Below are 135,335 nucleotides of genomic sequence, written 5' to 3' on the forward strand. Positions count from 1 at the left end.
CACCTGCTCTATGAGGCCTTGCAGGGATCGTTTGCCCCAATTTTTGTCGTCTTTCACTACTCAAATCCATTATATCCCACTCCTCACCAACAGCGGGGGGCTGGCGGGCCTGATTGCTGAGATGATTTGTTTTCACTGGCAGCCCCGATTGGGGGCTGCGGTAAGTTTTCCACAGAGCCTGAGATAAAGAATTTAGATGAATATCAGGACATTGTATTGCATGTATCTGTCAGTGATGTGAAGGAATAGTACACATATGGCAGTCTCTTGCTGTTTTCTGTCAGTTTGAAGCTTTAATCTTTAATAAATAAGTCTTCATTTTCCATAATATGAATATTGAATATGTTCATCTTTGCAGATAACTACATCTTTCCAGACACTGTGCTAAAGCATTATTATGATTAATTTTTTAAAAAAAGAAAGAAAAAGTCTAGACTTTGAACACATTATTACTGACTACCTAAGAATAAACCTTTTAAAAACAGATTATGTCACTTACTGACTTAATATTGCTGTTCTTTATGCTGGAGAAAAGAAGGGTTGCTGTTCATTGCACATTAGCCTGCTTCAGGCCATTGAATTCCCTATAGAGTCATCCCACTGATTGTGCCCTCATAGTTTTCCCCAAGCCAGGAAGTGTAAATGAATAACTTGCCATGGTATCCGGGTCTATGGGAGGGAAGATGTGAGGAGATTTTAATTCTGTCCCCACAGCTTCAGTCGCTCTGGCAGGTTTCTACAAGCTAAGAGTTCAAGGGGGCTTCCCACTGTTGGAAAGAGAGATGAGCTTCTGTGCGTATATATGTGTGTTATACTGGGGTGGTGCTCTGCTTGGGTAGGTATATCATTAAAGTCTTCCTAAAGAGGTTCTCAAATCCCTCTAATCCATGTTAAAGCACTCTTCCAGCAAAATTTAGTGCAGTCCTTAACTTGCAATGTCTGATTCCTTTATTATTTGTGTGGGCACTTGCAAACAGTGTAGTTATGGAGTGTTGAGTAAGGATTGTGGGTGGTGAGTCATTAACAGTGTCTGCAAACTAGTGGAGAGAGTGAGAAAAGTGTGTGTGTCTGTAGGAGTGTGCAGGCTAAAGAGAGAAAGACACAGGGAGATAGAAGTGATGAAAATGAAGAGATTGGCAATGGGCTAGGTGGGGAGTCTGTGGCTCAGAGACTTGAGGATTCCATAGACAAATACAATGCAAATAGGATTTTACACCATGTTGTCAGGAGGAGCTTGGCACTCCAATCTGGCAGGCCCTCAGTGGGAACTGGAGTCTAACAATAGCAGAGAGCGTTTTTGCATAAAGAGCCACATATATTAGCCAAAACGGCAGGGTTGTGGGTTCATTGGAACTCAACTGAACTACTCTGATGAGTTTCACCTAAAGTACCCACTTGTCAGAGCTTTATACAAATATTTGTACAAAATGTTAAAGGTTTGGGAATGTGAAGTGCAGCAGACAATAGTGTGATAATAGCTTTATAAGTGTGTGTGAGCCCCTGAAATGAGGGAAATACTCATCAAATGGAATGTCTGAATTTTCTTATTTACAACAGAACCCCCAAAAGCAATTTAGATTTTTTATTATTTTTTTCAAATGCATTGAAAACTCTGAAAGCACAAGAACCTTAATGTTTATGTGACTTCTCAGGAAATTAATTGAGGTCTGAAACTGTCAATCAAGTTTCTATAGTGGGCCGTGTCACTGAACAAATATTATGCTTGGATTACGTGGTTGGAGAAGAGAAAACACTGTAGGATGGCTTCATTTTAAGATGGTCTTTTTGTAAGATAAGTACATAAATGACCTCAAACCACTGGGAATCACCACTTCAGCATCCAGGAATTTAATCATTTGCTCTTAACTGATATTGGAAAACAGCCATTGTATTTGAAAACAGCTCAATTTTTATTTTATGTACTTCCTTAATTTATGCCATAGTACAGGTATTGCTCAATACATAAGGTTACCAGGTTGTAGATGGCTTAACTGGAATTAGTTGTAAAATGTCTGTGGTGGAACTGTTTGCCTGTTGTTGAGGCAAAAGGCAACCATAAACTCTCCCGAGACCCACGAGTTATAAAGGGAAATGAACAGCGACTCTGGTGCTCCAGGTCTGTGGGAAACCCTACGAGGGCAATCAGCAGGATTAATTCCCTGAGTTGATCACTACAGCACCATGATAAACAAACTTACCAAAAATGAGCATGACATCACAAACCTACTGAATTCTCACAATAAAACAAACATACAAACAAACAAACAACAACAACAACAAAAAAACATTAGTGGTATAAACTCTAATTTTTGAATAGCTTCTAAATTAACCCTAATAGAACCCATTAGGAATTATACAGAGCTGTTTATAATGAGAATTTTTGGTCAAAATACCAAGCTGAGCTCCAGTGTAAAGCAATCACTAGAGGGGTTATGGTTCACACTGGACATTCTGTGGAAAATCAGCTTCATCTCTGCTCTCTGTTGCACCTGAGTAATACCCAGGGGTGAAAAGGTGGGTGTTTAGACTCAGTGCTCTGTCTTCACTATGGGATTACAGTATCATATAATGTACTGTATTGTAGGATTAAGTAGAAATCTGTTACTTAGCGCTATCATAAACCATGTGAACTACTGAAATAAAGTGCAATAAGATCAGAACCCAGCATATAGCAAAAGTAATAAGTTTCAAACTAGTCATTTTAGTGAACCATTTTATTATAATTCATAAAAACTAAGGCACTTGTGCATAAAGCTCAGAGAGCAATGAAATCCATATATATTGCTTTGTTAATCACAGGTTTAATTGTCTATTTCATTGTTTCAGTTAAATTTAAACAGATTGAGATGATGTTTACAAGCTTATTAAGATGATGAAAAAAGCAGCATCTAGAAGGCCATAGTTTGTGTTATACCTTCAGGAACACAATCAATGAGACTTTTCAGCAAATATATTGTGGATATTATAAAATAACATCCAATATATTTGCTTAAAATCTCCACTTTTACATGGCCCACAGTCTGTGTAAGTCCTTTTGCACACAACAGCTGATTTGTTCACAAAACATCTAGGAGAGAGACACTGAGCACATCTCTATGTGACTAAGCACAATGGCTAGTCCAGCCCAACCCAGCCACTCTCTTGGGATACATCCTGTTTTGAATTTAATGAAAGAGAGGAAAACACCAAGCTGCACAGAGCACAAATGGGACCCCAGAGAATCTCAAACCAATCTCTCGGCTTTCAGTGATGGAGAGGAAAGCAGAGGTGGAATAGACAAAGATGGGATAGTGATATAAAGGAGTGTGCTAAAAGTGTGAGGTACTAATTCATTAAGTGGCTTAGGACAGAAGACTCAGAGTGACAGTTCACCAGCCTCAATGTGTGTTCAAGCACAGTCATTAAGGAGTCACAGCTACCATAGCTAGTCTATATGCAAACAGAAGGAAAACTGTCTTTTTGTTCTATAAGAAATGTTAGAAGAGAAAACAGCAATATGCATTTAGTTACATAAATCTAAATTAGCTGTAATGCCATTTTGATGTGAACTTGACTAGGCTCATGTTTGTGTCATGAAGTATTTAGCTAAAAGTCCTTAATTTAATATAATCTTTTAAATTTAATTTTAATTATAATATAATTTAATCTTTTAAAAATGATTCCCTCCCTTTTTTGAAATGAACTCATTGGAAAGCCTCGCTTTGATGTTTTCAGATGCAGCAGTGATTGAGTTAACAGGCTTTGAGGGCTCTCTTATAGAGGTGCATTGCTGGTGACCTGTTTAGACTGCAGATCTGCAGGCCTCTGGCCAGTTCATAGTCTCTGAGGTGAACCATGCAGCTGAATAGAGACATGTCCAACCACAACTACCTTGGCCTATGTCTACTGAGCCTATTGAACTACTCACCCCTTTAGAAGACCTCCTCTCCTTTCATTATGGAAATAATAGCCCGTCTTGACACCATTTTGTAGGTCAGCCAGCAGTCTTTGTGTGCATGCTAAATAACCACGTGAACCACCTCCAATTGAGTGCATTAGTGAATGACAAAATGCCTGCCTTCTGGAAGATGGAATGGCAGCAGCTAGTATACTAAGGTGTCCCTGTTTTCATGGATTCCTATACAAGCAAAATATATTGCTAATTCCATAGTTTGGCTGATGCAGCGTGGGTTTAAATTTTCCTGTCATAGCTGAAGTGTCACAACTCTGATATACAGTACAATGGCAGTAACAAAGTTGTTCATATGATTCTATTGTCTGATGCTAGCAGGGAAGGCAATCAATGAAAGAGTCAGAACAATAGCAGCAGTTTAAGCAGACTGCTGAAATGTGCTAAGACACACATAAAGGAACCTATGTGCTCCCCTGAAACAATCTTTACTTAGAGCTTGGATTTGCATCTGTAATAGAGTTCAGCCTCCTGTTTGTGAAAGGCTTTATTTGGGTCTGACCCTGTGGCACAGCCCCACATTGACACTCTGCATCCTGCTTTGGCCCCATCTTGCCACAGCCCAAAGCACTATCATGGGAAACTTCACCAGGTTAAAAGGGCTTTTGGGAGCAGGGTACTGGATATGAAAAGCTCAAGGTGGCAGCACTTGTGTTTAGTAGGGGAAATTACTTGGACCTACAATGGAACACACTGCTGTTAATTATGGTAACAAGGCTCTTAACAAAAAAAAAAAAAGAAAGAAAAAAAAGATATGGCACGCAGGCTGGTGAGAGAAAATATGAGCTAGCTTCTAGATTGCGCTAAAGCCCCTGTCTTCCCAGCATAACTTGCTGTGTTACCTTCTAAAAACACTCAGTAGGATTGGGTGGTATTATGGGTGAAATACTATCCAATTAGTTAGCTCAGCAATTTTGTTATGATTCATTGTGAGCTAAGAATAAGTTATGCATTTCCCATATCATGGGTTTCATAGTATGGAAATTGGTTACATATGTACATGTCGAATGGTCCCAACCTTCTTTATGGCTCTCACAATTATGTTCCAATTCTCTCTCATGAGGGCATGCTTCAACCCTGTGTTCAAATTCTGTTGGAAATTTAAAAAAAAAAAACACTCTTAATATGGTGATTAATATTTATTACTTTGTATGGATAATACAGAATGGAAGGATCATTTATGTTACCAAAATCATTGGAAATAATTCTTCTTTATGACGTTATCTCCTTTATAACTATTGCTTTCATTAAAAAAAACTTATGTATACATATATAACAGCAAGAGAACAATCAGTTATCGAGGTCAATGTGTTGGAAGCAGGAAAATGGGCAAGCGTAAGGACCTGAGTGACTTTGAAGGTCCAAATTGTGATGAGTCAGAGCATCTCCAAAACGGCAGGTCTTGTGGGGTGTTCCCGGTATGCAGTGGTTAGTACCTACCAAAAGGGGCCCAAGGAAGGACAACCAGTGAAACGACAACAGGGTTATGGGCTCATTGATGCGCGTGGGGAGTGAAGGCTAGCCCATCTGGTCTGATCCCCCAGAAGAGCTACTGTAGCACAAATTGCTGAAAAAGTTAATGCTGACTATGATAGAAAAGTGTCAGAACACACAGTGCACCACAACTTGCTGCATATGGGGCTGCGTAGCTGCAGACCAGTCATAGTGCCCATGCTGACCCCTGTCCACTGCCAAAAGCACCTACAATGGGCATGTGAGCATCAGAACTGGACCATAGAGCAATGGAAGAAGGTGGCCTTGTCTGATGAATCATGTTTTCTTTTACATCATGTGGACAGCCAGGTGCATGTGTGTCGCTTACGTGGAGAAGAGATGACACTTGGATGCACTATGGGAAGAAAGCAAGCCGGCAGAAGCAGTGTGATGCTCTGGGCAATGTTCTGGTGGGAAACCTTGGGTCCTGGCATTCATGTGTTACTTCAACATGTACCACCTACCTAAACATTGTTGCAGACCAAGTACACCCCTTCATGGCAACGGTATTCCCTAATGGCGGTGACCTCTTTCAGCAGGATAATGCGCCCTGCTACACTGCAAAAATTGTTTAGGAATGGTTTGAGGAACATGTCAAAGAGTTCAACATGTTGACTGGCCTCCAAATTTCCCAGATCTCAATCTGATCAAGCATCTGTGGGATGTGCTGGACAAAAAAGCCCTGGAGGCCCCACCTCACAACTTACAGGACTTAAAGGATCTGCTGCCAATGTCTTGGTGCCAGATACCACAGCACACCTTCAGAGGTCCAACAGACAGGTCAGAGCTGTTTTGGCAGCACAAGGCACAAGGGGGACCTACACAATATTAGACAGCTGGTTTAAATATTATGTCTGATTGGTATATATATATATATTGTTTTAAACTATCTGTTCAAAGCTGCAGTAATTACAAGTGCACCATAGAACAGCTGACTGCACCAAACATAGGCACAAGTCTGGACATTTGCCAGGGAACATTCAATTACTGAGAGTGAACTGAACTGTGCTGTGTGTGCAAGATAAATAACAGAGAGCTCAGGCAGTAAATGAAACAATTAAACTAATCTATAGATTTAATTAAAGAAACACATCTGGGAATGTTGGCTATGTAGACAATGATTGTTAGTAATAGACAAGTGCCTTAAAAATCGAAGTATCTAACACAATAACTTTTAAAAGCTTCCACATAAAACATTCCCTTAGACAAGTGGGACACTCCCTAAGTCTGACTGAGCCTATTTCCTAGGGAAAGAGCACTCCTATTTAGGGTTGCTAACTTCTGTCATTAAGCATCAGGGTCTAGCTCATGATTGTGATTTATGAATATGAATGCAAGTATGCAGCAGTCATCCTTCAGTAAAAGTTTTCTGGGAAGTGAATCAAAATTTGAGTAATCCGTGAGAAAACTACTCAAGTAGAAATATCAAAGTACATAAAAATCAAACAAGGTATTTTATAATATAATGCTTTTTTTGTACACATCATAGAGCTTATATAATCCTAGGAGTGCAAGAGTCTAGCATGGTTTGATGATTTCTACGCTCTAACACACCTACTGATCTGCTGTTGTATGCTTTGTCAAAATTGCTTCTGCTGTCCACCCCAAACAAACTTCTGAAAGGCTTTTTCAGGATTTTTCAAAACAGTAGTAGTACTAGTAGTAGTAGTATCTATTTGTAAATATCAAATGCACATTTGCACATTTTGTTGGTAGCTACTAGCTACATGGCAAAAGTAACACCTTATGCAAAATATAAATAACAATCAAAAGATGTTTGCTGTGCACACATTTACCACATATTTTGCAAACATAACTGGACATTTGCTCATAGGCACCATAATAGTCCCTAAGAAACAGCTCTATTGCATTGCTGTGAGAGCAAAATGTGCCTAATGATACTTGGTCTATAAACATATTAAGGCCTTACAAGCTACTTGATATTTAAAGGAACGATGCTATAATTCAATGTAAACATGCTCCTGTTGAATATAAATTAATAATGCTACAGCTCATCAGTTCATCTCAAATAATCTGTCCTCAAATTCCAATTTTCACCCTTTCATGCATCACTACTGGCAAGGTGGGTGTAATAGTTCTTGGTTGATGTTTCTGTTTCAGACATGTCTGAACAATCACCCTGATTTCAACAGACACATTTCAAATGTGTGTGTTGCAAACTGTTTTATTGTTTTATTACACTTCTGTCATTCCACTGCAATCTTCAGTGATAGTCACTTTTATTGAGCTAGCTAACATTTCTAAGCTACAAAATGTGTGCAGAATTATAATTAGAGTACAGTAGATATAACTTATGGATTGATTTAAAAACAGCATCCAGTGATAATGATGTGCTGCTTCCAACAGTGCATCCCACACAATTTTCTCATCTACATCTGAATGACAGTTATCTCAGAAATGGGGAGAGAGATTGACAGACTAAACCATTTCAGTCAACATCTCACCAAGCTGTTAGCTTTGAAAAACATCATTTCATAATAGTCTTCTGAATTAAAATATGGATGAATCATTGTAATAACCAATTTAACAACTTCATTTAGGTTGTCCACATGGTGTAAAAATAAATCTCATCCTGTCTGTACCCTTCAGCTGCAACTAGAAGAGTGAGAAATGCCTTTTAATCCTTTTTTGTTATCAGAAATTCTCCAATTTATTATATCAAATTGTAGCTTATTTTGCTGTCATTGAAATTCCATTTTCAGAAATTAAATCTGGAATTACAAGGTTATGAAGTAATGGTTGAAAGTCACCATCTTTTTTTATTTAAATTAGATTTGGACCAGCAGGAAAGGGTTAATACTGCCTTAAGCAGGGGTGGAAAGTAACTACATGTACTCTTGTTACAGTACTTCAGTACATGGTTCACTGTAATGGTACTTTTTTAAGAATAATTAAATCATAGTACTTTTACTTGAGTTTTTTTTTTTAAAATATAATATTAAATTTCATTACATTTATTTCTGATTATAGAGTAAAAAGTAATAGTAATAATGTATTTAACCCTAGAAAACTGTAAGCCAATTAAGACAGTATGTGCAAATGTTTAATATCTCAATTTTAAGATCCAAATACATCAAAGCAGTTTCCTGCTGAAAATCTACACTTCAGGCTCCAAATGCTTACTCAGCAGCAGCAATGTCTGAGACAGTGGAACAGATAAGCACCTCTGGCCCAGTTTATCAGGTATCTTCAGTTTTTAACACTTCAAAAGATATTATGCAAATTGTGTTTAACCAAAACCCATCGAGATATCAGCATTTCACAGCACAACACCCAGCCTGTGGAAACATGTACAAGTATGCCATTTGCTAGCTGAGGGAGCTAGACTAGCTAGCCAGATCTTTTGATGTTTTATAAAAGCTCTGTATTAAACTTAAGATGTACTTTATATATATATATATATATATATATATATAGAATTATATATAGAATTATTGCTACAGTGGCAGTACTTTTACTCCAAGTCAATGTATTTTGTACTCTGGAAAACATATATTAGAGTAAAAGTAGCCATTTTATAACCTAGTCTAAAAAAAAGATAGAAACATTATACTTACAAAGTAAAAAAAAATGAGACCATACTCCCTCTAAAGTATTTCTATATTGTTACTATACATCACTGTCCTCAGAGTTACATTTCTACTTAACCGCCACACTAATGGCTCCAGCAGGCACACAAGGACTGCATTTGTGTGGGATATAGGGGACTACTTTGACACCTGTACTATGTAGCTCTGAGCCCCTCCGGGTCAGGTGAGCCACTTACTGTATAGTGTGTAAATGATTCCACAGCCCCTCTGGTGTGTCTGAGTGAGCACCGGGGCTCGAGGTAAGCAGGGTTCCTTACCATTAAATGTCTGAGGGCAACTGAGGCCCTCCAACTATTATTCTAAGGCATGACTCTGGCTGCATTTTCTCATGGACCCAATGTCCAACGAATGAAAGAACAATTTGTGCTGTCTATACTGTGCTGGACATGTGTTTCCTATTCACCAGGCCTGTTTAGCTAGTCTAGATTAACATAAAAGTGTAGGTTGAACTCTTCTCACATTTAGCTTTGGGCCTGAGGGAAAGGAGTGTGAAGGAAAAGGCTGCTTCTGGATGACCTAATTTATTATTATTTAAATAGTGTTTACTTTCTTAAGTGTGCATCAGAATGTAGCAGTAGCTCATGTGTGTCTGCTAATCACACTCTGTTCCTTCCCAGACTGGAGGCTGTGCTACAGCAGTAGGCCTCTGTAGGAGATCTGCCAGCCTTCAGGCAAGCACACAGACACACACACACACCCACATGTGCCAGACTGCAGCGTGTCGACCATAATGGTCCAGTTCCACACACAGGTGGCACTGGACTGCTGCCACAGGATGTAATTGAAATGGTTCTGGGTCTCAAATGCAGTAGCTGTGTGGCCTTTTCTCCCGTTGGAGCACCTAGTTAGACAAATGCTCTCTTATCCTTCTCCTCCATCAGGCCCAGCCTTAACTCTTTTCCACATGCTTTGGGCACTTCCCTGTTAAGTGGTGTCAGCTGCGAAAAACAACTTTGCTTTGGCCAATGCTTAGGTTTTGAATTGATAGTTATTGCAGAATTTATTAGTGATTATGATTATGATTTATAGCATTGTGTAGAAGTCTGTTATTGGAGAACTTAAAACAACAGTATAACATTTTAAAATGAAAACATGGCAGACACTGGAATCAAGTGGAAAATCTGCTTTTTGAAGTATTTAAACACATTCTCAGAGGCATATTATTTTCTCCATTCTTTGTTTCACAGTGAACGTTATGGGTCCAAATTATCACAAAGCTTTTCATTTTTCATTTTTACAGTTTTAGTCATCTCTTTAAATGTTAATCATCTGGCAATTTGAGCACATGGTGCAGGATAATTTCTGATCCAGTAGAAGTCTCACATATAGTTTTTGAGAAAATCTTTCTTTCAGTTTTGTCATGTTCATTAAGCATTAGCATCATGGTGAGGACTGGTTTGTGAGAGGAGAGTAAAAGTCTTGGACTGCCAGTGAGAGCGGCTTCACACTCAGTCAGTGCCCCCTCCTGGATGGCCCGTGGCTGATGGGCATTAAGCCACTGGGTCCAGACCTTTGCCAAGCCAAACAGAGACCCAGCTGCTTTAGTGTAAACATCACTAACTCGGACTGAAAGCAGCAAATGAAGTCATCCTGTCCTTTTATAAAAGAACCTTTTATTCTTTTGTTATAATCCCATGTCCCTGTACATTGGTACCTTTGTGCTGACATTAAATAAGCCTGAAATTAAATGACAAATTAAGACCTGAGAAGGTAAACAGAGAAAAAAATGCCAGTCCATGTTTCCACTGCAACTTACCAAGCATTATTAGGAGCCAATACAACTATGTGACATTATTCTCTGTCACCATTGCAGTGTGCCCTTCATTATCTTCATTAGCTTTTGGAAATGATCACAGATCCATATAGACAGATCCATCTATTGTTTGAAATCCAGTGGTTCATTGTTACCAAACTGCCACAAACTCTACTGGCTGCTCAAAGAAATGTTCATCCTTTTTTGTTGTTGTTGTTCTTTCAGCTACTCCTGTTAGGGGTCGCCACAGTGGATCATTTGTCCGCATATTTGATTTGGCACAGCTTTTACAGCGGATGCCTTCCTGAGGCAACCCTCCCCAATTTTATCCAGGCTTGGGACCAGCACTGGGAGTGCACTGTCTTATGCAACCCCAGTGACTGAGGTCAGTTCCCTGGCCAGGAACCGAACCCGGGCCGTGGTGGTGAGAGTACCAAAGCCTAACCACTAGTCCTCCAGGGACCCGTAAGTTCATCCTTTTTATTTTCAGTAATTTATTATTGCCCCAGATTGGTATTATTTAAATTCAGGGTCACCAGCTATTTCATATACTGCTTATACACTTTCTCTCCTCCTCATTAACCAAGTGATCACTTTTATGATCATTACTGAATCTTCTGGGGACAGGTAGGAGACTGGAATTAACTGGACCTAAAATGAACAGAAGTAGTAATAGAAGATGTAAAGTTTGGTTTTGTGTGGATTTTTTGGGGATGGTGGCGGTCATGTAATGGCTTTGGGCTTTGGGCTAAGGATCATGGGAGTTGTAGTATACAATTTCAGGGAGGTTGCAGAAACTGGTGTGACAGGAATTGGATTGGGCCAAGAGAAATAATGACATCCAACACTGCGGGCACAATCCTTCTCAGTGATGGCTGGGAAATACCTGCTTTATTGCCAGTTTCTCTCTAAAATGTGCCTGTAGCCAAAAACAATATGTTGAAAGCACTTGGGCTTGCACAGGTATTGCATTTGTGCACCTCATTTTCCTCTCTAACTTAGGTCTCAATTGTGACTCAGACCTGAAAGCAAAAATGTATTATCTGTGGTTTCAGGAGTAAGAGTAAGCAGAAATGTGTTTATATTAAATAGTAATTACATTTAATTGAAAATCTTTAATGGATTCTGTAAACAATTCCAACTATTATTAGCAGTTTCATCCATGATGAAACACACATGTGGTGTTGAGCCAGCACATTTCACTTGCAGCTCTATTTTCCATCTGGGTGCTTTGTGTACACCTGTGTGTAAATATACACACAAACGTAACCAAACATTTTGTATTGGAAAGTTCTAACACACAATTTTGGCACATATCTGTGCTTATGCATCACTGAGAAATGAGGGCTCTGGAGTTTCACCTTCCTAGGTGCTCTGTGGATGTTCAGGAGCTGTCACATCACTTCTCCAGCAGGAGCACTTACACCACATGCCTGCCAGCCAACGATGAATGAATGAGCCTTTTGTCAGAGAATAATGAATATAATTTTTGTTCAGTTTGATTAAATCATAATGCGTTTCCTAATGAATCTTACACTCACTTCCATTATTCAATATGTGTTATTAATGCTAAATATAGCTGTGTAATGGATTCTGTCTTTTCTCGCTTCATTCTGGTGAGCTCTTTTATGTGTGTGTCAGGTATATATTTAACTGCACTGAAATTCATCCATTAGCAACTAAAGCAGTTACATACATATTGATTCATTCTAGAACTATTTAATAAATGCCAACAAAGTTACAATAAAAGTATTTATAATAGTTTATATCTTAATATTAATAATAAAATTACGTATTGAGTTTTAAGACTGAAACCTTTGCTTCACTAATAGATTTCTTCTGATTGTAACATGGATTTCTGTTTGTGTGTTAAAATTGATAACAATGAATGCTAGAAGAAATGTAGATTTAAGACGTGCATTCCCTGCCCATTCAGACTTGTCATTTATTATGTATGTAACTAAATTTAAAACCCTGTCAACATCCAAGCTTTCATTCAAATATGATGATCACATGGGAGAGGGGATTAACCTTAGATAAGAAACTCATCAGTGAATGTGTCTTGAAAAACTAATTTGATCTTGCTCTGCCTGAGATGGTTGTGTGTGTTTATTTTGAATCTTATTAAGGGACCAGCTGAGCAATTGCAATTTCAGTGCCATTGCCATTATGTATTCAGGCCTTGCACTAAAACCTAAGCCCTGGCTATGCTGGTGAGATATATGTAGGATATTCCAATTTTCCTTAATTATATTGCTGAAAACAGAATACCTCATGCTTTGTTTAAAAAATGTATCAGTGATGGACTCAGTGAATCGGGAAATAAGTTTATTAAACTGGAGAATAAGCCAGACTCGGAGAGATGAGAACAACACAGGGGGAGATACAAGAGTCTTCTAGAACATTAAAAGAAGTTTTAGTATTATATTTCTCTCTGAAATTTGTCTTTACCATTTGTGTGTTTCTGCTGTAGCTAGTTTGTCAGTTTGTTTGGATTTTGGATTGTAGACTGTATAGCTTTTAAAATAAACTCTTCATACCTGTAACCAGAGCTTTTGGGAAAGTCACTTGCAAGACGTTATTGCAGCAACATATCGCTGTCAACAGTGATATATGCTGGCAGCAACAACTCAATCTAAATAATCTGAAATTTTTTCGTTTTATCTGTGTTCATATTTTGTACAACCATGTGAAGAAATTAAGATTGGGACATTATGCCATCATGAAATCTCACAGTAAGTATACATTACAGTAGATGCTTCTCTTCACCAAGAGTCATAGAAGCGTCACATCTGAAGGTTCAATGTAACTTAAGTCTTTATTTCTGCCCATGTTTTTCATTCATTCATTCATTCATTCATGTATCTTCAGTAAGCTCTTTATCCTGGTCAGGGTCGTGGTGGATTTGAAGCCTATCCTGGGAGCACTGGGCAAGAAATGGGAATACACCCTGGATGGCAGGCCAGTCCATCACAGGTCACCATTCACACACCCATTCACACACTCGTTCAGAATCAATTTAGAGTCACTAATTCACATACCAGCATGTTTTTGGGGAGGTGGGAGGCTCTTGTTTCCTGGCCAAATTTCAAATTACCCTAGCTAGCATTCGCCAGGGGCCATTTGACTGACCTTTCATGACCTTTTATGGCATGTTTTGTATCAGCAGCACTGCCACTGCCACATCATTAACATACCGCTTTCTGTTTTGTAATGCAGGCTGAGTAGTGGCTGTCCTCTGTGTTTGTCAGTCCTGGCCTTATGTCTCCACCACTGATACTGTCAGCATGTTTGTAGTTCACTCACGCTTCACACTTCCACGTTTTTCCATGCTCTCTGGGGACTCTGATCTCTGAACCCCCTTTCCTCCACCCCTTTACCTCCCTTCTCTCCCCATGGTCACACCTGCTGTTTCCTTGGCAACCAAGCAGGTGCTTCCCTGGTGTGGCTGGTTCGTCTCCCTTGACATTCTGCCCTGCTGTTCAACACCAGCCTAAAAAAATAAGAGCGGCTGTACAGTCACTAAAGAGCCAGCTCCTGCCCATTAGTACTACCATGCACCATTAACATACTGGGACAAAGTGAGAGCCAAAGTCACCTTTCTTAAATGTGCGCAGTAATGTAGTAGCAGATGTTTTCTGATATGAAATTCTAAATAATGGTTCGTTTTAATTAGCATCAGCCACAGTACATCACATTTTATTTTACTCATTGTATTTTCCAGATGAAAAACTCATACCAGTTTTTTGTCTGATGATGTGGACTGCCTGTTTTGCTGGGTTGCTATGACAGGTCTTAGTAACATGGTCAGTAAACAGGTGTTAATTCAGTAGGGCCTTTGGTGAGAGCCAGAGGGAGAAAAGAGCACAAAAACAACTTTGGTGCTATGTGCAAAATGTGGAAGAATTACGGATGGGATATTTGATCCAAAGACACTAAAGGAAATTCCTCGTTCAAATGTAGATGGCTGTTAATATCTTAAAATGCAGATCATTTAAGTAAGATACTAACAAGAATTACAAATTACTGCACACACACAAATTTACATTTTAATAATAAGTTATTCTGCATTTGAAATAAAATTAGAGACTGGGTTTCAGTTTTGGGATCTTAGGTAAATTTCTTCACTTTTGTTTCTTTCGAGATGTTTTAATCCTTATAATTTGCTTACCATGTTTTTTTGTACATTAATCTTTTTGTGGTCCTGGAGCACACATTTTACATTCTCTGGGTCAGTAGGATCAGCAGCTGCTGAGATTGTGTTGGGCGGACCTGTGCGGACCCTAAGGGGCAGTGCATTGCAAGGTCATCTAGAGGTGATCACCCTGGTATCAGGACAGAACTATGCTAGAATCATCCCAAACACACGGACATGCTAAATGAGATCGGGGGGCCTGAGGCCACCATCTGCCCCCAGTGTCGTGATAGGCAGTATGTTTGTTTCTTCAGGAGCGTGGAGGCCTTTCCCGGGGGAGCTCCTATCTGAACATGACTGGGGCCAGGGTCAGGCACTCTGATAAGGCTACAGCTTTTCCACTGAGGGTCAGAGGTAGCCTGTGAATTCAGATGATGCCATGAACAGGTGCTGATGAGATGACATGGTCACTCCAGTCCATCACGTTCTATTTGCCTTTGCCATCAGCAAGATTAATCTGGTTGAGATAAGTGTGCTGCTGCTGCAGATAAATAGATTTAGTATAATTAATCTCTTAGATTTACAAATAATCATGGTTGGTAAATTGAGGAAGCAGAAGAAAAATAAGTTGAAGATGTTTAATTTTTGGTCATCCTTATTCATTTTCACTCATTCAGTTTCATGTTTCTGACTTCATGATATGCACCAAATACAAATAAGTATCCTCACGTTTACATAACAGACCTGTGTATTCCTTTCTCGAAACTGAATAATTAAACGTTCCCATTTGGATTTTCATGATGTTTGTGCATCTGTGATTTTTTGACAATATTGTAAGGTGTGGTTGCTTTTTTTTTGTGGATGCAGACAAAAAAACCATTTAATTAGGCTTTGCATGATTAGATTTAACGTGAATATTTTAGAATCTAATATTGGATTGGCATAGTAAGGAAAAAAAGAAAGGGAATTAGGCTGGTTCAAGGTTTATTTGTTGTTGATGTTGTTGTTTTTGTCTGTGTGCAACACTTTCTCACATGGTTCTCATGAATTACCAGCAAATGACTCAATGTATATGAAAAGTGAAGAAGGTTAAGAGTAGGGTTGAGGCCATATTAGTGTTAATTTGTCTGTTCTTATGACTTGATTTGTATTAAGTTTGAATATGAATCCAGTTGATGTGTGTGTATGTGTGTACACAACCCTTATTTTAGATTTAGATTTTAGATCCTTGAGTAACAGGCACTCCATGATGTCTACAGAATATGTGCCATGTGAAAACACCTCTACAGTCACTACACCTGAATAATAAATTAATCCAATTAAGATTCTCATGCTATGTTCATACATCTGCAATCTCTTCACACATGGTGAAATGCAGTTGCTTGTCTTTTTTTCTTTTTCTGGAGGTTTGCTTTCACTCTACTAAGGCAATCGCTAACTAAACCACATCCCACTCCCTTCTTGGGATGTCACACATGTAAATTTAATTCCTCTATAACTACTTTGACAGAAAAGCAGAAAGAGGCTTGGTAGAACTAGCATAAGTAGGAAATGGCTGACAGGAAAATACCACCCTCCTCCCCTGCCCCACCCTAATCACCCCCCTCCCCCCAACACACACACACACACACACACACACACACACACACAAGCACACACACTAGGGCTTAATTAAGGCTGGGAGGAAGAATGCTGCCAGACAGGAGAGATGGTGAAAAATATTCAGTGTGATGGAGGCGGGAGAGTGTGAAAGTGAGGTGAGATGTGTGAGAGAGACGGACAGAAGGTGAGAGGAAGAGTGAAAGGTAGGCAATGATGCTGACACAGCTGAGTGTTGGATGGGGCTGAAGTGTAGACCTGTGTTTAGCTCCAGAGAACTCTTCTGCTTTCTAAACCACAACTGAGAGCCCTCTCCTTGTTTGGATTACACACATATCTCCCTATTTTATCTCCTCTATTTTGCTTGCTTTCCCCCTGTGTTTTCCTTTCTAAAAGCTTGTGTTGTTGTTTCATTTTCTATCAGTCATTAATAGATCACTTCTGGAAAGGTCACGGTAAAGAGTTAAATAATTCACTAAGAGGAATGAACTCTGAACTTTGAATAAAATGATCAATTTAAATTGGGAACAAGTGTGACGTTAAACAAAGCAGGGATTATAATTCTTTGTGACATGTGCTCTGACCCCAGCTAACATAAATTCAATGGCTGTCTTCTCTCATCCATCCATCCTCTGTTTTCCATGTTCATATCTTTTTCACTATCTTTTGCTCACCTTTTAAAACATTCTCTTCAATCTTCTTTATGCTTAGTCAGTCGAGATAACACATTGTTTTTTTCTAGATGAAAACTTTGCTACTTCAATGTGAACTCGATGTTTGAAGATGTAATTTAAAAAATTGAGACAATGACAAGAAAAAAAAGCTCACCAGTCTATTTTCATAAAAACACCAAGCCGACATGCAGGATTCACCACAGTATAAATACAGCACAATGCATTAAAATAGCATAGATGACCTCAGCAGGATCACCACAAAATCTTATGAGTTCATATACAGTACAGTTCACAAAATGCTGCAGCTCAAATCATGACCTCTAAAAACAATAGTCGAGTCTATTCAGTGCTATTATGTGGTTCAATGGATTATGCATTTTCAAACTGGAATCCTTTAAATGCATGAAAATGGATAGCATAATAGTTTTGTGTGTTTTAAATATAATGAGAAGCAAATGTTCATCTACTCTCTTTAGCAAACTCTGTTCTAGCACAGGACAACGTGTCCGGGCCACCAGCATGCTGTCTAGGGGTGTGAAGTATGTTCTCTTAGGAAATGTTAAAGTTAATAATCTTCAGTCATGCTCCATTTATAATAGAGGCCTGGAGCTAAAATAGAAGAACCTGATACCAGCTTTTTTTTTATTGCTATTTAAGGTTTTGAACATATTATGCTGTATATGAAATGAACTAAATCTAATTATAACAGCCTATCTATGCCCTATATATATTTTTACCCTTTAGTTTGTCACGCACCTATACACAGTACAGTATGGGTACCCTAAATTATTAATACACATTTTGTCATAAAAGTTTATTGTATATCTTCTGCATTTGTGAATTGGTAGAATTGAGCAGATTTTCATTCATTTTGCAAAAAATACCTACAGAAATAGAAGCAAGTGATACAGCCAAAATCTGGAGAAGACCTCACAATCGTGTACCAAAAAAGAATTAATGTAGTTTTAAAGGCAAATGTGGTTACACCAATTATTATATACTTTATAGATACATTTTGGTTATTTGACATTTTTCCATTGTTTTATTTCCATGTGCCTTTTGCTCTGTACTGTAGGTTGTACTGATCATGTCAAAAGTGCTGTTTCTATTTATCCCAAAGTGGACTTGATGGCAGAAGTAAAGTAATTCAGTAGTTTTAGAGAAAACCATGTGTAGCTGTTGCCACTTCATGGTAACAGAGTGGCCCACAGTTGCCTTAAAGACATTGCATTTGTTGCACATATTGGACTAATTGCAATATTGGTATCTCCAGTTATTTGAGTGTTTCTTAGAACACAGGTAATTGCTTAAACTGAGAGAATGAACTAATTATCTGCTCACTGTTTTCCCAGCAACAGTGAGTAATTTGGAAGCAATTGACCTCCTGCAGTTCACTGACAAATGAAAATATGTAGGCCAGTTCACTAATGACCCAGACTAACAACCTGGCTAAAGCTCCTGCTTTTTCTACACTGACTCTGCCTTTATCTCTAATTTGCCACTTATCCAGTTCAGCATGAAATGTTACTCACGCACATTTCTATTTGTGGTATTATCGAACCTGTTGATTGAGGTTTCTTAGAAAATGTGAAAATATTTAATCTGATTAATAAAATTCCATATTCATTTCCATTTGTTTTGTGTCAATTTTATATTTATATAAAACTTTTAACAATAAACATTGTCACAAAGCAGTCCGGATGTTGATTTAGATCTCTAATGAACAAGCCAGAGGAGACAATGACAAGGAAAAACTGCGTGAGATAACACGAGGAAGAAACCTTGAGAGGAACCAGATTCAAAAGGGAACTCAACCTCTTCTGGGTGACACCTGACAATGTGATTATAAATTATTACATTATACAGTTCTAGAAGAGTAAAGGTAAGTGCAAGTGCGTTGAAAGGATATGTGTGGAAAGGATGTTTAGTATGAACATAATGTCCTGGGATTCACACAGACAAATCTTTAAGAGTACAGCAGCAGTCCTTAGGTACAAGTCTACAGTATCCATGTGAGATTATCCACTGAAGCAAGAGGCATAAACCATTATTGGAAAGTGCAAATCTTTAGCGTGTCCATGTTAATACATAAATACATTAAAATTAAAATGTACAATATTCAGGTGATATTTTCGTGTAAATGATGTAGTCATGCTGCTCTGTTAATTTAACATACGCATGTTAACTGTGGTGTTATTGGTAGTATGCAGGTTTAATCTGTCTATTATTATACATCTGAAATATAACCAAAAAAGTTTCTTTTTTCACTTTAAAGCAGTCTTTTTTCCTTTCAATCCAAGTGTTGCATTACAGTATACAGACAGCTTGTGATATTACGGTGCTTTATCAAACACGTACTGCCATCACTGATGACATATGAGTGGAAATTGGAAGAAGATTTGTGGATGACATGCACACTCATTCACTCACTCTCTCTCTCTCTCTCTCTCTCTCTCTCTCTCTCAGACACACACACATAGACACACATACACACACACGGTTAATTTCCTGAGAGCTGTGTAGTAAATAATGAGTCATGTTTTAGTGACTGGACTTCTAAATGACTAACAAGGCCACAGAGATAATGTTAAACTCACACGAACGCCCAACCCGAATCCTGCGTCTGTCAGAGATATGTCTGGTCTGGACTGGACTCCCATGGCCTGCTTTGAGTTATGTCAAAGATTTGAGCTGAGGGACATCAAAGCTGTCAGCTGGGAGGTCTGTGATAAACAGCGCCTGACGCTGCTACTTGTCTCCTGCCTGGACAGAGCCCTTTGAAAAAGAGGCTTTCCTCTATCCTCTCCACAGCCTCTGCTCCTTTAAACAAGCACATAAAGGGCATTTTACAAAGTAAAATGCATAACTCAGACCTCTCTCCTTGTTTACTGTGAAGGCATATGTCAACCTGAAAAGAAATATGAGGTGACAGCAGTGTTTTGAAAAGATGTTTGAGTGAGCAGCAGTTCAGAACAGACACACTGAAACATTCACTGTTCATTCTCTTTGGTGTTGTGTTATATAAAAAGACAGAAAAATAAAACATACAAGTGAACCTCATCTCATATGCAATGTTTCACACTGTATTTATGGTGCTGTTTCATTGAAGGAGCAAGATTTTTAAACAAGCTGGAAATCTAGATCCATGTGTGACATAGAACACGGTTAAACGCCATAACGCGTTCCGTATGTGTGTGAGAAAAGGCAGTTGCATGGGGATTGCTGATTAATGTTAAGAGGCTGTGTTTGTTTTGCGAGCAACACTCAAATCATACCTGTTCTGCATCTATTTTCATAGTGAGCATGAGGCTTGCCCCTCGCAAGCTGTGCATGCTGCTACACAGTTAACAAAATAAAAACAAATAGGAAAACTGGAGCCTACGCAGGTTAATATTAACTCTGGTGAGATATCTTGTTTGTAATAAACATGCTAGAGCTTTAATTTGCCAGGATTGGAGTGTGGAGTGTGTGTTATGTGCACCGGGTGAAGAAACTAACCTAGCACTGGCTCTGTGTGCTTTTCAGTGATGGTGTTGCGGAGGGGTGGACGGCTGCTCTCTCACATGGAAGCTAGTGGAAATCCCTATGTGCTCCTCTTCTGGGATCAGCTTAGGCGCAGTCTTCTACTGCAGTTTCCATCCAGCTGACAGATATAAATGATGGCAGTTTTCTTGGTGTCAAACTGCATGTCTTTTACTGATCAAGAGGAGTCGTGGTGTTTAATCTTGTAATCGTACCAGTTCTATGTCTGAAAGCATTAAACTCTTGGGTTGGTAAAGTTAACACCAATGAAGTTGGTCAGTACAGACAAGACAAGACAAGTACTGATATTGCCTTTAATGAATTACAGAATGTACTATTGCAGCATTTCCATGTCAGTTGGCCTGCACATAAATAAATTAGCCTCACTTGGCAATTTTATTCACAAAAAAAAAAAATTTAAGCATTAACCCCCACATTCTAATAGGTTACAGTAAATAATTACCAATGTGCTCATAAATTTATAATCATCAGCACAACAATGTACATTTAAAACAGGTTACTACCAATCTCAATGTGATAGCTGACTCTGGCATGTTTTGGTGATATTTCAGGTAACTGCTGGCTTCTTCTGACAGTCTTATTGTTAAATGAAGTGCACAACTGCACTGTCATCATATTTATTTGTGGCACCATCTTATATGATACAAAGCAACACTATCTGACAATAGATTTTTACTAATGTTGTCAAAATACCTTCTTTGCTGTGCACTGTTAATATCTAAAGGTTTAAAAAAACAACTTGCTGACATCTGTTTCACATGCCTAAGCTTGAGCACTGGCATGTTTTTGTTACAACCTTTGTGTGAATATTCACTGAAAGATTTTAACTAAATGGTTGCAACTACCTTTATTTTATAGAACATTATTATGTTTTATCCTTTTTTAGTGATCATTAACACAACAGACTAAAATATGTTTCTTACATGTTCCACTGGCAGGTGAAGTCAGACTGGGAAGTGTCTTCAAATAGATGGTGCACAAACAGAAGAGGGGATACTGGCACACACCGCACCATATACACACTCTCACTTCGTCCATTTTAACTGGCATGCTACTATTTTGCATGTTGTCTGCCTCATCCGTATCACAAGAATAGGACAAGGGAACACCAGGCACATAGCTCCTCTAATAGTATTTCACCTTACATATGCATTTATTTACATGTCACACTGGATATTAGTGTCCTGATAGTAATGATAAGAAACAGGAAAACTTTGCTAAAAATTAAGGTAAGAGAAAGGGTTGGTGTTAGCATTTGTTGTTTTTTGTATGTTTGTTTTTCTTAAGACTAATATTAAACACTACAAAAAATCTTGCTTATTACAATTCATTTAATGTTAGAACAAGATCAGACTGAAGGAGCTATTGGACTAATAAAACTAATTCTAATTTGTTATACCACTAAGAGTGTGCCTGCTGCTCTCTACTGCACATCGTGTAAGTAGCCTAGCCCCTTCTGCTATCCAGGATGCTTCACGTGGAGCTTATTCACTTTTTGCTTGAAACTCAAGTAACCACACAGATTTGTTGGATTACCCTTGGCAAGACTTTTTTGATTATGCATGCACCACATCACCACTCAAATTTATTTCACTCAATTCCACAGTAAAATTGCACTGCATCTGGTATCTTTGGTGAACTTAAGTTGACCCAAATCCTGACTACATAATAGGATTCATATCTCCAACATCTCTAAATCCTTTCTACACTGAATTCCTGAAGACTCTGATCTGCTCCTCCCACTTTATTGATACTTGTCCTTGACTGTTTGTTGTATTAGACCACCATTATTATTTATGGACTTTGGAAACATTTTAGTAGTTAGTATTTTAGTAATTTCAATGCAATCTGTAATGAAATATTCACATACTCTTTGTGATAAGCAGAGTTTTTTTTTTCAGTAATCTGAGGCAGTATTCCTGTGAAGTTTTTATCTGTCTATATTTCATGTTTCAAAGAGAAAATAAGCCAAGGTGACATTCTATAAGTTTGTTTACTGTGTTGTATTTTGCAGGCTGTAAGAGTAGGGACCCCCTAAAGGGTGATGACGAGGGAGACATAAGCTAATGTGGTAATGAAGATAAATAATGGTAATCTCCTCCCCATTGAAAAGCATAGCCATTGAGTGGCCAGAGACAGTCTCTAATATTTGTCCAACTGCCAGACATTTCTCTGCAGGGAGTCAAATCTGCAATGCCTTAAAATCCAGATTCCCAAACATATGCACAAACACGATAGAGTGTGTGATTATAAGTGATTGCAGCCTGAATTATTTTTGGCTGCTGCACTCTTGTGAGCCAAGAAGTAGGACCTAAGTGAAGTTTTCCAGCATTACATGCAATCACTGTTTTATCAACTATTTGAGTATTTGAGGCCTGGAGCTTTTCCCCCAACATGTGTCAAATATATAGGAACTAAAGTACTGTATGCCATGTATATCATGACATCAATCAGTGCATCCCATCATGCACTGTGTTGTAATTAACTGTAAATTCCCTACCAATAATTGAAAAACAAATTCTTTGTTACGCAGCAATGAAAGTTCCAGTAAACTGGAATTTCTAGAATTTGTTAGATTTTTTTTTTCTTGTTAGAGGATTGACTTGTGGTGGGGGAGTTGTGCCTGGCCTGAGATGCCCATCATCCTTAAGGAACTCTAGCACAGCCCGACCCAGTCATGGGAATGACAAGACAGCTGTAATTACATTGTATTCAGTTAATTACCCCCTAAAATCCACAGTTTTAGCAAAGGTCCCCTTGAATATGCAGATGCTGCTCTGTTGTAATTAATTCTACTTTGTAGGTTTTCAAGGGCTCCGCTTCCCCTGGCCTCTGATTGAGCTGAGCATGCCCGGCTATATTTAGAGAAAACTCTGTGGCTTCTCAGGAAGAGACAGAAAAAAAAGCAAACGTGCTGAGCTTTGCTGTCAGCAATGCAAGTTTTGGGTGTCTCCCGAGCAGTGCTTCAGAGCAGTACTGCACTCGCCCATGAGTCAAGCTTAATAAATGCAAATGCCGTCAACCAGACAGCCTGTAATCATGGACCTTGTCTGTCAGCGTCCTATTATTAGTTGATAAGATTACTTTCAACTGAGCACAATGATTGCCTACTTGACAAATCGCTTTGGTCGATTAAGTGCGAGGGAAGGGCTTTTTTTTTTTATCAGTAATATCTGACACTATAGAAGTATGCTTGTGTGTGCGTGTGTGCATCCGCGTGTGTGTGTGTGTTTGTAGGTTTATGTCTGCATGCACAGTTTTACTGCATTTATATTGCATCATTAGATGTAGATCTCTGCAGTTTAAACGTTAAAGGTCTAGTAATCCCCAGTCAGGAACACCAATTAAGTCTCTTAAAGTACTGTGTGGCAGAGATGTAAGTCTAATTAAAGGTGCAATTATTACATTCAGCTGTAAATGAAGAGTCGACACAGCTAATTGCTTCAGAGGGTCTCTGTTTTCTTAGTAATTGACCTGCAAAGTGGCTTAGCTTAGGGTTATTCCATGTGAAATAATAATAATACATATTACTGAGTCAAAGAAAACAGACATTTCAATTAACATCTCATCCTCAAAAATGTGCATTATTTGCACAGTGTGGTTGGAATATAGCTCAATAAATGCAATCATCAAAAGAGTAATCACAGTGACGCTGTAATGTGTAATTGAAGTCTGGAAGACTGGTTAGTATCTGGTTTTCCTCCCTTGGCATTCTTGGCCTGTTTCATTGCATTGTATGCTGGTAATTCAGACAGCTATAATTAAAGGCACTGATTAATGAATTGGTAAGGGATAATGCTCTGATTTTGACCAGAGGCTGTCCTGGCAAGTCACTTGCATGATGCAAGGCTTTTATTATAATTTTATAGGTATAGCAGATTAATCAAAAACACCCACAGAATCAGGGATATATAAGCTGGTTTTAAGGTCAACACAGATGTGCAGACAGAGGCTTAACATGGCACAATTCAGTAGCACAGTTTTGGACAAAAAGCAGTAACAGAGTTGTTGTATATTATATCTTGTATGAGATGAACATTTTATGTTATCATGAATGATCTGACTGTTTTGTGATTCTTTCCAAAGGCACTTTTAAGCTTTTAGACATGTTTAAATAATTAATCTAAATGCTGCCATATTGTAGTTTAATATACTATTCTACTTTGATATATGGAAATATTAAATTACTAGATTAATGAAATCTGTAGGTGTTAAATATCACTGGAAATGTCATACAGTCAGGCAAGCTGTATTTCCAGGATGGGAAAATGATCTAAATGATCTATCTAATTTTTTTGTACTTTTTTGCACAGTTCGCATATTAATATAAAACAATGTGAAGATCCAAATCCATTCATGTGATGAATATTGTGTGTCATCTATTTGTAGCAAGCTGGAGAAAAACAACCCCATGGGCAACCACAGTACATAACATCGAAGTACTTGTTGAAGTGTCTGTGTGATCCCTAGCCTCCTGGAGTGCTGCAATCTACTATGTAAAGGCAAAAAAATTCAAACAATAAATGAGTAAAAATACAACTGAAAACACCACTTTCACAATTACCATGATTTAAAAAAGAATCTAGATAATAGTTAACTTGGTAATACTTTAATATAGTCCACAAGTAAGCAATATGTTACCAATTAACCAATGCTTTCACAGTGATTAAATTAATACATGCACTAATCCTTAATGCATCATGAAATAACGAGTCATTATTTGAGAGTCATATATTAGTAGCGATTTATAGTGGTAATTGCTAAACATTTCTTTTTAATAGCTTATTCTAACTCATTCTGTTAATTAGTATCACATGACTTTAATAAAGATAAGTTACATTAACTAGGTCTACATGTACATCAGATTGTGTTTAAGGTCTATATTCGGGTTGCAACCACATTCCGAATATGATGTTTATATGCGTACAGGCATTGGAATATCCCTGTATACATGGTTGTTGTAAGTATGCCTGAGTTGCCATTCCTAAATACCTAGCCTACAGCTAAGCATCTGTTAGCACCCACAATTCCTTGCGGACTGAGCATGCACATATATCTCCTTTTTGTGGATTTTCGGAATAAGATGTTTACATGCAACAAATTTCTGATTAAAACAGGCATATTCTGGGGTGGGAATCAGAATTTGGGTAATCAGATTACATGAATGAGTTAACAACATAGTATGAATGTCGAATGAGTTAACAGTATAGTAATACTTAACTATTACTATTATTAATACATATTCATATATGAATCACTTGTCTGTTAATGTATACACGTCATTATTTCCTTTATTATTTGATTATTTTCCATATTAATATATTATGGCGTGTCATATTGCAACTACCTTTATAAATGCAGTTTATACATATAATCCACCCCTACCAGTGTAATTGAAGTATTTATTTGTAAGTAGAGGGTCTTCATTATATGGAAGTAATGATTCACCATATGGAATAATGGATCAGCTGAATAATGAGAGCCATGGTTAATGAAGAGATGGTTGTAGCCCATGCAATAATTTACACCAGAATAACTGCAGTGCAACTGTTATGTTGGCTGGCAAGACAGAGGTGCCATTCCAAACTCTGATTGGCATACTGCAAGAGCAGATGGTGGAGGGATGGCATCCAAACAAGTCTGGCAGTGTGAGCACAACGTAGCGCTACAAATATGTGAATCCACAAAAGGATAAGATGGAAAAGAGGTTTTCCTAAAACAGTTACAGCACCATGCCTTAATGTCTCTATTATAAAAAGTTTGGGGCCAAGAGTACTTAAAAAAAAATCAAAGCAACTCTGCTGCAAGGGAATGGATGATTGTTAGAAATGAATTGCAATCATATGGGCAGTTATTAGTCAGGGATTGAATTATGTAAACATGTCTGAATTTTGCACCACTTGTTGGAGTCTTGAATATAACGTGATCAACGTAAGTAATTCCATTTACTGTTCACACGCTGTAGTAAGAGCCACACATGACAGTCTGAGGGAATTTATGCCTCCACACAAAACCTCAATGCCATCAGGAGTAACCAAATGTTGTTTTCCTTCTTTTAACTGCCATTATTGATGGTTTGCCTCCTTGTTTAACTTTTCTTCACTAAATCATGCGCCAGTCATGTTTACTTGCGGAACAGATTGTTGTATTTGGGCTCATGCTCCATGACTCCAGTACTTTTGGATGAGGAATGTGATGTGAAATAACACCGGCTGATTTTGGGCTCGTTGTGTGGGAATGTCCCCTCTGGCTGCCTGGGCTCAGGCCCAGGTTTGTCGAAAATATTCATGCTCCAAAACTCACTGCCCAACTCATCATTCAGCCACTGGATTCCAACCAGATTTTCTTCCTGGCAGCTCTTAAAATCATTATTACAAATAATCCAGATCATCACTGTCCCGTATGTAGTGACCAAAAATACATTTTTAAAAGTATTTTTTTCCCATAAGACAATAAATTGATATACTTTTGGCAAAGAATATAGAAAGACTGATTAGGTGAATAGAAAGAAAATATAGCACTGTGCAGAGCCCACATGAAAACCACCATATTTCTGTAATTACAACTAAAATATGTGTATTGTATAGTCCTTTTGACTGGTTCTAATTTATATATGTAAAGTTTAAACTTTTCCAAAAAATTTTGTAATGACTGTACAGCCAAAGCTTTCATAGAAATCTATTTACAAAGGAAAAGACATAAATAAATGAATTGCTGTATTACGTGTGGCACAGATCTTAGTAAAGTTGTACTAAAATGTTTTCAAGGGATACATTTAGAAATCCATGATACGGATTGCAAAATGTGGTACGATGCATTGTTTACATTTACATTTTCTTTGACATTTGCATTTATCATATTTATCATACATTAACCAGAGCGACTTATATAAGTGCTTTGTAGTCTCTTATTAAAAACATATCCTCATGCTAGTTCACTAGGTCAGAGCCTAAGAAGACCATCAAGCTAAAACCCTGTTAGAGGGGAGGTTAGTGTAGCATAGCGTAGATATCGATTAAATAAGTGCTCAATCGAGTGCTTGGTAAAGTGCTGAGCTGGTCATTGTTTGAAGATAGTTAGTAACTCAGCTGTTCGGACAGCCAGAGAAGTGGGTGTGAGAATAGAAAAGATTCTAGATAAATGTTGTTTCATGACTTCACTTGTGTCAGACTAAACAGAATTACTTACATTATTATTTATTAGAACAAATACACAGAATCACAACTGTTCTGTAAAAATGCAGGGTTCTGTACATTAGCACAGAATATGAATGCAGTTGCATGATCTAGTCAAAGCTGTAACTATTTATCATGCATGATCATGCAACTAGCTGTTGCAGTGGATTTATCTGCATTATCTGATTTATCTTTCTCCCAGGTTTAATCACATTACAGTAGGCTATACTTTTCACCTGGCATCTGCTTAGAACTGGATGGAATTCACACATGCCATTATTGCTTGTGTCTGTATGGCAGTGGGGGAATACTGCACATTTGCCCAGTTAAACTTATGATATGCAGAATATAGAAATCCTACAACAGGGAGAGCTGTAGCAGTGCCTCTGGTGTGGAGTGTGCGAGGTGGGCTCTCATCTAAAAGCCAGAATGTTAACGTGACAGTGAATGCAGCGATAATTAAACGCTAAATAATGATCGAGTCTACGTCACTCTTGTGTTTACCTGTGTGGAGGTGGTAGGTGTGAACACAGCGTGGTGGTAGGTGTAGGACCCAGCGGAAGTGCGGAGGGTGAGGGTGCGCGCGTGCATGCGTGCGTGCGTGAGTGCGTGCGCGCGCGCTCGCGCCCGCAGACTCCTCCTTGTCTCCGGTGTCAAACTTGACATCAGCGCTCGCGCCGAGAATGGTAACTGGCTGCGCGGCGGAGAGCTCACTCACGTCGGTGGCATGCTTCATGGAGTTATGTACTTTTCTTTACCCGCTCAGCTGCCGTCATGGGTTGCACGCGCTTCCTAACCCTTGCGCTCCTTCTCTTCATGCTGGTTTCCTGCGCTGAATTCATCGTTTATCCGGCTAATGAAGGTAAGCAGACGCGGGGAGTGAGAGGCGCGAGGTGGGAAAGGCGTGCAGACTCTGCGCTCGTGCCTCGCGCGCTCCGCGGTGCTGTCCGCGGCGTGACAAAGTTTTTACCTTTCAGCTCGTTCAGACGCGTTCCACGTCAAACACGCGCACATTTCCGCAGTAGGCACTGAGCTGCTCGGGGGAAATAAACGCGTGAAGCAGAAATCTGGCCAGTTTGTCAGTTTGGCTGTATGTGGTGTGGTGAAGAGTGAACTCGGGTCATATCGCATGCATTAACTTCACACACTCCTGAAGAGCAGCTTCATTCACACTGATGGCTTATTAAGACAAGTTCTAAGCGAGTAATTAAACTGTATTAGCCTATAATCTATCACTATTTATTTATTTATTTATTTATTTATTGTTTACAACAACTTTGTGTTGTTTTTATTCAGCTTGATATCCTACAGTGAATAGGAACAGACGCATACATTAGTCTGTAGTTTTCACACGGACCAGGCGACTGTCCTGCTCTAAAGCCTGTTAGGCCTACAGTATATACACACTGTTACAGCATTCCACTATATATATTACTCTTATTGCACTCCAAATGTGAAAACACTTTACACATGTTTATACAAGTTTGTATTCTTCCAAATTATACTCAAAGCAGAAAAAAACCCTGTGCAGTGTCTATACTCATTTCATTTCATTTCATTTCATCAGTTTGTCACTTTTCTAAGTTTTCGTTTAAAGACAATTCAGTGTCAGGGTGTGACATGCCTTTCTTTCTGTTACAGCTTAAATCCTAATTGAACCTAGTTGTAACACATCAGTTGAAAAAGGCCAGGTTTGCTTAATTTCCATAACTTATAGGAGATTAAGCTGGAAATACTCATTTAATAAGGAAGGTGTAAAGTGAGTTGTGGTATTCAGAGTTAAAGGTCAGAGGCTGATTTTGCGGTATTGTGTTTGCTGTTTGCTGTAAATTTGTCAACCTCAGTACACAATGCCTTACTGAATATTTTATATATATATATATATATATATATATATATATATATATATACATGCTTTAGAGTATTGCTATTGAAAGGGTCACAGACTAGAGTTTCTAATAAAATACAGGTCCATGTACAATTTGCGTCATTTATTAATCTTAGATAGTCATCTTCAAGTAAGCTGCAGTGAAGCGAACAGACTGAATCTATCATAAAAAATAAAACAATCAAAAGTAAAATGCATCCACTTATATAAAATCAAATATTATTTGCCGGTAGTTACGTCCACTGAACTAAAAGTTTTAGAATAAGAAATGGTCTTTTACATGGTGTATATAAGCGGATAAAAGATTTGATGGAGTTTATTCCAGTTGAAGAAGGAGTGTATGTGTATGTGTCACTGAAATAATCAAATCTCCAGAACTGGGTTATGAAGCAGTGTGAGTTTGTAGAATTAACTTTTTCCTCATGGGTACAAATGCAAAGGTACTTTGTTTTAATGTTTAACACCCACTTCCAAATTTCCAAAGTTTTTTTTTAAAAATAATTTTTTTTTTCTTCACAACCAAAATAGCAAAAAACAGCGAAAGAGCACATTATGAAAAAAATAATATGTGCTATGTGACTAATTGAAAAGAATATTATTTAATATTAGTTCTCATTATTTACTGAAGAAGTAGAATTGAAGAAGCTCGGAGTACAGACTGAGTTTATACAGGGTACACGTTATTCTACAAAATACAAAACTATAAAACTTTCTTTCTTTCTTTCTTTCTTTCTTTCTCGCTCTCTCTCTCCTTCTGCCCTTAATCACATAGCACCCAAGCAAATAATCAGGCATTTTTCTGCTTTTGGTTAGTAGATCAGGTTTAAGGTGTGATGGTGGGCTACAGGCTCTTTATTCGCAGGTTTCTCACCAGTGAGGGTCAGTATAGAGCTACACGCTCTGCGCTACACCTTTCTATCGCTTACAGGAAAGTGGCAGTCTCGGCTTTTCACTCTCTTAATTAGGCCTAAAGTTTGCCGTGACAGTGTAGAATTATTGCAGCGCAATTTTTTAAATTGCTTTTATGTCAAACTGTAAAATCTGCCATGGACCCTTTGCTTTTGTGCGTTTGCTCGATGCCTTTGTAGTTCAGGATGACCCATATTATAAAGATCATAATTTTATGATTCAGCTTGCAGCCTGAATTTCTTAAATGCTGTTTGTATCCTGTCGTAGCACTAAATTAGAAGCTTCACTTTTATTCTTTTTGTTGCTGTTGTTGCTGGATTAGGCTGCTTTATGCATTTTGCCATGTATTCTTCATAAGAGCAGTATAATAATTTAGAAGATAATAGATATTATTGCAGCAGTTAGGCTGTAGTTAGAAGTGCGGGTGGAGCTTTCAACTCGTATCAGTGTGATTTATGAAGTTTTTTTTTTTAAGGGACTGACTATAAGGTGATGATGGCTTTTTGAGGTTGTTGTGTGTGAGTAGTGTGTATGATTGGGACACTTTTTCTCAACGCAGCGAGTCAGAGCTGGAAGCGATCATACTATCCAGAAAAGAAAATTATACAAAGTGTATATAAAGCGATAAAGCTGTGTAAACCCCAGTCTACGCTGACTCCAGTCTACACAGATTATTCTAATTACCGCTCATTAACAAGAAGGTTTTCATAGTAGGCTAACAGATTAAAAATGGCATGAAGACATTGACCGGGGTTTGATAGACGCTACAGGCCCTGCTGTAACTGCGCCGTACTTCCCTTCCTATCGCATAAGACAGCTGGGTTCCAGGCCTGCTCTGCTCTCTGTACACTGCTGAACACCAGCTACAGCATGGACGGCTAATACACTAAATACACTAGGCATACAAGTTAGTTTACTATAGCAGTAATAATAATAATAATAATAATAATAATAATTATTATTATTATTATTATTATTATATTTATTTCTTTAAAATCTCTCATTAAATTGTAAGATATAATAGCAATATAAATTGTAATATACACTACTGTATCATAATACTATGCTTAAACTCTAGAAATTTACTTTTAGGCACACAATACACAATTTTAAATATTTTATCATCTGGAATCAATTAAGACAGATGAATAAATGTATTATTTCTATACCATGTATGTTTTTGCTTATTGGGAAATACAGTATTTCTATACTAAATGTAACTTTCTCTGATTATTTCTAGATATTTAACATTCTATTTTTTACAAACACCTTTTCATGTGTTTCAGGCTTTGCATGGTGAATAATGATATTTTAGGCTCAGTAAAATGTGTGTGTGTGTGTGTGTGTGTGTATAGTCCTTATAGCGTCTCTTTTGAAGATTATTCTGAAAAATGTTGGCATTATTTTTTTCATAATTAGTTCCTGGATAACGGTTAGGTCTCATACCGTATTGGTATTTTCCTACATAATAAACAGCTCATGAGAGAGCTAAATGTGTGGATATGTTTTGCTATCTTTTCTTTAATCTGGGCAGAGTGCCTAGTGAAACATACTTTTGTTTAAAGAAGCAAATTAATTTTGCTGCCATTTAGCAGACCCTGTGAAGTCAGGTCTGGGCAACTCAGACCAACCTGCAGGACTTTTATTTCTTATGCTGCGTAACTGAAGGTCAGCTAGTTCAGTATATGTTGGATAGCTTGTCTAAAACAATATTCCCGTTTAAAGACTGCGATTCGGAGAGAAGCATTGCATGTCGATGTTTTCAGAAATTCTTGGAAGCTCTCTAATTCTAGACATTTATGGTCTAACTGGAGTTTTTTGTAACACATCATACAAATTACGTCAGTTTTAATGTTTACTGGACCAGCCTTTGTCATCACGATGCCGTCTGTATCTTTTTTTAGTCAGAGTGCCATTTTGGCAGGTTCAGGGTGTGGAGGTGCTTTTTGCTCTCACAGAAAGCAGTGTTTTGCGAGTGATGGTACCTTTCAGAGGTGCCGAAAATCTGCTTACACATGTGCTCATGGTAAAAATAGTGCATTCGGGGCCAGCAGTGTGCTCGGGCTGCTAGTGTTGTGCGGGCAGAGACTGCTCGGTGCTCACAGGGAGCTGACTGAGGGAAAAGCTGCACAGAGGCTGGAGCAGAAGACACATGCAGACAGAGCTGAATTATTCATACTCTGCAGTTTAATACTTCACTACACCACTGTAGGTTGTGTTGATTTATTGTCTTTATATTTCTATGTTTATTTTAATATTTCGGAAAAGTACTGTTTATAATAAAATTGATTATGTCCCATTTATATTTAGACATCATATACTGTCTTTTGTAAAGCATATATTTTTAGTTGCCACTTTTTTATCTCAAATTTCTGAAGTTCTGCCTGAGGAACTGAGTAAAACATTTATATAGGGAACATTGTGCAGGTATTCCAGCTTTTATAGCCACCATAAATACGGTGACAACACACACACGTGTTTGTTCGTTTTTGAGAAGACATTGGTTTTCGAGTGAAGTTTAAACATCGTTCACTAATCAGGAGAGGCTCTTGGGGACTTAGCTAACTTAATCTGTCTTACATTCTTGTTTGAAAATCTTTGAAATCAATCCTCAGTTTCTCCATGTGTTACACACTCACACACACACAAACACACACACACACAATCAGCCTTTAATAAAGCCAAGCCTCAGCATGCCTCATCCCCTTGGACTGCACTTCTGAGGTGTTGCACCACCCGATTCCCATCTTAATTCAATAACAGATTTAATTAGCTAATCAAGAAAGGTGAAGGTTCGCTGAATGATGAAAAAAAGCTGTATGGTTGTCTCATCAACCTCCGTCTGATTATAAACATTTTTGCTTTTTTTCTGAGTGGTAATATACAGCTGTGCTTACTGTACAGTAAAGACTTGTCCTTGATACTGTAAATATTTGACAAATAGGATATCGTGTACAGTTGTGGGCTGTCATATGATAGATAGAGAACGAAACAAGCTGTTGTGTTTTTTCTCAGTGCTGCTGATGTGTTCAATAAAAGTGCAATGTGCTGATGAAAACAATAGTTACTGGTGCAGGGATGATTTATCAGGACAGTGGATGTTCACGGAGAGACTGTGGTTGTGATCCTAGATTACTGTCTCTGTTATGTATTGATTGCATCTGTTTTGCCTGTTGTTGTTTATTCCTATGGACAAGCAGTAGATAAACTATTAATAAGCTGGCGTTGCAGTATTGAGCTGAGAGAGGATGCCCGATGTACCCCTGTTTCTTGGTGCTGGGAGGGTGGTGTCTTTGGCTGAGATTTCCTGCTCCTGCAGCTGAAGAATTTGCTTTACCAATATAGCCATCTAATTTTCTGTTCTCAAATTCCCCTGGTCGGCTCAATTTGAGACGTTGGCTCGGCTCATTGAGAAAGTTAAATTGGAACCAATGGAGCTGGATGTCAGCTGCCATTACCGGACACAAGCAGATATCTTCATTACAGTTAATAGGAAATTGTCTGCTGTATGAGAACAGCAGTTGTTTTGGTAGGTGTGGTCCCATTTGCAGAATGCTGTGCTAGAATCGAACAATCTAATGCCCCTTTCTCTCCATTTAATTCTAGATATACACAATGTGCCACAAAGTATTTGTACCAGTCACTCTTCTATTTTATGTGGATTCACTATTTGTTGTATTTGAAAGCACGCTAACTTATGTGACCCATTCATAATCACTGTGTTACAAAAATTACCTAACTAAGCATACTTTACCAATCAAGTGCACTTGACATTTTCAGTTGTATGTGTCATTTGTTTGGGATAAACATTTACTGAACAGTGCACCAGAGAGGGTGAGTCACGGGCACCCTGCAGAACGTTCCACATGGCAGCTACGATTATGCATTTATTGCACACTGAAGCAATCTTTGTTCTTTTTGAACTCCGTTTAGTCAAGCTGAGTAGAACCCAAGAATGAAAGATGTTAAAAGCTTGTCAGGAGTGGAATATGACAATAGAACTTCATAGTGCATTATAATGCTCATGCTTTATAGACAGCCATTTTGTCCTAGATTCAATATTAAAAAAAATATCTCTGTGCATTTTGTTCATGAAATGGAAATGAAATGGCTACAATCGGCACATTACGATTACTCATTCAATCTGTGAGTTTCAAAAGTGTATTAAGAAATAAAAAAAAAAATAAACCCCATTAATATTCGTGTCTAAGGTTGTGTCCTCTATTTGCTTGTTATTCAATAAAAAGTATTTTTTTCTCACATTCTCTCAGCTCGAGTGTGCATGCATGCAGCCTGTCAGCCTGGCTGAACCAGGCTCATAATCTTTTCACAGCTTACATTACATTAATTTTTGGATATTGGATTTCATTCAGACAATGCTTGCCAGATGTGTTCTACTTAAAGATCAGTGAAAAACAGTGTGTCCTACAAAGAAACAATGCAGAAGATATGGACATGTGAGTCACCCTTGCCCATCGGCAGCCTCTTCCCGTCAGCAGGGCAGGGATTGAAATCGAACTGTCCGACTGATGTGGGTATTTCCCTGTTTCCCCAGTGGCTGCACCCACCACAGTCATTTGGATGATGAGCTTGATCTACTGAGGGAAGAAGCTTGCACTGTTTGTTTAATTTGATCATCTCATAAGAGTAGTGCAGCTGAATAAATACTCTGTTGGTCAGAATGTACATGCCTCCCGGGGGACTGGTGGGAGGGTAATAGAGGCTAATGAGGGATACTCACTTGTGTTTTTTTTTTCTCTTTCTTTCTCTGTTCCTGCAGTTAACCTGTTGGATTCCAAAGCAAGCCAAGGGGAGCTGGGATGGATATCATATCCACCACATGGGGTATGTATGTCCATGTTAACCATAACTCTGAGTGCGGGAGAACAGACATGACATTCAGTAGTGCTATACAATATTTAATCTTTTTTGTCTTGAGGTTCTTTACTTTTGGTAAAATAAAAATATAATTTAGTGGAAGTGTGGGGAAATGGGAAACCTAAAGACAGTGCTCAGGGTGTTTAAAATAGATAATTTATTTCTATTCTCAAAACCCAAAGTGCCCAGTAACAACCGTGTTTATTTATCTTTCTGTGAATTGGCCCCAAGGGCTACTTAATCCAACCATTATTAAACTTTATTAAGTGTTAAAATTACTTCTTGGCACTTGCTGAAGGTAATCCAGTAATTTTCTCCATATAGCTGCCAAATCTGGTTTCCGCTTGCTCTTTTTATTGTTGGCACTGTAAAACGTAGGCTAGACTATCCTTTTAGTATGGATGGTTGGCTAAAACGGGATCAATTGACTTTAAGATAATGTCTTTTATGTAAAGACTTTGTTTTGTGGAGAAAATAATATTACTTATTTATTACTAAATTTACAACTAACAAATTTGAATATTATTTGTTAGACAAAGACAAGAGAACACAGGGTCAGGTTTGGATTCTATTAAAACTAATGGAAACAGACAAACAGAAAGGAACATGCGGCAATCTCGAAGCATAAACAGTCAAATGCTGGGTTATCAGCAAACAGGCAAAAGCTATAGCTGAGATTTGACAAGGAATTAACTAAGGAATTGGCTAAGGTCAAACCAGAGAAACAGGCATACAATGAGAAAGGCTCAGTAATAGAACAGAATCTTGAGTAAGACTTCAGGTTACTTCATGGGGTGCAAGAGATGGCAAACAGGTGCCATGATTAGAAGTCTGGTTTTTGGAAAAGGGGATAGGTGACTGTGACTGTCAGCTGACATGGATTTTGGCAGAGGATCTTGAGTATTGCAGTTAGTTTTAATTGTTAGTAGTTTTGAGAGCAGGTACAGATGCTGGAATGACACAATTAATTGTTCTGACAAAAGGTGAAAATGAATGTGGTAACATTTATTTAGCACATCTTATTGTCATAACTGGTGAAGGAGAATGCAGAAGATCAAGACCTTGAGATAAATTTTCTATAATTACTCATGACTTTTACCTAGTTTTGAGTGATAAGCATTTTGCCCTAAGAGCCATGCCCTCAGAAATGATTGCACGTAATGTGCCGGCACAGCACCGACACTGATGGATGGGCTCCCCGCCTTCTGCCGGTGTAAGCACAAATCGGCCCGGTTAAAGCAAATTGGAAGCTAAACCCATCAGATGCTCCCCACGTGGCTGCCTGCCCCAATAAGGACAGTAAATATAAATCGGCTCAGCGTGGTTGACTTTTTAAACGTGCAGCTCTGTTTATTATGGCCCGTCCAAATTGCATCAGGCCTCAGTCTGGGATTCATTACTCGCGGCAGGAGGATTGCTTCGCCTTTGCTCCATGATTACCCAGAGTGCCTGGCTTGTAGCTCAGTGCCGACATAGAGATCATCTGTGCTGTGAAGGGAAGAGATGTAGGGCATGATTATGAACTGTAGATTAGGGATTTGATAATGCCTCAACACTGTACATTAGGCAACCTAATGCTGGATCACCTCTAGAAAAAAGAAAGAGTGAAGCAGCCATTTAATGCCTCAGTAGCATGACTCTATCACTGGTTTTAAATATTAACTTCATTTGGCTGAACAAAAGATGGACGTTTTGTCACAAAATGGTGGATATTTTGAACTGCATAGACAAGCAATCTCCTGAAGCCCTTTTTGGCTCTGTGGAAAATCAGCCGTTTTGGTAAAAGAACAAAACCGCAAACTCTGAACTAATAGTCGCAAATTAGATTCCACTTTGCTTCAAAACCAAAAGGGGCCGCTTCTCAGAACTTTCTGTGTATTGCAAAAACAGTATCCATTCCATTTAATAAAAATGTGAAGTAATGAGTAACTCTATAATCTGCTGGAAGCCAAAGACCTGGCCTGTACAGCGTGTCCGGTTCAAAACAGCCTAATCTACTGTACGAACTAGACAGAAATTCTCATATTCCACTTTACTTTGTAATTCTGGATCTTATTCAGGCAAGACCCATGTTCATGATTCCAAAAACACAATAGTATCAACATAAAGGCCAAACAATTTCGGAGCTTCAGTATGTTTTTGGGCTCTGAAAAAATAGCAAAAATGCACCCAGCTGTATGAAGTGCAAAGAAAAGCTGCTGTATAAACTGGGATTAGCACATCATATGTTCTCGGTGGGGTAAATGGGCAGTGCACAATGTGTTATGGTTCCACAGTCATAAAATAGCGATGAAAAGGCATTGACTGATGAGTTACAGTTGTCTTGATGGCCTAGTGTAGGAAATTTTATCTGGACAAACATTTGCAGCCACTTCTGCTGTTTCCAGCTATGGTGTGGGAATGATGTAGACTAAATTGAAATTCTGACATAAAGGGAGGATAGAAGGGCAAACAGCTAGTTCTGAAAAACTAAAAAGAAAGAAAAAACAGAACAAGCAACATTTCTTAGGGCACTGATGCTATGAAATTAGATATGAATTTATGAAGTTTAGTTTATTTGAAGTCATTACTAGAATGATGTCAGTTAACACAAGGTGAGTATCAGAGTAAATTTGATGTGTGTGTGTTGTTCTGTATATCATAGCTGATATCTCCTGGTAGATCTGTATTTTACCCATATGTAATAACACCCTATTCATATGGTCTTCTGTGTCTTCAGTCTTCTCTGTCATCTCAGCACTCAGGTGTGTAATGCAGCTCTTAGAAGAAAAATGTGCTCTAATTTGTTTATCTGAAGAATTACAGTGAACAGAGTAGGATTTGCTAGACTCAATTTTGTCTTCTGTGTGAATAAGCAAATGCATATCTGATACCAAAAGAACTCAAGCTTTAATATTAGTTTTTTCTAACTAATGCAATTTCACTGTAATACAAGAAAGAAGCTGTAATTTTATTACGTATCTCTGAAACATAAGCCCTCTCTCATTTTGTCACTTTCCACACTAGTGCCAGAGCATCTATTAGTCAAAAGTATTTACCAGTTGGTCTGTCTACACAGTGAGAGTACACATAGAGGGGGATTTGGCCACAATTCTGCCAAATGTACCAACTGCTGATTTCCATGTTTCCTTGTTGCTTTCCTTGCTGGAGGGGGATTATTGATGTAAAGTGATATTTGGAAAACCCTTCAGTCAATTTCAGTCTGCCTGTTGAGTGTTAAGTTGCAAAGCAGAGAGATAATGTCTCCTTTTGTAGCTTAGAGAGATCCTACGTGCTATAAAGTTGTAGCTTGACTCTCAGAGGTAATCACTCTTTGAAAAACTGTTACCTGTTAAAAGAAATTTCCAGACAGATGTATGTGTGTACAATGGGTTACTGTCATTTAGTGCAGCTTAGCACAGTGGTTTAAAGAAGGGTGCTACAGGAGGGTGGCTTGTGCCATGATGATGTCATACATGACAGGAGACCGTTTCTGTTATATGCTATTTTCAAGTGTGTCATCTATGCATCATATATGATATTTCATTTTCTTTGGCACTCATGGTCTAGACACAGTCCTTCACTGCAATATGATAATGTAGTGCAGCCCAGGCACCTGGAATCAATTTGGGGCATCTACTACTCTAGTGAACACAAGCTGGCAATTCAAAAAATACCTCATGGAATGAAAGTAACTTTGACAAATCACCACTTGAACTTTCCAGTGATGTATTTGACTTTGCAGCACTATTCCATTTTGTCTGGTTGGAAATTCATAAACACATGACATCAAAAACAGTTTTCTTTCAACTGTGGTCATAACACGTCTTTAGGATCTCCAGTTTGAAGGAAACTGCTCATACACCATACGGGCCAGTGAGCCAGGATAGCTGTAGCTGCTGATTTAAATGAACACATAATACCCCTAGAATGACATAGTGTATTCAGAAAATCAGTGGAGTTATCCTTTAATTGGAGTTATCCTTAGACAAGGTGTGTGTATAATTTATAGGTGTAAATCATAAAAAAAATACAAGCCCAGATATTTGAAGCCCTGCCATGAATCTGAGTAACCTAGGAAAAGTCACCAACTGACATAGGTTCCACTCTTTAAAAGGTGCTAGAAAAGTAACAGATGGCACAGCTGTTCATTAAAAAGGCTGTGAACTTAAACACACTATGTAAAACAGATACAGATTGTGAAACATACTCTAGAAGTTTAGATTGGACTATAGAAGACAAAGCCATTCTCTGGAAGGAAAAACCTTTACTCTTTTAATCCTACTTATGGCACCTTAACTCAAATTGGAATTTGTTCACAATATTTCAGGTAAAGTTCTTCTTAATTAATGAGTTTATATCATGTTACGATACGTGTTTTTTAAATTCTGTATTTATTTAATGTCTACTACTAAATTTGGTAAACTACTACTGTGGCCATAGTAACCAATAGTGATCAAGCAAATGTGAAAATAAAACTGTCTTAATGTGCTTTCCTGGGTGTTTCATTAACCGCTGCCACAGGAGAAGCATAAACAAGCAATTGAGTCTGAGGGCACGCTTGTCCTGCCTGCTAATGAACAGTTCAAGACCATTAAAGATGACCCACTTGAGTCTACCAAGGGCTTTTTTAAACTGCAGCTAGATGAGAAGCCAGACAGTATTCTGTATTTGTAAGAGAAAATACAATTTCTCTGTACATACTAGAGGTGTGCATCAGGACTAGAGCTATACATACTGGGAGTAGGTGCTTTTTACTGTCATGTGGGTGGGAGTGGGCGGTCAGTTATGAAGCTTGTGGACAAAGAAAGACCACATTAAATGGGAGTGTATTGGACATGGCAGACTGCTTGTGAGTGTGCTTACCAGGTTTAGTCATTTGTCTTCAGTAAACACTTTATCCTGATCGTTTAGATTACTAATTGATCATTACAAAGTTCATTAGAAAATAATGTGTGCAGGTATGTGCAATAAATATCTGGAACGGGAGTGAGTGATCAAGAGTGTCTGTGGGAGCAGGTGGGATTGGTCAGAATTCCTTCGGGAGTTGACAAGAGTGGAATTTAAAAGAGTCCCGAGCACACTTCTAATATATATTGTAACTTATTCTGGCTTGTGTATGTTACAGTTGTAGTTCATATGATTCTGGACACAATGTTACTTTGAACATTATATACTGTATGATAAAACACTTGTGCATGATGAAATGAGTTAGAGACCATTCCCATTACAGCAGAGACTGGTGAGGCCAATTCATTATGCTACATAGTAATTATCAACAAAAGGATAAATATTCATTTAAATATTCCTGGGCCATTCAAGTAATTCATATTTGTGTTGGCAGTGTAAATATCTGTATCTTAATATTGGAGTGGACCTCATTAGTCCTGTTCCAGACTCATAACCATACCTGTTCCCTTTTGCTTTTCCCAGTGGGAAGAGATCAGTGGTGTGGATGAGCACTACACACCGATTCGGACCTTCCAGGTGTGCAATGTGATGGAGTACAGCCAGAACAACTGGCTGAGAACCAACTGGATCCCTCGCAGTTCTGCTCAGAAGATCTATGTGGAGCTCAAGTTCACTCTGAGAGACTGCAACAGCATCCCACTGGTGCTGGGAACCTGCAAAGAAACCTTCAACTTGCACTACCTGGAGACAGACGAGGACCAGGGCAGTAAGTTCCGTGAGCACCAGTTCTCAAAAATAGACACCATAGCGGCCGATGAGAGCTTTACTCAGATGGACTTGGGGGACCGCATTCTTAAACTCAACACAGAAGTGCGAGAAGTAGGTCCAGTCACTAAGAAAGGCTTTTACCTGGCCTTCCAAGATGTGGGGGCTTGTGTGGCCCTGGTGTCAGTGCGGGTGTACTTTAAGAAATGCCCTTTCACTGTGCGGAACCTGGCCATGTTTCCTGACACAGTGCCCATGGACACTCAGTCATTAGTGGAGGTGAGGGGCTCCTGCGTCAACAACTCCAAGGAAGAGGACCCTCCCAAAATGTACTGTAGCACTGAGGGAGAGTGGCTAGTACCCATCGGGAAATGTTTGTGTAACATTGGTTATGAGGACCGGGGTGTCACCTGCCAAGGTATAGTTTCTCTTCCTCTTTCATTTCCTATTTGCAGTGCCTTTCATTTCACGGCCCATTTTGTTTCTTTCATCAGCATAATGTACTAGCACCAATACTATATACCAGCACTCTAAATGAGATGCATAACCTATTGTTGGAATTTCATTCGTTTGTTTAAAACATTTATTCGTTGTCTGCTGAGAATGTAAGTGTTTTTAAATGTGTAAATTTGTGTACTACTTGGAGAACAAAACTAGTTTTTTTTTCCTCACAGAGATACAGACACACCTCTTATCTGTAAGCCACAGTGGGTGTGTGTTGGGACTGAGGAGTATGAGGACTCAGTCCAATGGGGGAGAGGATAGATCTGTGGGGTAGGCGTCCACAAAAAAGCAGCTTGAAGCAGTTAAGATTGTGAAATACTCTTCAGTTTCACCTCATCAGGAGTCAGAATAGATGTGTGTTCGGCATCCAAGACTTTGTGGAGGAAGGTGTGTGTATGGGCGTGTGTGTGTGTGTGTGTGTGTGTGTGTGTGTGTGTGTATCAAATTGTTCTTAGAGGATCCTGCGAGTTACTCTGCTCTCCCATGATGGTTTTATAAATGTAATGCAGAGGATATAACGGAAAACGATTTATGTTCCTCCACTCCTTTTGGTTGAAAGCTTTATTATATATGTATGGACATTTTTTTGGGCACTTTTGCCAGATTCATAACGTTAAATGATCAAGACCATTAATGTTAGCTCATTACAGGGGGAGCTGTCTCAGAGTAAGGATACTGAAGCATGTATTTCGGCTGGCGTGAATAATTGCGCATGGATCTGTGGTTGAGAAGGTTGATAATAAATTGGCTGGCAGCTGGCTTGTAGAGAGATTCAGTCCTGTCTGTGGTATTATTTGAGTTAAGCCAGCTCCCAAGAGAAATCACTTCAACTCATAAAGTACTCTGTATCCCTCTCCTCCTCTCCAACTGGGCCTCAAGATGTTTTTCAGTTCTGGAATTCTGTGTGATACTTTTCGATGTTCATGGATGCGTGAGAATTGATTGAGAGCCAGTGAGGTTGAAGATGTGTGGCCCTGCCTTAGAAATAGATAGATGGAGATGTTATGTGCTGAACCGTGTATGCTGAGAAACTGCTGAAGGTGCTCTGAACATTTATTGAAAAAAGGTATATCTGATAGTAAGTTCTTTATATGAAAACATGAAAAGATTTTTGGTGAACGTTGCACATCGCCATGTTTCGAAAAGGGAGTACTTGGATGCTTTAGATTTGTGTTTTTGATTAGTGCACTATTTAAGTTTTACTGTTATTAGTCATGCAATTAGTAAAGAGCATTGGTAATAAAATGGCCATAATCTGAGATTTAGTACCTGGCATTTTAAATAAGTCTGTTAGTTATGTACTTACATTCAAGGGCAAAACATTGCATCATTTTGAACAAAATAAAAAAGACAATGAAATTTAATTTGTAACAGTTTGTTAGGTAGCTGGTTTTACAATGAACAAAATGGTCAAATATTGCATGGTAACATATTCACAGTGAACAAAAAAAATATGTCCTTTAATACTGATTGTGATATAAATATTTCCTAATAACTTTTTATTTGCCTTTATAACTGCCTCCAACCTGAGGAGATTTCGGATTTAGCCCTTATTCTCCCTGACATGTTGTAACTCTGCCAGATATCATACACTGCCTTCTGTAAATCAGGATTGGAATCTGAAAGGGTTATGACAAAACATCTTTTTTTGCCTAATGTTTTGTCTTGTTGCAGAATACAGCCGTATTGGAATCCTAGTTTGTTGTAGATAAAGTACGTAGTAGGTTTTTTATTTATTTTATTTTTTTTTTAACCCAGCACTCCTATGGGATGCAAACTTCCACTTGACTGCTATATTTAGTTGTCAGTGTTTGTCAGAAAACGTAATGCTAAGATTTCTGCTGTACTTTTTTAAAAAGTAAATGTGACAAACAAGAAGAAGAAGAAGAAGAAGAGCAACAACAACAGTAGTACTAATAATAATAATAATAATAATAATAATAATAATAATAATAATAATAATAATGCTCTGTGCAAATTAAAAAAGAGAAGCATTTTGAAAAGTGCCTTTGACATGTTTAGGAGGGATTGTTTTCTCCCAATCTATTATTCATCAGATGCAAATCATAGAAAACATATGTGATTTTTTTCCCCTTTCTCATTTTACCCCATGAAAGGAATGAGCTGCAGAAGCAGCCAAAAGGTCTCTTTCACTGAAACTAAATACAAATTCTGATGTCTGAGGCCTAACCATACATTTGAAATAGTTGTGCATGGTCATGCATTTTTGCTCTCTGGTTTTCAAGCCTGTGGTTTGGCATGAACTTGGTGCATCTAAAGGTGACTGCTCCAAACAATTTGTCAATCCCGACACCGATTTGTGGTGTGTAAAACCAGGCGCCTGACAAGTGGTTCTTTGTGTTACTTTCATGTAAGTGATGATGACAATACAATGAGAGAGACTGAGTGATGGAGTGAGTGAGTTAATGAGTGAGTAAGCAAGCGAGTGAATGAGTGAGTGTGCTTGCTCCATTTGTTTATAGATAATTTATCATTTTTCTGTAGTATTGTAGTAACTGGAGATTTGTGCATTATCCTCCTGATTACTCTGTTGCGAAACAGCGATAATGCCACAGCGACTCCCCTCAGGGCACCATCCATTTTTCGATGTTCTCCTATTTGTGTGGTGCTTGTGTGAAAGTTTAGATGTATTTGACAATCTCTTATTAGTTTCGGGCCAGACTAATGGACACTAATAAGGGCTTGTATTACAGGAGTGTGACAGCTGCACCTCCATACTCATAAGCACATTTGTAGGGGAAGGGTGTTACTAAGAGCTCACTCTGCAGGCCTGCTGTGTTAATGGATTGATTACTGTGCGGAGTCCAAGTGTCGCTCAAACGCAGATATTTTGAGGTATGCAGATGCAGAATTTCATCATCTTGAGTGTGGATCTGACACACAGAGCGGACACCGCACTGAAGGAGATCCTTTGTTGAATATTTCATGTTCTGTTCTGTTTGAGAAGGTAGTTGTGAGTCAATATATTTGCACCAACAGACAGGTTGAGACTTATAATTTACTTTGCTGACAAATAAATTAATTAATAAATATGTTATTAACATGCCACTGAATATATATGAAACATTTTACAACAAAACAAAAAAACTTAACAATACAAAATAATAAAAATGTGAAATGACTCTGCTTGATTGAAGGTCAAAGCAATGACGCAGAATTGTCAGGTAGTACCTTATAACACCATGGTCTCAAAGTATTAAGCACTTACAGTATTTGAAATGGTTTAAGTATTCTAACGACTGCTTATGCAGTAGAATTAATTTTACCCTTTGTTAGAGTGAAAGTAAATTAATGTGAGTGTGTTATTGAAGGTTACTTTGATTGTTCACGTCACTAGAGAATTAACCTGAAGGAGACAGCAACTAGATTTTCATTTGTTCATTATCTACTATAACAGCATTAGCAATACAAGAGTGTGAAAGTTTTAAAAGACACCTTATTATAAACTTGTTGTTAATTTGCTTTCAATGCAGATTCGTCGGCAGTGCATCGGGACATTCTGAGCTGACGTGAATGTACGGCCTGTTACGATAATGAAACAGAGTACTAAAATCTGTATTAAAGTCTTAACAATAATTTGATCTTAAAACAGCAAATAAAAAGACTATGCGATCCGGATGTCTGTCTGCTTTCTGAGCTTCCCATGTTCGCAGCTGCCACAGGGCTCCTTTGAGAGCCACAGTGGTTTACATTCCTCCTGGCTTTACCAGGATATACAATCCCCGTGCTCACTATCCCTGATTAGTTATCAGATCTTATTAATGCTGCTCTAGAAAGTGCAATGGGTATTTTAACAAGCCCTAAAGCCTTGCTGAATGAAAGACACTGCTCCGGAGAACTGTGTTTAGTGCACACTGACCCTATTCTTACATTTCCACAGTGGGGCAGTCCATGCACTTTAGGTCTAGGCCTTCAGTGAGGTCTGTGTCACTAAGAAAACAATTTTGGATAGAATGGATCACAGTGTGGACATCATACATTACAGAGCCTTAATGCGTAACAGCCTTAAAATAGTAAGAGAATACTGGTCTTTAACAACCGCACCACACGTAGGCATTAATAAAAGATTTGCAATAACTATTAGGAAATCCTATTTCTATTCAAAGGACCAAAACACCACACAGATATCCACATGGTATTGTCATTTTAAATTACCAATGAACCCCTAAGAAAACCCATAACACTGTAGTATATTTGTTTTAAACCAACTTTTTTTTTTTTTTTTCAGATTTGCAGTTAGTAAGAAGGTACAACGGTACTCAAAATCTAAGAAATGTTAGGGCGACTTAACCTAATATACATAAATAGTTAGTGTATGCTAGATTTGGTTAAACCTCACTCAAGAGAGTATTTACTAAAAAAGGTAGATGCAAGTTGCTGTCTAAATTTTTTTTGGTAAATGTTATAACCATAACTTTTATTAGCGTATGTATCAATATGAAAAAATTGTAACACTAATTACTAATGACCTATTGATGGGTCAGTGCTAATGATGGTGCTGATCTAAATTCCAAACTGGTTTCTTTTTTTCATTAAAATCTGTCCTCAAAATGGCATCGCCAGGGGCCTTGTGATGAAATCCAGCTGTCCTCCTTCTGCCATTGTAGCACGTTGATGTATTTCATTTTTGTTTTAATAGACACACTAATATGTGTAGGTTGTTGGCCTATTTTCTGAATTTCACAGCTCACAATCACAGCATTAGATTTATATACATACAGTGTGTGCATAAAAAGTGTGATTGGCAAAAAGAATAAGCACCCACTGCATACAAATATGACTGGCTGGGAGAATATGACCACCTTCTGATAGTCTTAAGCAGTAGACCTCACACTCAAACCTGGAAAAATTAGAGAACAAATTCCAATTGGATTAAACCTCCTCTACCATTTTCCTTTCACTGACAAAACCTTTACACAGGAACAGAACGGAGAAAGGGAAATGACTGAGAATAGACATATGAACACAAAAAGTCCACCAGTGCATTTCAGGGAGATCTGAGTGCTCGTCTTGTTTGTGTGATGCTCTGTCTCAGGCTCAGGGTCCCATTTCTGCCCTAATTTAATCCCTCTGTTTCCCTGCATGTCTAAAATGAGTATTTCTTCTGCTCCCACTGATGGGACTGAATTTTTTTGCACGTCATTATATGTCCATTTAAGAGAAGCAGTTCTCCTTTAAATGCCCCTTTGTGTATATATAAAACAGATGCTTCATTTGAACATTCTAATGGATTTCCTTCTGAATGTTTGAGGATTGCTACAGTGATATGTGGAGCAAAGAGGAATTTAGCTCCTTTGTAAGAAGCATGAGCATCCTTGAAGTCAATAAAAGCTTAAATCAAATACAGCTCCAAATCAAACTCCTATTAAAATCAAGCCTATCTCTCTTTAATCGTTTTATAGTACTGGCCACTCTCTGAAAAGGCACAGGTGTTGTTACTGTAAGGTGTATTGTTTTATTGCAGTGTAAAAATAAATAAAAATGTCCTGCATTTTCCGTCCTGTATTTTATACACTGGATATTCCAAATAACCTGCTGAAGGCAGGCCAGTATAACCTATTGTAGCCATTTGACATTCTCGTATAACATGTAACAGTAGCAATAGCCACAGTAAATAAGGCCAGAGGTCGTCTGAGGAGAGTCACTAGACAGAATGTTTGCTTGATTAATCTGCGCATTGCTGCTGATGTGCTGTGAGGTGGTTGTGGTGGTAATGTTCTGCCTTGGCGGCTGACGGTCCTAGCCAGAGGATCAAAGCCTGGTTTTGCATGCCTAGGCATCGGTCGCATGCCACATGTTTTCTATCACTCTCCACCCTTCCTCTAAATGCTTTCCCTTGTGTTTCCCCCTCATACAACCTTGCAGGGCTCATGTACATTGTCAAGACATTGCTTCATGTCACCCCACTGCTGATGGTCCAAATCATTGCTCCCAAACAATGGCAAAGCCACGGAATGGCCAAAGTGCTCCCACATGGAATGAAAAACTGAGTGTGAACTGTTCTGCTTTTTGGAGTGGTAGTGCTTTCAGGTTTCATTCATATTAAGGACTCTGCTGGGGCCATTTACAATAATGAGAAGACCAAATGAGGCTTCTGACTAAGTCTGCTTTTGCTCAGATCTGAGAGAGAATTGAGAAACAAATATTCACCTAGCTTATTAAGAAATGCACTGCTTACTATCACTTCCTAGTCAAGGTAAATACCATACATAGAAAATGGCAAGAAATAAACTGCAATTTAAACTTCCTTGTGTGTTTTTGATTTGCACATGTACTGAGTGATTAAACAGAAAGCTAGGTTTGAGTGTACATTTAACTGGAAACTGTAAGAACACATGTTTAACTGTCAAACACCGGAGTTTCATTTTGGCATCACTGGCTGGTTTGTTTTCTGTTCATACTTTGTTGGTTTTTATGACACATACTTGCACCCTTACAGTAAATTATCTTGAAGTTAAGCCATGACTGAGCCGTGACTAAGAAAATTCTGTGTGTGTGTCTGTGTGTGTGTGTGTGTGTGTGTGTGTTTCTTGTGTGCATGTTTTATGTGGCATACCAGAATTGGAATAAATATAGTTTGTTGGCTAGTGATAATGACGCCAACGTTTGTTTATGGTGTACTTAATTTTGAGCACCAGCTCTCAGGATTGCAACATTGATCTCCTCCCCTGTTGGAACAAGTGGAAAGCATTTTAAAGAGTTGCTACAAACATTTACACTGACCTGCTGAGCAGCACAGAAAAAGGTTGTTCTGGATGTAAGTTTCCTTGTTTTCAGTTTGTTTGCTGAGCTAGCTTATTAGGAATGCTGTGTCAGTTTATTAGCTGCCTTTGCCAGATGAAAACAGAGTTGATCCAGTCTCCCATGCCCCTTGAGTGTTGAGTTTGCTGGCAATTAGCTGGAGTCGGGGAGAAGACAGGGCTTGTGTGCTGTAGGGAGCAGTGGAGTAGTTCTAGGGTTTACTCACCTCACAGTAACTGCGGTGCTGCAGGCTCCCTCTGCCCCAGTAAATAGGCTCTGAATAATCAGGCTTTGACTCATGGCCTTGGATGTAAGTTTTTTCTGTCTTTCCTTCGTATGGTAATAGTTTGACACCTTTGCAGGACAAACTACCTACTCGTACATCAGGCCAGATGCTTTGTTCTTCAGAGTGCAGTCATTGCCAGGTTTGCTTTAGGCCTATTATGCTGGAATTATTCTTCATAAACCCAGGTCAGGTCCCAGATGGAAGCTATTATTGTACCTCTGACTCACTGCATTTGGTTTTTCTATCAATTTGAAGTTAGGGGACACTCACTCCCTGACTATTTTTCTAGCTGCTTTTCCATTGACCCTAAAGCATTTTCCACCATAAAGACTAATGTTTGACATTTTCCATGGGCAAATTGAAGTGGGATTGTTTCAGGATGGGCTTACGTATGTAACAACTGTGAGGGTCAGAAATCGAAAATGGTCAAGGCAAGAATAATTCTTTAATTCCTTTCAAAAACCGATTTCGACAGACAGCAGCAAACCAATGAAAAGAATGTGATAGAAATTATTTATTGAAGTCAAATCTGTTGACTGGTTGTAAAACGAAGTGTTGTGGTGTAAAATGTGAAATGTTAATGTTATTATTTGATCTAGCAGTGTGCTACATGTAGGCTAATACATTACTACATTTTTGACACTTTCCGCTAAACACCCAATGAGATATATTTTACTTTTGAAAATCTCATCATTTCACTGTATATAAGAAAAACTAATTAAATCTGAGAAACCCATACAGCAGTAATGCTGTTTATATGCAGAGATTAACTGTGGTGGAATCTTTTGGGGAAATGAGCAGTCTAAATAACAGCAGGAGTTCACAAACACTGCATTTTTTATTGAAGGCACCATTGACAAATCCTAACCAAAAGAATTAATTATGGAGAAGAGAATCCAACAGTGGGTGAGACGGGTGTAGTGTGTGCCTCTGTGTGGGTCTTACTGTCTCTAGACTCCATAAGGCATAATCTATTCTTGCCAGCAAAAGTGTTGTTTTTGTTGTTGTTGTTGTTGTTGTTGTTGACGACTTCTGCGTCTCCATAGCGGGTTCGTCAGAATTAGTCCAGAGAAGGCTCTGTCTAAAGTGGTTGATTTTCACTTCAGAGATTGTAAGCACAGGCCCTGGTATGTAAATTCCATGCTGCAGATGCAGCCGCTTGGTCAGGCTGTTTATTTGGGATGGCCCCTGTTGGTGGATGGGACGTGGGCTAGAGGGGGGTGTAACTGTGATCGATGAGCGTGCTGCTAGTCTGACAGCAGGACAAGGCCATTCTGACAGCCAGTGTTTCAAGCATACTTCAGGCCGAGTCTCCCCCCGTCCTTCCCCTTGCTCACTCTGCACAGGAGGAAGTGGCCCATTCACCAAGATAAACACAATGGCTTTCTCTTTTGGCACTGCACAGCACTTCTTTTTTTTTTTCTTCAAAAATCACATTTCAGTTTTGACAGGAGTGTCATTAATCAACTATTCTCTTAAGCTGCAATGGTGTTCTGTTGCTCTGTGAGGAATGGCAAATGAACATCTGTAAATTACCCAGTGAAGCTGTTTCTGTGACCTTTCATTCAGTAAGGTTGTGAAATACACAACTGCAGATGAATTACAAATCCAAACACTCCCATTCTCTGAATTCTTACACTTTTGCGGCCCTGGCTTGACATCTCTCCTAGTGAATGTAGCAATACTAAAACAATACAACTCCAAGCTGGTATTTGTATGTCAGACTGTCTACACACAGACCATCCACTGAGTTATTTGGACTGCCTGCATTCCCTGGGCCCTGTTTTAGGACACATGCTGCCTAAGCTAGAGTCCTTGGCAGTTGTACTTTGAAGTCAGCGCCGAGCTTTTCTAGCATTTTGTCTTAGTCGGTGCAGTAGACAGTAAGATTTCTGCTATGATTTGGTTTCTGCAGCTCTGTAGAAAACACATCTATTTTTGTCACACTGCACTATAAACCGCAGTGGAGAGGATAATGTTAATGATGCTGTATTATTTGCTCGTTTTCCAATCTCCCATTCCTAATGAAAGCATTTGAAAGCTGCATCTACAATATCACAAAATAGGTACTAATATTTTTAAAAGAATTATTTTGGTTCTATTATCTTTCAAACTAACTACAATACTTTTATAGTTCATATTATGTGCAAGAAAGTAGTTGTTATGTAAGTAATGTCCGTATATCAAACCTGGTACTAAAGGTTTGTTATTTTGTAAATGAATTAACGGTTAGTATCAGCTGCCATAATACCATAAATGTTGGTATAAAAAGAATTATCCTCAGGTTTATAGATTATCACACTAACAATCATAAAACTGAAAAAGTGCACAAAGCTAATTGGCTTAATGTACCTCAGCAGGTATTCATTAATCCATGGCTAACACTGGCTACAAGGCAGGGACACACCTTCACACCTGGGGTAGCCAGTCTACCTCCTGGTATGTTTTTGGAAGTGTGTAAACATCACACAGACAGTAACTTGAGCTCAGAATAGAACCAGGGACCCTGGAGCTGTGAGGCAGCAATGCTACCTGCTGTGCCACCATGCCATCTCCCAGCAAGTAACTGAGTATATTTCCTAAAAAAACACATCTGTGGAGTGCTCAACCATCTCAGCTGTATCCACTATTGACAGAACAAAAGATTGGAAAGTTACAGTGTTTAGATCTATGGTCTAATTGTATTATCTACAAAAGTCTACAAAAATCTCTTCAATCATTTAATTTAGGTTTCATTCTATCTTATTCAGGACTTGCTTATAAAGACATTTCAAATGGTCATTTTTTTTCAAATTAATAAAGTGATGGGGGATTACTGAGGAGCTCTAAGCACTGTTCAATTGAGCATGCTGAAGTAGTAGTTACTAAACAGTATGCTTTAAGATGAATAACTGACTAATAGCTGAGACTTTAAAGTGTTAATAGCAGAATCACTCTGATATATCCTGTATCGCACACTTGTGGGCTAGGGTATATTACTGCCACAGGTACATAAAAATGCAACTTGTGGGCCATGCCTTTGTGGTATGTAGGACAGACATTGTCATTTGTGTCTGTATAATGTCATAGGGTAAATTTTTAGTCTAAATTAATTCTGAATTTTTTGCATTCACTTTCTCAAGCAGAGGAGTTGTTACACACACATCTGTACCTCAATACTATTAACCTGGGTCATGTGGTATCACAAGTTTTTTTTTAATAAGATATAAAAGCAATTAAAAACACGTTAAAATTTGGTGGAATAGATTAAATGCAGTGTAAAGTTTGCATCCATCATTTTCAAATTGTTCACTGTTTATTCCAGTGAATAACATTTTTAGAGGTCTTTTAGAATCTTTTTTATAAAAGATTCATGAATGAATATTTGGGACACTGGTGTCCAGGCTGAGTTGAACAGATTAATAGCTTTGCTGCGGTGACCTGCAAGTGTTTGTTTATTTATTTATTTATTTTTTGTAAATGAGTACACAGTGTCTCTTGTGTGGCTGTGTCCCATGGGTTCCCTCTGTGTACTTTTTCTGTATCTGCACCTTGCCAAGTCCCCTGGGATAGCTCCTAGTGTCCACATGATTAAGTGGCCTTACCAGCAACTGTGAGAAGGGCCGGTCCAAGTAAGAGAGAATTTCAAAATACCTGCACACTCTCAATAAGGTTGTTCTTTTCAATAAAGTTTTGGGTTTTCTTTTTTGAAGGGAAAATCACACAAACGTCATCAGCAAAAATACTCATACTGTACTAGATCTAACAACAATGTTACCTAATATCACTTCTAGATTTGATAATTAACTAGCTGACACATTCAGGGCTATTTTCATGATTATAGAACACATGCAAAAAAAAAAAAAAAAACAAGGCATAAGAATAGGTGGATGGACAGATTTCCATACATCTTTTGCTCCACTTACGGTGTTTCTCATAGGTGGTGTGGATTTGAACACTAGTTAAAATAGAAGTTTGTGCGTGACTAGAAGATGCTTCATAAAAGCTTTAGTAGTGAGTTTGCCTTTAGAAGCCACACCTGAGTATTTTTATTCTTTTACAGATAAAATAATAAAGTCTGTTGTATTTAGTTGTGTTTGGGTGAAGAAGCCTATTTATGTTGAAGTGAGGTGATAAATAGTGACTCCATGAAACCTGGTTTTAATAAATGTTAGAATTTTAAGGATGAACTTAAAGTCAGGAATTACCATTTTATCCCTCCACCTGCTATAAGTGGGGGTGTTGGGAGGTGCTAACACACGCTATCTTTTTTAACCAAAATGGGTTAAAGAAATTCCACTGCATTTGTGACTTTTGAATGTCACACTCCCTTTGCTCTGCTCCATCCAAATCAGGGCAGTGCATTAATTTATGACCACGGAAATAACATTTCTTAAACCCAAAAAAACTTGCTTGAACCCAAACTGGTGTTAACCAGCAAATTACCCTTGCACTCTCACAAAAATAAAGCCTTCAGCGTTTACCGGAACTGTATATTATGTATTATATTATGTTTTATGCAATTATTTGTTCAAAACAGTGAACAAAGCAAACAGTATTTGATATTTTGTGTCATTTCAGGTTTTTTTTTTTTTAGATTTTATGACTTTATGCCTGAATAAGCCCAAATAAGATTTTAATGTATCAACACAGTCTTTTAAATCTTTCAAACTGGCCAACGGATTCTGTACGAGAACATAATGCTCAATTTCATTATATGAACGTGTCGGACGTCCCTGTTCATTAACACAGCAAACACACATCTCACAGAAAAAAGAACTCCACTGTCAGAAGAAATGCATTAGGAGGCCAGGTATGGGTGTTTAAGGATGTGTTTCTGATATTCTGCTTTCAGCTACAGAGGGAGAGAGAAAGAGAGAAAGAGAGAGAGAGAGAGAGATCCACATCATGCCCTTACACTGTAGTGCAGTTCAGCCTGGTTGAGACCTTGCATCGCTCCAGAGAGGCCGCAATTTCCACACCCACAGCTTATTAAAGCGTTTCAGACTTCAGTGCACCTGCACAGCTCCCCAACCTTTTAGCATGCTCTCTACCTTGAATGCCAAGCATAGTAGTGAATCTTCCAGAGCAGCAATGCGTAGCAGCTACAATGGCTACCCGGAAAACACAGCATTATATGGCTTAAGGTGATGAAAGACAGGAGCCTTGAATCCAAGTCGAGACACAAGCAGCAAATTTTTTTTTCATGAAAGCTGTTCTATATTGATGCTATCAAGCAGCATATAAAGCCCAGACCCTGAGGCATCGTTGTGCTTTAATACAGCCAGCAGATCAGAACTTGTAATCTAGCTGTGGCGAGAATCTCGAAACAGGAGCGCTTTGATATGTCTGCCACTTAAAGAGGGGACAAAAAAGGAGACCTTTAAAGGTTGTGAGATGCCTTTGAGATGAGCAGTGACCTTTCAGGAAGCCTGTTTGAGAGATAAGTCTTTAAACACATCCGGCCAGGGCAAGAGACCATGGAGATTTGAAATGCCACTGAGGACAGTCCACTAAGATTAATATACTCTTCATGTGAAATTGAGTGGAGGGCATATTTTCCAATACAAATCTAGCATAAAGGTATTTATCAAAGGGAATAGAACTCAATCTGTATAGTAAATGATCCAGTGGTTGCATTTAAACAAATACTGAACTTCTTTTTGCAGTTTTTGTTTATGTGTATTTATGTATTAGGCTTAAAGGAGTGCTTTATTGTGTGCATCTCCTATACATGAACTCGGCTTTATTACAAAAGATAAGTGATCCTTATTGCAGAGTATTTTGGATAATGATATGCTGTTTTTTTTATCTCAATTGACACAATAGAACTGTGTTGAGCCCCCCAAAAAATCTGGTGATGGAAAATGACAAGCCCAAACCTGTAATTATTTGTCTATCATCACTGTCTTCTTTTTCTTAGAGCTCGCCAAAAGAACGTCAGTTCTCTGCCAAGGGCTACTCAGTGAAGCTTTGCTGCACACAATTAAAGCTTAAAGACCATGCATATTTATTGTTATGCTCAGGCATTAGAATGCTAAAGAAAAGGCTGGCTCTCAGTACAGCAATAAAACAAAGGCATCAGAAGCACCTAATTCCCCCTTAAAGGAGCAAAACCATTTACATAGCTGAAAACAGCCCATATTACAGATAAAATGTATGTGAATAATGTTGTAGATGTACTTAATTACTTTGTAGGTGTGTTTATTCATTAGTTTGTCTTCATTACACCACTATATCCTGGTCAGGGTCGCAGTGGATTTAGGGAACACTGGGTGTGAGTTGGGAATACACCCTGAATAGGAACGCCAGTCCATCACAGGGCACCAGGCACACACTCATTCACAACTACGGGCAATTTAACATAGCCAGTCCACCTAGTGACATGGTTTGGGAGGTGATATGAAACCAGAGAACCCAGAGGAAACCCACATGGTCACAGAGAGAACATGCAAAACTCCACGCAGGCAGTAAGCCAAGCTCGGGATCGAACTGCGGACCGCGGAGCTGTGAGACCACAGCTATAGCAGCTGTCCTACAATGCTGCCCTTTGTATGTATGTTTATTGCAAAGCAATGTTGTAGAACATTATGGCATTGAAAGCAAAAGGGAGGGAATTTGATTTATAGTCCATGTGTCTCAACAAATTCACACATTTCATTTATTTGCCACACTAAAAGGCACATCTATGAAGATTACTATGAATAGTAAAGGTTGGAAATGACAACTTGCCATGCTAAATAAGGACAAACCAATTAATATATCAATTTACATTTAAATAGATAGGCAAATGTATCTGCTCGCTGTCATTTGCATTTCGTTACCATACAAATTCCTGTTAGAGACTGGTTGCATATGATTATAGTAAAAGTTAATCACCACATAAATTAAACATGTACTTTTAGGCACAATAAAGCACTGCCTTATTTGAATAATTTTTTTTCTTTAATTAATCAAAATATCTTCTGTCTTCTGATTAAGACATGACAGCCCGTAAAAGTATTGTGTGTGTGTGTGTGTGTGTGTGTGTGTGTGTGTGTGTGTGTGTGTGTGTGTGTGTTATGTGACACAATGCCACTATCTGTATCTGTATCTGTATCTTTATCTGTTCTGTGCTCCAAGTATCTGTGTCTGTAAATGTATTCAGATTTAATCCAAAGTGGGCATGGTCAAAACTGGAAGGGGATTTTTATTTGTAATTAAATTTGAACCCTGCCACTGTGTCCCAGGAAACAATGGAAAAACACTGGGAAAAACCCAGAGATAGAAATGCTAGCCCTGTCAGCATGGTCTGTGAATTCTGGCTTTAATTCTGCAACTTAAGCTACATCACTCAAGTTCATTTATCTCAACTAGGGGTGTGCATGAGACTTAATTAATCTCACTCATGCAGTTATTATTTTTGTTTGTACCTGTCTCTGATATTTTCTAAAGAATTTACTACTTCTATTTCTCAATATGTAAACAAACTAGTGACCTAATTTAAACCACCACAACCCAGACCAGGCAGTTACTAAGGATGAATGAATGAACAGTGTAAATGCATGTTAATGAACATAGTACATAGTGTGTGTGTGTGTGTGTGTGTGTGTGTGTGTGTGTGTGTGAACGTAGTCTGTATCTGTGAGGTCTGTGTCTTTTTAGAGGAATAGAAAGTCTATTTAATCGTTTATACAGAGTAAATTACTATGCAGTTTAAAGAACAATGTGCAAATGGAAATTACATCCTGCAGATCAAAGCTAATTATTGCACTAGAGTATATGAAGCATCTGAAAATTGTCTCCAGGTGTATGAAGAATTGGCACTTTTATTATTTATCATTTTAATTGAGCTAATTATGATTACTGCTGTTTAGCCTGTATTTAGGAAAAATGAATGCCAGAAGAGGTCCAGAAACACATCAGTGGAGCAGAGGGGAGTTCATCCAAAGCCAATATTTTTGCTAAGTGAGATCCATGGTAATAAATAGTCAGCATTTATCATCATCGCCTGCTCTCATGTCATTTGATGCACTGGGTCACTGAATCTACAACAGGCTCTATTTATGGTTCTGGTTCTGTAAAATCTAAATATGTGTTCATTTTTCATATTATATGTATGTGTCATTAGTAAAAAGGCCTGATGTGAGCCTACTTTTTTTTCTCATTGAGAAGAACATATGGAAGCCACATAGCTGCATGGGATTCTGGATCAACAGGCAAAGTTACAAGGCCCAGTGCTCTCTGACACGGCTTTGTGATCCTGCACTAATAAGAGTGGTCATGGCCTTTGCTAGATTCATTGTCCAGGCTGCAGCTTCAGAGGCTGCATAGGAGCAGAGCAAAATACCATGTGTGCACCCAGTAGGGGGACATTCCTGTAGGCCTGTGATTTCCTCAGCACATTCAGCACATTAATCCACCGGAAACCCCGCTGTAATCGCATTGTCCTCGGCCTTAACTCTTCACCAGTCCCCACTATCAGTAGGTCACCTTGTGTCAGGTTGGGATAAGAGCAGTAACATGTAGCCGATTCTACCACTTTGTTCAAATTACAATGCTGAAGTGGCAAAAATCTGTTTTAAAAAAAAAATATATATATATATATATATATATATATATATATATATATATATATATATATATATATATATATACACCCATATAAAATACAGGCTGGTAATTAATCTTGAAACAAGTTATATTAACCGACAATAGAATAAGACAACTTGAAAACTGTTTAGTAATAGGTTTAATAATCTTGTAATTCCCTCATAATAATCTCATAATACGAAATATTACATAAATTTGCCATTTCACTGGCAAAGAGATAATTTTTTTTGCAGTGTATCACTGCCATCATCAGTAAGTTTTACCGGTGTGTCAGTGGTGGGAAACTAACAACTGCCATTAATAACAGCATCGAGCCTTTTCTCACCTTGTCACCCAATCATGAACAGCGAATAAGCTACAAGCTGACCTCCAGAGAGAATCATCTCTGTGATGAATGCTTGTGCTGTTGCAATGATAGATTTAGTTTCACATATAAGGTTATTGTTGCTGTTCGAGGTATTTTTGGATTAGGCATTGATGTGGTTGTTTTTTGAAAATGTGAACCCTCAAGGAAGAAAGATCCAGTCTGAATAAAAAAAATGCCTGAATAAAAAAATAAGCTCAGCCTTTGAGAACTTTTGTGCATTTTCTAAGCACAAATATTTATTAAATCAAATGATGTGCCTAATTTTAATATTAGAATATCCATAACAGGTAATGAACAGTTTGGTTGACTGTTGGAGGGTAAAAACTCTTTAATGTGGCACAATCAAGTATCATTTTCCACTGCTGTCAGCCGTGGCACGTGTCTATTCAGATGTGATGCTGAGAAATAATGAACAGAAATGCACAGAATCTACAGCAAATGCTTCACTTATTTATATTTTCTCATTGACTTCATGAGGCCATAAAATAGGCACAACAAATACCCAAATAGTGTATTCAGTATTAGAATTCTGAAATATGGTTAACCAGGTATTTGAATAACTGTGCACATTCCTAACTAAAACTGTTTCATTTATTTCCTTGTCAGGTAAATGGATATATGCAGTCTTACTTCATGAATTTACATAAAAATATACCCATCTTTGTTTGGGTATGTGACAGTTATGGATATACTCATCACATCTTTAGTTTGTCAGCTGAAGATAAACAGTCCTGAGCTGACTGAGTTCTGTCTGCTTTTCGAATGATTGGTTTTAGTTCAGCATAAACAAACCTGGTTTTAATGAAGTTGAACCTCGATTAGCAAGGGTCCCTGATTGCTCATTCCTGAGTGTGTGCCCAGGCTTTGTCATGATGGAGAGGCTGGGTGTCTGTGATTAATGAGTTATTGTGGACTAGCACATAAGTGCAGCAATCTGTTACACAAAGATCTTTTTGAGTGATCCTGTTTCAAAGCCTTCCGTGCAAATGAAGTCATTTCACTTCTTTTGCGTAGTATTTTTGTCTGTGTAGATAGCAGCCTCTGACCGTTGAATCCAATGACTTTCTTTTCGCTTTTTTAATAAATGTCAAATTTCTCAGATATGCATGTGAGTGTGCTAATGTGTTAGCATTATGGGTATGATTTTTACCCCGTGGTGCAAAGTGAGAATATGTGCCAGAGTGTAAGCGAGCATGTGTTGACATGTATGTGTCATGCTATGGTGACATGCTGCATACTTGCTGTAGCAACCACACAATAGGGTGGGACAGTCAGTGTGTCTGCATGTGTATGTGTGTAACACTGGAACCATGAGAAGATCGATGGGAGTGAGCAGGGAAATGGGCTGCTGTCAACTTGCGTACTGTCTGCTTCTCAGTGCAGGCCAATCAGTACGGCCCAGTCCTGACAATCCCAGTTTGAGTGTGCATCGATCAGGCTTGGGAAGAGAGGCCCACTGCAGGGATTACTTTTCAGAGTCAAGTATACTCTAATCTCCCCTCTGATGTCTTAAGAAATCCATCAGTGTAACTAATCGTGAGACTCTGTTGACCAGAGACAAAAGATGATCCACTAATAGATCACCATTAACGATCAACCTGTTCTGTGCAATTGCTGTTCTGCTTCTCTATAAAGAAATCTTGTATTTCGCTTTACAAGCCTCACACTTTCTGTGAAATGATGTTAGGCAAGCAGAAAGAGATACTTATTGATTACTGTTTTATTGGTGTAAAATGTGCCAGACGAAGCTGAAAATCTGTGTTTGTCATTAATCCCCAAATTGGAGATGTTATTGAACAAAGGTTGCATTTAAGCGACTCTGTGTTATAGTGTGTGCAGTGATGAGAATATGAAATTGGACATTATTTTGCACTCAGAGAGCTTTGACAGGTTTTGCAAGTTTCTCGAGCTGACCTTGTGCTGTGTATGAAGTTGGATTTTGCTGCATGAGCACATCTGAAACAGGCTAGAGCCTCAAGGACAGAAAAGGTGAGAAAAAGGTGAGAAGTGGTGAAAAAAGTTTCAGTACAAGCAGCTCAGGGACTGAATCTGAGAGATAGTGAGTGAATAACAGTAATTCCAGGTGGGGTGCAGGCATAAACGTGTGATAGAAAGAGATTCCCGCAGAATTCAGTATAGGTTAGAAGGTAGTACACTTGAAAATTAGTGGTAAAATTCTAATAAATGCTACCACGAGCATCTTATTAATTATACATTTTTTTATGGTCGGTAATTTTTACCTATTACATTTTAATAGTCAGTCACATGGCAGTTGTGTTGAATACATGTTGAGACACCATGGTGAGAGTTGACTCAAATTGTTCATATTAACCTCAGAGCTGAGGGAGTTCAGATGAGTAGAATATGATGAATTGAAATATTCACAGAGTTAAACTGGAATTGTATCTGTATTAGACAGCTATAAGTGAGATGGGTGAATCTGTGGTTCATAAAAAATTATGTATGGTGTTTTTTTTAGTGACTCATTTCCTGGTCTCTCTCAAAAAGGTGTATAAGTAGTAATCCAAAAAATATTTGGAACTGCATTTTTTTTAAAAGTAGCCTAGTCATGAAATCTGTCTACTACTTTGTGGGCCCCAACCTGGACATGTCATCATGTTTATTACCCTGCCTGAGCCCTTTAAGGTTCACTTAGAGGTTTGGCACTGTAGGAGCCATGCATCAGGGGTCTCAGTGTGTCAGGAGAGGACAGCTTCAGGTGAGACCATGCGTGTCAGGGGACTAGGTGAGCAATCGATCCCATGGCAAGCCGCTGGAGTGGAACACTGTCTCTGACCTTCCTCTGAGGTAATTGCCCCCCTGTCTGCCGCAAACACACTGATAATTGCCACAGTGTTCTCTAAGTGAACAGAAGCATTGAAGGTCTTTTGTGTAAAAAGTCTAAAATGTCAGCCCTCCTCAAGCGCTAGATATCTAAGGAGGACCCAGAGGAACTCTTTCTGTTCAAGAGGCTCCCATGGTGCATTGCTGATTCTAAGATCTGAAAGGGAAAGTAGCAGAAAGGCAGCTCCATTCACATTCACCTTGGCTATACCCTGAGGATGTTGCGTCTTTGCCCTTGTGTTTTTCATCTCACCGTTGCTTTAGACTCGTAAATTCAGCCTCTCTACTGTGCCATCAGAAAACAACTGAGGCTCCACAGGATGGCATTTTATGTAGCACAATGTTAACAGACAGGGGTTCACAGTTTGTGTGCATGAGTATATGTATGAGAATATAATTGATGTGCATCGATATTTATGTATGCGGGAGAAAGGAGGGGTAATCTCAGCAGCTGCTAGTGGCAAGGTAAGAAGAGATGGTTGATGTACACTGGTGTCTGGGGATCAGCTGCGGTGGCGTGTCTCCTCTGGCCCTGACAGCCCTGATATGCTGCACTGCATTCAGTTCCTCTGATTTATGGAGGTGTGCTTCTCCATACCCTCAGCCTTCTCCCTCGAGTGGCCCCTTCTTCCACACCCGTAGGCGAATGGGGACAGGCCAACCTTAACAAATGTGTGGACACCCTGCCGTGTGGCCTGACATAAGAGATTGATTTGCAGGCCCCTGTGCCTGCACTAGGACAGTGACACCTGCCAGAGGAATCTAAGTTGCTTGCTGCTCTTGTTTGCCCCTGGAACGGTAAGGATGTCACATGACCCTACTCGGAGACACTGTTCTTTTCCTGGGATATTTTATATGCAGGGATCTTGTAGGCCTGTGCTTCTCATGAGACCTGCATGTTTACAGCTTCATTAAGGCAAAGTCATAAAGTGTCATTGCCACCCATAAAGTGCCATTACCACATTCTTCCATGCGGATGTATTTCTCAGGGCTTTTTTGTGAATACAGAGAGCTGGCTGACTGTTCATAATCATCTCACTTCTGGGGTAGGGAGTGAAATACCGTCTGGTCTGAAGTAGAACTGCTTCAGGTGAGAAAACAGTGTTAAGTTAACTGTTGGAACAGGCCATATGGTTGCAATGAGACATGAAGTTAGATTCTAGAATTTCTGCAGGTTTTTGAATACTGATTTGCATTTCCTTATGGGGCATGACTTCAATTCAGTTAATAAAGTTGACAAGTAACGGTGTAACTGTGTAAATAAATGTGTGTCGGTCTGTGAAAACCCATCAGATGTCACTGTGGATGATTTCTGGCAATCACCCATAAGAGATAATAAATCGAGGGGGTGGGGGTGGTGGGGTATGGGCGGTTTGGCCAAAATAGGTTTTTCTGTCTGTAACCTGCTTTGACATCACTTCTTTAAGAAAACAAATATATTTCACGAAAACAACATGGAGATGTATTTTATGGCCCTTTTTTTTTAAAAAAAATCTTGGCTAGACTATCTTCCTGTAAAGATCATGTTGGGCAGGGAGCCAGTCTGCCTAAAAATGTCTAAAACATTGCTAGCTAAGTGTGATTTCCTCAGGCTTCAATCAACTTCGGGGAGAGTTTTGTGCCATAGCAAAATGAACGTAAGCCTAGTCAGTTCAGTTCAGTTTGTAATCACACACTGTCATGTGCTATTCCTTATTTAAATTCTTAACAGTTAGTTCCTGTTATTACTTACATTAGAAATGGTAAACAGTCTGTCCCTTACCTGAGACAGCTTGTCATTTTACTGAGAAATCAGAATAGCCTAAACTTCTCTGTCCTGAAGACTTTCCTGTACTGGGAATCGCAGTGAATGTTACAAAGCACTTACAATGGCGACTCCTTCCATAAAAGTTAAATAAATGTCTCCCAGTGATTAGACATTTTTCTTTGTTAAACAACATGTTTTTAAATCTGTTTGTTATTAGTCGTAGTATAAACTCTTACTATAGAAATGATAATGTATTAGAAGGAGTGCATTAATAGCATCCTATGATTCACGTTAATGCCGAAACTACTGAGTCGTGCTGTTATATGAAATTAATGAACATCTTCTGACCAATCAGATTCAAGAATTCAACCATGCTGGGGAATAAGATGCTATAACTTTACTTGTGGTTTAGATACATGCAAAAGGGAAACACTTCAGGGAAACCTGCAGTTGCGAGAATTATAATATTAAGTAATATTATAATTACAAGTGTCTAATGTCAAAATTTTACCATGTGAAGGGTTTTCCCAGACCTTCACACAAATAATGGAAATTTTATTTCATGTCTTCTGTTATAAAAGCATATATTAATCAAAGTAAAAGTGTATATATAGTTGTAAAATGCATTATAGCATTTATATGTATGTGTATATGTATATTAACGTGTTTATAAATTATTCATGCAGAACTTGTACTCTGCATTGTGTCTTATGTGTGAATATCCGTATGTTCTTCGTGTTGGTGTATTTGGGTGTATGTGAGTGTGGCAGTGATGATATTATTATGAAGTGTGAATAGATGACTGTGGAGGTGTTGATGATAGGGGAAGTGGGCCATCCTCAGAGAGGGCTCAGTATTGTTGCTGTGGAGTATTCCAGCTGACCTATTTCAGCACTCCTAAAAAGAGGACACTGCCAACTCACTAGCCCTGTTCATTCAAGCAGGGCTTTGTTCATGGTGCTCTTTCCTCTGCCTACCACACACACACACACACATACACTTATGTGAAATGCATATTCAGTTATAAAATGTGTGGAGCTGAGTGAGGCATAAGGAATTTGAATAATTACTTATGCCCTGTTGTGTTTCCAGCCATTCTTCATCATCTTTTTATTCCTTTTCACATCAGAGATCTGGAGGATGAGCAATCGAGAGAGGGCAGATAAAAAATCGCCTGCCTGAATTATATTCATCATCGTTGTGGTAATGGGCATATGCAGCAACTCCCATTGCGGTTGGCAGTCATTGTTGGCACATAGGGACAAAATAGATTGACAGACAGTGATTCACAGGCTTATGGATCCCTCCCCAACACACGGCTTGGTTATCTTGCTTTCATTTGGCATGGAAGCACCACAATAGCCTGAAGCAGGTTATTTGGATTCGAATAGGAAGTTTTATGGCTGCTGTTTGCGTACTGCTTCTGTGTGAAAATAATTCCTCTGTTATCAGTCACAGCCATGTCTGACAGTCGGCGTACATTAAAAGTGACCAGGACAATCCCTGAACCCTTGGCTGACCCTGCTCTGCCTTTGTCTGTGGGAGAGATTTATCAGTAGCAGCGGATTCCGTGTGGTCCAGCGTCTCCGGAGGAACAGTGGGCCGTGAGTGGCACAGAAAGGGGCGGCCATAAACCTGCCACAATGGGGGATTAGGTGGTGGCCAAAGCAGGGCTCCTATTGTGCTACCTTCTGTCTGAGCTGTACATTCTGTACAATACAGCCAAGAAGGAGGACCGAAACCCAGGCAGGGAGAAACACATTCCAAAAGGCTTTGAAAACTATGCTAATAGGCTTAGTTGTTACAAAGCTATTTCCCTCTTTCTTTGGCTCCCACTCCTCATCTGCTCAATTTGCTGCAGGCATCATGGTGGCTTATTGAGACATGTCAGGGGATTTCAGTGAAATGGTGTCCTAAAATTACTGACTGACCCAGTCACATCGAACAGCTTGGGGAAAAATTATGTGGAAAAGGTTGCAGAACTCCTTTTAGCTCTCTGCTGTCACACATCTTTGTGTGCGTATGTGCGCAAATTAGTGTGTGTGGATGTGTGTATCTCTGTGGATGCAGGGACATGCCCTCAAGTTTAAACAAAATGACAATCATCCTTCACATAAAACCACCATTCCCCTTTTTCCATCCTCTTTGGATTAGTGTCTTTATTGGAGTGCAACAATTTGGAGTGCTGCATCAATATAAATGATTGAAATTAATCAAGGGAACAATCATAAATCAATTATAGATAGATGATAGATTATAATTGATTAGAATAAATTATAATTTGATTATTATTGAATATAAATCAATTATCATCAGAAAAGGACAGACAACTGGTGTGTAAAAATTGAACATGTGTCAGTAATTTAATAGGCTAGCAAGGAGATTTGCCCATAACTCATAATGATTTTTTTAAATACGACCCCAGATTCTGAACAAACTTGGTCACATATTGATTAAAGGCTACTAATTTGAATCGTATTATATTGTAGCAGATTTAGTGGTATTGTCAAATATTGAATCATTGCCTTGGGAACTGAAATAGAATTATATTGTGTGAAAGCCTGAGTTTTACAACCTTAGTCACAGATACCTTAATTTCATCCTAATTTTAGATTATACATCAGGTTGTCATATTTGTGTAAGTTTTTTTTCATATCTAACTAACAAGTTATGAAGAAGCGTGTAAACACAGACCGAGGATGTGTGATTGTAGAAATGCCTGCTTTTTTAATGGCAATGCAGTAGAGAGTTTTGAGCAGCGAGACATACCTTCATTCTTTATAAATCAGCAAATTGAGCATTTCTCTTTCTGAAAAAATGACAGGTATGATGGCAAGTGTTTAGGTAGTGAAAGATGTCAGACATTCATTCATTTTAGCATCTCATTCATCTTTAGTATCTGGTTTATGGTCAGGGTTGCAGTGGATCAAGAGTCTATCTCAGGAACACTGGGCATGTGTATCTCTCTGTGCACTGGTGTGTGCGTGATTATCAGTCTGTGTCTAGGTGCTGTTTGAACGGGAGCCGACCCCCTACTGCTTCTCCTACTTGTTTATGGTCTGTACACACAGAGCTAAGCTTTGCCCAGAGCACATACTCTTGACCCTAAGTGGAGGCAGGGGCACTGAACGCAAAAAAGTCTTGGTAACTGTGGGCCTTGCTGGCCTATTACCTAAGATCTTTGAGCAGTTAAAGTCCACTGGGGCATTTCTGTTGCAAATCTATGCATATAGCCTGTGGAGCCTCAGATACGCAACAGCACTGTAAAACTGAACAGGCATTCCACCATCACTTTTCACCCTCTCCTGAGGATAATCAGAACACAGCCTGTATGTATGCATGAACTCATACAGCATATTTACTAATTAGAATATGAGGACTAGATTCATTTTCTGTTGAAATCACAGTTTTGTATTGCATGTGTATGGCACATTAACTATCTGTATGTTGTCAGTGTGTTTATCCGTCTGCATACGTGTGTCTGTGTGTGTCTTTCCTGGGGCAAGGCCACTGGCTGCTGTGACAGTGTGTAAATGGGAAAAGCTGCCTAACAGAGATGTCATCAGGAAAGATATGAGAATGAGAGAGAGAGAGGGAGAGAATGTGTGAATGTTGCTTGACATCAGTATTCAGGTATTAGAAGGGAAATATTGCTGTTAATGAGGTGGTACATTGCCAGCTTTCTCCTCAGACATTACATGTCTCTTCTCCTTTTCTGTCTTGAAACCTGTTTGCTTGACCTGTAATTATAAAATCTTTTTAGATTGTCCAGAGCACTTTCCCATACTGGCTTCCTCTAATGTCTCTACATTGATGCCATTACTGAATCTTAATAAATGCACATGCACAATATTATGACTCAGTTTGTCAGATTTATTATATGGCCACAATTAATTTGTAAGTACTTTTACAAGGAAACATGTCAAGAAATGGGCAACAAGGGCAACAATAAACATTACTGTGTGATAATTGTGTAAAAATTGTGTTGTTGTAGCTCATTCTAAATAGAGTGGCTGCATAATTCATTCTTAGTGACAGAGAGCATTTGTAAGATAACACAGAGCAGAGTTTTAAGCTCATCAGTACCAGTGCCATGCATCCCACTGATGCTTTAATAGAAGATCAAAATGTTTATTGTTGCCCTTGATGCAGTGTATTCACCACAGCCGAAGCTAATCAAAATGAAACACTCTGAAACATATTATGCGAATACTGTGCCAAGCGCTGAATGAGGGAGCTGTTGAACATACGCTTTCTGTGGTGCCTCTTCAGTCCCAGATTGGTGTTTGTGCTGGTAACTATAAGGTAATGGTACTAGAGTAGAGGCTTATTCATTCCAAAATGGCCTTAAAGAGTCTCTTCACATTTGGAGCTTCACTTTAGAAAATTGGCACTGTGTTCTGGACTGCCTAATTAAGCAATCTGATCCTGGTCTGATTTGAATGAGAAAGGCATCTGATGAGCAGCTCAGGGAAGGTGTGGGCATGGGAGCGGCATTGAAGTTCACAAGAGAAAGAAGGGAAGAAACACATGTTTGAAGGTGTAAACAGTCCCTGAAGCATGGTGCAAATTACTGTGCAAATATTCATCACAAATTCACTCTGGATCTGCTGCTTCTGGGTCTGAGTGTTATTTCTTTCACTGAGGAATGGGCTTTGCACGGAACATCTGATCAGATCTGAATAAGTGTTAGAGAGGAGATGTACGGTGTCCAAGTGGCATGAAAGTCTGCTTGACCTTGTGGAAAAGAAGAGAAGAAGAACGACTCTGTGGAACCGAGAAATCATTTGTTTAGTGAACACGCTAGATGTGGCACTCTTTTGGCAGGGCTGCAGTGGAGCAGAACCACATCGACCTCTCATTTCACCATGATAGAAAGCTCCACTCTCCCCCTCCAACACACTTTCCAATCTGGAAGTGTTCCCTTTTTTTGCATTGCTCTTGCTGTCAGGTTCTATTTTGTTTTGTCAGGAGTTTTTTTTTCTTTGGCAAGAATGTAGCCAATCAGGAATACAGAGTACACTATAATTTAGTAAATTCAAAGATATTGTTTACGCTCCTGGGTGAAAACCTTTTCTATCCAAAACCTTTTCTATCCACCCCTGCTATTGGGGTGTCCAACTGATACGGCATGTCATTGGAGTTGTTTACAAGGCAGTGTGTATTGATTCAGGGTGAGGTAGCCTCATTCTCCTCTGAGAGTGCTATTGTACAGGCTCCAGGACAAACAGAGACTCGCTGACGAGCTCTGATCACATTTCAGGCCACTCTCTGTGCTACAGCTGGGCTCTCCTGTGTACAAGCAGTTACAAATGGCCCACTCAGTGGGAGATAGCGCATGTGAGTGCAGGGCTAAGCATTTCGATCTATGATTTATGTGTGCATGTCTCTGTGTGAATATATGTGTTTTGTAAGTGGGGGCATTCGGCTGTGTTTTTTTTTTTTTCATAAAAACCATAGCTTTTATTTAGTCAACGTAAGTAAAGTAATACTATTATGTGTATGAATGGGAGGGAGAAAAAGAGAGAGTTCGGGACTGTGATTACTGTATTTACCACTTAGATACCACTATCAAGATATCTGCTTATCTTCCAACAAAGCATGGGACTTTTTGGCTTAGTCCCAATATCCCACAAAGACTGAATTTAAAAAAAGCACATGTGATCTGCACTTCAAATGTGTGCAAACAGCATTTTCTGCTAGACAGAGTGGCATGTGGTGGGGCTATAACAAATCCAAACCCAGGATTAAAATAAAACAAAAGAATTCTGTAACTGAATATTAAAAGGCACTAGCGAGTGTGTACAATACAATTTTGTTATACCCTATGCAGTGAGCAGACACGGTGAATATGATTTTGTGACTTTATGTGGAGCATTGTTAAAAATAAATAAATAAAAGAAAGCTAATTAAGAAAAAATTCTGGAGATAAATAAATAAAAACAAATCTGAAGCCTTAAACTCTGTAATACAGTCGTGATATTGCCTAAAGCCACCCGAAAAAAGATATTTAAAAAGAGAAAGAAACTCTGGCAGACACTACAGTAACAGAGGATTGCTGTTATACTGTCCAACAGAAAATCTGTGACCAGAGGCATTATCAGGTCAATTGCCTTTGACTAATCTATGATCTGCACTATTTCTGTCTACAGTTATATGTCCCAAATAAGCTTTCCTGATACCTGAACAAATATGGAGGAAAAAAATCAGATAGGTATGTGGTACAGCTCATGATACAGTGGAAACAATTAAATACAACCTGACAGTTAATTTAGCAGGCAATGCCGCACTGTCTGGCAGAAAAGCACTAAAAGACAATGAGTACGTTCTCTGTAGTAGCACCTAGCAGACATTGATCATAGTTAGAGGTCATTTGAGCAGACACTTCAGGAGAGCTCTGGAGGTGTCCGGGCTGGTTATGATGCAAATAAGACCAACGATAAACCCCATGTGTGTGATTTAATCAGATTTAATATTTTGCCCAATGTACTAGAATGCAGTCAGGCACAGCATGGTGTCTACAGTCGACCTTTACTTTGAGCTACTATTTATAAATAGTCTTTAAACTTTTTCTAATTGCCGTATAGGACTGTTTGTACTTTACTGGTATATGGTTTTTTTGTTTCCTTACCTCTGCAGATTGCAGGAACAAACGAATGTTCCTCCTCCTCCTTTACAGTGAAGGAGACACTCACTCAACACTTTAATTATAGATGAAGGTATTTTGTGACTGGAATGAATTGATTGATCAAGCAAATGTCCAGATTTTTCATTTTGTGGCCTGTGAAGCTGAAACAGGCTTCCAGGAATAACCGCAGCAGACACTTGCAATTTGTGAGTGGCACTTGGAGTGGGATTCTGACCTGGCCTTTGTTTGCCAATCCCCAGGGAAAGAGCATCTACAGCCCTCTACTGAGACAGATTCAGTTTCACAGGCAATTAGTCTGAACAGGAGCTGCTGAATGAATGCATTTGTTCCCCATAGCCTCCCAGTCATTGTGAGCTACTGTAAGGGTGTAACAGTAAACGAATCCAGCCAGCACTTTCCGTCATGCCATATTGATTGATGTGGAGCTGTTGACTAGCTCAAGTTCTCTCTATCACATGCATAGCTTGTGTGATTTTATTGCCGGCTTTTATTTATCATGCTCATTCTGTACAAGTAAATGTGCAGTGTAAAGAAATTATTTTCAACCCCCAGTTGAAGATAATCCATGCAGACACCATTCAGACACCATATATAATAATCAGATGTATATAATAAATATAATACAAGTATGTGTATGACTGGACAGAGTATATACACAATATACTAACAATATATACACTATAATGCACTGTATATAATGTCAGATGGGCAAAATAATATCATCTGTCATATCCTAATTAAGCACCACTCCTCAGAGGGTGTCTATGTGTCCAGATGAAGACGGAGTGTGTATGTAAAGTCTGCTGAAAAAGCCCTGGATGAGAAATCACCTCTGTGGCTCTCCAAAGTCACCCCCCTTCCCAGCCTGTTAGACTGGAAGCCAGCTCTAGTGTCTCTTCGTAGCACATGTGCAATCAATAACAGAACCTTTTTCTCTCTCTCTTTCTCTCACACACATTCATGCACGCATTTCTAAGTGAGGTGGGTAGCTCAATTCCAACCAACAAGTGAGGAAGACAGTCTCACTTCTGTTTCATCACACACTCTGCGCGCTTAGACAGGGATCGCCGGAACAGCTGAGGATGTGTGATGTAGAGGAAGTGAAGGCCAGCCTCTGGTTAATGTCATTCATACCCTATCACTTCACTACATATAAAGGCTGTGAGAGATGAGAGGGAGATGTCACCAGGAATGATTACCTCTCAAGCTTCCATTAAAGAGCTGTCCAGGAGAAGCACTGCCATGATTGAAGCAAAGCACCTCATTTTTTTTCCATGACTTATAGTTCCAATGGCCTCATAAGTAGAGAGGGTCTCTTGTTTACGTGTCATTTCTATTTTTAGTTATTTGATCAGTTTGATCTCTTTTCAAATGTACTCTTGGAACATACTCAAGGCTAAGCACTAAATAAATTGAGTCATGTTTGCTATTCTCAGAAGGGCACAATCTTGCAGTGAGGTGTCTCCTAGCTATGCAGACTGTGTGTTTATCTCATTTGGGACTCATGTGATTCCTGATTTGCCAAGGAAGCACTGTGTCACATTTGATTTCCCGTTGCTCGGGCTGATTTTTTTAGTCAGCCGGGGTTTTTTTTACAGTGACTGTTGTATTCTCCCAGGAGCAGTAGGTTAATGTAAACCTGATTTCTCATATATCACATGGCCTCGTGCCTCCCTGGTCTGCTCACAGTGCAGGGCCGCTACGGAGAAAAATCACTTTAGATGCTCAGTAGTGCTATAGAACTGTGAGTGCTGGACAATGTGTAATAACTGTCACAGATCTAGTGACAATCATGCCCAAAAGAGCTGTGTATTATGTGTTCAAATGATCTTGTACTGCATTCCCGGAGAGGCATAATTCAATCACACTGCTGTAAATTCCACAGAAGAGCTATGAAGTGCAACTGAGAAAAATCTTCTTGCAGACTTAAAAGTGTTGGTTCACCAACGATATCAAGTGACAAGTATTGAACCTGCAAAAAAGAAAGGAGTGAAATGCAGATGTGTGAGCCCTTGTAATTAGCAGGCTTGTCGTAATTTTTACCCCTTCATTATGTATAATGGAATGGGATTCTTGTGAATAGGAGCAGATGAGCTGCTGAGCACAATTTAATACCAGAGATATTTAAAGAGAGCGTTCTTTTTTTCCATATTAAGAGGTATATTTGCATAATTCATGCAACATCTCCTGGACGTGTCACTAAAGGGAGAGAGTAGCAGCACATTTTTTAATATGTTTTATCACCAGGCTTCAGTCTGGCACACGATTCCCCCCTTCCTCTTAAAGGAACAAACCCATTCTCATCCTCATTCTCCTCACACACGTTCAGTGTTCACTCTCCATGCTCTGAGTGTTTTGGGTTGGTTTAAGTCAGTCTTTTCAGTGCATCCACTGATGGATATTGTCATGTGAAATCATCCGGTCCATTAAAGGTGGCAGCATGGTAATGAGGTAACGGATGACTCTGTTGGTTAAAGTCTTTATGCATTCTAATTTGTCTTCCGCTCATGTTTGTCTTTGCAGCTTGCCGGCCTGGGTTTTATAAGGCATCGTCTGGGAATATGAAGTGTTCAAAGTGTCCCCCGCACAGCTACACCCACAAGGAGGGGGCTGTGCACTGCAGCTGTGAGAAGAACTACTTCCGTGCAGATGGAGACCCTGTGTCAATGGCTTGCACCCGTGTGTATTTATAACAGCACCATTACCAGGCTCAAATGTAGAGAGGATCATGCACAGCTAAATCATCTTCATTTCTCTTGCATCATGTGAAATACAGAAAACCGTTACTTCCATTGGAAATGGAAAATACTTAGTATTTTACCTGAGTATAATTGAAAATGAATACTCCTCTTACTAATTAAGAGTACTCTTATTAGTAGTACTCTTACTTTATTTTTTCCATCTCCATGGAAAAACATCATATCTTTTATCCTCTTCACTTTCTTTGAAACTTTCCAAATACATATTACAAGTACATATCAATCAACATTCAAATATAATGATTAAAATATATTTTTAACAATAACTCCACCCTAAACCTTAATGTCAGCGTCTGTAACTTTTCATATGAACTAAGTCATATAAATAACTATGAATTTCTCAGTATGAGACCTTGTTAAAAACATGAACTGACTTGTGCACACTTTTTTAACACTTCAGTATTTATTTTTCTGACTGACTAATTCTTAATTTAATTTATTACAATTTTAACACAATACCTACACTTATATTTTAAGCACATTATTGTCTGTACTGTTTCCACACCAAATCTGCAGGTTTTTAGAGTTTGTTCTGGGATTTATGGATTTGTGTTGGCTTAGTCTGATTAGGTTTCTGATTTTCCTGATAACAGTCCAATTAGACATTGTGTCTCCCAGGCAGTGGGTCTCCCAGAGCCTGCACTGTGGAGAGAGCTAGTCCATTCTCTTTTTATAGACAAGGCTGCAGATGGTACATCGCCACTGACATACATTCCTGCATGTGTCATTCCATTGCACATTATCCATAAATCATGGCATTGCATTAGAGCTGATTCAGATGTAAAATGTGGCAAAAGTGTTGCATTCTGTGGCCAAGTGTAAAAATGTGTTTCTTATGTGACATCTAAAGCAGTCATGTAATGCTGATAAATGTTTTGTTTATTTGTGGCATCAAGAGCTGCTCTGACATTTTGTTTTTTTTTCCTAAGCACTTACTGTTCATTTCTGTTTTAGATATTAGATGCACTCATAATTTTAACAAGTCTGTCTTTTAAACTGCATAGGAGAAATGAAGTTCTATGTTGAAGTACTGAAGCAGCATATGCGAGTTTATTTCTGTGGTCCCCAAGCAGAGACATTTATCTAGAGAGAATCTCCCGAGATGCAAAGAAGGTGCTCAGAGTAGAACAGATTAGCTTTTAGCATGGTTCTGAGAACAGCGCAGCAATTAAAGTAAGCCTTTCTCTAATATGATCTGTTTTAAATGTAAAGCTCATTTAGTGCTCTTTAGAGATGTTCAGCTTCTATTTGCATTTTATGTAATTTGCTAGTCCATGCTGTAACTACATAGTACAGACTCAGTTGTATATTACTACTGAATATTTATGTGTAATTTTGTAGACCCCTGCCAACAAGATCTTGTGTTTATTCATTGTCAGGCATTTCAAAGGTGCACATATTTATGCCTGCTTTTAGTATATAAAAATAGATGTGTTTATTTCTACCCGTCTCCTTTTTATGACCCCATAAAACTTGTATTTTCAATAGCATAAATCCTCAACATGAGGAAAAGGCCTGGAGTAGAAAGGAACGGATGTTACATATCTGGTACATTAATCAATACCATGTAAACCATTTACCTCTCAGCGCCACAAAAACAGCCCTCATATGTCACACTCTCAAAGTCATAGGCCCAGAATGTGTGGTGGCTCAGCCTTGTGGTAGCACTGCTAATTTAAGTCTATAGTGGCCATGAATGCCACATTCACACCTCAGTGAGCACGGAGCAGAGCTGCTTGTCAGAAGGGGTGTGTGTGTGTGTGTAATGGATGGCTTACTCCGGTACACCTCACATGCTCCTGCTGGCAGGCCAGCCAGTCTGTTAACGTTAAATGGCACACTGTGATTTCTATTATAAGTCCAGATCAAAGGATGCTGTGCTCTGGCAAAGATGTTAACCCGTAACAGAATTCCACATTTCCCCTGACCTGTAAGCAGACAAGATTGTTTATAGCTGTGGTCTGTATTGACTTAATGTCTTTCTTATCTGTATAATATTGAAAAGGATTTTATTTGATTGCTCTTCATTAGGAAGGAAGGTTTAAGTATATTTGCAGTGCTCTGTTGAAAAAAGAAATCCTCTTTGTTTCAAGTATTTTAAGTAATAGATCCTGAGTAAATTGCAAAGAAAGTCATTTTAATGATGCAAGTAATTATGTTATCTTTGCAGTGCAGCTCATAAATGATCTTAACTGCTGAATTATAGCAGTGTTAAAACGGATAGGACTTACATACTCCTGAAGCATATTTGTGTGGGGGGCCCCTTTGTGCTATGAGACTTTTTTTAATGCAAGGTTGAATCCTTCCCTCATTCTTTATCTTTTAGGAGATTTTAGGAGATCTTAGTCAAAGTTAAGTAGACAGCACTTGGTACAACAATGCTCTGTGTAAATTCTTCATGTCAAATCAAACAACCAAACACTAGTTTTTATCTTGGAACATAATCCCCTCTTAACCCCCCGCACACTTACTCACATCTTCAGAGCAGAGCCAGGAGCAATTTAGGTTTGTTTGAGGTCTGGACAGATTTGGTGTCTTGCTCCATGCCTTATCCTCAGATTTCATTTCAAATTGCTCTTGTGATCATATGGAAAGAGCAGTGAGTCCCAGTCAAATATCTAGCCCTTTTTTTGCAAGTCTGCTTTTGCAATCAGATGAAATCGGACTGCCTGCATGTTCTCCCCGCTTCCTTTTTATAACAGCAGTCTTTAAAATTAACATTGCAATCCTTTTCAGAACATACCCCTAAAATATGAAATAATGCCATAACTTTAATAGACCTGATAAAAAGATGTGCAGTTCTGTATTCTTTATTTACAATGTATCATTAGACATGAAGGACAACATCTCTACTTCAAAACTGCATATGCTGAGGAAAGCTCATAAGATGTCAGCACAGCCTTAAATTCCTTGCTGGAAAGTATTTTGCCCACATGCCTCCTTTTTTTTATTAGGTCCCCCCTCTGCTCCTCGGAACGTGATCTCAGTCATCAACGAGACGTCAGTGATCCTGGACTGGAGTTGGCCAGAAGACACAGGTGGCAGGAAGGACTTGATGTTTAAAGTAGTGTGTAAGCGTTGTTTGGCTGGGTCTAAACAATGCGAGCCATGCAGAGGGGCTGTGCGTTTCCTGCCCCGTGCTTCGGGCCTCATGAACACCACAGTGACTGTGGCTGACTTGCTGGCACACACCAACTATACATTTGAGATTGAGGCAGAGAATGGAGTTTCTTCCCTGGCCCCTGCAATGCGCCAGTATGCCAGTGTCACTATTACTACCAACCAAGCAGGTAAGGCTGCCTTTGCATCACCTCTTACTGTGCTCAAAAAAGCCAGAGGATTTACAGTAGTTGACTTACATAATGGTAACAAACAGTGATAGTGAAACGAAGGAGAGTTATTTAAAAGCATTTATCAAAGCAGCTGTGCCATGCACTCTGAGGCAAAAATCAGGCCAAACAACAAAGTTAAAGCATCAACGCTATCCTCTGTGCCACCGTGCTTCCACAGAAATTTAGCATTTTTACTTTAGCAATGAAAAAAAGCAACATTCGACATAAGTTAACACTGACTAGCTTTTTCTTTAGATTTCTTCAAATAACAAAGTCTTTGGGGTAAAAGTGCAGACAGCCTTTCACACATGGACATTTCATTGGACATCATACATGGACACATGGACATGTCATCAATTTTAATGGCATCCCACAGATGATAGACAGGGTGTCATGAAGCAGTCTTAGGCACATTTACATCAAGTGTGTCCTAGATTTGAATAATAAAAACACTTTTATACGTTAAAATAACCTTGGAAGAATGTTTTTCCCCAGAATGTATTCATAAAGGAGATTGATAGAGACAATTCAATTTCCTGGCAGCGATGTGCACCAAAGCTCAAAATTCCATTTGGAGAGAAGTAAACATGCATTTAATATCTCAGCAAGCTTGTTTTTGATCCTCCCATTCTTGAAACTTCCTGTGCTATCAGAACAGTTTGTGCACATATCTGTCTGCAGGTGCTGGAGTCCAGTCTGGCAGCATGAAGGTCATGATTCCTCAGGTTACTATAAAGCTGGAACGCAGGGCCATCTGCCTTCCATTCCACTAGAGTTTCCTCTGTAAAGATGAGCAGTTGTGCTCTCAAGCCATATGAGGTCTTGGCTTCTGTCTCTCCTGTCAGTTCTGCTCTAGCTTTAAAGTGATAGGTGCAGAAACTGGTAGATGATTTAGCGCAGGCTTTAGAACTGAGGTTACAGACACTAGAGTTTGGAGCCATAAAACTGTAGGTAGAGGGCTACTGTAGATCAAAGGCTAAGGATTGATAGTTTTGCACCCTTTTACCACAGGGAGCAGTTTAAACCTCTAAACCTGGTAAAAGCACTACAGTGATGGAGAGGAGACTGTATATATACTTGATATAATATAGTATTTAGTCTTTGCAGCATCAGTATCCAGTATCTGGTCCATAGATAGTAATATGTTTTTCATGATAATGAGGAAATGCTTGTGGCAATTATAAAATATCAAAAACCCTGAGTACTATTGTTATTTGCGTAAGATAGTCCGATTTTCTATAGAAATCTACGTTTTTGAACAATCATTATATGATTAAGTACTCATTTGGCCTTCTGATTCTGATGATATTTTCTTGTCAAAGCTGAGTGCATTCTGGTCAGATGTCGTTGTGGTTTTAGCTTTCCTCGTGTTGTCACAGCTGTGATCTATTAACAGAGTGATTGCCAGACACTGAGGCTTTGAGAAAAGCTTTAGGCCTTCAACAAGTCAGGCAGTAAATAAACCTCTGGCCCTTAAATTATTTGATGGTAAATGTAGAGGACGCTAAGTGTGACCTAAATTGACTTAGATTCCAAAATAATTTTAGGAAACACAGTCATTTTATTCAAAATGCTGATATGTGGAGATTACAAGTTTCAGAGAGCCATGAAGCATCATCGATACTATTATAGCTACTATTAATGCTGTGTTTGTGTTTCTACCACAAGTCTAGTCTCACTATATCTCTCACATTACAGAGCTTTTCTCTGTTCTATTCTACTGCAACTGCCTTTGCTCTCAGACACAGATAAACTGCTTAGCTAAAGTGTTCTCTCACTTTTGGCTTCACTCATGTCAGTGTAAACAGTGGATATAAATGCGTATTTCATTTGATCTTTTGGAGAGTTTGAAACATGCAAGATCACAACCCCTTTCACCACAGCTCTACTCCCTCGACCTTGGACAAACACTGCAGCTACATTTATTGTCTTATAAAATGCAAATGAAAGCAAGAGAGAGAGACGTGTGAATGGCCAGTCCAATGCTCCCACTCTGCAGCTGTACTCCCTGTCGGAGAGCACATTTACGAGGTCTTACAGGGATGTCAGTGCAGACCTTTCCATGTAAACACAGCTAGCATGTGCAGCACAGCCCCGAGGAGACAGCACATGCCCTCTGTGTTAGGACAGTGATCTCCTCTTGGCCTACAAAAACTTTAAAATGTTTGTGTTCTGCCATTTTGACAGGGTGTCGTCAGACAAACCACGGCCTCCTGCTCATTCCTGCCAGCACAGGATGTACAATTTCAACAAACCTGATGACAATAGGAGAGCTGGAGCTGAATGTGACGTCCTTATACCATTATTTAATATTGTTGGGCTGTGCTTTTTGAGAAGATGACTTTAGCTGGAGCTGTACTAGAAGGCAGAGAATGAAGAGTTCTGTCCGTTGAGTGTTGCGAGATTCTTTCCTTAAATCTGCAGGGCCTATTGAGGAAACAGGGGAGCAGAGAGAAAGAAAGAATTCAATAGAGAAGTCCAAACTATACTATACTCCATACTGAGAGTGTTTACCATAGGACAATTCAAAAGCCATGTGGAGGACATTTGGTGATGTAGTGATTTGCAGATTGTCAATGCCATGCCTGCATTTCACAAAGATTTTTTGCAAATGTTAATTTCTGAAGCATTTTGAAATACAGTGGTGGAGAAAACTTCTGGCCACACCTGTAAATGGTACTGGCCTGTGCTTTTGATTTTAATCCAGTACTGGATATTGGCGAGGTGATTCATCTCTGTGTTTTTGTAACTGAATCTTCTTTATACTGCCCACATGGGTTACATTGTAGGCGAGTATTTTCCTCTTCTAATTGGTCTGAAGAATATGTGGTGTTTTGTACTCTGAAGTGCCAAACAGAAAGCTGAGAAAGATGTACAATAGTCCTTACACCATAAATCCTGCCTACCATAAACTCCATAAACTGCTGTCACTATAAAACTTCACTAATACCTTATCAGAATTGTGTGTAGGCGTGCAAGGAACAGTCTGGGTCCATCTGGATTCATTAACAGTAAAAAAAAAAAAAAAAAAAAAAAAAAAAAAAGGTTCCGAATGGGGGAAAATCAAAACTGTGTAATCACAGTCAAGAAAAACCTTGAACATTTCAAAGAACAACATGTTTTTTCCTGTGGTCTAATAAAATTAAAACATGGGCCAGTCAGATGCCTTCATGGCTTCATTGCTGCCTTGCAATTAGAGAGCTATAAAACTGAAAAAGAACGCAAGTGAGCCAGTCAGGAGAAGGGAGGGACAGAACCTTGACTTGAATTATGATCACATATTGCGGCCATGTGAAGTAGTGAAGCAGAGAAACATATGAGAGTTTGATAGATATTAGCCTTTAAAAGAGTGAGAGAGCTGAAAATGCTTGCTAGACCTGAACAGACAGGAGCCTGTGACAAAACCAGACTAACTATTCAGTGATAAAGCAAATTATAAACAAATGCATCGTTGTGTCTTTCCCAACTTTAAAACTGAACCCTAATGAAGAAAACTCAATTAGGTCACCCTAAAGGTCATAATCAATTCACAGGAGGCTTGGATAGTTGAAGCAAAATTGCTGAACTTTCTGTGAACTGTGCATGTAATGAAGTCAGAAGCAGAGTGGAAGAAGCTAATCCTCTTCTTCATCCTCACTCTCCATCTCCCTTTATTTTTCTCTCTCCCTGCAGCTCCATCCCAGGTCACAATCATCAGGAAAGACAGAACATCCCGAAACAGCATCTCACTATCCTGGCTGGAGCCAGAAAGACCCAATGGTATTATCTTGGACTACGAGGTCAAGTACTATGAGAAGGTGGGGGCAGTTTAATCGCTATTCACTCTGGACATTCAACACTAATAGCATTTAACCTGGGTCTAAATCTTTCTCTATAGCCTTTTTTATGGAGATTAAAGAGGGTATTTTGTTCATCCAGCTTCTGAAAGATATATGTACAGAGGCTTAATTGATTAACATTATATAAATTCCTGACTGGTGATTGTGGTGTTTTGAGTAGAATTATTTATTCATTCATTCATCTTCATTAGCCACTTAATCCTGGATCACAGTATAAAGAAAAACAATACCGGACCAGTCAGGGTCAACTATTTTTTAAATATGAGTCTCATACATTCTTTGTATCAGGAGAAGCAGTGATATAAACACTACTTTTCTGTTGAGCCCATGTGCGCTAGAAGCCCAGGTTCTCTCATCTTTAAAAAAAAAAAATTAATCACAAGCCGTGCTCTCCTGTCGTAAGTCAGTTTATTCAGCCTCTATCCAGGTTTGCCACAGCTGCTGTGTGATTAATGAAGCGTACAGGGATTTGGCCCTGATTGATTTAATATGCGGAATAGCAGGGTGAGCTTTGTTGCCCCACATCATTGTTGCCGCTGAGAGCTTTCTAAGGGTCAGTGTTCAGTGGAGCTCTTTCATGCTGTCAGACACTGTGATATCTTCGACTCCTGCATGAAGTGGGTAATGTGTCCCTCAGGCCGGCAGACTGCAGGAAGCGGGGCTCCAGCTTTGGCACTTAATTGGACGCTGACATTGTGTGTCTCTCCCAAACTGGCAGGGAATGTGAGGGTGTGAAAAAAAACCCTAGTTTCCAGTGGCAATTAGCCAGAATTTTCCCACAGAAACAACATTTCATAGTCTACTGAATAAATGGCTCGATTCTATGACCACATAGAAACATTCACATGCATGTAAAATATGCACTAAATTGCACGCAGGCTTCCGTTGTCTCCAAAAGTGGATAAAAGACAAAAACTATTATGCTCCTGAATGATGTTAAACACATCTTTATTATTCATATCGTCTATTATCATCTATTTACCAACAATTTCTTTTAACCAACACTGTCTGTGAATTGAGTAGTTAAATAGTTGTACTCTATTTCAATATGAAATCATGTTTTACAGTGGGTATATTATATTCCATAATTCCATAAAGACAATTTTAGCCTAGGAATAATGCATCATCAATGTTATTAAAGTTGTTAATGAACAGTAATGAAGCTAATTTTGTTGCTGCTGTTGAGTTTCTACAAAAATACCAGGCCTTTTTGTATCTACTCTGTTGAGCTGAGCAGCTACAAAAATGTTTCAGATATACTAATAACACAGTTCAATCCACTGGCAAAAAGGGGAGCTGGTGAGGTGTGACTGACTCCTCTGCTTTCTACAGAGGACCTTTGTAAGATTCCTTTCAGTGTGATCAGCCAAACTCCAAATCTCTGCCTGTGAAATGCTGCGGGTTGGCCATAATCTCCTTATTTGTAACCAAAGCCATCTCATCTGGGGCTAGTTTCATTGGCACATGTACACACTGAGGCCCCTGAAATCCATGTCTTGTTTGACCCTGGGTGGCGTGGTATCTTCCTTTTACAATCTGATCTATTGTATCTCCTCACTGATTCTGTTAATTACACATGCTACTGAGGCATCGTTTCCAAAAGCGGGTTTTATATTGCCCAAATCCTACACAACTGGGTCTGCCATGTGGAAAAGCAAAGGAATACCCCTGGTAGGACTTATAGTGCCCTTGATCCAGGCTGGCAGAGGATAACAGAGTGCCCCTCACCCTTTTAAGAAATACACAAACACACCCACTGAGAGAGAAAAGGGGCCTCCAAATCTGTTCACAGGGCTCACTGACTCACAGTAACCACAGTAACACCAAGAGTCCATGGCATTAAGCCCACAAAAGAGCTCTGAATTCATTAAGTGAGTTTTCAGAGAAGAAATGGCATCTATGGGTCTGGGCCAAAACAGCGGAATGTTTACACTATATAATGGTATATACCATAAACCATAAATAAACAGTGGTGAATGTCTCCCTAAACAGCATTAAAGGTGCATGCTTATTGAAATAATGCAGCTCCTGGGGAAAACAGTCATGCAATGCTTCTCTAAAAAAAAAAAGCCCAGCTGCTTCATGTAAGTTAAATGCCTATATGGTAAAGCAGTAGGCAGTGAGGCTTGAAACTACTCTATTGCCCTGATTTACTACATTTTTGCATGTGTAAAAACATGTACAAATTTGCAAGCTCATTTACTATTAGGGTCCACAGAGATTTGCGTCGTGTCCGTTTCACATTTGCCTTAATAAATATGCAAGGGCGTTTACATCTAAAAGGGCAAATTATAGGGTGGTGTCTATGCAATTAGATTAATTACGACCCCCCTGTACAGTTTATTAAGCCTGAAAGTCACTATGGGAACAGCAGTTGTGTGCTTTATTTGTGTCCTCAGTAAATCAGGGGCTAGGTGTACGTAACATAAAATGTCGTGTCTTTCGTACCAAATGTCTCACCATTCAGACTTTTTCAATACTGCATCTAAAAAATTGGCCAAAATAGGGCATAGGATATAGGGCTTTTTAATCCTCTTAATCAAAGCAAGGAAACTGGTGAGAACACACATTTGTGATTATTTTTATCACTTCAATCTATGAGAGTAAAAATTTGGATTGTTTTTAAAGCTTGTAGAGAAGGAATGCTTTTTGAAATGAATTTAATATTTACACAGTTTCTCTTTCATTTGAAGCTGAGGTATTTGCCAGATTGGAGTGTTTAGATTGTCAGAGCGGAACATGACAAGCATATTAAATTCCACCAATAGCCTACACATTAACAATTGCGAGCCTCAGTGTGTGGAAGTAGCTGATGCACCACTGAGACATATGGTAAGAATACTTCCAGCATAAAACGTTTGGGCACACCTGTATGTAATTTTCAGGGAATCACATGGTGTCATGAGCAGTGAACAGTGACAACCTGTGAAAAGATTTACGACTTGAACGAACGCACATACAATAAGATGCAGGGTATTGGTTTCATCTTCCCAGTGAATTTAAAGCATTTGCTAAATCATAAAACCCGATGCACTCCATATGAAGTTTTAGAGTGCTTTCTTTCCATGATTTCTATATAAATCCTGGTGATAGTTTTGCTCTTTGTTGGTGCTGAAGTCAAATCCAAAGTCAGATAGTTGGTTTAAGATATTTCCAGGTCGTATGCACATGTTTTTTCGCATGGGAGGTGAAAGTCCAAATGAATTTTTACAACTCAGCAGATGCACTTAAAGCAATAACAAAAACACTCTTTCAACAATTGAACTTAAGTATCAGATCTGTTATGGCATCTAAAGGCTAATGGGTGAAGAGGAAAACCGTGAGATTTTGACTGAGCCCGCCATTAACGGTGAATTCTTTTTCTGCTAAAACCTACAGTAAACGGATTAAAGTGCCACACCCTGTTCATTCCACTGATCTCGCTTTACCCCACCAGAGGCACATTTGGAAACGGTGGGTTCAAAGGAAATATACCCCATAAATCCACTGTAGGTTTTTTAGAGCAGTAGAGAGGATCATTGCACCTTAGAGGTCTTTAGAAAAGCCGTAAAGATAAAGGTAGCCATTTAACATCAAGTTGTTACCGTATACAGCAGACTGGAACTTACTTACTTATGAATATACCTTTTTTGGACCTGGGAAATGACCCAATATGACTCTGTCTAACCTCCACCAACTACAAAAATAGCCTTAAGGCAAGACAGTCTGCTCTGATTAGGGCTGAACTACTTCAGATTTGCTCAGATGAGCTGTCTGTATCAGTATCTATGTTATGTTAACATGCCTCTCTTCTACTTTCTTTTTCTTCTGTCTCCCTTGTTTCCTGAAGCAAGAACAAGAGACCAGCTACACCATCCTGAGATGCAAGGGCACGAATGTGACTCTGAATGGACTAAAACCTGATACCAAATACCTGCTGCAGATTAGAGCTCGTACCGCTGCAGGTTATGGCAGCATCAGCCGCAAGTTTGAGTTTGAGACCAGCCCAGACTGTAAGCACAAACTGCTTCCCCAATTCAATATTGTTAAAATAAGTAAGCATTGCCCGCTCCGTTTACATACTCACAGAGGATTATACAGAATTCAGTCCCATCAGTCAAACTAAATCGAGGTTTAAAGTTAGGGTATTTTATATAATTTAGGATCATTTTAGAATTAGACCCACTTTATCCATAGAACTGCGTTGCTAAAAATCCCTTGTCTGAGTGTTATGTTTGTATCCACTTATTGTTTGTAATTGTACTGTAACTGTAAGTTGCTTTATATCTTAATACATAAATGTGTAATGCGAAAGCTATTTAGAGATAAGACACCAGTCTTACTGATGGCAGAAATGTTCTGTCATTGTTATATCAGTAAATCATCTGCATTTAGCACGGCATGTGTATTTGATACACTGTATATCCTGTTATCAGAGCAGAACCTCTCCTTTCTCTGTATTCGTCCCACTAATGAAACATTTATAGGAAATCAATGGATGGTCATGGAATGGAATGATATAGTACAGGCAGGAGGCACTTTCCTATCTCCAGGTTACTGAACTGGTCATGGATCTGTCGAACTCCGCATGCATAGCAAATGTAAAATGATGGCATAGCTCCCCTGAGATGATAGCTCCCATTATTCATTTGTTAATCTGAGCAAAAAGCATTCTACTTTTGGGATTTGGAGAATCAGTCACCAGAGCTTTCCTGTGCTTTAGTTCAGTCTAGGGGCTTGTCAGGATTCATGGCTTATTTAAAGAAATTATTGCATCTGCAGAGTAGATTTGATGTGGTAATTTGTAAAATGAGAGTCAATTATAAGAAATAGATGATGATGCATGATGGTGAAAAATCTATTTTAAGTCATATAATACTCTTTGCTATAGACTAAAGGAAGTTCGTGTTCTTGGCAAGTTGTCTTATAAATTTTACTTTGACCTGTGCAGGATCGCATAAATCTTAACAGTATTTTCTTTGCTTCTTTTCTTGTTTAGTATACTCTGATCCAGTCTAATGCTCTCGCTGTGTTTCTTTATCGCTCTGTTTGTCTCTCCCAGCTTTCTCAATCTCCAGTGAGAACAGTCAGGTCATGCTAATTGCAATTGCTTCTGCTGTGGCCATCATCCTCCTAACCGTGGTGCTTTACATTGTGATTAGCAGGTTGGTCTGTCACTCATACTCAACAACTTTACAGAGGCTTAAGTGTGGCCATCTTGAACCTGTCATTTCTCTCTTATACATGTCTCTTACTCAAATCTCCCTTCTTCAGCACATCCCACCCCCCTTATCTGCTAGATGAAGATGTAGATGTAAGAAGACCATGCCACTTCATGTCACCCGGCTATATATAGTTCTGGATGATTTACTTGGCAAAAGCTGTATTATTTTTCCTGCCTCTACTTTACTTAATGTAACAGGCACCATGAGAGCTTGAGTGTCAAGTCAGGCAGAGGGGCTGATCTTGGCAGACAGCACTGTTGAAAGACTGCATAAAAATCTGATTTATTATAAGACTCTAAAATATTGCTCTGCCTCATAGCAAAGTAGACAGGTTCATCCTGGCCATGAATTTCGTCTATTGAGTCATTAAATGTTCTCTGGCATAGTATAGAGTAGCAGAAGGCTCACCCAAATGTCACTGATGATAACTGTTACCTTTCAACACTCTGACTGACAGGTGCTGTGGCTACAGCAAATCCAAACATCCAGACAAAAAGAGACTTCACTTTGGCAATGGTCACTGTAAGTATATATCACCGTGGTGTCTTTGTGTATCCCATGTCCAGGTTGTTAACGCTAACCGTGTAATTGATTTTCTAAATATCGGTCAATACAGCGGAGCCCAATGTTTATACTCTATTTGATTATTTAACCAGAATAATTAACTGATCATGATTTAAACATTTTCTCAACTCTTTTATTTTCAGTGCGACTGCCTGGTATTAGGACCTACGTGGATCCCCACACTTATGAGGATCCAAGTCAGGCGGTGCATGAATTCGCCAAGGAGTTAGACGCTTCTTGCATCGCCATCGACAAAGTAGTGGGTGCAGGTATGCCATGTCCCGCCTTAACCTCTGCGGCTGTAATGAAGCTACCTGCAACAGGGCAAAATGCATTTGTAACAGATGTGACAGGTAATGTAAATGAGAATCATTTAGCACCTCAGCTGGAAGTATATGCTTTTGATTGTGAGTGGGGAGATGGGGAGAGTGTTCCTCCCAGTGCTCATCCTCATCGCCTCACTGCCTTTAATAGAGTGTGTGCTGATGGAGCTGAGGAGTGTGGGTAAGCGGAGCATACCTCCTGCTGGGATATTATTTTTCACCCCCCTGTAGCTCATTCTCTCCCAGGCACTCCATGTTCCTGATGTCTTAAACAGTAGAGCACACATCAAAATAATGCCTCATAATTTATAGCTGCATAAGCCAATGCAAGAGAACCCAGCAAATAATAAGACTATGTTCTACAGGTTTTACACTAGAGCCATTACATCAACATCAAGATTTATGCCTTAGAGTTTCGTACCTTCTCCCAAATTAGTATTTTTAATGCTATAAAGTATTAGGAGAAAAATATAGATAATTGCATGCTTGCTAGTGAAATGGCGAATAATACTGCTTTATTTATCTGCAATGCTTATCAGTCTGAATGCTGTAATTGTGCAAGTTTCATGGACACAACATGAGGCTCAAACTATGGAACAGTAGTTACAAAAAAGTACACATGTGCTTCTCTTCAACACATAGCAATGAGAATTGGTAAAACAATTTCTTTGTTTTATGTGCGTATATAGTTACCTTTAAATTATTTCTTAATAAGTACAAAAACATTAAGAACGTAAGTCTAATGGAGGTAGAATTTTATAATAGTGCTTGTAAAAATATCCAGGACTCTAAGACTCCAAGCTGGAGTGAGCAACAAAATGCTGTACATTAATTATGCTTTACTAATTATGTGGCTATTTAACAAACTAAAGAAGAATTAGAAAATAACCTCTACCCAAATGATATGTGTGCAGGTGAATTTGGGGAGGTGTGTAGTGGTCGTCTGAAATTGCCTTCTAAGAAAGAGATCTGTGTGGCCATCAAGACCCTGAAAGCAGGATATACGGAGACACAGAGGAGAGATTTCCTGAGTGAGGCTAGCATCATGGGACAATTCGATCACCCCAACATTATCAGACTGGAAGGAGTGGTCACTCGCAGTGAGTTCCATCTCAGCACATTTCACTGTTTGGTTTGTACTAGATATGGTGTACTGACTTTTTTTCTTTATTTTCACTCTCATGCTGAAGATTGGCCTGAGTCTGAAACTTTCATTAAGCCTAAAAGCAGAGATTTTAATGGCTCGCTATAGCAGAATGACGTGTTTAAAAGTGGTTTACGCTTATAAAATGCATTAATGCATTTTGTTCTCCACGTGTCCGTGTGGGTTTTCTCTACATGTTTTCCAGTTTCCTCCCACCTCCCAAAAACGTGCCAGTAGGTGGATTGGCTATACTAAATTACCTCTCAGTGTGAATGAGTCAAATGTGTGTGCATGATGCTCTGCAATGGACTGGCATCCCATCCAGGGTGTATTCCCACCTCACATCAAGTGTTGCCAGGATAGGCTCTGCTTCCCAACACGACAATGATCTCGATAAAGTGGTTACTGAAGATGACGATTTATGCATTTTACATTTGAGCACACAACTACACAACAAAAGTATTATTTTTTAAATTTTGGTTTTGTAGGTTAGCCCCTGTTAGAATGACTTTATTGGTATGAAGCATTAGCTCTTTTGAGTTATAGATTAGTAAATGTCTTGATGCTGCCAAGTTCCCTACTTAGCAAAGATACTGTTTTATTGAACTGTTTCTTGTAATCTTTGCAAAAAAAAAAAAAAATTGCAGAGACACAATTCAGTTGGTGTCAAAAATCTCACTCAGTCTTCATTATATTCCATCATCAAAGAATGTGTCTCTGATCATAAAAGGCCCCTTAACATGAATATTTTCATGTATAAGGCCATTTCATCTAAATCCTAGCAAAATGTATAAACTGCTTTGAAATCTGGTTTTCAATTAAACTTCATGCTAACCGTGACTCTCTTGTGCCTGGTAATTTCAAGTGAAGTAATAGCTGAATGTTTTGCATTGATTTAGACCTTATTAATCATTATCATTGTACTGCAGGACAGAGAGAGAGAGAGAGAGAGAGAGAGAGAGAGGTATACATACAGTGTATGTATGTGAAAGCAGCTCTGGGTACATAGTTTAGGCAGTGGGGGTGGACAAGGCTAACATGTGTCTTCCATAACCTGTGATGTGACATGATTTATTAACTCAGCCTTGTTAATTCTTAATAACCCAGAGACTTTCACACCCCATTTAACCTTTGCTTTTGGACCGCTATTTGACCAAAATATTTGTGGAACTACAACGGGTGTTTCCCAGGGACAGAACGGCTGCAATAACTTATCACAAGCTGGCATTATGATCAAAAGTTTATTGCCAAGAAGGTTTTATTATTATTACTACTATTATTATTATTATTATTATTATTGTTGTTATTATAAGAAGCCATAAAAGGTGGTAAATGAAGTGAAAAAGAACACTTCATCACAGGTCAGTGAAATGTAAGAGTGTGTTTAATAGTATCCCAGACTGTTTGGAGTAAGAATGGCCCATGTGTTTGGAGAAAAAGGCAGGCCATCTTGATATGTAACAGGTTGGAGTGTTCATCTACACTACAGCGTAAGCCATGTAATATAAACAGCTCCTACCAAGACAGAAAGTGTCATATGTCTAAAACAGCTTTCATTAACTGGGCCATGTTTGTCTACTTTTCCTAGCACAGCAAGTTTAGTGCTGTGCTGTTACCTGGAGCTCAGGTCTACTTTAGCCAGATGTGGGGTATTCCTGTTTTTCCATGTACATGTTTGGAAGAGAAAGGAGCAAAAATAAAGCAAAAATGGACAAACATATAGTGGCAATAGACTTGTTCATCCAGTTATCTCTGATTCATCCTCTTTTTTTTGTACATGAACATTTTATAGGGCCTGGAATAAGATGAAATTGATAAAAGCAGTAGTTTATGACCAGCAAGGAGAGCGAATAAAGCTGTCAGACAGTGACAGCTGACCTTGTGGGCCCTTTAGACAGAGGCTTCAGACAGAGGCTCTTTTTATCCTTCAGGAAGCATTCTTGAACTCAAGGCCACAGACTGACCTCACTGTGTCGGGAGTGTCATGTGAAGAAGTGCACCCAAGCACTGTGAGCTTTGCTATTGTCTGGGGAGCTTAGGCGATATCTCACACGTGATGAAAGTTCCAGGGCTGGCATTTGCTCTCTTTGCTCTTCAAACCTGTAAAAGTGCAGCTGTTTTTGTTTTGTTTTGTTTTGTTTTTTTGTTTTTTATAATACCCATATGCTGCCCATCTGAAAGCAGTTAATTTCGTCTTAACTAAAACGGTGTCATTCCAGAAATAACTTTGCAGTGTTACTATATATGTGCAGAAGGGCTATAGCATATAGCATGAAAGAAGTTATAGCTTCAGTTAATTCAAATGTGTGGAAATGTTTTGTTCAAGTGTCACAAAATGAATCATTAATTTTCAAAGTAGCAAATTGAGCTTACATGCAGCTCCAGTCAACACAGGGTAGAACTTCAATTGTCTGAGATCATCGCTGTTTAACTCTCTCTCTCTCGCTCTTTCTCTTCAGGTAAGCCGGTAATGATTGTGACGGAGTACATGGAGAATGGCTCCTTGGACAGCTTCCTTCGAGTGAGTATGACACACAGAGGGAGGATAATGAGCCTCCATTATGTATGATCTGACAAATGGCACAAAAGTTTCATCTTTAACTGATTTAAGTACCTGACTTTCTTCCCCATTCTCTCTCTCTCTCTCTCTCTCTCTCTCTCTCTCTGTATCTCTGGTCCCCTGTTCCTGTCTTTCTCACATCACCCTGCAAAGTATCTGCTTATCACAGCAAGCACTAAATTCTCTCCATTACTAAGAACATTTTGCTTTCCACGGATAGACACAAATTGCACTCTGGCGCAAAACCGCAGTCTCTATTTGCTGGTTAGAGAACTGATATTGGGACAGAGAGTTTTTTTTATAGTGATTGCTATGCAAAAGAATCAGCCGTTATATTTTATTTTATAGCTAAAGGGGAATTGTCTTAAATAGAGCCTGATGTTCCAAAAGCTTTTAAGTGTCAGTGGTTTACTTGAACTCATGTGAACAATGCTCTAATTCTTTCAGAAAGAAAAAACTAGGCATCTACTTGGGGAAAAAAATGTAGATAGCGAGCATGGATTTGCAAATGTGGAGACTATAACAATGGCTTTGTGCCTGCCCGCTCAGCCTGGCCAATTAAACAGACTGGGCATGATCTGTCCTTCAAATGAGGCTACATAAGCACAGCAAAATTAAGCAGGCAAACAGTCTGTAGAGTATGTGTGCCATGCAGAAGGATGGCGCTTCTGAAAAAAGTGCTGATAAAAGCACTAATTAGCTCATTAAACAGTTCAGATTAACCTTTGGCCACCACAATCTGGCCTTGGCAGTGTTACATCTGACAATACCTGCATGTTTATCATTTTTCAAGTAGTTACCATCACAGGGGCCATGTTGATATTAGTACAACAGACAGACATGTTGATATTAGTACAACAAGGTGATCAAATGCCGAGTAGATGCTCACGGTGCATTTTTCCATCTTGATCATATTCTGCTACATTGTACATTGTACCGGAAAAAGTTATGCTTATTTGCGCCTTATATCCCTGAGCACAGCAATATTATGCCAAAAAAATTAAAAAAACATCTGCATCTGGATAAGGCAGCTGAGAGTACTTTGCAATTTGGTTAAATACAGGCTCGATGACTGAAATTAGCATAGCATTAAAACAGTGTGAGCAGAGACGGCCTGGTTCTAGCAAGAGCAATCTGAACTGTATTCCATATGTGCCTGCACAGCATCCCAGAAAAGGCAGAACAGTTGCAGCAGTTTCCTGTGCATTTCAGCGTGGCCTGTACACTATCAAAAAATACTGATGTCTTCCCCAAGAGCCTTTCCTCGCCAATGCTTATATGACTAATATTAAGCCATCCTTTGAACCTCTCTGAACTCCAGTCAGTTCCAGGTGGTCTAGGGTTTGTTTTCATCCAAACTTAGTTTGTATGCAGCACATAAACATAGTTCTCTGCTGTTTCTTAGAAGGAGGTGAATAAATATAGAAAGTGAAAGACAGAGAGAAAGAAAGAAAGACATAGGACATAAGAGAAAAGGATTCATGAAAGGACATGTGGAAAAAGACCAGCTCTCACACTGGCCATCTGTTGATAGTGCTTGTTTTTAGTAAAGAAGCCTCTTTCTCTAGAGCTTGCTGACAAATCAATGCTATCTTGCTATCCGGTGTGTCTCTCCTCTCATCCTGAAGAGCTTCCTCCCTGGTGTTTATCTCTAAGCACTGAGCGTACCTCTCAACATAAACCCTTTTCACACATGCCAATGTAAACAGTGGCAGGCTGCCAGTGAGCTCCTGAAAAACAGATATGAAGCCTCTGATGTAATTTTGTGCTTTCTTGTTTGTGTTTTCACATTATAATGACTTGCTCTCATGTTCCGAATGAAATGTATCTGATTTTACCAGTTCTCTGGTCACCTGTTCAGACCAAAATGATGTCAGGTGCAATAAACTCATGTTCAGAAAAGTTTTGACGCATGAACACATCCACTTCCAGTATTTCTCCTAGATTATTATTATTATATGGTAAAGTGATATGAAACGCCCATATCTCATCCTCTTTTTCACTCTCTCTCTCTCTCTGTATCAGAAACATGATGCTCAGTTCACAGTGATTCAGCTGGTAGGAATGCTGCGTGGTATTGCTTCGGGTATGAAATACCTCTCAGACATGGGCTATGTGCACAGAGATCTCGCTGCCCGCAACATCTTGGTCAACAGCAACCTGGTGTGTAAGGTGTCTGACTTTGGCTTGTCCAGAGTGCTTGAGGATGATCCAGAGGCAGCCTACACAACAAGAGTGAGTGCTAGTTTACCCATACTCTAACTAATGATAGTGATATTGATCATATTGTTTGATTCTTGAAATTGCTAATTTTACAGCAAGAGGCCAGTCGCTTCAAGTAGCAGTTGAGATTTATTTTGCAATAAACATGGCTAAACATGCCTAAATTCATCTCAGATCCTGAGACTGCAATGCCTTACACTCACTATGTTCTCTCAGCCAACCACTCAGTAAATAACTATGAATTAATGACTATATATGTCCATCTGACATACACATACGAAGGTTTTCGACAGCAGAGTAGACAGCCGCAGTATAAATAAATTATGAATCTGATAAGGCTAATGTAACTCCACAACATCACTGCCTAATTTAGAGCATAGGTTTACTTCATACCTCAAGCATGTGTTTAGTAAAGGAAGTATATTGCATGTTCACTTGGAGAATTTTTTTTTTCCATTATTATCAGTGTACCAGCATCTACTTAAAAATGTATTGCTTGGTTCCCAAGTGGTCCGACAAAAAAGCATTTGTCCTATTGTAGGGAGATCACGAGTGCGAATCCTGAGGATTCTACAGCCGTCCATAAGAGACGTCCATAAGAGTCTAAGAGAGCAAAATTGGCCAAGTTCCATGGGTGGGAGGGATGGCATACTCTCTCTCTCTCTCCTGTCAGTCAGAGCAAACCGAGCCAACTGTGCATGACTTGTGACCTCATGTATTTATGAGATGAGATGTGCTGGTCATGAGCTAGCATTTTACTGATATTGACATATTTTAATCTACTATACCACTTATTAAAATAACTACAATAATAGCTGAATTTTAATAAAACAGAGTAGAGGGAGAAGAGATTATGTTTTTTAAATTCCAACAACAGAAATATCAGCATAACAGTGTTCTAAATGAGAATATCTTAAAATCACAAAGTATAAGTTTCAGGTATGATTATGTAGGAATGCTGTGTAACAACATATTTATCATAAACATAATCATATTGTGATAGGCATGGCTTCAGGCTAACTGTAGCTATCGGAAGTTACATTATGATGAACATAGCGTAAGTCAATAGCCCTCGATGTCAAAAATCCACAAACTAACAAAAACTAACACCATACTGTATATACTACTACATATGAGGAAAATTAGTTGAAAACTGTAATAAACTGTAAGCTATCTAGCTAAACCTCTTATTTCCTTCATAAAATTGTCAGAGCTTTCACGTGTGATACGTAATTCCCTGTCTTTCATACATCCAAACGCTGTGCAGTGAGTCAGCATTTTATAGAAAATCATTATCGATGCTAAATTCAGCCTGAGCCAATGAGCTAATCCAGTATAGTTGCCCTATCCAAAATGACGATGTCTCTGGCTCAACCCAATCTACCTTTTCATATTTAATGTGGCCATTTTCACCTTCAGCCTCTATTAAATCCAGAGGACAGGTGAGAGTAGACCTATGAGATTTTACACTCATTAGTGGTAATTCCCAGTGCAAAAAGAGCTGGGGTTGTGTGAGTGTGCTCAGTGGGGAGACCTGCATGCAAGTGAATTTATTTTTTGAGGACCAGGTGTTTGGATAAAGCTGGGCAGGAGTTGTGTTACTTGGCTGTGTAGCTGGTTGGCTTTGGCTCCACCACCATTCTCTTTCTTTCCGCCCCTGCTGCAGCAATGAGGGCTGATCTCAGAGTAACTCCAGCCTGGGAGCTCAGGCAGAGCTGGGTAAATACAGTGCAGCTCCTCAGGGAGGCGACTTTGCAGATGAAAGTAGCTCAGGCAGAACTAAAGCCCAGACCAAGATCAGTGCAGATCAGAGGCCTGCGTTTCATCCTCACTCACACTGATGCTTTGCAACCAGGTCCTCTTCAACAGCAAACAAATGCTAATGCTAGCACAGCGGATATTACATCAGCACTGTAATTTTATTCATTACATGCATAACAGTTTGATATTTCCTCCTCCCTCATGTAAGCCGTCTTACATGTGGCCTGCTTAAAATGAGCGACTACATTTTAGATAACACAGAAGACACTGTTCAGATTTGATGTTAACCTTAAACTGAGGGCATTAATGAACACATGCTCCTTATGCAGGTTCCTGATTTGTAACAGCTTGGCATTTAAAACAGTTAAATGGCTAATGAGACCTTGTCCTTCTTCAGGGTGGCAAGATCCCAATCAGGTGGACAGCACCAGAAGCTATCGCTTATCGTAAGTTCACTTCAGCCAGCGATGTGTGGAGCTACGGCATTGTACTGTGGGAAGTCCTGTCCTATGGAGAGAGGCCTTACTGGGAGATGTCCAATCAAGATGTGAGTAAAGCAATGTCACTACGGCAGGAAAATGAACTTGCTGTGAGAGGAAGTAAAGCATGGAGGGAACAGGTGGCAAAGCATAACTTGATACTGATCACCTGAATGCTTTCATGCATGCCGAGACAGCACGCTCAGCCCCATACAGAGACATTACTGAAAAAGTGCCAGAGCTTTCTGATGAGATTAGTGATCTGGCAAATCAGTTATGAAATCAGTTATGTTGAGTGCAACTGTTGTCTGTATCACTATCTGCAGTGCTGCATAGGTTCACAGGCCATAGGTTCATTGTTGTTATGTATCTTCACCTCGCAATAAAACATAAGATTTTATTTTATCTAATGAGGAAATGCATGAACATTCTTAGACACTTCTGGACCCAAGAATCAAATTATATCATTTGGTTGCTATGAAGATGGTTGCTCTCTAGCAGGGCTTTAACTTAATAGTATTCTTAGACCCTGACCTACCTGTAGTAGCATGAGGATATGTTTAATGGAAACAACGGGTTGTTTTGGATAAGGGTGTCTTCCAAAACCTGTAAATGTAAGATAGCAAAATGGATTTGTTGACATTGTTTACTCCACTATAACTACTGACCAAGTGGAACTAAAAAAACATTTGAAAATTGATCGTTTAGTTTAACATCAGAACATGTGGCCTTTCAGCATAACAATGATTTTGCTTGTCTTTTCCGTTCTTCAGGTGATCAAAGCAGTGGACGAGGGCTACCGTCTTCCCCCACCAATGGACTGCCCTGCACCCTTATACCAACTAATGCTGGACTGCTGGCAGAAAGACCGAAACAACCGGCCTAAGTTTGAGCAGATTGTCAGCATCCTGGACAAGCTTATACGTAACCCAGGCAATCTGAAGATCACAGCCAGCACCGCCTCCAGGTAATTGATGGTTCATCCACCCACAATATCCAGAAGCTCAGCACTGAACATGTGCTTATTGCAAACTGCCACCCACTCATATTCTGCTCCATGTCACATTCTATTCATCAACGTGTAGCTTTCCCATGAAGCTTAATGAAAGGAAACAGCTTCTTCCTCCTTTATACTCACGTCACTCAGATTTCCATTTCCACCCCCACCAACTGGCCACTGGTCATTGTGCTCTGCTGGCTGTGCTCTACTGAGGAATCAGTATTTGCTGGAAATTATTCTTGCTGTTTTTTTTATTAATGGAGCCATTTTGCGGTTATTGTCTTGAGACAGACACTGTGTGCAATAAATAGCCTTTGGCTTCCTGCTTGTCCTGGTCACTAAGGTATGCAGGATGCTGTCTGCCTTGGTTCTTATTTCATAAGTTTGTGTCAAATGTATTCTTATAAAAAGATGGTCACAAAGTTAACTGTTCACCTTTACACTTCCTGTCATTCTAGAAATGGCCTTGACTAGCCTTTTCTGTGTTAAAATAGCACAGGATTTAGCTTACCTGAGTAATATCCTGGTACATTTGCTCATTCAGTGCCAATCTGTTAAATGAAACAGGGAGCTATTTAATTATTAAGATGCCCAAGCACATAACTGTGACTAATGATGTCTTAAGGAAGTGCAAATATGTGCCAGGGAGTTCACTTGTAATTTTCCTAATTGGTTTTTAACATGGAGAGCCAGGGAGCACTAGGCCCAGGTGATTTATTGCTCAGAGGTGCTGAAAAAGTCATTCTACAGTCTCAGCTGCGCCCGCTCCCATGCACCTCGTTTATCTACAAGCCCTATGTGCTAATAGATCAGCAATTCAGCCAGCTTTAACACCCGGCCTCAGGCTCCAAGCCCTGACCCTCAGTCAGAGGGATGAGTAAAATCCACAGAGCGTGATACACGGGAAGTGAAACGGAGGCACTCTTCCAGCTCAGAGATGGCTCAGGCACCCTGCTCCCCTTCGCAGCAAGAGGTGCATTCCTGTCCGTGATGAAGCTGCCCAGATGTCTCTCCTGCAACGGAGAAGGGCAAGTTCTTCCTCCTCCCTTTTCTCCCCGGAGAGCATTAAAAACAAGATACTATGCAGCCACAGTTATTTAGAGGTCACTACACCAGTAGGGAAAATGAGAAAAAAGAAAAAAAAAAGCTAGGAACAGACAGAAAGGCAATTGTTTACCCCTAGCTTTGTCCCACGTGTCTGATGCACTCATGCTGAGAGAAGGCTCAGAGTGGAAGAGCCAGCAGGTTTTGGACACAGGGGTTTTAGGCTATCACTTCCATTTCCAACAACAAAGCTGTTTCTTTTCATGTTTGGCCTTCCCTCTGTGCTGTATGTGTTTTGTTGAGAATTCAGTGTGGTGTCTGAAAATAAACCATCACATCAAAACACAAAAGAAAAAAAAAGTTGAGGTCATTCATAGTTTACTGGTATAGTCAGTGGGTTAAGTGCTGAGCTTTGATTGATGCATTCACATCAACAGTCTCTCTGTATCCTTGGGAAACTTGTTCTTTGCCAGTTTTGACCTGAGCTCAGGGAACATCTGTTTACCACTGCAATCCTTTGATGGTCAGTGTACAGTTCAAATGTGCTGTTGTGTTCAGATAACCTGAGATCTAAGATTATGCTTCTAGCATTTCATTCTAAAACATATTAACAATGGAGACCTTGAAGTGCATCATTAAATACAATTAAATTATGCATTTTTTCCATAGTCATGCACTTAATATTTGATGCATGGGTTCAGGGGAGTATTAAGATGAAGGCTGCATAGGTGGACAGTCTTTAAAGTGTGAATCCTCTTTCGCTGTTTTGTGTGACTGAACGTCTGTGGAATATTTCTGATTTCACCTATGACATTGATAATCTGGGTAGAGTTCCAAACTTTGTGTAGTTGCCGTAGCTGTTACTGCAGGCTTTTCCATTGTCTGCTATTGAACAAATGTGGCTAGAGGGTGGACCTTCTGATATTATAATTTGTTTATTCGCATTACTATTAATAGCTATCTCCAGGGGAATTATAATCTCATTTCCTACATTTGCTTCTCCCGGTTTTCTCGTCTGTTCTGTTCTTTAAGCTTTTTAGGTATAATGCTCATTGAATTGGTAGGAAACCCATCACTGCCCTTTTTAAATATGATCTGGTATGAAAAGCCTTTTTGCCTTTTTGAAAAGAACAAATTATATTTTTAGTGACACATTTTGCTCAGCATGATCTGTCACATATACTACAAACAAGTGTTGAAGAAACAACAAAAATGATTTTGAATTATTGAATATAAAAATAGTGGTCTGAAAATTACTGTAAAATATTATGTTATCATCTAATATATGAGAGTACAGAAGGAATTTATATGCAGATTGCTTAGCTAAATCTGTTATGAGTTAACATTAAGTTTGATTTAATTAGAATGTTTCTCAGAAATATAGCAAAACAGTTTTTGGTTTTTTTTACAGAATTTGCAGTATGTTTAAATATAACTAAGTTATAAAGGCTCAGCCTGCCAACATAATGTTAAAATACTTCATATTTACATATTTGTAAATGTAACTGGATAGTTTTTGTAGTACTGTAACTGATTGTGTCTTAATGGTTCCATTGAATTATTCACTTATTGGACAGTTTTTACCTCATAGACATGCTTCTGATACACACAACCAGTGGAAACAAGCACACAGACATAGTCAGAGATGGAGATACATTAAAATAAACTTAAACTTAATAAAATAAACTGTACTCCTGCATGTATTGGATTTCGCCAGGGAATGTTTGCCATAACATGGATGTAGGGGAACAGTTTTGCGTCTTCACAGGTATTTCCTTACAGAGACTGTTCAGGCTCACATGAGCCTTATGTGCTTGATCTCTTCAACATGCACTTTTATGAGCTTGTCATTTGGACTTATATTTTTTAAATAAATTATTATATTCACTACTGGAACACTAGAGAAATGTATTGTCTAGTGGTGGGGAAATAATCTCTACTGTAGTGGATAGGAATAGTTAAGGAACCACTTTGCTTACTCTCTTGTTCAGTATTATTTAAGTACGGAGTGATAATGGTATGATACAACCCTGAAGTTGATTATTTTTCAATAATAGCACGTATTGAAATGTTTTATTCTTTTTATGCCACAAAAATTTAAAAATAACACATTTATTGACTCAAATTATTAGAACGAGCACATTAATATAAACCTTGCTGTTTATAAACCGCTACTGTCAGAGCCCTGCTGTTGTAAGAGATTAATCAACACCTTCTGACAAATCAGATTCAAGGGCTGTGGTATAAGAATAATAACAACAACACAAGTTCCAAAACTTTCATCATCATTACACAGATAATGAATACATCACATTCTTTATCTTTGCCTCCCAGGCCAGTTAATCAGCTCCGGACCAGCACAGACATCACCTCATTCAGCACTGTGGGCCACTGGCTGGAGAGTGCAAGGACTCTACCCTGTAAAGAAGCCTTCAGTGGAGTCAGCTATAGCTCTTGTGATACACTACCCAAGACCTCTGCTGAGTAAGATTGCCTTCCTCTCACAGCACTCCCTCGCATACACACATCCGGAAAAAGCTGTACGCTAACTCATGACTACTGTAGTTCTTGGATTCGGGTGGGAAAACATATAATCATGTGTCTGGTATACATGTATAACACATAAAGTGATTTGTGATGACTTGAGTGCAGTAAACACATAAGACCTTAGAAATGTTTGATTACTTAGGCATCTGCTCTCAACTGCAACAGCTATGGTTTTTTGCAGTGACAGACCAGCAGACATACAGAAACCCTTTTACAAGACTGTCACATAGAGGCAAATTAGAAACAACTCAGACAGGCAACATGAGTGTGGTCCCTTTTTATGTGTGGACTGGATGCTGTGACCACCCAAAACACTCAACACAATAAAGGCCTTATTTACAAAGTTCCTCCAATTAAAATATCAATCCCAGCTTTGGTTCGCATATTTGTTTCTGCTTCTGGGAAAAAAAAGTTGAGTAGTAGCTGGAAAGAAATCTTCTTGTAGCCCAAATAACATCTGTACAGACACTTTCCCCCCTCAATTGATAAGGTATTTGACAGTGTAAATAGCGTGACATTCATAATCAACATGATCAAAGCCTTGGTCCTGGAGCAGTGGTTTTCTTGTTCTGCACTGTATCCCTCTGGAGGAAACAGCTAACCAGCAAGAGACTGGCCCCAGAGAATGCTTTATGTGTATATTTGGTTTAGAGGGCTGGGTAAATAATTATATGCAAATAAATTTTCTCTCCCATAGCCATGACCCAGAATGGGGTAGCTTAAGATGCAGAAGTTTTCTCATGACTTGGTCTTATACAGGGAGTCAACTGTGCCATATTGTCTGACAAAAATGGAGACAATAGAAGTTGATCTTCAAATGAGTATTATGGTGAAATACCCTTTAAATGGCCTTGTATAATATTTTGGTCAATACGATGTAACAAAACCTCTGAACAAACATCCTCTCTGTTTGCTACCCTTGTAAGAATCTGCTTATAATTTTGGTTTGTCAAGTATACACTGTTTATCCTGAAATTAGGATACGATTGTGATATTTGGGTTTTCAGGAGTAATGGCATGCTGTCTACTCAACAAAAAGCCAAAAGTCTAGTTCTTCCATGTCAGCTACACATCTCTGTAAAAGTGGATATAATTGTTATCATTACACTTGAATACTTGAATAATAATTATCTGATTGCTGTTTGATCAAATTGGCTGTTCTGAGGGAATTAACTCATCTTGTGAAGTAAGAGCTGGTCATAGTAACTGTCAGTCTAAGAGTGCACAACTGAGAATCTGTCAGAGAGAGTACATTATATTGTTACATAAATATATCAGCAATATACAGTAGGTCTGTTATATGTATAAAGTAAACGACGTATCTTGTGCCTATGCAGGTCCTCTCTAACACTGTGTTTTATAGAGAACTTAATCATAGCACCAAAATGTAGAACAAAAACTGAGGTTTAGTGTTTGCGTCCTTGTACATATTCTGGGTACACTGGTTATTATTCCTATGTTATCAGCTATAACTTTCTCTTACAAATGACTTTGTAGCATTAAACTGTTTTAAAAATGTATTTATGTTGGCAAACCTTTTTTTAAATTTTTATTTACAAATTTGTAAATTTTATTTACAAATATACTGTATATGTAGTAATTACTGTAATAATCAGCTGATTATTAGTTTAGCTTTTATAACTTTTCTGTTTCAATTTCTATCCTGCACTATTAATCCTAAAATTAATAATGATGGAAAATACAACTTCGAACAGAAATACTGTATAAAGCTTTAATAAAGTATACATTTTTTAAAAGCTCTACAGGTTTTACCTTCTAACCCAGTAATTAAAATCATTGATTTGAGGCTAGAACCTGTAGATCTAATGTGTCAACCTATAGCATTTACACATTTAGATTAAGTCTTGCTTTTTATGACCACCCAGCACCAGCACCTGTGCCCCACCTAGGCCACCCCAATCAGACATATCTAGACACAATGTTATTAAAAGGTTTTCTCAGTACTTAAAGAATACTTTATACTTAAAGAAGTGCGTTTTCACCTTCTGCTTTCTTTACTTGAGCACTGTTATTGATAAGAAGACTTCTGTGATAAAAGCGTCTGTTACTGATAGCTATTTGTGTTTCTTTCCTGATACATTAATGGCTAAATAATAACACTAAATACACGAAATCTATAAAATGAAAAAGATGTTCTCTTAAATTGCCACCCTGTCAGCTTAGACGCACTTGTGTTCCATTTACTTCCATGCTAACCATCCTCGGGAGACAGACTGCTAAATTACTAAATTAAGCCTAAATCACCAAAGGAAATGGTTCAGTGTCCTGACAGTATGCCATTTCTGTACAAAAAGAAATGCATTTATATAAAAAATATTAAACCATTCTTATTATGGTACAGTCCATTTCCCAGAAAGGTACGAATACCAATTAATTATTATTTCTCTATTTAGTCATAACTGTTACTCACTCTCAGGTATCTCTGTATTAGCGTACTTATACTTAAGACTGGATAATCGTTGTCTGATATATTTATCATATTGACAAGTGCATTTTGATACTTGATATTCAACACAAATTAAGGAAATAAACATAGTTGTTCTGGCCTCTGTACAAAAGCATAGTGACAATGAGGTAAAATTCCACAATGTTTAGTCTGCCAAATTTACATCTGTATTGAACTAATAGGAATCAGCCATTTTTCTGCAATGGTGCTTTTATAATATGGGTTTGGGCTTGAAATGAGCAACAACAGTCATTGTTTTTCATCTTTTTATACTCACAATGTAGCTTATCATCCTAATTAACATTGCATATAGCATGTGCATTTCTATATAGCTCTATGTAGTTCTGGATTATAAATTACCCATGGAGTATTATAATGGTTGATAGCTGATGAATATTGATGCTTTGTCAGGAGTCAAATGTATCACAGCCAGTAAATATAGAAGTCACTTTAAAGGTTTGCTTTGTCCATAGAATCTGCCTGGCTGAGGTCAGGCCTGCAGCCACTTGTCCTGAGTGGGAGCCATCCATGGGAATTACGACTCTTTAGGCCTTACAGTGTGGACGGTGGGTTTGGATCACGGTTTTCTGTGTGCTGGCTACCACCTAAAACCTCTACTTACAAGACCGTACAAGATGCTGACTGCACATGCTAAAAGGCACAGCTAATTAACAGTGTGAATTCTAACCTAGATGAGCTTGTACTAATATGCTTTGATAAAGTCCAACATAACAAAGCTATGAGATGTGACTGTTTTTCTCCCAACTTTTTCTCCCAACACTGCACTAATTTGTTAATGTCACAATGTTTAAAACAAGTGTTTCAGGATGTTAACGATAACATTAACAAAGAAAACACAGTCTAACTTCAACTGATGTGCATGGGATGAGTAATGTATAACATGCTTGGTGGATCTGCAGGCTCTCTTCTCTTACCCATTGCATGGAACTAAAAAAGGTGCTGTTCTTCATCCCAAAGTTCAAATCAGAGCAAAGGAAGCTTGTTTCTGTTAAATCTCCAAAGCAGCAAGTTAAACCTTTTATCAAAGAATCCTGGAATCAGATTTTTTACTGTCTAAAGCCTTTCACGGGACTCTTCCTCAGCCAACTATGGCAGTTCAGCGGCCTGCTGCAAATGTTTCTATCTCTGTGACTGACAGATTTGAACTTGTCATTCAGTGAATATTGCACCACTCATACTCTTTCTCTCCCTCTCCTTCATCTCTCAGGGACTTCAAGAAGGTCGGTGTAACATTTGTTGGACCTCAGAAGAAGATTGTGAGCAGTATCAAAGCACTTGAAACACACTCAAAAAACGGCCCAGTTCCTGTCTAAAAAGTGAATGAAAAAAAATCAAATAATAGATAAAAAGATGGACAAAAGAGAGAGAAATTCAGGAGACTGATGCTGCTCTAGGTTTTAAAAGACAGAAATTATGAATACGAGAAAAGGCATAAACAACAATGTTAGCATATCAGGGCCACAATAAAGCAACGCTCCTGGAGAATGGCTGTTGTTCCAGCATCCAGTCATGTTGCTCAGGCAGAAAGTGTGCCTCGTGGCCTGGTAATGGATTGCCTTATGTAATGAAGAAGAATAAAAAGCAGGTGGGGCTTCTCTGCTAAAACTAAGCTCTGGGGCAGGACTCTAGGCTCCCATAAGCTTTCCACAGATCAGCAGAGCACTGTATGAAGAGCAAGATGGAGCTATTAGGAACTTGGAAGTGTCTCCTCTGTGCAGATACAACTAACAGCTCTTAACACATGACAGGAGGGTAATAAAATGCAAAAACTTTGTAATGCAGCCACCCTTTTGGAGAGAATGAACTCAAGGCCTGTTCTGTCCACACGCCTCACTGGTTTTCTGTCATGTTGGATGGGGAGTGTCTTAGCTAGATCAAGAGAAAAACCGCCTGCCAATACATAAGAGATGCCTTTAATTTCAAGATTTCACTAGAGAACCAGAGAGCTGGGAATGGATTCCAGTAAACTACAGTGCAATTGGCCATCAAAGCAGGAATGTCCAATAAAGGCAAATTGATATTTCAGTAATTTCCTAATTTTTCTGTGGGTGTGACACATTGAGCAGCATATATGATTAACTATTACAGAATTAGAAGATAGGGATCAACAATAAGAGACTATGTATGTACTTCTTTATTGTGCTTTTTATGCCACTTAAAGCAGACGCTTTCTTTTGTTGTTGAGAAAACCTGTAACTGAACAATTACATTAACCAAAAGTGAACATGTGAATTTGTGAAGTACTTGAAAAAAAATCAATGCAATTGTAAAGTCGATTTCTAGATGTATATTCCTAATCTGGCTTCCTTCTGAGCAACATTCAGATATCACTTAGAGAAATGTTTTGGAATGTGGTCAAAAGTGTTACTAACATCTGTATCTGTCCAGTAAGATCACAGAGAGAGAAGATCAGACAACATAGTGTAGTAGGGCAATGGAAGTGTTAGATATGACAGGAATGAAGGACCTCAGTGAAGAGGAAAGTGTATCATTTCCTGCTGTGAAATTTCATAAATCTTCAAACGGCACTAATATATTTGAGGGAAAGTACTTCAGGGACAATGTCAAGACAATGTCTCTACTGCAAAAGCTCAGGATGCACAGCCCTCATTCGAATTTAGCATGCAAAAGAGAGAAAAGAAGTAAATACCATGCAACCGACTACTTCAGACTAATGTTCTGTGCCATTTGATCATCAATTAATGTTTGGCTACAAACAGAAATAGAAATGATCTGATAGGGAAAAGAATGCATAATGCTTCAAAAGGTTCCATTTATGTGTCTTGACATGGTTTATTCGGATCATGAATTATCTAGATAGACAGTGACTTTCTCTGAAATGATGGAAACATTTAGCTCTTCCTTTCCTACCCTTCAATCTGCCTGTAAATGTTGCTGCTCCCTCAGCTCTCTGCATGTACATATGTAAACACACCCTGTAATAACAGCAATGGTGAACGCACCTGGCCATCCTTTTGTACAAATGTTTGTATGTATAAAAGAATGAAAGAAAATCTGTTCAAACTTTAAAAAAGCAAAATTTCATTTGTATTATATTTTATGCTCTTTTGTATCATATTTGTTTTTTTTTTTTACTTTACAAAAAAAAAAAAATCAACAGTAATGACCTATTTATTTGATAACAAACAGTATACCGTGCTAATTTGAGTGTTTTTTGTTTTGTAGCATACAGTAAGTTATGACATGGTTATGTGATGACATTATCAGTGTTGTGCATTTTAGTTTATGACACATGACTTCTAGAGAGCAATACTGTTTTTTCCACCCTGTCCTCCTCTACTCTTCCTTTAGAGTGGTTTGTATGTGAGTGTGAGGATGTAAGTGGGTGTGCAAATGTAGATGGCCTTGTCTACTAATGTAAAATGATTTGTAGTGGAAACATTTATATTTTTATAATAAACTGTGTAAAACTATTTTCTAAAGAATGAATGCAGAGAGGATTGTGTCATAGTGATTTTACTTGACCGGTCTCCTATTCCAATGATCGTAGTGGCGATGCATTGGGGCAATCATCCTAATAAACCCTTTAGTCACCATCTTCTGCTTCTTGGTCAAATACATCATATAAGGAGCAGCTATGTAGCCATGTAGGGCCTCAGGACAAGGTAGATTTAGCCATATGCTGTGTTTCATGTTCTTGTATAAGTACTGTAAGTTTTGATTTCGAAGGCAACAGGAGTTACACTGCAACGTTACAACCCAAGCGGAAAGTTCCTGCAGGTTCTAGCATCTGTTATATCTACAGAATCAGTAATGCTACAGCAGGAAGCCAGTTAGTCTCTGAAAATGCCATATGTTTAGCTACAATCTCACAAGAATTAATAAGTTTGATATTTGTTTTCCTCATTGCTACATTGCTTAGCTAGTGATATGAGGATGCATTTAGTCAGTTATAAAACTGCTCATTCATAAGATGTGATTTGTGCTATGAGATTGGTCAGAAAATTCTCGCCCACAGCCGGAAATTATAAAAAGATACTCCCTTTTACTTGGGAATGATACTCAAATCTATAAACAAGCATCCTATTGTGTTGATGTTTCATATAATTATGCATCATCCATGTGGTTCCCATTTACCAAATCTCATGTGTCCTCAGAACATAACAGATAGTCAATATAGGTCATGTTACAACCCATTTTCAATAAACAAATCCATATTCTTCCATACATACTTAGACCCTGGGTTTATTGTGTGATTTTGTTTTTAATGCAACTGAGTTTTTAAGTTTTCCAAAGCCATCAAACCCAACTGCCTGAGATATGAGTGATGGGAAATCTGCTCTACCCAGAAAGCATGAGACAGAACAGATGTGAAGGGCCAGATGTGCTGGAAGTTCACAGTCCCAGGAAAAGGAGAGATCAGGGTGAGATCAGGGTGAGAAGCAATGAAGAGAGTGTGTGGGATGCTGCTCTAGTAGTTCTACAGGTGATGTAATGCCCACCATTGCTCCTTCAAGGCTCCTGCGTGCTAGGAGACATGACATGAGATGTAAAGCATAAAGACAGGTGCAAGTGTGCATAAAACCGCAGGAGTGTAGTGTAGGATAATGTTTACTCTCTGTGAGCCATAGCTTCTTTGTAGCAGCTTTTGTAAAATAGCATGAATGATGGAAAATGTTACGACATCTTTTTATAGTGTAGATGATGTTGGGGACATGACTCTGCTGTGAATCAATCAGAAAGGTTTGTCTATGATAGCATACAAAATCATACAAAAAAATCATACAAAGCAACTGCTAAACTGCTTAAGATCAGATAAATATGATTGCTGCATTTTTTAAAAGACACCTAGAGACACATCAGTCTTCTTCTTCCAGCCCTTAAAAAGTCTCCAGCTGTTTGCAGCTGCAGCATGAAGCAGAACAGCACCTTGCAAAGCCATAAACAGCATTGACACTAGCAACTTCAACTAAGGGCACGATATCCTCCATAGTCACTTCCTGAAAAGGGGTCATGGGTCAGCAATAAAGCTAGAGATGGCATGTGTTAATAATTCCAGCTCTGCATTTGTCCCTAATGATGGAGAAGTCATTTAAAACCTCATTGCTACAACCTTTGTGCCTTTTTTAATGAAGTGCCTTCTCAAGGTTAATGAACTAAATATAAATGGGGCATTTAATCTGTCCACTAATGACTTTGACTGAGTGCCACAAGGCTGAAGCAACTTTGTCACAGCATTTGTGAATGTGTGTGTGTGTGTGTATGTGTCTGTGTGTGGATGCTGATGATGACTGAACCGTATGGAAAGGCTGGAATCTCTGTTGTACATTTTACAGGGACTGGCTCGTCAATCTCTCTGTAACCAAGGGAAAAGTCAATGGCATTTCAAGTAGGAAGCAGGTCATGGTATTAAACACGTTCCTCTGTTCCTGTTTATATAACAAATGACCTGTCAGATGCAAGAGGGAACTTCATCACCATAAATGCCTGACTATGATGTTCTTCCCTCCATGGATCAAGGAAGATAACATCTTTTGTCCCTATTTCTCATTTATACAATTTTTCAAAGACTTAACATTCCTTTTTTGGTATAAGAATCAAACAAATATAATTTTCTTTTTTTTATGTTTTAGTGTTTATAGTGTTTTTTTTAATTAGCATGTTCAAATGAGAAGCATTTCAAGCTTTCACGTTTGCACACCAGAGATTGTTGCCAGCTAATGCAGTTATGCTTTATCATCTCAAGTGGGACAAGTGAAAACCACTCCAGTATACTGATTAGTTCCCAAACATTTGCTATGGATGAAGAATAGTCACTTCCATTTCCAGAGCTGAAAATAGACAACTTGCTGTGGCTCTAAGAATGTAGGGTCCATTACATCATGACCATTGGCTTTGCTCTCGTTATGATCAAAGCCTAAGCTGAGTCACTATAATACATCATTGCATGTGTACTTAAATGTGGCAAGTATTCAGTTAACATCTTGTTGTGTTTGTCTTAATTGTGGGTCTGTTTAAATCATAAAGCTAACCAGCACAGGCTGAACAGAACAGATGGAGCTAAGGCGCCTGTGTTTAGTGCCTTTTCTCGCGATAAAAGCTGCTTATGATATGGTGTCATGGATTCCACACTCACAGCTTGAGTATGCCTCTTTGTACATGCATTTGATTATATTATTTCATCAGTGGAAGACCTTAGCACTATAGAATCGGCAAAGGCCTGAGTGTCGAACATGGTCCCCCATGCTGTGTATGCACACTCTGATCTCATATTGTATGTATATTTCATATAGCACTGTCACAGATCAAAAGCAGTTAAATGGACCATTTTGATGATTTACAGACTTCTAACTGCTATCGTCTTTGTCTGTGACTTTTATAGTATGGGCCCCTGCTGTGTACTCGTTACTGACTACTGTTGCTATTATGATCTTCCCCTAGCTATAAATGAGATGCCTTGCAGTGCAGTTAATCTTGTCATTGCTTCTTCTATCAAACATACAGTCAATATACATGTTAGCACCTATTTTTGCCCAAACTCCTTAGCGATTTATGCTCAGTCCTTCCTTTATAGTTTTGAGAAGACACCTGCACACTTGATTTTTTTTTCTTTTCTGCTTAGTAAATGGAGGAAATTCATTTAAAGGTCGTATTACAGTGAAGTGTAAACAGTGTCAGAGCGGATCAGGCTGGTTGGTACATAGGGGGTAACATCTGGACACTAGGGGGATGGGGTGGATGGGGCTCCCTATGGGCTACACTGTGTGCCAGACAAAGAAGCCACAGAGCTGCTTGGAAGCAGCATGCTGGGAGGGGAACCCGCAAGAGCTCAGGCTTTACCCAGGCTGAGAGGAAGCTGGAAGAATCTGCCATAACTCACTTATAAAACAACATGGGTCTATGGCTGCTTTGACCTCAGGCCCACAGGCAGAGCACTTCGAGCAGCCTTTGCTCCATTCCTGCATTTGGAGAGGGGCTGCTTTTATGTTTACTTTGAAAGCTTGATGGCTTCCAAATCCACAAATCCTAAAATTGTAGGAATGCAGTTGTTTTTTTGTTCTAATTTAGTTCCTCTCATTAGCTGGCGTGCCCCTCCCTCTGTGTGCAGAATGTTTCCATACAGTTCAGACATGACTAATCCTTTCCTCCCTTCCATCATGAAACTTAGCACAACCTCAAAAATACTAATTCCATGGGTATTATACTTTTCTATTCCCACTTCTGGACTGATTTCAAATGAGGCATTTTATATTTCTCTGCAAGTGCATTATATCTTATATTCAAGCACTTATTTAAAGATAATGCAGAGTACATTAATATTTGTAATTTTTTATGTAATCTTATTGTATTATATACAAACCATGGTTTAATTCATCCATCCCCTGGTTCCTTACTTTGATAGTTTTTATTAGTTTTGTTTAAAAAAAAAAAAAAAAGCAGAAATTTTGGATGGTAACAACTAAAATATTTAACTTAGTCCAACAATAGGCCTAAACAAATCCATCCTGCTTCAGTTTTATAGAAAAAAGGAAATACTCAAAACAATAAGTAAATGCTCTGTAATAATAAAAGCAGCTCTGTATGAAAATTAATGGAAAAGACGGGTTACTTATTCATGTGTGCACCCAGGGATGCGACAAATTTTATAGCGATAATGCACCAATTCACAAATCATAAATCACTTATCATGCTATTGTTCATTAAATGGAACATGTTTCCCCAATTAGGAGTTGTCACAACAGGGCCTCCTCATTCAGAGTGCAGCGCTGCACAAAGGCCTCCCGTTGGGAAGAGTGGGTGTTTTTTCCCTGTTCTTGCTTTGTTGTTCTGCTGCACGAAGGTAAAACTATTTATTCCCCTCTTAATTCCTCCTGACATTTACAATTACCGGCTCTTTCCATTCTGGCTGTGACTCGTTTACAAGTGCTGTTGATTGTCAAACAGTATTAGAAGTGCTCAGATCACAGGGCGCTCTGTAAGGACAATGTTCGTGGCCTTTTACAAGCATGTTGTGGCATTCGAACAGGATGCAGCTCGTTTCTAAATAGGAAATGATAAATACTCGCAGTTTTCTTTTAATGTCCTGGGCAGAGACACAGCGTGCCAAATTATTTTATTTCTATTCTTTCAGGAGCCCCTAAATAATGAACCTCATTAACGCTGAAGCACCAGTGGAACTGTTTTCAATTGGTGTCAAGATGTTGCATTATTTCCTTTATGTTAATCTGATCAAATTTAAAATTTAAAATGATGAAGCTTATGATAATAATTATGATAATTTAAAAATAGACCTAGTAGAAAAGGAAATGAGACAACAGAATTTTCATATTTTTATTTAGGTACAAGAGCACAGTCAGATTTTCCTTCTATGACTCAGCTAAGCCTTATGTGAATTGAAGTGTTCCTCGTGGATAATCCTGGGATTATTTCAGCAGATGATTCTCAGCAAAGAGAGCTTTGCTGCCTAATTTACTTCGAAAAGGAGGCATGGCTATTACAGTGCTCATTATGTGATGGTCCACTAACACTTCAGCCTATGGAAAATGTTGACATAAGGGATGCCTTGGTCCACTCAGCTAAAATATCCCTGATTCCATTTTTTACTTATGCTTGGTGGGATGCCATGTTTCTCCTCTGCCCTTTTCTTCTGTGTGCAGGTGGCATGTAGTGTGTGCCATGTACAGTTCACAGAATGACCTCCACATAAAAGCAATTCTGTAGGCCTGTTTTTAATATAGGCTGAAACACAATAGAAATAAGTTTATATGTTCCTCAAGTTCTTATTATTTATGTACAACTTGATCTTACCTATGCATTCTTATCAATCAGAGATTGCGCACATAATCAAAGTTGACTTTATATTTATACAAAAGCAATCTAAAAACATCCCAATTTAATTTAAGATGTAACCAATCTGATCTGGCAATGACTAAATTATAATGTATTACTGGTTTAGAGCATAGGTTTAGAATTCAGCTTAAAAGCACATCTGAGCCTCCTAACACGGCTAGCCCAAAACACAGGTCTGGAACATGTGTGCTGTTTTTAAAGCTTTATTCATGCAAAAATGTAAACAAGTCAAATGATCTGTACAGCAGGTATTGATTGTGTAATGATATCCTCTGTTTGTCAATCTAGTGTAACCAATCGTAAAACTGGATCCAGAGGTTTTCACTCTGTGTATTGAAAACATTTTCATGTAAAAGCACACCTCTTGTGGAGATCTGTGCGTCTTTCTTAATAAAATTCTCAGAATGCTCCCCCATTTTTGTTTCCTTTCAGTACAGCATTTAGAGTTTATTTACCTGATCTTATTAAGGGCCAGTTCGAATCTTTTCCACTGCACAGTTATTCAGCTTGGAAGCTGGAGGAAAGTTGAAGCCAATTTTTCCTTGGTGTGAATTTACATTTGGAACATGAGCTTGAGCTTAGTACGACTTTGACAGAGGCAGATCTCCGGTTACTTCGCCACAAATCCTGCAGTATACATTAACTTCCAGCTTTAAGCTATTACAAGCAAAATAGAACTCCAGCGTCCTCTCATCTTTGGACCACCCTGGTGTTCAGCAAGTCATTCTGAAGGTCAGATGATGGAGGTCTTTCTCAGAGGTGTTGTTGGACTGATTATACTCCAGCGTGAGGATGTGTGAGCACCCACATGTCTGCTCTCTCACACACATGGTAAGATGAGAGGGAGAGGTGGCAGCCAGTGCCATGAATCACAGCTGAGACACAGGACAGCACGTCCCAGAACTCATTCCATAAAGCCAGGGTTTCTGCACGTGCATGCTACACCTGAACATTTGTTTCAGTGTGACAAATACACAGGTCTGTTTCTGTGTTCATCACAAGTCAACATTGATATTCAAGTTTATCTATATTTTCTGTGTCACTACTGACTGATTCATTGATGACTGACTGAAGTTAAATACATAATTATCTATTTAGAAAAAAAATTCATCTCATTATTTTTATCATTTAATTCAACCAAATTATATTTGGACATGAGTGCAGTCTACTTGCAGTACTGTCGCTAAACGTAAGAAAATGATACAGATGTTTTCCTTCCATATTTATCCCATGGAGTGGCAGATGGCTGTCAAATTTGACCTGATTCTGGAATGGACATAAATTTTACCTTCAGAACTTTATTTTTACTTTCTGCTAAAAATTTCTGCTTTTCCAGGGTGAGCAAATCAGAGTGAGCAAAGTCAGACAAGTAAACAAATGAAATAAACAAATGCCTTATATTTCTCCTTTTTGGATGCATTTGGTAATCTTTCAGAATACACAGAAATGGTGCAGGATGTAATATCTACAAAGGTAAATATTTTATTGACTCTTATAGTACCAAAGCCAGATATATTTCCACTGGTCACAACAAGTCAAGTCTCATATTGCTTGGATTTTGTTCATGTGGATTGTAAAATGTCTCAGTGATTGAGTTTTAATGCATGCTAGTCTTGATAGACTGCAGATGTATCCAGGTATCTGGGCATTAGAACTGCAAATATTTTTAAGTTTAGTCAATAAAGTAAATGTAATAAAAGTGAATGTAATTCATAATATTAATTTTGAGCAATTCCTCATCTAAGAAATGTGTGTTCTTAAATCCTGCATAGAATTTTCCATTTCCATAATTATAAAAAAACATGATTATTGAGTCAGGGAAGAAAAAACTCTATAATATTATGTTCCTGAGCCTCTGTGAATTGCCCTGACAGTCCTATAATAGTAATTCACAGTCAGCGCTGTGTCAGGGGTATGATACATCAGCTCAGATACATCAAATGTCATCATGCCCCAACTTCAGGCATGAAAGAAGTCTGACTACTCAGTGACAGGCAGGCAGTCAGAGGAGAGAAAGCATAAGAGAGTGAGTGTATAAACAAAGCAAGTGAAAATGAGAAAGTGAAAGAATCTGATATTTATTTTAAAAAAGATTCAGACATATATTTGTTTTCTCACTGGTTGGAAGCTAGAGATGGTTTATCCTCACTACCCAGTTGTGAGGTTGTTTAGCTAGAGCATAATGTTTAGCTAGAGACTTTAGCCGGCTAGTGACTAACAGGAGGTGTTTTTGTGTTTCTGTTGATTTTTGTATTTCAAACTCAGTTATATCATCTCAGTTATGTAGGTGTAGCTTACTGCTCTGAGATTTAGCTATTGTGTTAACCCTATCTGGCTCATGCCTAATGTGTTTGAGTAATGTTTTTAATTGAGATAATTTTTTGTATTTCATGGATTTGAATGAAGTTTGTTCCAAAGAACCTAAAAAAAAAATTTCTAGTTCACCTTTAATCATTCATTCAGTAGATATTACTTTTATACTGTATGGTTGAAAGAATCCAGTGGATAATTTATGCAGCCTTCTTCTTTGAATGTTTTTGCTTAAAGCAACATAATTCAAACAAGTCCCTACTCCTGAAGATAGCTACATGCCATGAGCATATGATTTCTGGATGCATGGATCTTTCATGTTACATATTCATGTCTTCCTCTGTGGGGAAGTAAACCTTTAGCCAGCAGTTGCTGTTCATGCTGTACCTGAGACTGAGTGAGTGGAGAGCTTGAACAGAGCTTTTATTCAACAATCTGAAACACAACAGGTGTTTCTGATAAGCTGCACGGCTGGTCATGGTTTGACACGGAGAGCAGAACACTTTCATAAACAAAACCAACCAGAGCCCAAACAGAAGGAAGTTGTCTAGAATGATGCAGAGAGACGACTTGGCTTTCTTCTATTGGAAACATCTTCATAGCCAGAACTGCAATCTGTTTCTCGTAAGACATCAAGTATTAACCATCTTTTAGTTAAAAGCATCAGTAGATTTTGTCCGGCATAATTACAAGTAAATATGAGCAAACTGTCAAATTGCACTGTTTGTTTCCTTTAAAAATACTGAAAGATTTTCTGGTTCGAGCTTAAGTAATCTGTCCATAAGAAAGTCTTCATTTTCTTTAACTCCCATGAACTGAGCTGGCTGCATGTGTTCAATTTCCTCTTGTGGATTTGGCATGTAGGCATGTGGTTATAGCCTAAATCCATAAGTGATTTAATTTGTATGAGACAGATGGAATTTGGGGCATCCTCATATCTGAGAATCAGATGGTCCCATCCAGTCTAAAACATTACTTATTAAAAAATACAGTAGTGTCATTTTCAGCAAAATAGCTCTAAAACTAGTATGCATGCTGAATGGTGCAATACTTTAACGTAATTAGTAGAGCTGTTGTCAAATACAAGACAAGTCCAAGATCAGGAATAGCTGAGATCGAGTCAAGCTTGAGCCCGAAAACCATCAAATTCCTTCCAAGTTCAAACCTTTACTTCGACTAGTTGGCTTCATTTGTGGATTGTTAATGATTAGCTATATTTTCTAGAAGAAGCAATTACTTCTTTTCAAATGTAATGTTTGTATTGTCTTCTTACATACATTTTTACAAACTCACAGGTCAAGACCAAGACCATATTTAGCAAGACCAATGGCAAAGAATGAGACAAGTTCAAGCAGAAATGGCAATAATTCCAAGACAATTCCAAATCAATACAGAAAACCATTCTCAAGACCAGACTCTAGTCCAAGACCTATAGCACTAGTATTTACTGTCTTTGCCATCATGTAACATTGTTTTGAAAAGTTACAGGGGCATTCATTTGCACTCGACTACGATCACAATAAAAACACACAGGCCCTTGCCCCAAACACAATAGGTATTTATGTTATGTATATACTGTATGTCTATATATAAAAGTATGTATTTAAATATTGGATTGCATTATAGTAAACTGCTACTATTCAGTGCTTAAAGAATACACATTGCCAGTCCATCATTGCTGTAGGCCTACTGCTGGGTTGAGTCTAAAAGAAAATACCACAAATTTTTCCAGGTGGTTAATGTTAGACACCTAGCTAACTTTGCTTACTAACACATTGTGTAACAAGCTACCTAGCACTACTCTGAAATCTGTCACCAGTAGGCAAACCGACATAGCTTCAAATGGCCCCTCATAAATCTTTAGAAACAGAAACAACTACGCTGCAAAATATTAAAAGCAAGAACTAACCTAAGGTCAAATTCCAAGCCAGCCCAGGAACAAATGTACAACTACAACTTACACCTGCTACCTTCATGTGCTAATGTAATTGTACTGTTTCACTTTACTGAAAAAAATGGAAATTGAACAATCTATCACTACAATAAGTGGCAAAAGAAATGTTGCTTACTTTGTAGCTTGCTATATTGACAAATTTATTATCATTTCTGCAACATATTTAAATTGCCAGCTATAGAAAACTGTTAACTGTGGTTACCATTATAATACATCACAGAGGGCACAAAAAGAGTGTGTAGTGGCCATTAGTGTGTGTCCCATTTTCACCATGCTGACAAAGGCCAACATTAACATTAGATCTGAATTCTAAAGCCATACCAGCCCTAAAAAACACTGTTAATGCAGTGTAAAAGCTATGTTAACATCCTTAAAACATCACAATCACCTTACAAGAAAAAAACATACTTGTGTGATCGATTCCATGATTGAAACATGACTGAAACATTCCATGATTTACGTATGTGCTTGTGTCTTTATTTTAAATGTAAAGTGCTAGACTGTTTCTTTTTATATTTGGATTAACACGTGTAGGTTTGATAAGCAAACCTTGTATAAGTGATGGCTGTGCTTGATTATATATTAAATATTTAGTGCCTTTGAGCTAAAGAGGTCATGACTCAAAATCAACTAGCATTGTCCTATATGTAGAAATATGAATGAAAATGATTAACAGGTTCAGTAAATTCATCTTATTTTATCTATTCATCCAGACTCAAACACTGCACTCACCTCTAGTCAGAAAATTACTGGAAGACACTTTTCTGCATGCTCTTGCAGAAAAAGTGACTGTTTTTAGAAAGTGCCTGCACTAGATAAATAAAGCATCTCAAAATTCGGTGTGAACACATCTGCATTATGTCTATGCTCTAAACAAGCAGTTCCTTAACTTTGTGTAACTATTCTGCAGTAGATTCATATTTATTGTACTCTTCTTTTATTTGGATTTATCTGATCATACTAATTAAAACCTAAAAACAGCCGTAAAATGTTCAAATATATACCTATTTACCGAACAGCATATAAACCATGTTCTCTGTTCTGTCCAGTAAGTTTCCTCAGAAACTTGAATACTTACAGTATGTAAGGAAATTCTTCCCCCAAACTAATTCATTTTGTTACTGTAATCTACCTTGTTTGGTTTTTTTTTATTCTAAGCCATGGCTTGCTGTGAAAAATGACTTATTTGCATTCTCTTTATCACCTGGCAGTATGATATATGCCCCACTATGCACCCCCCACATCCGCTCCTTCTGCTGCAAAACACTTCCACACCTTCAGTGTTCCATTTGCTCCTCTCTGCCATTCAGATGACTAAGTATTGCCACCATTATCAGGCCAGCATCAGTCCAAGCCTTTAAATATGGTTGTGGGTTTTTTCATTACTCAGCAGAGACCAGTGAACAACCCAGTATTTACACAGGACCTTACTACTTTATCATCATGACAAAGTGCTCCTGTAGCCCTGTAAACGATCGTTTCCCTTAAGATACAAACAACTGGGATTATGCACCACTCTTTATTGATGCTTTCCACTGGAAAGCTGGTTAGGAATAAAAGGACCTGGACTACTGTTTGTCCTGGTGCCTGCCAACGTTAGGAAATAATAGAGGTCATAGACAATAGACCTCAGTGAGAGTCAATGGCTGGAGACGGTAAGTGAGAAGAATTTTCCTAAAAGAATTCCAAACCAGAGAAAATCACTGGAATCATGAAGGAGTATAAATCATCTGACTTTGTGTTTTATGCTGCCTCTTTCTGCTCAGTACATCTTAGTTATCTTTAATAGAATGAAAGCCAACTAGGAATAACTAGAAAAAACATACCCCCGACTTGATAACTAACTGAAAATCCCTGTTTGATTTAATTATACACCAGTTTGTCATTATTTCAGACACAACAATGCATTCCCTTAATGAAACAACTCCCAAATATGTCACATAAATTTGACAGTATGTTTTGACAGCAATGTGTGTGTATGTGTGTGTGCACCATCTGGATTTTAGCTCTGTGGACACTGTATCCACTTTATTGAGTCTGAAGCTCTGAACATACTTCAGCAGGATGCCTGCCTGTTCCCAAGGCTTTCACACGCTCTAGGGCACACCCATTCAAGCTAATGCTCTCTCGCTATGCTTTGATTTTGGATGTTCTTTGAAAAAATTGATTTAATTGGGTAAAAGAAATGGTTAGCCCAGTTCTTTTAATTAATGAAGGTCAATTACTGGAGATAAAACAGGAGAAAATACATGTGGACTCTACAGATATCCACCCAAATGAGGTACCCACAGAGTGCTCGCTCTGTTTGTTCTGATGGATTTCTTAACCTATTCAGGATGACACATAGATGCAGATCATTTCCATGTTGGCATTTATTCACTATCCGCTCTTCCCACACCCAGGTCTAAGGCTAAGCCCTGGCATGGCCAGAGCAGGCCTGGGTAAACAAAACACTAAATGAGCTTGCACACACCACAATTAGGCACACACACAAGATGAGATGCAGGCTCTGTTGTAAATGGGTCTCATTAGAGACTATCCTTGATTGTGCATTCCTCTCCACATTGGTGAAGTGCACTCTCACAGCGCTCTCAGTTAAGAATAACAGAAGCTCTCCTGCATGGAGGAAAACATGCTGTGGGTGGTATTTCATGCTGGACTACATTTCAATAAGTCACGCCAAGGCACGGTGAATTTTGGTCCCGATGGCATTTAGCGGAGTTGTTAATGTATTCTACAGAGTGTGGTCGTTTCTTTCACTGGTTGAATTAAGGTGCAAATTTAGCCAGTGACAAATTGTGACAGGTGAGAAAGGGCACACGGATATGCCTTTAAATCTGTTCTGGGGAAAAACAAAATGGTGAGAGAAAAGGTGATATACAATGGCAAAAGACATGGATACATGCCCAATATGGTGGTCTGATACATCATTGTTTAAATGTAAAAAACATATGAGTGCATTTATTCAGTACCCAGACAAGAGGATAAATTGTGCCATCTGGTATTAAATTATAGAACAGTTATAACTGCATTAAGTGTCCCTTGGATCAAATTGTAAACAAAGCTAAGATTGGAAGAGCGGGCGCTGAGTTGATTGTTTGGGCCACGTGTTAAAAAATGAAATTAGGGTGCAGCGTCAAGGTAGATAAAAGCCACCCTGGGATTTTGATGAGTTGCTTCATTAGCACATTAGTTGAGACTGAAATGTGTCATTGCTTCTCTTTAATCTTTATAATTCAAAATTATCTTTGAATTGTTTGAATAATCAAAGAATGATTGAATTTCCTTATTCTGAATAATAGAAATCACAGAAAGTATTATAATCTAAGTGATAGACTTTGTTACCTAATTTCATGACACTACAATTGAAAAATAAAAACCTGCTCATTCAGTGTGTCACATGTCCGATCCAGGTGAAATGACACTCAAACTCGGAAAATCTAAATTTTATTTGAACATCAGGAGAAGTTAGGTGCAGTTGTGTAGATAGTCTGTGTCTTGAGTGAGTGACTGGAGAGCTGGATTGTATTTTATACCCAAGTAGAAAAATCTTTATCTACCTATGCAGAGGTTCAAAAGTCAAACAGGCAGTCATGACTAGTGTCAGAACAGCTGAGTACACAATGTTTATTAGGAAGTGAGAGCACATAAAAGAACAGTGTAATTCAATATCTATCTACAAACATGATTAGTGGCAGAGAGCTGACTAGGAAAAATATTTGTTCTAATCTATTTTAACAGATGTTTAAAACAGATTAGATACAATGCTGCATAGGAAACAAAGGAAGATACAAAGAACGATAATCAATGCAATCAAAGTTATACAAAGGAATAAAACAAACAGCAAGCAAAAATAAGATTAAAGTTCTCTCATCAGTTAACCTACATTTAAAGCATATATGATTAAAATTAATTACCTACCCTTCACCCATGTTGAAGTTCAGTTAATGAAACAAACATTTAACATAAGGAAGCAATTTGAATAAGCTATTTTCTTCTTATCACAATGGATTTCTACACTGAAAGGGAATTATGATGGCAAAGAAAAAACAAAGCTATTCCTCCTTACTTATCAGTTACAGGAATCCTACTGAGCCTATCCTCTCTAGAAATGAAAGACCTGAAGCCTGGCGTGCTGTCTTTGTGTGAATATGGATGGTATCACAAAAGATAACCATATTTTTGCTTTCATTTATCACTGTTCGGTAAACCATTGCTGCAGTTAGTCAAAGTGATTTCAGTTTACACATGTGATTTTCTTTTGAAAATCCAGTAAGTGCTGGAACATAATAATGTGGCATGTGTGGTGTTGGACATTGGATTGATAATGACTTGAGGGAAGTCTGAGACTCTGCTTGTCACAGAGGAGATTCAATTTATGACAGGCTCTCTGTTGAGAGGCAGACAGAGACCAGGCCAAAATCACAGCCTTATCTTAATAGGATTAAACATTAATTTCCAATTGTTCCTTCATAGATTGGACTGGGAAATCCAGTTTCTATGAATTTTAATTGGAATTGTCATTTCTGAAGTCCACGCCTCAGTACAATGCAGTTTATTTATTAAAAAGTTATTAAAAAGAGATGAAGGTTTTCTTTGCTGGAATAATTATGTAGTCTTATTTCACATTATTTGAATAGAAGCAAAAATATATTAATGTGTCAATGGTAAATGAGCAAAAAATTTCCACCACACCACTTCCACACCACTTTTTCCACCCCAAAAGCTGAGTGGTTATACTTGTGGTTATGGATAGTGGTTATAAGTTTATTATATATTCTCAGTCTAAGAGCAAAATGTGGATTGTATGATGTTGACCGCATACCTATGTCCTGATTCATTTTCTCTGCATGTCATTTAATTAATCACAATATTGGTTTAATGACTTTATGGTTATTAATCATTCCATTCATGCAAATGGGGTTATATCATTGATGCATTTGTACTTTTTATGACTTCATTTACATGAAATTGGAATTAATGAAAACTGTACATTTTTCATTAGACCTGTTTCCATAAATTAGCACCCAAGGCTGGAAATAAGTAATTTTTCACAAAAAAGGGACACAACAATTTGGAACAATTGCCAGATTAATATTTGGCTAATTGACCAGTGATAGCTATGGTCAGCAATATGGATATATCTTGTCTCTTTTGAGCAAGGCAAGAAAAAGAGGGGCCAGGCCATGCTTGCTGCTTTGACATCAACACAGAAGTGTTTTAGTTCCTGAGCTGATTGTGTTCCAGTTTTATCCATTATCTCTGATGACATTGTTTCCATTTCTGATCTTTATTTTTTCATTTGTTGTCAGGTTTTTAATAAATCAGAGGCATTTTTGGCATTACTCGACAAATTTATTTTCAGTCTGATTATTCTCTTTTCCAATTAGCATCTTTATACCTGTCAAACTATAGACAGAAAATGTTCAAACCTTTAACTTTCTATCTAGATTACTGTAACAATAATATTTAAAGTTACACTAAGTGCAATGGTACAATGGATTTTTGTAGATCTCTTCTGTTTTTCAGGTTTTTTGGAAAGCAGGTCTTCAGTGTACCTATCCTATCCTCAAACAGAATCATTGGAGTGCCTTTGCAGTAATAAATTAACCCAAGTCAGTTGTCAGATTCATATCTCTAACAATAATAATAATATATCCTGTACTGTGCTCACAGAGGTGCCCTTACTGTAAATTACTTGGGATCCAAAGAAGAAGAGAACATTCTGGGAGTGTAACCTTATGGTACTGTACCCTCTCCTGAGTTTAGCTAATGCTCACACCAGTAAATCTGTCAGCTGATGGTTTTCCAAGACGCCAGCGATGCAGTGGTAGACAGAGGGAGGCTGAGGTTGTGCAGTTCAGAGGTCAGGCCTGCAGAGAGTAGGATTCTGAGACTTGACACAAATGATGTGATAGTTCGAGGAGCAGGGTTGTAAATACGATACGTAGTATGCTGAAGTACTCGGATGTGGGAAACACAGTGTACATCATTCGTTTTGCGCTATGACCCATCTCTTCCTTTTACCAAATGCAGCACTGACAGCTCTTTTCTGTAACAGACTCGAGTCACTGATCTTCAGCATAGATCAGATTAGCTGCCTGTTCTAAGCAGAAACTGAAAAGAGCCACCATAGCTAATATTTATGCTTCACTTTACAGTAGATAGTTGAGTGAGATAGGACAAAATATCTTTTATTTATTTAAAGGTGAGATTTGAATTTGGGGTGTGAATTTCTGTGGGTTTTTTGTCTGTTTGTTTGTTTGTTAGTTTGTTTGCCTGTAATTGCATGTTATTGTCACTCTTTTTTTTTTGCAAATAACATTGACATTAGCAAAGCAAGTTTCTGCAAAATGTTATAAAAATATGTACATGTGAAATTACAGACTTCAGGCAAAATAGGAGTGTAATAGTGGAAATAACCTGTATTAATAATTCAATGCAACATAAACATTATGAATGTCAGAAGTATAGAAAATAGTAATTAGCCAGTATTTTATTGTGAGAACTCGTCATGTACAGTATTTGAAAACAGAGACAGGTGAAAACAGCCTAGCAGAGAAGAGATAATAACACACACACTCTTCTTGGTGAGGTGAGGTGAGTGAAAATAGCTTCTCTTCTCATCTGAGATTTCATTCAAGGTTAGTCAAGCAAGAAGGCGCTTAGAGGGGTTCATTTTACTTGGCTTTTTTTCATTTCAAGGAGAAATGTTTTATATTTTTTATCTTACTGTAGCATTGTTTGAAGAATTAAAAATTTTTTCATTGAAAAATTCTTCTACGTATATAAAAAATTATATAATAATGTTGCATCAGTGTGTGACAGTATATGACTATACTATATTCAGGTTTCTTTCCTCTCTGCTTTTCTTCAAATGCTAGAAACAGACTGCCAGAAACACAAAAGATGATCCATCTAAAGAGATTTGTTGGAATATGAAAAAAGCGTGTCTCAGGAACGTCTTAATGTAGACTGTGGGCCAGGTTTGTCTAATTGGTGAAAACGCACTAAAACACATCAAATTTGATGTGTTGATTCCTGTTAGTAGCTAACTAGCCAGGCACGTGATAGGGTACTGATAAGATAGCTTACATTAAGTGAACATTTGTAAATAAACTGAGTGATACTATTCAGATTAAGGCTGGGGTTTCAGAGGAATATTACTGCACAGTCAGTTCCGTCATTTTGGTCAGACATCTTGTCACTACGGCTTCCAGTTGATCAATAGGCCTTTGCTATTTGTTTTAAGATCAACCAACCTGTGGAGAAAAAACAAGAACTGAAAGTCAGCAGTAAAAGAATAATTCCAGTAGTAAAAGCAGCAAACTCAACCTATCCTTTTAGAGTTTGATAGTCGATACTTGATTCTGATACATGGCTGATTCACCCTGACAGTCACAGTCAGAGCTGTGTCAGGGGTGTTGGCTCAGATTTGGCTGGAGTTTTGTAAGCATTTAGAAATCACCAGCTCAGATAAATCAAACACCATCATGTATACCTGTATATATGCTGTATTCACATCCTGTGGAAAAAATACATATGTAATTCCCACCTTCCTATGGAAGTCTTTTCCAGACTATTTTCAAAACTAATTGAAAATTGTATGTGCAATTGCATTTTCTATTTGTGGATGCATGAATTGTGACATAATTCAAATGAAAAATGCAAATCGTGTATTACTGTTTGCATTTTCGTTTACACGAACATACAATGTCTGTCAATGTCACTTGCAAATACAAACACACCCCATAGTATAGTCCCACCCCCAACACTGATTGACAGGTTTCTGTGCAAGGCATTGGAAATGCAAATGCAAAAGGAATTTGATTTTATTTGAATTTTGGCAGGTTCCATACACGACACCATTCTAACTTTAGATAAAAGCTACAACTGACTTTTTAGCTACTGAACAAAATGGCAATGCGTAATGGGGAGTTCTCTAGTTCTCCTGAATTCTCACAGATGACCAGAATGCGAAATAAAAATCATAATAAAGCAAACAAAGGCACAAGAGAATGACAGAGTCAAAAATAATACTGCAATAAAATGAAAAAAATTACTCAGTAATGATGAAGTTTAGGCTTTTTTTGTAGCAAAACAGCTAAGGCATTTATTTGTTCTCTAATTTTATGGGAAGCGAATGATTGATAGACATCTGATTTATCCTCATGGTGGAATTTGGATGGTTACACAGTTGTGAAGTTGTTTTTACTAGATAAATAGATAAAAATTAGCCAGATTTCCTTGCACTTTTCAACTTCACACTTAATTGCAAGTTGGTCCTTCTGTACCCCTATGTAGCTAGTGTGTTTATCTGTGTTTTATATCCCGGGTAGTGGCTAATGGAGGTGTGTGACACAAATCAGATTAAACACATGGAGAACAAGACCACTCACTCACTTTCAGTAACCACTTTGTCCTTGTTAGGGCTGTGGTGTATCCAGAGATGGAATTCACCCTGGATGGCATACCAGTCCATCGCAGGATAACACACACACTCACACACACATGCACGTCTCTCTCTGGCTGCATTCAGGCAGAATTTCCAGGGCTACTGAGAGCTATGTGACTTGGACGGCAGAACTAGCTAACAGCAGAGTATGAAATAAAAAGCTCTGTTCTTCAGACACTCCCCCTTGAAAGTCACACCAGTGAAAGCTTGGCCAGAGAGCTAATGTTTAATTAACAATATTTAAATTTGTCACATTCTAATGCACAGCTTTTGTCTCATTATATGCTGCCAAGAGTCTGAATGGATCATACAAGCACTACGCAAACTCTGTCAGGATTAGGTTTCAGTTATTGTACTTTTATAATGTTAAATCTTTTAATTGAAAATGGAAATTGAAGACACATCTGCAGGCAATGCTTGCTTTTCCTGTATCAAAAATGTATTGTATCGAGACACCACCATATTATATTGAATTTGAATTTTGTGTGTCCTTTCAATCCTACTTGCTACTTGACTTTGTTGGAAGATCTTGGCATACGTTGGTGGTTAACTGGGCTTCACAGAAGCACAGTTACATACGTATAGAGCATATTTCTCTTCCACCTAATACTCATGTGATGTGTGTCTTGTCGATGTGTACAGTAACGTTTTTAAAGATGGCATCTTTACCAATTAGGCATAGAACTATTATGTGATATTGAACACAGCCTTGAATTCTCTCAAAATGTATAATGATTAGCACGGGAGCCATGAGTAGAGGAGAACACAACCCATGTTATGTATTGTTCTTCTGAGAGTAGATTGAAGCATTTTTCTATCGGAGAGAGGACCGAATTCCAAAATCTTGCCATGAGAAGCTTTAATAATTTGTGTGTAGATTGTGTGTACATTCGTACAAAAATCCTGCCTGAAAATCAATCTTATACAACTAAGACATTTTAACATGCTTCCCAAAAGACATTTGCTAGCACTCGCCAACACACTACATTACTGTAAATGAATTGAAGGGTGCTGAGCCTGCACCCGTTCATCAGTAGCTCTCTGAACAGGTAAAGTGAATGTGAGCTGTGGCAGGATGCCTACTGAATATTAATTGACTGTGCAGCAGATGGTTCTCAATGGGGAGTGAGATCTACCCTGTGTCTGTCAGACCTCCAGGACCCATAAATGCATGTAAAACAAACAACCTAATTGCATATGTAGCACTACTGAGCTTGTGAGTCTATACAACACAGGAGGGCAGCAAGTGCAGGGTGTATGGATTACTACCGTGACCTTTGTTAACACTGATCTCTAGTCGCAGTTTGTTCAGGATTACACTGTGGTCTAATGCTAACAACTAATTTGGTGGCAGAAATGCAGGCTGAGGCCAGAATAGGAGTGGATAATAGTGACCGTTCTTGCATCCTGAAGTCCCTGGATAATGGAAATATTGAAGAAGTTCTAACTGCAGACGTGTTCTTCTCCTTGGGGAAATTGTCAAATGTGGTGGTTCTCCATTGAGATGTACTCTATTCTGGGAGCACTGCAATGTAAACTCAGTGGAGATTTGGGCTCTCCACTATGTTTTTGGAGATTTAGTTTCCTTCCTAGACAGAGCTGTCTTCTATGTGCTTTAGAGAGAGCACAGCATGGGAGGAAATGTGCTAAGAGCAGTAGAATATACAAGCAAAATTATAATGCATATGGATTAGGTGCTCATGAGATAATATATGTCCTTAGTATTTGTCAAGGCTCACTGGATGTTCATCTGGCAGATTTTTTTTTCTTACAACATATTTGAGCAAGTGTGTTCCTAATATTTAAAAATAGCAAAATTACAGAAGCATAAAGGTTGGAGCTAAAATATAAGAGCAAACTCAGCCCCAAGTCACAAAACCTATTTTCTCCCTATAGCCACCTGCGAAGCAATACCCTCAGCCTATTAACACTTCTGAAGCATGGCTGTCTCAAGCTGTGTGTGTTGTGTGTATGTGTGTTGTGTGTGTGAGCACTAACATCTGTTGGCATATTGCATTATCATACCTATACCTGAAGATAATTACTCAAAACTGGCTGATCATATTCCTATACTGTTATGAATTTAAGTTATTCTACAGTCTCATTTGTCCTTTGCATAAATGTCACATTACACACATTGTGTTAGTGCCTACCCACTCTGTTTTCCCTATAGACTTATCTGAACTACATGCACAATAGCTTTCTGAAACAAATGTGGTGCTATTGGAGGCAGCAGTCTTGGTGGTACGGGTGTTCAGACAGAACGGACTGTAGTTTACTTTCACCTTGAGTGAACAGACATTACCACAGCCCAGATGGCCACAGACAGGGTGTGAAGGAGACAAGGAGAGAGCAGACACAACACAGAAGGGACAAAGGAGAGAAGGAGAGACCGGTAGTGGTGGGGAGACCACAGACAAGAATAACACATCCCTCTGTCCTATTAACCATCCTTGTACGCCTCATCACTCAGATGCGCACTGTCGATGTTATGTTGAATGTATTATTTGAATAAACAGATGGAACATCAACACACATGATCTTTCAAATAAATGGAATTGTGATAGGCTCGTATTTACTGAAGCGTTTCTCTCCTTCTACAAACATCCTGGATTGAGGACAGAGCTTTAAAGGCGGTTGGCATTAGCGCTGTAACTTGTTTGATTAAGATAAGATGAAGAGCCGTGCATAAATTTGTTCAACTGAGTGCCATAGTCCTCTCAGGATCTGCTTTATAAAATGAATTTAAACAAACCATGCTTTACATAGGGAAGATAAACATGTCATTTTTTTCTATGATGTAAAGGACTAAAGGAATTGAGCTTCATCATTGTCTACTCACTTTATACATAGAGAAGTTAAACATTTATTTTTTCTTCTATGATATAAAAGACTAAAGGGCTTCACCATTGTTTGATCATCTTCATCAGTTGTCTGCTCTTCAATATGCTGCTTCAACAGCCTTAGTTATTGGAGAGTTTGACAGGATAGTCTCCTGTCTATTGTTTTGTGCTCCTCTTACAGCTAAACACAAAAGCCACCAGCATTGTTGAGGATGGCATTAACATGATGCAGAGCACTGTGTTGGTCTGAGAAATGGATGAGATTATACTCACCTCAGCCTTCTGCTGTTGTGGGATGGTGTCTTAATGGGCATGGATGGGATCAGGGCTGAGTAGAGTAGATACTATGCTGAAAAATCAAAAGGAAAAAAAAGCTTTTTCATTAAAACAACGAGTTTATAATTAAGCCATTCCTGTCATGTCAATGAACAGACAACATGAGATGACAGCATTTCTGGACATACTTCAATATTAATAATGGCAAAAAAAAATAAAACAGCCTGCAAGCTGTGCTCTTGTAAAATATCAAGAGGAGGCATCTCCCTACAATACAAACCTGTGGAAACATCATATGGCGTTTCTACAGCATCTGAAATAAAGTGTTAGGGCGTGGTGTTAAAGTGTGGTCATTAAAAATGAGTGCAAGTTGCTGTGAATTGCATGCACACAAAGGTGTGAAGTGAATGTAAGGAGAAACTGTTGTGAGAGCATTTCAGATCTGTGAGCACTGAGACACATCTTTACTGCCCCCCCAAAATGCACTGTCTTAAACATAAAACTCAGCATGAGTAGTTTATTGTTAGCAGCACATGCCAGCAACCAGAATAAACAGATCTAAATAAAATGTTCCATGATGCCCCTGATTGATTAATCCTAAGTAGGCTACTTATTTTTGTATTGGTGTCGGTATCAAAGAGTTACAAATAATGTGTACTCGTATGCGTAATCAGTCTGAAAAAATGAAAAAAGATTATTATTCACAGAATAATTATTGAACACAGAATATTCTTTCTATCCAAAGACTCTGCATTTTACATGTACTTTATCATACAGCCATATGTTATTCGTATGAATGGAGATGAAAGTGATTCAGTGTAGTATTTGCTTTGCTGTATTATTTCTTTTCACACTTTTCAGAGGTAGACAGTGCTTAAAATTCTGAGTGGGTAGTGCTGAAGGGGAGGGTATTACTGCGTTCTGAGAGAGGAGAGACTGTTAGTGATTAATCTCCTATTATGTGTAAAAGTGTAGAGTCCACGAACTCCAGGGTTTGCCTTATATTCTGAATGGTAAAAGATGTGGAGAGAGGTGAGAACCTTAATCAGTTTCCTTTCTTTGAGGTGAAAAAAGGTCAGCGAAGCATTGGTGGGGGTTACATTCTTGTCTTTAGGTCCTATTGTCTCACCTTATCAGTTTCTGATTTTACCTGCCGCTGGTTCACAATGTATATAATTTAGAATGGTGGGAAACTTATAATTTGAAGATAAAACAGTAGTTATTTTTGACTGCATTGGTACCGTGAGGATGATATTATATTTGTAACTAGTTGAGTTACATACATCATCATAGTCAGTTTGCAATTATCCTTAAATATGCAGTATTTGTTGAGGCTTACATATAGTTATGGTTTATTGAAAACTTATTCAGCATTTTCTGTCAGTCTAGTATTTTAGAACAAGGCACTGGGGCTTTGTGCAATGATCTAATCATATCAGAAAAGAAATTGTAGATATCGTAGTCACAGGAGACATGACTGATCCTATAGTGCCAAAACACTTTTTTTATTGCTCACTTCTGGGAATCTGGGACCAGGGGATGTTTTTCCAATTTTCAACCATCCAGTTTTGGTGAGTCTGTGCCCACTGTAGCCTCAGCATCCTGTTGTTGGCTGACAGGAGTGGAACCCGACATGGTCTTCTGCTGTTGTAGCCCATCCGCCTCAAAGATTGGCATGTTGTGCATTCTGAGATGCTTTTATACTCATCATGGTTGTAAAAAGTGGTTATTTGAGTTACTGAAGCCTTTCTGTGAACTCAAACTAGTCTAGCCATTCTCCTCTTACTTCTCTCATCAACAAGGTTTCCTCCCAGAGAACCGCCGCTCACTGGATGGTTTTGTTTGCTTGTTTTTTGCACTACTCTGTGTAAATTCTAAACTGTTGTGCATGAAAATCCCAGGACATCAGCAGTTTCTCAGACCAGCCTGTCCGGCACCAACAACCATGCCGTGGTCAAGGTCACTCGGATCATATTTTCCCCTTTCTGATGTTTGATAGGAATATTAAGTGAAGCTCTTGACCTGTATCTGCATGATTTTATGCATGGTGCTGCTGTTACATGAATGGCTGATTCCACTACATATTTGACAACTACATCCTAGTCCAAACACAGGTCTAGCATCACATTCAAAAGCCAAAATCAAGCTGAGAATTTAAACAAACATAAATATTAACTCATACGTTTCTCTCTCTTAATAGTGTGGAGGTCTAGCATGTTTGCATCCAGAGTAAAGTTTCTTAGGCTTAAACCCATACTCCAACACACTGGAGTTACATTTAAATGATGTAGAGTCTGTTAAAAAAATCATCCTATCATAATGACCTACCTACTGAAATGTAATTAAGCTAGGTGATACTCTCTTGTGCTGGAGACTAGGGATGGGTAGAATCAATATTGTATTGATATTTTTGATACTGATGTTTCCTTTTTGATCCAAATGAAGAATATTAATACTGTGTGCTTATTTTTTTTAATCAAACATTGCTTCACCCTTCTGCCATCTCTGCGTCATACACTGACAGAAATGAACATAAGACTAAATGCATAAGTGATGATGTGGCTAAAAGAAGCAGTCTTTGGAGTTATTTCACTCCCACAGATAAAAATGAGGCAAAATGTTACACATGCTGTGGCAATATCACAAAATTAATCGTACTTAAACTCAATTTAAAGAGTTCCTGTAGGCACTAGCATCTGTTCTTTTCATTTATCATATATGATTTTATTCAGGCACACAGGAAGATGCTTTAAATAAAGGGGGCTGCTGAATGTAAATGTGTGATGCCATTCTTTTTATTTATTTATTTATTTATTTATTTATTTATTTATTTATTTATTTATTTATTTATTTATTTATTTATTTATGTGCAGCACAGGGACTTGTGGCTAATAGTCCCCAGATGCAGCCCTGGCAGTCGCTACTTCCCACAACTATCATTACATTTGAGTATTGAATCCAGCGAAATTTTCAGTAGACTTTTTGTTTTCAGTTGACTTTCGGAATCCTTGTAACTTTTTTTATGAGAAGATGAACTTATTTTCTGCGTTGTTCCTGTAATTAAATAGGACCCAGTCTCAGTTTATTTATTTCATCAGTATCAGTATCAGGATGCTAATCATGGTATTACTTGGCACTGGATCGAAAAGAAAATCAGTGGTAACGCCCTTCTCTACTGTAGGGGTGTGTGTGTGGGTGTGTGTGTGTATTTGTGTGTGTGTATACAGGTGACATCATTACAGTGAAAAACACACGGTCATATGAACAACCAAAAATGCTATCGTTAGCAATTAGGTTGAAAAAGAACAGGGCTGTTAAGCCGAGTGTAGGGGAAAGAGTTAAGAGTGAGAATGTAAGTGAGAAAGATTAGGGTACTGAGAAGTAGCAGTACATTTGTAGCTCAGCACAGATTTTAAAAAATAAGGTGACAATCTCACTTTAGTATAAAACAAGCAGGTTTGGCTTGGTTAAATAAATCACACTTGTAAGTGTAGTTTTAATGGATATTACTTTTTAATCTCACTTAAGTATTTATGCAAAGACAGAAATGTACTTTTAACATGTATACAGCTCATTTTTCTACCACATTTTCTGTGGCTCAGTATTTAAAAAGGGTGTGTGCTATATATAGTGCATGACAAAGTGCATACAGCTATTGAGTTATATATGCAAAGCACAAGCACAAAATTTTTTTTTAAAAAATCTATCAACGTAATGTAATAATCGCCCACTGATTACTGGTATCCATTTTAAATACATTATTATTTATATAAGTGCTCAAGCATTTGCTCCACAAGAATTTGGCCTTCTGTCAAACCTAATTGATTACCTAAGTGATCTAGGCTCTTAGCTGAGACATTATATGATTATGGAAATCTTCACATTCAGTGCTCCATTGTATATCAAGTATAATCAAGTATAAATCAACTACCTTTGTAATGAATAATGAATAATAGCAGCTTCAACAAGTTAATGGGCTAGGGCCAGTAAACACTGTTTTTAAGAAATTCACATGCTGCTCCTGCTTTGAAGGATGATAGATTGTCTGAATTAAGTAAAAGGATTTTCTTTTTTTCCTTTTCCCTGACCCTTGAGTGCAATTTCCACTCAAAGAGAGGAAATTACACTCAGGCTTCCACAAGTTGCCAAGTCAAGTCCCAAATGCTTTGCAAATGTGCAATGTACACACAATACAATGGTTGAAGTTGTTTTTGAAACCCAGAGCCATAACCTAGGGGACTGGTACTGTTTGCATTAATGAGGGACACGGGTCACATGTTGGGTTAGATTACTCTGTCCCCCTGACCATACACAGTTCTCTAACATTGCTGCTGGTATGCACTGGGTGCGTGAGATACTTACATTGAAAAGTCTTTGGAACATGTTTGGTTATACATATGAAAAAATACATGCATTTAAAATAAACCACTATCCAACATATAATCACTTTTAATGTGAAGTACTATGAAGCAGAATAATTTGTTAATTTGTGGTTGTTCAGTGTGTGTTCGCAGGGCTCTTAACAGAAACACAGTGGGTTTGAAAATGTGATTATTTCTTATCTGAGTCAACTGATCTGCCAAGCACAATTCATGCACTTTAGAGATCACCACATTGGACGATGCCATTCGGTCCTTAATAATGGTCCATTTTTAATATTTAGACATCATTATTTGTGAAAGGTATACTTTTTTCAGCAAAAATTCCCAAGGCCATCTCCTGTTTAAATTTTTTTATAAAGGGAAACTGTTAAATAAACTTTGGCAGACTGATGACTGCTAACAGTAATAGCTAAACTAATATAATAAAATGATCATTAAATAGAACTATAAAATCCCCTGACACTTGACTCAAAACAGCCAATCTGCAAGACCCTGTTCCCAACGCCACAGAGGTAACAAACATAAAACTGACAAGCTAACTAATTATCTCCAAAATTATAACATCTTAATGTCTAGCCTCGTAATATGGCTATGCTCATTAGCCATGGAAGGAGGCCAATATATTTGTTCTGAACACAGACAGCTGCACGGGGATGTAATCAAGCTTGGCATATACGGCCCTGTCTCAGCTGCCTCCAACAATAGGAAAGGTGAAGCAGCTCAGTTGGAGAAAAAGAGCGGCTTGTTTGTGATAATTTACAACGTGGGTATAGGTGTGATTTTTATTTTTTTTTTTGTATGTTAATTATCTATGACAATGTAGTTTGGAAGGTTTCTTATTATTCTGTATATGAGAGATATGATCATTTACTGCTACTTGTTCAGATTATTTTGTTGTTTTTACACTTTTTTACAGAAAGAGTTTTGATAAGTCCTCACTCTCTTTATCTCCTTCTATCTCTCTGGCTCTCAGCAGTGGCAGGTCTGTTGATCCCTGTTATCTGATCCTGGTTGCTGTTTGGGCCCAGACAGACAGCATGGAGCTCTGGGTGTGCTGGGACTTCACTATTCTCTGGTCTGAACTCAGTCAGAAATAGAGGCTCAAAAACAGAACTACTATATGTTTCTAATTTCTTGCTCTTTCTTTTCCCTCCCTCAAATCGGACTTAATCCTGCCTTTTACTCTGCTCTTTTTTTTTTGACATCGCATGAACCCAGCTTCAGAGCTAATCTTCCATCTGATAAGAGCATTGCTTTAATCGGCCTAGCCGGTAATGAAAGTCATACAGGCTTACCTTTTTTGTAAGATGTACACAAGAGTAACATCCATACCTTATCACAGAGTTATGACTACAAATCCCTTTACACCTCAGATATAAGATATCTGAGCTTTAAACCCACAATGAAGGTTACTTAAATATATAGTAAGATTTTTGTAAATAAATAAATCTACATGTGTATGAAATATATCTGAACAGTGCCTGCAAATTATTAAATGTATTATTTGATACTTTGCTGTTCAGAATCAGTGTATAGTTAGGCTATGTGCTCTTCTGCAATGTAATAATATCAGCTGCATTCCAGACATAATCCACCCACTGTGATATGGTCCAGTTTCTATATGTAGATGCTCTAAAGGTGCTGTTGTCAGGTGAGGTCAACTCATGCACTCCCTCCTGCTGTTAGAACAAGGCTGGGGATATCTCTGGCAAGGTGTCCCCTTCCTCTGTTTCTTCCCAGAAAGGCAACGTGCAGGAGGGCTATATTCTCTACACCCAGTCACCACTGACCTAGTTAACTCACTGCACAGCTCTGGCTGAAATGTAGCAAACATTGTCCCAGGTGCTGTATGCACTATGCAAGCTAAATGTGCAGCCTGAGCTACTCTGGCAAGCACGAAATGTGATATTGTTTTAATATAAAATCTGTTTTTATAAATCAGAAAGGGTTTCAGAAAATCCTGTTTTAGACTGTGATTACAGTACTCTTTTAAGATTATTATTTGTCACACTCTATGAGATGATCCCTTAAAATAAAATCTTTGTTGAATGTGGTAACAGACTGCGTGATAGAGATAAGTGATAAGATCCTCTAACAGTAGACCTACGATTAAATAAAATGGCTACGTTCTGCTTATGCCATGCAACAGCAACATTCTTCGAAGTGAGCTTAAGGTAATAAGGATATTTTTAGATATTATATATTAAAATGTTTAGTTTACATCTTGACATTACCATATGTGTAGCTATCATCATATGCCATCGTCCTACTGGTGGCTTTTAGACGAGTGTCATAGCAACAGTCACATTTTAAGATTTTAACCAAAAATCTCTGCCACAGCATTGTTTTCATCTGTCTTCAGTGGCAATGGCACTAAATCAGCCGGTGGTGAGTACATCATTTTACTAATAACTTATACATTTAACATTTATTTTCTTTTGTGACATTTATTTAAACTAGAACAGAGGTGTCCAAAGTCTGGCCCCAGGGCCACATGCAGCCTGTGGATAGGTGTATGAACGTATGATAGGTGGCACACCAGCCAACACGTTGCAATTTTCCCTCTCACCTGGTAGTGGCAGCAGTCTGTGTTAACACAACTAGCTAAAATGCAAGAGCCTTTTTTTCTCTCACTACTCCTGCAAATGAATTTACTGAAAGATATTTAGTCATGGCTAACAACAAAATGCACAAGTTAACAGTGAGAATGAGCGATTTCAAAAAAGCTGGAAACGAATACTTTTTCATTGAAAGTGATAGCAAAAGTGTGTGCCTCATATTTCAAGAGAATGTTGCATAAAAAAGGAACTTAATATCATCAGACATTATGAAACAAATCATGGGCATCGCAAAAAAAAAAACAAAAATCAGAGGATGAGAAGCCAGAGAAACTGAAGCAGCTGGAAGCTCTCCTGGCAGGAGAAAGCAAGGCGCAGGACATTAGCTAATAAGTGGCGAAAACCTTTCATTAATTCTTGAAAGCGTCCTTAACTAGAGAGGTAAATGTTATTTGTCCCAAAAAGAAGCACAAATTTATGAATTATATTATGTGAAATAAAAAATACAGCTGTCAGGTGATACCCTGCTGCAGTTAAATTCACTATACTGGAGCTTTAAAATAATATTTTGGTGACCGGTCTAATCGGGCCCCTTTTGAAAAAAGTTTAGACACCCCTGAACTCGACCAAACTTCTCCAGGAAATTGTACAGAATTTTAGTGCTCATTAGTCAGATTTGTGAATAAAACAATGCCAAGACCAACAAAAACCATTTAATTCCACAAAACATCCCACTGAATATATATATAGAAATAAAATAGATATCAAATTTGTGTATCACCTACAAACTAATTTTCTTTTTATTAGACCTATAGTATTTTCACTATCCTGCACATTCACCAAATAACTCTGATTTTGCTTGAAAAAAGGGCTTGGGTGAGGGGAAAAAAAGTTAAAACTTAGAGATGAGAGAGGAAATTATTCAATTCTTCATTTCAAAAGGGCAAGCCAGATAGCTATTTACCTATGCCAGTGACGGAGAGAGGAGAGGGTCTTTGATGCAGTAATGAATAGATGTGGTGTGAGCTCAAGGCCATTTCGGTGCAAATAAGGTCTGCATATCATTCCTATTCTTCTTTTCGATCCTTAATCTGCAAACCCCACAGCAGAAAACCTGGGCCTGTTAGCGAGTGCAGAATAGAGGAACGAGACAGAGTGGGAGGGGAGTGGGGGAACACAATGTCGAGCTAATTATCACCATTGAATTTCAGCAGAGAATGTTCTCTCACAGGGGGAAAGCTAAATCATCTACACCACGGCAGGGACTTCTTTGTATGACACTTTGCTTAGATATCTCTGCAATTATAGCACCCTTGCTTATTTGTAGTCACTTGCATCTCTGTGAAAGAGAAGCTACAATCCAAATTTAGTTTGTGTGCCCCATGCCATGTCTGTAAATTGTAGTTGCTTTTTTTTTATTGAATTTCCACCCTCTTGAGGGTGAATGTGATTTTGATGAGGCTCATTTCTGTTTGCTTATTTTGTCGATTTTATACTGCTCCAGAGAGGGAAATATTTCAGAAAAGAAGCTATTTTAAGCACAGAGATTCCCTGCCAGTGGCACCCTGAGGCATGCCACTAGATCGCCCTCTTCTGTCCAGCAGTTGTAATTAATTTGACTTTAGATTATCCTCAGGGGAAAGGTCTAAAAATAAAAAGGGAAATTGAGCAGAAATAAAGTTAATATTCATCAACTGCTGCGAAGCTGCAAAACAACTTCTCTCTGTGGGGGCTTTACAGACTCACTTTCATTACTATTCAATTAGTTGAGGTTGATCACCTCATTCATAATAACGTATTTTGCTTGATTTTGGAGAATTTAAAACAGCCTACAACAATATTCTATAGTTACTACAGGAAAACATTTAGGTTAGAGGAAAACAGGAATTTTGATATACTGGTATATTTCTCACAAAATATGTGACAAAATAGGTAAACACTAAAGTATCCAAAGGGTAGCAGCATCAATCAATCCTGCTTTAGTTTGCATTTATTCATTCATTCTTCCATTCATTTTCAGTAAACGCTTAATCCCAGTCATACATAATGCATAAAAAAGTTAAATAATTTGTGATGCAGCCTTGACCTAGGAAAGCAGTCAGTTCTCCAAATTACATTGTACATTTGTGGTGAAGTCAGCATGGAGGCTCAGTCAGGCCCTCATCCTGCTTCATCCTTATTGCAACAGCTCTGGCATCACTGTTAGCAGTTCAGTCTGCGTTGGATCTTCCTGCCTCTCAGCCCAGAGAAGGGGAGGCCCACATCCTCACCCTCTAGTTTCTCATGTTTAGCCAGGAGTAACATCAGATAAGGCATCCTTGCCTGCCTCTAGAGGCCCCAGTGCTGACCCGCTTGAGGAAATTGATGGCTGTGCATATGTGAAAGAAGGAGACATTGACCTCCCACTGCCACTGGCCTGAAGCCTCCACGTTGTTCAGCCAGTGTGACAAGCACTCTCACTCTCCCCCAACTCAGCAAGGTTATTGCACTTCAGCAATGGCTTGGAGGACATGTATCAGATATATTACAAAATATATTTGTAACAATAAAAGCTAATCATTGGCCACAACAAATGCGCTTACTGCGAGGGAGCACAACATAAGCAAACTATCTTGCCTACCAAAAACCAGGTCAGCAACTGAGGAACACTGAGTCATTCGTTGGAGCAGAATATAGATAATTGATAGAACTGCATGCTGCGGAGCCTTTTTAAATCTGAGATCATACAAGTAAAATAAGATTGCAAACCTACAATACCACTTTTAAATGTCAGACGAGCCTCTCAGACCTCAGAGAAGTGTAAATATTTTTAGTTAGTTAATCACAGAAAATGTTACAAAACTTTAAGGGATTTTTGTTAGTTTTACTTATCCCTTGCACCCAAAAGTCCTCCTTCTTGAACCTTCGCCCAAGGAGAAAATGATTTTTGTTGTTTTTCCTTTATTTTGTTTTTCAGCATGTCTGCATTTTGACATCCAGTTTAAGGGCAGATGTGCCTGGCTGACTGTCTGTTACTCATCAGTGGGCTGTGCTCCGGATGCGCAGTACAGGATGGAGGGGGAGTGGGTGAGGAGGTGGATGAAGAGTTGAGAATGAGCCTTGTCCTGGGACAAGATATCAGACTGACTTGTCTTTTTGAATGCCAGTTCTGTCACTGTTAACTGCCTTCGCAATTGCAAACTGCAAAATTCCCAAAAACATGGACTCTAAAGAATTACGTTTTCATACAAGTCCACAATGACTATCCACAACTTGCTGCTTATCAAACAGAGATTTACATAGGGTTTATGTTCATATAATGGCTGCTCATATAATGGTCTTGCTCCTCTCTCGTTCAGTGAATCAGTTGAGTCATTGACTTCAGTGAGTCTCATTACAGCTTATTCGATCTGAGCAGAGTCTATGTTGGGCGATGTGAAAAAAAAAATATTCTAAACATGGACATACGAGCATATTTTATAATAACACACTATAGCAATTATTAGC

At 38.5% G+C, this 135,335-nt stretch overlaps 1 protein-coding gene across 3 annotated transcripts; it reads left to right on the forward strand.

Annotated features, from left to right (window-relative positions):
- Positions 1 to 28,571: 28,571 nt before the first annotated feature.
- epha3 (eph receptor A3) lies at positions 28,572 to 103,694 on the forward strand. 3 transcript variants are annotated; one of them, XM_026911806.3, is made up of 18 exons: positions 28,586 to 28,795; positions 35,511 to 35,575; positions 41,021 to 41,681; positions 71,517 to 71,672; positions 74,707 to 75,042; positions 78,757 to 78,881; positions 82,753 to 82,915; positions 83,965 to 84,067; positions 84,585 to 84,649; positions 84,835 to 84,960; positions 85,929 to 86,114; positions 88,618 to 88,679; positions 90,744 to 90,953; positions 93,100 to 93,249; positions 93,955 to 94,148; positions 97,560 to 97,709; positions 100,713 to 100,805; positions 101,468 to 103,694. In XM_026911806.3, exons 1-17 carry the CDS (start codon positions 28,708 to 28,710, stop codon positions 100,786 to 100,788), a joined length of 2,916 nt encoding a protein of 971 aa, XP_026767607.3. In that variant the 5' UTR covers positions 28,586 to 28,707; the 3' UTR covers positions 100,789 to 100,805; positions 101,468 to 103,694. The 3 variants fall into 3 exon arrangements, with proteins under 3 accessions (XP_026767615.3, XP_026767600.3, XP_026767607.3); XM_026911799.3 differs by lacking the exon at positions 100,713 to 100,805 and having other exon boundaries at positions 28,585 to 28,795; XM_026911814.3 differs by lacking the exons at positions 71,517 to 71,672; positions 74,707 to 75,042; positions 78,757 to 78,881; ... (10 more) ...; positions 100,713 to 100,805; positions 101,468 to 103,694 and adding an exon at positions 45,262 to 57,349 and having other exon boundaries at positions 28,572 to 28,795.
- Positions 103,695 to 135,335: the final 31,641 nt, after the last annotated feature.

This window comes from Pangasianodon hypophthalmus, chromosome 5 (genome assembly GCF_027358585.1).
Source record: "Pangasianodon hypophthalmus isolate fPanHyp1 chromosome 5, fPanHyp1.pri, whole genome shotgun sequence".
Taxonomy (NCBI): Eukaryota; Metazoa; Chordata; class Actinopteri; order Siluriformes; family Pangasiidae; genus Pangasianodon; species Pangasianodon hypophthalmus.

Coding starts and splice junctions, on each gene's coding strand:
- epha3 (XM_026911799.3), top strand. CDS start 28,708: ATGGGTTGCACGCGCTTCCTAACCCTTGCGCTCCTTCTCTTCATGCTG. Junction 41,682..71,516: donor CCGGGGTGTCACCTGCCAAG/GTATAGTTTCTC, acceptor TTGTCTTTGCAG/CTTGCCGGCCTGGGTTTTAT. Junction 71,673..74,706: donor TGTGTCAATGGCTTGCACCC/GTGTGTATTTAT, acceptor TTTTTTTATTAG/GTCCCCCCTCTGCTCCTCGG.